This window comes from Papio anubis, chromosome 18 (assembly GCF_008728515.1).
Source record: "Papio anubis isolate 15944 chromosome 18, Panubis1.0, whole genome shotgun sequence".
NCBI lineage: Eukaryota > Metazoa > Chordata > Mammalia > Primates > Cercopithecidae > Papio > Papio anubis.
In genome coordinates, this window is record NC_044993.1 from 1,006,065 (window position 1) to 1,117,057 (window position 110,993).

At 60.1% G+C, this 110,993-nt stretch overlaps 3 protein-coding genes and 1 long non-coding RNA gene across 4 annotated transcripts in view; 3 read left to right on the plus strand and 1 right to left on the minus strand.

Annotated features, from left to right (window-relative positions):
- Positions 1 to 2,452, plus strand: part of LOC108583591 — an 11,702-nt gene extending 9,250 nt beyond the window's left edge. The window contains exons 3-4 of the long non-coding RNA XR_001898382.3: positions 1,782 to 1,916; positions 2,364 to 2,452. This is a non-coding gene — a long non-coding RNA (uncharacterized LOC108583591). The remainder of the gene's footprint in view (positions 1 to 1,781; positions 1,917 to 2,363) is intronic.
- Positions 2,453 to 33,690: 31,238 nt separating this feature from the next.
- On the plus strand, positions 33,691 to 98,616 carry CBFA2T3 (CBFA2/RUNX1 partner transcriptional co-repressor 3). Its single transcript, XM_031658029.1, is given in 12 exon segments — positions 33,691 to 33,987; positions 71,909 to 72,061; positions 80,471 to 80,712; positions 80,984 to 81,073; positions 86,919 to 87,100; positions 87,882 to 88,102; positions 90,484 to 90,532; positions 90,534 to 90,567; positions 92,206 to 92,404; positions 92,872 to 92,940; positions 94,152 to 94,342; positions 96,379 to 98,616. Coding segments are annotated over 11 exon segments (1,698 nt in total). The 5' UTR covers positions 33,691 to 33,987; positions 71,909 to 71,940; the 3' UTR covers positions 96,679 to 98,616.
- Positions 43,078 to 44,454, minus strand: LOC110742074. Its single transcript, XM_021932289.2, is given in 2 exon segments — positions 43,078 to 43,441; positions 43,444 to 44,454. Coding segments are annotated over 2 exon segments (486 nt in total). The 5' UTR covers positions 43,682 to 44,454; the 3' UTR covers positions 43,078 to 43,193.
- A 7,582-nt stretch (positions 98,617 to 106,198) lies between the features above and the next one.
- PABPN1L (PABPN1 like, cytoplasmic) lies at positions 106,199 to 109,195 on the plus strand. Its single transcript, XM_021931585.2, has 6 exons — positions 106,199 to 107,056; positions 107,445 to 107,628; positions 107,804 to 107,871; positions 108,333 to 108,439; positions 108,516 to 108,603; positions 109,017 to 109,195. Exons 1-6 carry the CDS (start codon positions 106,811 to 106,813, stop codon positions 109,161 to 109,163), a joined length of 840 nt encoding a protein of 279 aa, XP_021787277.2. The 5' UTR covers positions 106,199 to 106,810; the 3' UTR covers positions 109,164 to 109,195.
- Positions 109,196 to 110,993: the final 1,798 nt, after the last annotated feature.

Here is a 110,993-nt window from a genome sequence, read left to right on the forward strand (position 1 = left end):
CCGAGGACTAGACGCGGCCCCCACACAGGGGCAGCCGCCTCCGCCTGAGTCAGAGGGAAACCGGGGCGGCACCGGCACACGGCAGCCCTCACCCCGCCTGGTCTCCTTACAGGGAAAGTGGCCTCTGGGCGGGGCTTCCCCCTTTGCAGCTGGGGTGCAGCAGCCCAGGACCCCAGGACCCCCAGGGAGGTTGGGACTTTCCCCTCTGGGAGCCTCGGTTTCCTGTTCTGCAGAATGGGCAGCCCTGACAGGTCTTGGTGCCTCCCGGCGCTGGGGAGGATGAGAGACCACGGTGGGCAGAGGGCTCTGTGCCCTGGAAGCTGGGTGGGTGGAGTCACAGCAGGCTCTCCGCCTCAGGGAGAGGACTGGCTTGGACCCAGCCTGAGTCCCAAATCCCACCCCAGGGCACCGCTGGTGACCTGGGAAATTGCTCAACCTCTCCAGTCCTGTCAGACGCTGAGTAGATGCCACCAGGTCACCAGTGGCCCCGGCAAGTCCAGGGTGCTCAGGAAGCAGGGGCTAGGCTGTCCGCTGCCCTGATGCTCGAATGCCGGTCTTCGTTCAGACTCCACCCTGCTGGGCCCAGCCCCATGCACTTCAGGACGGGAGGAGGATGCCAGTCAAGGGCACAGCGGGACTGTGGCCTCCGACTGCCGTCAGTTCTGTCCCACACCCACTGCCCTCCTGGGGTGGCTGATGAGCTGGGGAAGGCCCTCCTGTCCAGGCAAAGACCACCAAGCCTCCCAGGCCTTGGGGGCTGCCTCAGGGTCCCAAGCCTGCCCTGGGCGGCCGGGCCTGGAGACTCAGCCCGTCCTGCTCAGCCCGGGGAGACCGGCCGTGTCCTCTCTGTTCCCTGGGATGTGTGTGGGGCAGAGTCCCAGGGGAGTCCTGAGGGCGGGAGAGGCGGAATTCAGCCCAGAGAAGTTCCTGGTGTCATGTGGGGGACCCAGAGATGGGTGTGCCAAATTCCACCAGCCAGCCATCACCCACGACGCCCTGCGCCTTGTGCTGGAAACACAGCCCTTGGAGACAGGCAAGGTCCCCGCCGGGGGCTGCTTTCCTGTGGGTCCGAGGAAACCAACCCACAGCAACTGCAACCCAAGGTGCTTATGCTGTGATGGAGGCGTGCGGGGGTGTGGAGCCCAGGACAGGACAGGGCACTTCCTGAGGGCTCTGAGGGCTGGGTAGGAGCCCACCAGGTGAGGCAAGTTTCGATGAGAGGGCTGGGGAGGCCCAGAGATGAGGAAGCACCCCGGGGAGAAGCGGCTCTGATGTGGGGTTGGGGCAGAGTCTGGAGGGGCCCCCAGTCACCTTCAGGGTCTGGCCTTGATCTTGAGGGAGGTGGGCAGCCACTGAAGGTTTGAGAGGGGGGCGGGGCGGCCATATCGCAACTGAAGCGGGTCTCTTGCCATGGGGGCGGGAGGAGGCTGTGGCTGACTCCAGGAGACGGCGGTGGGGCTGGGAGAGCCCTTCTCCCTTCCAAAGCACTTTTCCGGAGAGGGGCCGCATCTGCAGGGACGCCGACCTGAGCTCAATTTAGGAAGAACTTTCTAGCAGCAACATGCCTGCCCCGGAGGCGGGCACGGCCAGATGGCGGTGTGGGGATTCCACTCTCCCCTGGGCTGGCCCCTTCACGGCCCAGGGACCTCACTGGGGTCACAGCTGCTCTTCTGTGCTTGCCCACCTTTGCGGGCACCACAGGAGAGTCCAAACGTGGACTGTTTTATTAAATTCTCTCCACACCCCCGTTCAGCCGACTCTGTTACCTTCTTACTTTACAGTTGAGGAAACGGGTCAAGACATTTGCCCAAGTGTACCCAGCACAGACAGGAAACGCTGAGTGTGAACCAGCCTGTGACTTCGGGACCCTCATGCGGCCCCGGCTGTCCCACCGGAGACTCCCGGAAGCTGAGGTGGTGAGCCATGACGGGAGGACACCTTCGAGATAAGCTGGAACCGCAGTTCTTTCCTCAGAATTCAGGGGATCCGTGGACTTGGATCAGTTTCATCTGGCGTTGTGTCAAGTCTCTAACCAAAATTTAGCCTTCCCTTTAACCATGAATGTGGGCACCTCCCGGGGCATCAGCCGTGCCTGTGCCGTTGACACTGACAGAACTGCCCCAGGGCCACTTCTGTGGGCCCCAAGCAGCCATGCCTTGGGAGGGTTCGGGCACCACGAAACACCCCCCTCACCTTCCACTCACCACCACGTCTCAGAATGCAGTTCCCACACCTCACCACTTTAAATCATGGCTGAATGAAAAGCACAGCGCTCACTACACCAGAATGTTCTAAGAGGGTGGTAACTGTATTTTGGTAAAATGGGTTTCCTTCATAATTCTGTGAACTTATTTATTTATTAGATGCCCAAGGAGTCCACACACCAGGAAGGTGAAGACCGATTCCAGTTCTGTGCTCTCACTGGGGTGTCTCCGGCCCGTGCCTCGGCTTGGACTCTCCGGGCAGACCTGCTCTCTCTGGGGGTGGCAGGTGCGCCCAGTAACTGCAGTCTCAGAGCCCTAGAATCCTGCATCACTTCGTACCAGGTTTCCCCAAATCACCCCAGCCCTCCGGCCGTGGCACCTTCTCCGTGGTTCTGGGTTTGCTCAGCCGTGCCCTGAGCTGGGGAGTGGCTGGGCGTCCAGCTCTGGGCCTCTTCGCCCGCACTGTCTTGAACACCCAGGGCAGGTTTTTTCCTGCCTCCGCCCCCGGCCCCCACTCCCTCTGTGGCTCACCTCAACTGTCCACACCTTATTCAGGACCAGAAAGCCGGGGCAAGGCGTGGCCAGTCAGGTTCACCCACACATGTCACTGCTCAGCCTCCTCTGGGGCCGCCTTGCGACTTCCATTCCTCTCTCCAGGCTTTGTTTGTAGGGATGGCACCCTTGTGGGCCTCCTCCCTCCTCTGTAAAGTGGGCTGGCATGAGACTTACATAAAACCATATTACCACTTATTCAATGATCCACCTGTCCACCCACCCACTCCTCCACCCATCCATCCACCCTCCACCCACCCATCCCCATCCACCCACTCACCTATTCACCATGTATCCACCCATCCACCTACCCACCCATTCACCCATCCATTCACCTACCTACCCATTCACCAATCCACCCATCTATCCACCCATCCACCCACCCATCCATCCCACCCATTCACCCATCCACCCACCATCCACCCATCCATCCACTCATCCATCCACCCATCTATTCATCCATCCACCCACCCACCCATTCACCCATCTATCCATCCATCCACCCACTCACCCATCTATCCACCCACCCACTCACCCATCTATCCACCCATCCACCCTTGATCGATCGACATCGATTTATTTCGACATTGATTTATTTATCGACAGATCGCATCGACGATTTATCGATCGACGATGATCGATCGACGGGATCGATCGACGATTTATCGATGACGAGCCGATCACCGATCGACGATGATCGACGTATCGATGACGACGATTTATCGATCGCATCGACGATTTCGACACTGATTTTACGCATCGATTGATTGACGACGCCGACGACATTGATCGACGACCGATTTATCGACGATGAGCCGATTCATCGATCGACGAGATTTATCGACGACGATCGACGATGACGATTCCACGACGATTGATCGACGCATTTATTTATCGATCGACGACGACGATTTATCATCTATCCACCCATCCACCCACACACCCATCCAACATTCATTCACCCACACAGTCATCCATCCACCTACCCACCCATTCACCCACCCCACCCGTTTACCCATTTATCCACTCATCCATCCACCCATTCACCCATCTATCCATCCACCCACATCCACCCACTCACCCATCTATCCATCCATCCATCCACTCATTCACTCATCCACCCACCCACCCATCCACCCATCCACCTACCCATCTACCCACCCATTCACTCATCCACCCATCCATTCATTCATTGATTAATCTATTCATTCATCAATCTATTCATTCATCTATTTATCCAGCAGCATGGTGTGGGTGGGGGAGGGGGTGGCGGGTTCCAAGACAGCAGCAAGAGAAGGCAAACATAAGACACCCTGCCTGAAGAAAGACCTCCTTACCCACCCCCACATGGCGTCATCTCCCCCACTGCCCCCACACCCTCCTCCAGTTCTCTGGCCATCCTGCAGATTCACCAAAGCCTGCCTTAGGGCCCCTCTGCCTGCCCAGGGGCAGTTTCCCCAACTGCCCTCCAGGCCGCACATGCCAGGCCATGTTAATGGACCGTGTCTCCTATAGTCCCAGAGAGCAGGACCAGGGGCTGTCTTGGACACCGACAGAACCCCAGTGGGCCCTAATAGATCTTTTAGGAAGGAAGGAAAGGCCCCTTCTGCTCCGCAAGGCTGGGTGCTGGCTGCAGACAGCAGGAGTCTCTGGGAGAAGCCGTGCCCGCTCCTGCTGCCTCCACCTCTGCAGCCACTTCCTCCCCAGCCCCTTATCTCCCAGCCGCCCAGCTCTGAAAGCCACAGCCAACGTCTGCTTCCCCACAAGCACCAACTGCCCGGCCTGGGGGAGAGGAGGCGGGTAGTGGGGAGGTGGGGAGTGGTGCCCACACCCCAGGTGGCCGCCAAAGTGGGAGGCAGCTCCTGCCCCCAACTTGTGGGCAACTTTCTTCTCTTCTCTTTCCAACCCCACCTCCATCAGACCCCCTGATTAGACACCAGGCAGGACAGGGCCAGGCGGGGAGCTCAGGGCCTCATTGCGAAAGTGGAAGTGTCCCATCTGCGGGGGGCGCAGGTGCAGGCCTCGAACATCTGCCTCAGGGCTGGGGGCGGGGCAGCCTGTCTCCTACTACGGTGAGGGGAGCCACCACCCCCACCCAGGGTGCCATCCTGCTGCCTCATGGAGTGGGGGCTGTGCCCCCTGAGACCCTCAGTTCCCCGACTCTGAGACTCCCACTGCACATAGGTGAGGAACAGGCACTGACACAGACAAACACCAGCCATGTGACCACCGTGGCCCTGGCCCATGTGGCCGCCCAGCGCCTCTGCTGTCTCCACTCCCGGAAACGCTCTAGGAGCTGAGGCCGTTAGGATCGTGTGCCCTGCACAGATGAGGAAACCAAGGGGGTCAGGGCCCCCAGGACCCCGACTGCTAATCTCACCCTGAGCCAGAGCGCGGGGAACAGCAGGGGACGTGGGGACCCGATGATGGCACCAGGGGACTGGCCCCGGGCTTGCAGGGAGGTCCCTTCCAGCCTGAGTCCTGAGGGCAGAGCGGCCCACCACCCAGTGCAGGGGAGGCCCCGGGCGGGCCTTGCCTCTAGGAAGTTCCCCAGCAGTAACAAACACGCTCTGACCGTAAGCTGGACACACGCGCTGGCACGCAGCTTGTTGTCACCAACTCGAGAAGGACAGCCGATTACCAGGACAGGGAGACCCGGGACACCTGGGCACCCTGCGGGAAAGGAGTCGGCTTTTACCCCTGCACGGCTTGAATTATTAACCGTGTGCAGGCGTGACCTAAAAATCAAATCAAATCAAATCAAAATAGCACAGATGCCCGTGAACCAGCCTTGGGTCTGCGGGTTCCACACCTCTGGCCTGTCTGAGGCCACGAAGCCTCCAGCCATGGTATCCAAAAAGTCACCCACCAGGGCTGCAGGGCCGAAGGGCTACTGTCACCTCCCGGGAAGCTCCTCTTGCCTCTGACAGTTGTCAGGGCACTTTAGAAAGTGACTTTTTTTCCAGCATCTGGGATGTGACTCACTCTCAGCCCAATGGCTGCTAGAAAGGGGTCCTGGGACTCTCCCTGGGGTCTGAGTGGTCCCAAGAGGGCTCTGAGGTAGCTTCTGGAATTTCTCAGACTGGAGAAGCCACCCACCCCGACCCCCGCAAACTCCGGAGGCGGCCACTGGGGCGCGGGGTGAGGGTCCTTCCAAGGCAGCCCCGGAGAGGCAGGGAGCCCCGCTGTCTCCACAGAGCGTCAGGAGCCCTGCGCACAAGGCCAAGCAGAGAGAGATGGTTTCCTCCCCAGCGCGCGGGAGGTACTTTAAGGACAGATCAGGGGCCCAAGAACCCCCAGCAGCTGGGGGAGCCAGGGCTGAGGGGAGGCCGGTCAGAGGCCCCATCTGGCTCAAGGGCACAGTCGACAGCCACAGGAACACGGGCAGGGTGGCCCCTGGAGTGGGGGCAAACTAAAAGGGGTGTTGGGGAAAGTCCGGCTGACTGAGGGCAAGCGGAGAGGGAGGAGACCCCCAAATACCCCAGACTGAAGAAAGCGCCAAGCCCTGGTGGGAAGGTGGGTGGGCGGAGTAGGCCGAGGGCTCTGGGCCAGGATGGAGCTGCCCTCAGGCCTGCAGACCTGCCCCGGAGCGAGGAACACGCGCTGTAGGGCTCAGGGTGGGTGGGACATCACCGGAGCTGCCTGGGGAGGAGGAAGTTGTTGGAAGGTCAAACCGGAATGGCCCGAGGAAAGGCCGTGAAGGGCAGGGCCCCAGATGGTTCCTGTCGGGGAAGTGGGGGGCACAGCTGCAGGCCTCCGGCCCATTATCACAGGGACACAGCTGGCTGCCTCACCCGCAGGCTACAGGGAGACCTTCCCCAGCCTGCAGCCCCAGGCCCGCCCCGCATCACATGAGCCTCACGGCTCCCACCCCCTCCCCAGGGCTGAGGACACCCGGTCGGCGGCCAGGAGGGCCTGGGCTTTCCAGCGGCAGAGGCCCAACTCCAGGACGCCCCAGCTGGCCCAGCCCCTCCTGTTTCCCTCAAGGCTGCAGGAGGTCGGGAAAGGCATTCCCGGAAGAGGCCTGTCCTGGGCCCCAGGTTGGCCCCTGAGGGTGGCCCTCCTCATGCCGGCTTCGAGACTGAGGGACAGGGCAGCCGGTTCAGCCTCGGGATCCACCCGTGGCTCCATGTCCCAGCCGCACCCTGTGCTGGAGAGCGGCTTCCCGGCATCTGCTGCCTGCTCAGCACCCCGGGGTCCCAGGAAGGGCGGCCCAGGTAAGAGGCTCGGGGGGAAGGTGGTGGGGTGGGGGCAGAGGGCGGCAGCAGGTGCCGAGGCTGTGACTCCTTCGAGCTTCTCGGGGCTTTGTTGACAGCGCCGGCATGGGCGGCCGTGTTGACTCACCTCAGATATCAACAGGGCCACCCCTCAGGCAGGTCCTGCACAGCTGGGGCAGGTGGGCTGGTGAGGGCTTGGCAGGTGCCAGCCGGGTGCCCTGGCCCCACCCAGAGGCAGATGCTGGAGGCCGGGCTGCTCAGCCCTGTCTAGGAGGGTGGGCTGTGTTCTCCTGGGGGTGGGAGAGCTGCAGTCAGGAAGTGATTGGGGGGTCCTACAAAGAGAGCCCTCCTCCTCCTGGGATGCCCTCCAGGTGCGACGCCTCACAGCAGGTTGGATGAGGAAACTGAGGCCAGAGGGGAGGGCACCGGCCCAAGACCCCAGTGAGGAGGAAATGGACCCGACCCCAGGCCCCTGTCCAAGGAACGATTCCAGGCAGGGCAGTGGGGGTTTGCGGGGAACCTGGGCCTGCCCTCCTGGGGGCTTCGGGCTCTGGGGAGCGGTCCAGCAGGACGCCAGCTATTGCTGACACCCCCCGCCCAAGCCTGCAAAGTCCTAGGACAAGGTCTCCCAGACACTGGGGGCTGCAGCTGCAGGCTGGTGTCCCCGTCTCCCGGTGGCCCTCGTGGCCACACTCCCAGCAGCTGTCAGAACCTTCCGGAACCAGCAGTCTCCTGTCTCGCAGGGCTCTCACTGCGGCCGTCGGGTCCAGGGTCTGCCTGCACCCCTGACGCTCACACACAGAACCCGGGACCCGGGGTGTCCCCGTCTCTGGAGACCACATTCCCTGAGCAGGTCCTGGCGGCGGCTGCTTGAGGCTGTTCCCACCTGCAGGTGCCTGTGGGACCCCAGAGCCGCCCCCTGCGAGGGCCCCAGCCGTGAGCAGGAACATCCCAGACCCAGGTGCCTGGCGTGCAAAAGCCGGACCTCACCACAGCTAGTGACACGGTGGGTTTCTCCCGAGGGGGTGACTCAGAGCTGCCTTCAAGGCAGCACCAGCTCACCTGGCCCTGGCATCTGCCATCCCATCCTCTCCCGGGCGGCCCTGTCTGTCCCCTGGCACGGAGTGGCCTTGGGCCAGGTGCTCCCTCCTTCTGGGCCTCAGTTTCCTCATGGATCAGACCCGTCCCACCAGCTCCCTGCGTGAGTTTCTCACACGGTTGGAGGAGAGAGAGCAGAGGCTCTGAGGTGCACGGAGAACAGCTGCTTTGTTAGGATGGGCGTGTCTACTGTGGAAGGATGGGGTCATCTGACCGTGGAAGGAGGTTAGGGCCAGGAGGTGGCCCCGTGCCTGATTCGTGCGAGGGGCTGGTGGCTAGAGGCATGAAACAGAGGGCCAGGGTGGGCCTCTGTCATGGCTGGAGGTGAGGAGCAGAGGCCCAGGGTGGGCCTCTGACATGGCTGGAGGTGAGGAGCAGACGGCCAGGGTGGCCTCTAACACAGCGTACACAGCCACTGTGCCCATCCCCAGGGAGCCCCTGCTTAGGGGCTTCAATGTGAGGAGGGAGCAGGGTCTCACTTGGGTGTGGGGTCCTGCACCTGGCTTCTAGGGCCTTCTGTCCCTGCAACCACCCAACCCTATTCCAGGGTGCCCATGGGACAGCCTTGGCCACATCAGGCAGCAGAGATACACGTGACTACCAGGGCTTGGAGCTTCTCATCCTGCACCCCAGGGGCCCCCAGGGGACAGATGTGGGGCCCTGTGATGCCGGAAAGCCTCAGCATCAAGCCTCGCCCAGCTGGAGGAGCAGGGGTCACGGGGGCTGTGGGGACTGGGGGGATCCTGGACAGCCCTGAGGGCCCCTCAGCCCCACTGTGTGGATCTCAGGCACGGGGCCTCCCAAGAGTCCCTAAATCCTTTGAGGCCTGAAAACAGGCTGATTGGCTTGAAACTCTGGGGAGAACAGTAATATTTTTAAGAGCTGAAGTAGAAGAACCTTCCTGTCTTTAGAGCAAAGGCTGACTGAACAGGGCTGTGTTGCCGCGTGTTTGGTGGCAGGCGGGGAGGCATCCGTGTGCTGCGCAGCGGGTGGGAGGAACTCAACCCCTCGTCTCCCCTGACAGTGTCCAGGGGGCTGAGGTGTAAGCAATCAGAAGACGGCCACAGAGCACACGCCGCCGTCTGGGGGCCAGGACCCCTTCCCTGGGCTCTTTCACCAGCCCCCGCAGGCGGAGGGTCCAGATCCTCACTGACCCCTTGGCCCAGTGGTGCAGAAGGAACCCCTTAAGACAAGTGCTTGTGGTCCTGGGTTTATGACGCGCCCGCTGTGTGTGCTCAGAGCTTTGCAGGCTCTCACCGCCTTGTCTCCACAAACCCACTTTGTGAAAAAAGAGGCTGAGGTCACAGTGGTGACCTGACTGCCCCAGGAGAGAGGGATGGGAACCAGGTCACCTAAGGAGGATGCCGGAGACAGAGACTTTGAAATCCACCTAGTGAGTATAGGCTGAGGCAGAGAAGGCTCAGTGCCACGTGCTGAGACCTCCATGGGGGAGAAACTGAGTCAGGCAGCCTGGTGTCACCTTAGAGGGACGACATGGGATCTCGAGGAGGTGGTGAGCACCATCAGTGGAGGGGTCCAGGCAAAGGCGGGCGGGTGTTATGGGGACGGGCAAGGTGGGCAGATGCTGTGGAGGCACCATCCGTGCAGGAAGCTTAAGCCCTGGCCGGAGCCCACCTGGCACAGGGGTCATGTCCAGAGCCTATGGTCAGCCTGAGCTCCCTCCACCGACCTTGCCCTTGGGGCTGGGCTGCGCCGCCATTCACTCTCCATCCTCCATCTCCTCAAATGGCGTCTGGGCCCAGCTGCCCTCTGGAATGTTGTGGAGTCTGGAACGTCTGAGTCGAATGTTCTGGGTCTGGAATGTTCTAGGTCTGGAATGTTCTGGGTCAGAATATTCTGGAGTCCAGAATGTTCGGGTTTATGTTCTAGGTCTGGAATGTTACTGGGTCTGGAATATTCTGAGTCCGGAGATGTTCTGGTTGGAATATTCATTCTGGGTCAGAATGTTTGTTCTGGGGTTTGGAATGTTCTGGGTCGAATGTTGGGTTTGGAATGTTCTGGGTCGAGATATTTCTGGGTTTGGAATGTTCTGGGTCGAGATGTGTTCTGGGTCAGTGTTCTAGCAGGTCGAGTTGATTCTGGGTTTGGAATGTTCTACCAGGTCGAATGTTCTGGGTTCATTCCTGGTCCGGGTCCATTCCATTCAGATGTTCATTCCATTCCTTCCATTTCCATCTCCTTCCTTCCATTTCCTTCCATTCCATTTCCTTCTTCATTCCTTCCATTCCTCCTCCATTCCACCCTCCTTCCATTCCCTGGGCTTCCTTCCTTCCTCTGTCTTCCTTCCTCCTTCCCCCCCCCCCCCCCCAGGTCATTTCCTCTGCCTCCTTCTTCTAAGGCCCAGCCCACCCCAGGCCACAGCTCCGGCCACTCTGCACTCCGGGCAGTGGGACACAGGGAAGCGCTGGAGAGGCTGCAGGCAGCCCCCATTATGGGAGGTGCCCATCGAGGGGGTGCGGTGGGAGGGGGAGTGGACATGAGCAGCCAGGTGGTCTCAGCCCAATTCTTCCTTCAGCCGCAGGCCCCGTGTTTGCCGGGCTATGGAGCTGGCGGATCATGCAGAGCTCGGCCAGGGTGTCCGTGGGCTCCAGCCAGAGGCAGGGAGGTCAGTGTGCGCGTGACAAGACGTCTGAGGCCACAGACAGACAGACAGACGGGCAGCCCCAAGGGTGCCTGCAAAGGGGCCAGATAGTGGCCGTCGGACCCGCGTCTGTGAGCAACGTGCTGTCACCGCCGTTCTCCCACCTCCTGTTCTCCCTTTTGTTGACCACATAGTGTCGGGGGGCTCCATGTTGGGGAGCCAGCCCGGGGGTGCTGCTGTCACTGCCGTCACAGAAGAAGATACTGAGGTTCTGAGAGGCACACAGCAGGCTTCACTGACCCTGTGGGGCAGAGGCAGATGGGCTGGAGATGTGAGGATCTCGCTGCCGTGAAATCACACTGACCATGGAGTCCAGCCCCAGGCTCGGAGGGAAGCTCGCCCTGGAACCACTGCTGGGTCAGTCATGGCAGGAAGCCAGCAGCACCGTGAGGGGACAGGGTGGCCAGTGCGTGGACAGCTCCATGAGGGAGGGTTTGCGAAGGCCGGACAGAGGCGGGAGACTGCAGAGCTCTGGGGACGGAGGGTGAAGAGGAATGGATGAGCCAGGAATAGAGAGAGGGGCGTCCACAGAGGTAGGAAGTCCTCAGGAGAGTGGATGGTGGGACAAAGCCCGACCTCCCCCAACTACCTCCCCACTGGACACTCCACTGGGGCAGAGCAGGGAGCAGGGGCTCTGGGTATGTCCTCATTGCCAGGTGTAGCCAGTTCTCCGGGCCCGGTCAGTGCACCTCCCTCTCTCCCCAGTAAGCATGGCACTGCTTCCCTGAGGCCTCAGTGGTTGCCGGAATGCTCCGCTCCTTCCCCATACCAGCCCATCCCCACACACAAGCACAGCAACCAGCCACGTCCTCCTGTCCAGCAGGAAGACCTCGAATCAGCACCTAGGAAGACAGGGACGGTGCCTAGGGTCAGGGTGCAATCCAGGCCAGCTTCCTGGAGGAAGTGGCCCCATGGGGGCGGCTCTGGGAGGCCATTCTTTAGGCAAAGACGACTTTCACTTCTCACCACATGTGGACTGAGAAGCAGTGCGTCCCGTTAACCTGCCTGGGCGCTGCGCAGGGGTTTTCCGGCACTTTCACTTCCGTGACTGCAGTTGACCAGGGAGGCGTGGGCAGGAAGAGCGGCCCCAGGGAGAGGCCGATTGGTCACAGCTGAGCCAGGACTCACCGGCCAGTGCTCCTCCGAGGAGACGTCAGCCAGGGGCAGCTGGGGAGAAACAGGGAAAAGAGAGGCTTGTCTGAGCACCGCCCACCCACCCTTTGAAGGAACTCCAGCCAGGAGCTGTGGACTGGATCGCTCAGATTGACTGTGACAAAGCCAGAGGCCGACCTGTAGCAGGAGCCAATGAAGTTCTCAGCACTAAACCCCCAAGTCCACCCCCAGGACGGCTGCTCAGAGGCCTGTCGGGCAGTTGCCAGGACACAGGTCTGCAGCGGGGACCCCACCGAGGGGCTTCCTCTCCCAGCTCTGCCCACCCCAGGCCCCAGGCAGCGCTCTCAGGTGGGCGGAGAGTGGTTGTGTCACCATGTCATTTGAAAAATCAAGGCCAGGTGCAGTGACTCACGCCTGTCATCCCAGTATTTTGGGAGGCCGAGGCGGGGGGATCACTTGAGGTCAGGAGTTTGAGACCAGCTTGGCCAACATGGCAAAACCCTGTCTACTAAATATACAAAAATTAGCTGGGTGTGGTGGTGGGTGCCTGTAATCCCAGCTACTCAGGAGGCTGAGGTAGGAGAATCGCGTGAACCCAGGCGGCAGAGGTTGCAGTGAGCCAAGATTGCGACCCTGCACTCCAGCCTGGGCGACAGAGGGAAACTCCGTCTCAAAAAAAAAAAGGAAAATTGAGTTGATTTAAAACAAGTCAGCCACGTCACACCTGCGCACACCCACGGCCCAGCCCGCCCGCCCCGACCCCACTGCGTCCGCCTCCGGCACTCACAGCCCCGGCTGCCTGGCGGCTCCACAAGCCTCCCAAGCCAGTGCCTGTGCTGTGCCCTCGCCGAGAAGCCCCCTCCCCACGGGGCTTCTGCCTGGGGTTGCTCTCAGCGTCTTCTTAGCGAGGCCTCGCTGCCCTCGGCCTCCTTCTCTCGGCGTTCCTCTCCTTCAGTCTCTCACCCCATGAGACAAACCAGCTGCCCCCTCAGGTACTACTCATCCCCCGGCTCCCAGCTGGCTGCACGAGGCAGGGGCTCTGGTGGTGCCTGCTTGCAGCAGGGCCCTCAGCAGACGGTGCTGGCCCAGGAGGGTGCTCAGCCCAGGAAGGCGTGAGTCCATCCCATCTCCAGGTGAGGCTCGGCCTCCGCGCACCTGGTCTTTGAGTTGTTACTTGGCTGTGTGCATCCTGCTGGTGCCGAGGCAGGGACTGGCATATCCGAGCTGCTCGCTGATTCCAGAGCTACCTTCACAGCCACTGTCCGAGCAGGAGCCAAGGCCCAGAGATGGGTGACCGGCCCGGGGCTGCACAGCGAGCAGGGCAAGGCCCAGAGATGGGCCCTCCATTGGGTCTGGGGTCCTGACTGCCTAGCAGTCTAGCGCCCTGGGGTCAGGCCTGGGGATGGGCCTGGAGGGGCCGGAGCCTGCAGCAGGGAGCCCCGTGCGGCTGTTAGGGTGCCAGGCATCCAAGCCTCGAGACTGCAGGATCTGGCCTGGCCTGATCAGGGGAGCACCTCACTCAGCACTGGGTCTAGGTCAGTCATCCCGTGACCCTGGGAGGCCCTATCCCCTTCTTGTCTCTGCCCCTAAGGTGGTGGCAAGTGATCCGGGCAAGAGGTCTGGGTCAGAGGACAGCCTGAGATCCAGGGAGCGTGGTGGAGGGAACAGCGTGGGACACTGATGGGAGGAGGGGTGAGAGCTCTGGCCTGGGGGATCGTCGTCTTGGAAACTACAGGAGACACCAGGGCTCTGCCTCCTTCTCCGAGCAGAGAAATAGTCCCCTCCTCTCCTGCCCCTATCCTGGGGCCCCTGCCACTGTGCCCTACCACATGGCTGAGTGAGGCCTGGGGTCCTGCTTGCCTGCCTGGGTTGGCATCAGAGAGGACTGTGCTGAGCCCCTCCCCAGGTGCAGACACTGCTCAGGGCTACTCCAAGGCGGGAGGTATTGCTGGGGCTGAGCTGTCCCTGACGGCAGACAGGGTACGGCGTCCCCTCAGACAGCACGGGTCTCTGTCTCGGACACAGTATTGGGGGTGCATGGGGACAGACTGAGGCCCCCTTCCTGAGCCGGTGTCCCGGACACAGAGCGGGGCCCACTCTGCTTGGATCTCGGAGAGCCTGCGATTCTTCCAGACCTGGTTGGAGGATCGGGCAGCAAGGACAGAGTGCAGTCAGTCAACAAAGCAGGTGAGGACCTGCAGGCCAGGAGGCAGCTCCACAGCAGCCCGGACAGCAGCCAGGACGCAGGGCCGGGCTCCACAGTTTTCCCAGGAACTCAGGCTCTGTGACCCCGGAGGGGAGGGGCAGACGGATACGCAATCCCGTTCCCAGCTTTCACCCGGCAACACTTCAAGGGCATCGCTGACCTCAGATGAGGACACAAATCAGAAAGGTCAAGAAATCAGCCTAGCTCACACAGCAGGGCGAGGGTGGGCCACGTCCTCCCAGGCTGTGCATCCTGCCAAGGACCCTCGCAGAGGAGAGCAGCTGAGGTCACATGTCAGGAGAGGAACCCCACTGCACGCCCTGCTCTGAGACAAGAGCCACGCCCTCAGCTGAGCCCCTCAGAACCCCGCTCTCCATCACCTTGCTTCACTCGAGGAAGCCCCACGCAGGTGCTGCCTGACACCGTGTTGCTGACCCCTGGATCAAGCACGTCCTGACACCCAACTGATCACACAGCAAGGCTGCCGGCTTGGGGCCGCCGCCGCCACCTCCTGGAGTGAAATCCTGTCTCAGCCCAGGGCAGCTGCTGCACCTGTTTTACTGGCAGCTTTTGGAGAGTGGGCCAACCCCTCCCCCAGGCCTGTCCCCCACTGACGTGAATTTCCGTCAGCTTTTCCAGGCACCCCCTTTGTGGAGACAAGGGCTCCTGGGGTGAGGGCCCCAAGTGTGGCTTTCTCCCTCGGAGGAGTGGGGCCAGAAGGCATATGCCCTCCTGAGAAGACCTGGCAGAAGCTGCCAACAGCCACAGCCACTGGGGCTCACTCAGGGAGGCCCCTGCAGAAGGGGATGGGGTGAACCCACAGCTTTGCAAAAGGTCGGGGGCTCTGCCAAATTGCAGCCCCGCAGGCCATGCTCGCCCTAACTGGACCGGGTTCATGGTGCCCTCTAGCAGGACCCACCAGGAGCCCCAGCACCTGCCCCTCACACCCCAGCATTGAAGCCTGGCCTGCTGCCCTGAGCCTGCAAAATGGAGCCCCACAGGCGGTGCTGAGGTCTGTGCGACTTTGGGCCAGCCCCGTCCCCCTCTCCCTCAGCTCCCTGGTCTGTGAGGGGCAGTGGTTGGACCCGACCATGGCGGGAATGGAAACTGCTGTCCACCGGCCATGCCGACCCCAGCCTGTCTCCTATTTGTAAAACAGGGTGGCGGCGAGCCCCTCCTCGAGGCTGGGGTGGGATTTGGTGAGGAAAGACCCTATTCCTGCTGCTGCCTCCCAAGAGGCCCCGCTGGCCCTGCAGACACCAGGCCTCCCACCCCTGCCAAGGCCAGGAGGCACCGGCCAGGAGGGAGCCCCGTAGAGAAGGAACTGGAGAATTCGCCCCACCCTGTGGGCTCCTGGAGCTTCCTCCTGCGCTCCCGAGTCCAGGTGCATTTTGAGTGTCTGGAAAGCCCCGACTTCACGGACCTGAAGGGGACAGAGTGGGGGAGGGGACCTTGCAGCTCTCCCTCCAGCCGTGCCCGCTGCAGCCCCTCACTCCAGATGGCAGCGACCCCGGCTGCATCCAGGCCAGGCTGTAGCTGAATCCCAGAGCCGGTGGAGCCAGCCTGACCCAGCTGACTGCTCATGAGAGGAGGGGGGATTCCTGAAAACAGGGAACCCAGGCTGCACGCTGGGGCTGCGGCTGCTGAGGGCTTGCTCAGGCTGGGCTCCCAGATTTAGAGAACAGATCTCGGGCTCCGGCCCCCAATCTGTGTGAGGCCTGCAGCACTGCAGACCGTGGCGCTCAGAGGGGTTGTGGCCCACGGGGGTCACATGACACGTCCGGGGCCCTGCCACCCTGTCACTGCAAGTACCCGGTCAGCCCCCACCCGCTGACCACACACCCTTCCATGTCAGGCGCAAAGTGCGGAGATGAAAGGCATCCCTGCTGGAGGGGCTCGGTGCAAACTGGACCCCGAAGCTTCTTGCCACTCATTTCCAAGGGCGCCTGCAGTGGCGGGTGTTGTCCTGACATCCCCAGCCCCAGACAGACGGAGCGACAGGTGGGGGACGTATAGCTGTCTCAGCTGCTTCTGCCCCTCCGACACAGCAGCATGTTCTAGACCAAGGGTTGGGACCACGTGTTCTAAAAGGTCACCAGCAGGTGACAGAAGATGCCAGTCAGATCTGCCCTCGGCTGCTCTCGGCCCCCAGGGGCTTCTCCCACCCCAGGTCCTCCTGAGACACAGCTGAGGCTGGGCCTGGCTCTGTCCCCGCTGCCAAGAGCCGTGAGGCTTGTCCTGTGGCCCCTCAGCTGGGGCTTCCTCGTCTGCAGTGCAAGGGACCGTCCCCACCTGGGGGGCTCTCCGGGTGGCGGGTGGGAAGGGAGACAGCAGGCGGCCGCTTCCTGACGAAACCGAAACTGCCAGGTGCTTCCCGCCCCTCCCTGCTGAGCCCTCCCCAGGGCCAGAGACAGCTGGGACGGGCAGGCCTGCGGCCAGAGCCCCTGTGGCCCACCCCGACTCGGCCTCTCACCAGGGTGTGCCTCTCCGGGCCTGTTTCCTCCAGGTGGGCCCCGGGCATGGCGGGCGGTGTGGGGTGGTCCTCCTCAGAGCCCTGTGGTCACATGGTCCCAACTCCGTCACAGGACCCGTCGAACACACAGCATTTCAGTCATTTCAGTCACAGTGCAAAAAGAAGGATGCAGCGTGCCTTAATAATTTGCAAACTGAATACGTGTGAAAATGGTAACATTCCAGAGGTCACCGAGCGGCCTCTCCTCTTTTCCTTCCACTTCTTACCTCTGGCTGCAAGGGAGGGTGGGTGTCTCCACACCGCTCTCACGCCGACCCCCGCTGGACGCGCTGCTCCGGGGCCCTGGACGGGAAGGGACAGTGTGAGGGCTAAGCCGCAACAAGCCCCCAAGCAGTGTGTGCCTGACCCTCACCCCTGTGCTCTGTGGCTGATGTTTAAACCCCTGCAGAGGTCGCAGGAGCCGCGCAGGCAGCACGCCGTCCCCGTCCCCAGCCTGCTCCTTCCTTCCCTCTTCTTTGTAGAAAGGAATTCCTGTAGGTTCAGTGTCCCCAGCCCCGAAGGCCACCCCACCTGGGCGCGGTGAGATGGGATCAAGGGGTTGGGGGGACCTAGCTCAGATACTCAGCCACCCCGCACCCCGCCACGGCCTCCTCATCTGTAAATGGCGCAATAGCAGCCCCCGTCTCCGGCACATCCGTGAAAACTGAACAGGTGGACTCGTGGCAGCACTTAGGGCGTGGAAAGCCGTCCCAAGGCATCCTGCCCCATCCCCGTCACCCCCAAGTACAGTGTGTCTCGCCCAGTTACAGAAAAGGGACCAAATTCTCCTTTTCCTTTGCAATTTTCTCTCTGGACACCTGCGAGGCTGACTGCATTGAGCGTGGCGCTGCCTCATGTTGGGGCCGGGTGGCACCTCAGGGTTTGGTGGGGGGAGGCACACACCAGCGTGCTGTTCTCGGCTTCCCTATGGAGAGAGGTTGAGTACGTCAATTTCCCTCACTACAAACAACGCTTCAATCAAGGATCCTTTCCCTCGTCCCCTGGAGCCCACGTGGTTTCTCCAAAGCAAGCACAAGACACTGGCCACAGGGACAGGAGTGTGATAGGAAGTTCTCATCCTGGGCTGCCGGAGTCCAGGGTGGGTGTGGGCCCTATCCTGGCTTCCTGGGGGGAATGAGGGCCTGGTCTCTGAGGGGCAGCAGTGCGCGTGCCGCGTCGGACTTTTGTCTGGATGGCTCTGCAAGCCAGGCAGGGCCAGCATACGGGAGTCACTGGAGATCCCCCCCAACCCACCCAGCTCGTGTTCAGAAAGGCCTCTGTCCCGCGCGGGTGTTGGTGGTGGCAGGCAGTGGTTCTGGAGGCCGAGAGTGTCCGTTGCCCCTGGAGGAGTTCCTTGTTCGTGGAAACCGGGGCTGGCCTCCAAGGGAGGCTGGGAGGCTGGGCGCCGGGTAAGGCCTGGCACTGGGTGCTTATACTCTGCTTCCACTACTGAGTTCCTGGGAGGCCAGAAGTTAATCAGGCCTCGTCCTCTTCTGGACACGGGTTCGGCGGTCACCCCAGGTGGGATTGAGGGTGTGACATGGGAGGAAACCCAGCCATGCTGCTCAAGTGGGAGAGGGGCCAGGAGGTCTGTGGACTCACGATCCCCCACTCTGCTCTCCTCTGTGGGCACTCACAGGGGCTGCCACCCCCGCCCCTGGCATAGGCCTCACTCCTGCCAAGGACCAGGGCAGACTGATGGGCTTGTTAGCCGGCCGCTCTGGAGTCTGTCCCTGGAGACAGCCTAATGTGGCCGTGCTGTGACTCGGGTGGGGGAAAGTCCTGGGACTGTGCAGGCCAGTGAGCAGAGTGACCCTCAGAGCAGAGCGACCCAGACAGACCAGGAAACCCCGCTCCGTCCTGCGGGGCCCCACTTTGCAGGTAGAAGAGGAGGTGCGGGCTGCTTTCCCTGGCCAAGGAGTGGCCCAGGGGAAGCTCTGTATCCTCCCATGCTCTGTGGGGTCTCTCTGTTCCTGCTGCCGAATGGGACCCCGTCCCCTCCCCTAACATCAGCCCACAGAGGAAGAACCGGGCACAGTGGAGAGGACCTGTCGGATGCCAAGCACCAGGCCCAATTCTCAAAGCCGGCGGTTCTGTGGGCTTTTAACGCTTTTGTTTGCAAGCTCCCTAAAACTTATTTTTTGACAAGCCAAGTTCCCCTTTAAGATGAAATCGCTTAGAAAGCAGCCTCCCCTAGCTTGATCACACACAGACCTTGTGCTGCTCCATTTTTGGCAGATAATGGTGGCCCAGTAGCCACTAGAGAGGTTTTCAAACACGACAGGTATCTGTGGACAAGACGTTGTTAAAATAAATAAGGTGACAGCTGCACCTCACAACCTCACCACTAGGTCACAGAAAAACAGGTGCATAAATTATGTGAGGTGTGTGTTGACCACGGCACACATCCGTTCTGCAAACTTTCCAGCCCCCTGGGTTGCAGAAGCAGGATTCAGGGCCTTTGGCTGGCACTGCACACCAAGTATCCTTCTAAACCAATGGCTGGACACAGGATCCTTGGCAATGGTGCCCCATGGGTCAATTTGCAGCCTCTAAACGTTGTTTAAACAGTCACAAAAATTGTATTTTCTAGCATACTTTATATGTTACCAGTGTTTGGCATCTAGTCTTATGAAAATCTGCAGATTTAGCTCACTTGATTTATAGAAATGCTGCCTTAAAAACAAATGGCAGAACTGGTCCTCACTGAAAAACAATCTGCCCAGACTGATGTTTGTCAGATATTAATTCAAATAAGCATGTTGATATTATTGTAAACCTCACTTTGAATTCTAATTGTGATATGATTGGATGGATGAATAGACAAATAGGAGCAAATGAATAAAATAAAGTAGTAATTAGATGGAAATAGAATAAATAAAATTGCATTAGAGTGAATGGAATAGAATAAATAGGTAGAGTACCGTGAAGTAGATAGATAGATAATGTCGTAATAAATAGAGTAGAGCAAATGAAAATAGAGTAGAATGCATTACGGTAGATGAATGAATGGATGCATAGATAAATAAATAGAAATGGTAAATAGTAGAGTACTGTTGATGATGAATGAATAAAATAATAAAATGAAATGCGTGCGTAGATACGATGTTCATTGAATGGAATGGAATAGACTTAAACAAATAGATAAATAATAGAGTAGACAACAAGATAGATAGAGTAGATACCTGGAATGGAATGGAATGACAAATAGAATAAATAGGTAAAATTGAAATGATAAAGAGTAGATAGATAAATGGAGCAAATAATGCGTGCATTAGATAAAATGAATAGAACAAATAACTAAAATGTAGTAGAAGTAAGTAAATGGAGAATGAATAAAATTGCGTGGAATAGATAAAATAGACCAAACAAATGATGAATAGATAAAAATGGAAATGAAAAGAAAATGAATACGATAGATAAATGGAAGTAGAAAAAGACAAATAGATGAAACAAATAAATGAAAATAAGAATAAATAAATAAATGGAATGAAAATAGATAAGATGATAAAGTGATAGATAAATGGAATATGAATAAATAGGTAAAGTAGATAGATAGAGTAGATAGATAAATGGAATAAATAGTAGAAGTAGATAATGAAATGCGATAAATGAATGAAGTAGATAGATAGATGAACAAATAGATGGAAATAGTAGAGTAAATGAATAGATAAATAGTAGATAAGTAAATGAATGGAATGAAAATGATAAGTAGAATAAATAGATAAAATAAATAAAGTAAAATAGACAAATAAATAATGAATGAAAATGGAATGAATAAATAAGTGAATGAAATGGAATGGAATAAATAAATGGAAGTAGAATGATAGAGTAGATAGATAAATGAATAAATAGTAGAAATGGAGTAATGAAATGAATAAATAGATGAAATGATAGATAGATAATGGAGCAAATATAGAATAAATGATGAAGTAAGAGTGAATAGATAAATAGTAAGATAAGAGTAGGTAGATAGAGTGGAGTAGATAGATAGATAAGTAGAGTAGATAGATGAAAATGATAGGTAAGATATAGATAGGTAATTTAGATAAATAGAAAGTAGAGTGATGAATGAATGGATAAATGAAGTGGAATGGAATGATAGTAAGTGGAATGCTGCAGATGAAGTAGGTAGATGAATGATAGTAAATTAGATGGATGAAGAGTAGGTGAATGGAGGAATGGAAATGCGTGAGATAGATAAATGCATTAGATGAATAAAGAAAGTGATGAAGTAGATGAATGAATGGAAAATAGAAAAAGAAATAAAAACAGAAAGAAAAAGTCAAAGTATATTTTTCAAAAATACTTTATGAATTCTTCCCCCTTACAACCGCTTATGTCAAGAATTAATATTACCTCCCTCGACAACAAAGAAACAGCAGGCAACAGCAAGTAATGCCAAAGGAAGACAAGAACATAGAACCCGTGAAAAACTCCCTACAGCTTTCAATAAAGGCAAAGAAATTAGTAGAAGTAATCTTTCTTCCAAGACAAAAAGTGGCTTGTGACTTTTTCAGTTTCCTGCCTAACCCCTAACTGAAACTCATCAGCAGTAAATTAAGTCCAAAAGAGGGCCACTGGGCCCTTGGCAGCCTGGCTGACACTGGGAGGAGGCTGGGAAGTCATTGTGCCTTTTTACACCTTTGGGTCTGTGACTTAAAACAGGAGGCAGGCAGGGCGTGGGGCCTGCCTGGGATTCACTGGGTGAATTCGAAGCCCTGTGTGTCAGGCTCAAGGCAGGCTGGAGAGAGGCAATCCCCTGAAGTGGGGGAAAAAGCAGGTGGGAGCAGCCTGGCTGACCCCAGGCCGTCTTGCAGAGCAGTCTGGGCTGAAGACCCATGGATTCACTGGCCAATTGGCCCAGTATGCGGATGGTCTTGTGTACATGCCTTGAAAGACCCCCACCCAGATCCGCAGAGGCTGTTGCCACCTGCCGCACAGGTGCAGGGCTGGGAGCCCAGAAAGCTCTCTGTCCTCTCCTCACTGCAGACAGAGCTCTACTGTTTCTCAGGATATGTGCTTTTAAAGCCAACTACAGGTCGGTCACCACAGGGAACAGAGGCTCAGAGGGATGAGGATACACCCATGGCCAGGCCAGGCCCTCCTGCCTTAAGTGCAGGACCGAGCACTCCCTGCATTCAGGATCCTGCAGGACCCTGAGTGATGCGCCAGAGCAGCAGACCTTCTGGGCCATTAGTGCCTGGCTCACGAAGTGTCAGCTGAGCAGGGAAATCCAGGAGTGATGCCGTTAAAATCTCTTCCTGAGGCACACTGCAGTGATACTCAGCTCAAGGCTGACCACTAGGTGAAAAGAGCCAGGAGGCACGCGCACGGTCTGTGGTCCCATTTTTAATTGTTTTATTTATTTTTATTTTTATTTTTGAGATAAATTCTCACTTTGTCATGAGCTGGAGTGCAGTGTGTACCCAATCTTAGCTCACTACCAGTTCCACCTCCAGTTCATGCTTCTCCTGCCTCAGCCTCCTGAGTAGCTGGGCCACAGGCACCCTGCCACCACTCAGCTAAATTTTTGTATTTTAGCAGAGATGGTTTCACCCGTCGTTAGCAGGATGGTCTCAATCTTCGACCTCATGATCAGCGCCCTCTCTCTCTCGGCCTCCCAAGTACTGCAGGATTACAAGGCTTGAGCCACCCGCTTCCCGGCTGGTCTGGTCCTTTATGAAATGTCCGGATAACAAATCATGAGGGAGCAAATGGATTTGGGGTCACTGTGTATTATAAGGGAGGAGTGTGTGGAGAAAAGGCCATTATGACAACTCTAAGTCCGGAGTCCCTGCAGGGGGTGATAGGCGTATGTGGAGTTAGGCAAGCTGGTGCAGAACATTGTCAATTAACATAATGCATGAATTGTGCACTTTAAAATGGCAAAATATTGATTTGCCCATCTGTTTATCACAAATTTTAAAGATCTTAATTCTTTTGGCAAAAAGGAAATAACCTACGAAGATAGCGCCCGCCCAATTCATTTCCCCACATTTTCTGGACTTTGGTGGAGAACTCCTTCCCCGACCTGTCCGACCCTGCCTTCCTCCTCATTGCAGATCTGTTAGCTGTTCCCAGGTTCCCCTCCCGGTTTGGAGAAGGCACCCCCACCAGCAAATCACCGCCAGACCCAATGGCTGGCTACCCCCACATCCCAGCAGGGGCCCCTGGCCTGCAGGCTCCTGTCCCCCAAAGCTCTCAGGTTGCTGGGGTTAATCTGGACCAGCCCTCGTTCATCCCTCCTCACGCAGGCCACAGGCAGGTTTTGCAGTTTTGGTCGCTGGCCTCTGGAGCCCTAGTCAACATTCAGTTTTTGGTTTGTTTGTTCATCGCTGCAGCAGCATGCCTTGTTCCCCTACCACACTACACACCCCACACAGGTTCTGCCCCCACCCCACACACACCTACACACCTACCCCACCTTCTGCCCTTCCCCATGCATCCCCACCCTTCCCTTCTGCCTGTGCAGGACTTACACAGGATGCCCCACACACACACACACACCCACCCCCACGCCCCTACCCCACCTTCCCCTTGCCTGCACACACCTTTGCCTGCCCCCACCTGTTGGTGACATTGACCTGTGCCTGGACTTTAGTTGGGTGGACATGTCTGTGCCTGTGCCTGCCTGCCTGCATGCATGGCATGCTGCTGCCATGCTGCTGCCCCACACAGGTTTACACATTTCCTACCCTTCCCCTACCTACTACACTACCCTGCCCCTTACACACACACCTTCCCTTGTTCCCCTTACGTTGCCTTGTGTTCTGGTCATTCTGCCCCTTCTTCTTACCCTCCCCCACCTACCTTCCCACACCTTCTGCCTGCCACCACCACACATTCTTCCCACCTACCACCAAACCCTTCTTCTTCCCTTCTTATTCTTAACCTACCACACCCCATTATTACCATTGTAACACCTGCCTTACCTACCCTTCCCCAATGTCTTATTATTATACCCAAACCATTGATGATAATGTAATGCCTTATTATTATTGGTATTATTATGCCACCCATGTATAACATGCCTATAGTGACAGTGAGTGGGTGGTGAGTGGTGGTAAGTGGCGTGAGTGCGGGCTTTAACTCCGACAGCAACATAAAAGAAAAACGCTCTACCTAAACTATACCAAGCAAAACGGCATACCATAAAGCACTCAACAAAACGGCATGGCGTGGCGGCAGTAGGCTCTGGTGGCGTGAATGAAGAAGGTGGTGAGTGAAAATGATGAGAATAGATAATGCAAACAGGTGGGCGTGGCAGCATGGCGGCAATGGCATGGCATGGTGTGTGTATAAGTGACGCGCGTATGGCATGTATGCGCGGGCGTCATGAAAAGTGACAGGCGTGGCGGCGTGGCATGGCGCGTGGCCTGGCCATGCCATTCTGCTGTAAGCGCCTCTCGCTGCCATGCTCCTGCTCTGCAAGCCATTTCTCAACCAATATCACCCTGCCTATATTGCTGTGCGCTACCTGTGCCTATGCCATGTCCCTGATGTGTGTATGAGATGTTGTGGAAGGCGTGAACTTGACGGCATGGCGAAAAGGCGGCAGTGGCAATAGTGGTGGTGGCGGCATGTGACTCGAGGAGGGCGGCGATATTCTCGTTCGTGGCATGTAGCATGGCGTGGCGGCGACGGCGGCGGCGTGTTGGCGATATACCGTACCTACTTCCAGCATGGCAGGCGTTTCAGTGGTGGGATGGTAGGTGTGCTGCCTGAACGACTCGCCTTCCTAGGCGGGATGTTTGACTTCCTTGACTATACATGATAAAACTACAGTGAGATGACAGGCATGGGCGGTGTGGGCTGGCAGTGGGCTGGTGACAGAAGGTGAGAAGAAGGTGGGTGGGACAGGCGTGGCTGGTCCCTATGCTGCCGGAAGGCAGTGGCAGGCTGGCTCACTGCAAGCCTGCCTGGTGACCATGAGCAGGCAGTAGCGCCTTTCTACCATTCTCACCATTTCCCAGGCTTTCTCCCCGCAATTTTACCCTCCCCCAAGCGTGAGCCTGCAACCTCACCTCTCCTCTCTCGTGCCAGGCGGCGTGACAGACAGACAGGCGGCTGCGTGGCTGCTGAAAACTTCTGACCTTCAGGCGAAAAATGGCATTTTGCTTCTGCCAACACCTCCTTATGTATACATATTATATGAACGCGTGCTGACATGCGGAAAAGATATTCTGCCTTCTCACCATATGTCGCAGCTCTCTTCTGGATGGGGTTTCGCCATGTTGGCCAGGCTGGCCTTGAACTCCTGACCTTAAGTGATCCGCCTGCCTCAGCCTCCCAAAGTGCTAGGATTACAGACGTGAGCCACCGTGCCTGGCACCTTTTGTTTTCTTCTTGTGGGATTTGCCTACTCATGAACTTTGTTGAGCGTTATTTTGAGTGCTTGTACTGTTCTTCTCTCTAGCAGTGTTTGTGTGCTGGGGCCACTGTCGTTTGTCCCCACACCCATTCCCAGCCCATCTTTTTTTTTTTTTTTTTTTTTTTTTTGAGACAGAGTCTCGCTCTGTCACCCAGGCTGGAGTGCAGGTGGCTTGATCTCAGCTCACTGGAACCTCTGCCCCCTGGGTTCAAGCAATTCTCCTGCTTCAGCCTCCCGAATAGCTGGGACTACAGGCGCACACCATCACACCTGGCTAATTTTTGTATTTTGGTAGAGATAGGGTTTCGCCATGTTGGCCAGGCTGGTTTTGAACTGCTGACCTCCAGGGATCTGCCCACCTCGGCCTCCCAAAGTGCTGGGATTACAGACGTGAACCACCACGCCCGGCTCCCAGCCTGTCTCTCATCAGGGTCGCCTGTCTCTTTCAGGATATGGCAGTTGCTCGTGCCTACATGGCCAAACCTCTCCAGCTTCTGACAATTTTGTCAGAGTTTCTCGGCTGCCTTAATTTTAAACTAGTATCATACGAATGCTCGTTTCTTTCTCTTAATCCTTTCACTGTTTTAGTTGTTCACATTTTATTCTTTAACCCAAGTGGAGTTTATTTTTCCAAGTAAAGTAAGGAGTATATAATGTATTTTTCCCACATGGGGCAGTTGTCCTGACCCCATTTATTGGGGAGTTCGTGCTTCTCCAGGGATTTTAAACACCACCTCAATCCCATCCAATTCCCTTTTACACACGTGCACCGGCTGGTCTTCCCACGGGACGCTTCCGATTTCCAGCTGTTTGTGCCTGGCCTGGTTCTCGTGTGAAGTTCAACAAAGACAAGAGAGAACTCTGAACTTGTCTTTGGGCCACATTGCAAATGCCTAGGACAGCCAGCACTTAGCCCCATTTTACAGGAAAAACTGAGGTTTGGCAAAGCGTCCGTAACTTACCTTCCATTGGATATAGAGAGTGAAGGAAAAAGGAAATGAGTAAGTAAATGAAGCCACTTCACAATTAGGAAAGCTCATTCTGCAAAAGCAGCGATGCCGATGTTAGCCAGGGGCGAGAGCCAAGAGGCACTCTCTGAGGCAAGCAACCTTCCTGGCCGGAGCCCGGACTCCCTCAGCTTTAGGGTTCTTCCCTGCCTCCCGGGAGGGTCTCCTTGACCTCGTGGGCAACGTAAAGCTGGGTTATCCTGTGCCCACGCCACATGGCCAAGGCTGATGGCCAAGGCAGAATCTGCTTGGGCCAGTGTGGGTCCTTTTCCAGCTACCCCTGCACAGTCACCCTCTCCCAGTTCCCCAAGAAAGACCACCATCTCCCTGCCTGGGGCCAGCCTGGTGCCCCCAGCTCCCCCCTCGCCCTGAACGTGTCTCTGCTGCAACCTGCTGGTTTCTGGTCTTTGCATGAAACAGAATTGAGGGGGGACAGAACCGATTTGTCAGCTGACAGTTATTCAAAACGACTTTGACCACTCCCCACGTGGCTTGTGGCATCTGACTCTCAGAAGGAGGTCACCGTGAGATTGTTAGGACACAGCTCCCGTTCCGATTGAGTTATTTATGGGACTGAAGCTTCTCTGGCTTTCACATTAAACACCCACCACGGGAATGGAATTAATGTCAAACCCTGCCTTTCTCTGGCACTATTATTCATGCACGAACACACAAACTGCTACCAAAAAGTGCCCCTCCCTCCTTTTAGGAACTGCCTTCCAACAAAAATTTACTTTCTATCTTTATTTTTATTTTCGAGACAGGGTCTCGCTCCATCACCCAGGCTGGAGTGCAGTAGCGTGATCACAGCTCCCTGCAGCCTCAACCTCTTGGGCTCAAGCAATCCCCCGCCTCAGCCTCCTGAGTAGCTGGGACTACAGGTGCACGCACCACCACACCTGGCTTTTTAATTATTTGTAGAGAGGAGGTCTTGCTATGTTGCCCAGGCTAGTCTTGAACTCCTGGGCTCAAGCGATCCTACTTCCTTGGCCTCCCAAAACACTGGGATTACAGGTGTGAGCCACCAAGCCCAGCCTACTTTGTATCCTTATTAGTTCTCAAAATGTATAATACATTCACATTGTTTGTATCGGTTATATACTACCAATAATTATCATGATAATCCAGCCCAGGAAATACATGTTAATGCAGGAAAATGCTTAAATCTTGACATTCCAATTATGTACATATGCTTTGTACCTATTAGGAATCAGAAGACTTTCAAACATGAAAATACATACGATAAAAAAGTCGGCTGGGTGGAATGGAGGGAGGCATTAAGGGAGAGAGCGGTGGTGTAGAGATTCGGACACCGAAGAGGAGTCGATGAGGTTCGTCTTTTAAACGGCTCATGAAGTTATTGATCTCTCATTTTTGTGTTTTTTGAGATGGTCTCGCTTCGTCGCCCAGGCTGGAGGTGCAGTGGCCGGATCTCGTAGCGCTCATTGCAAGCTCCTCGGCCCCGGTTTTTTTACGCCATTGTCTGCCTCAGCCTCCCGGGAGAAGCTGGGACCACAGGCTCTCACCACCCGCCTGGCTAGTTTTTGTATTTTAGTAGAGATGGTTTTCACTGTGGTGCTAGCTAGCATGGTCTCAACTCCTGACCTCGGGTGGATCCCACTTCCTGCCTCTGCCTCCCAGGCAGCGACAGCAGGTTGAGCCACGGCTTGGCCTGAATTTTTTGAGACGGAGTCTCGCTGTTTCAGGCTGGAGTGCAGTGGCCGGATCTCAGCTCTCACTGCAAGCTCCCGGCCCCGGGTTCACGCCATTCTCCCGCCTCAGCTCTCCCGAGTAGCTGGGACTACAGGCTGCCACCTCGCCTCGGCTATTTTTAGCTTCTTAGTAGAGACGGGGTTTCAATTGTTAGCCAGGATGGTCTCATCTCCTGACCTCGTGATCCCCCATCTCGCCTCCCAAAGTGCTGGATTACAGGCTTGAGCCACCGCTACCGCCTGAATTTTTAAGTTAATAGATTTTATTTTTTAGCGTGGTTCTGGGTTTATAGGACACCAAGAAAGCACCCGTGCTCCTCACTACTCTTCGCCTGCCTCTGGGGCCCGGGAGGGTCCCTGCATTGCACCTGGCACTGGTGTGATACCTTTGTTACAACCGATGAACCAACACTGACAAATCCAGAGTTTACACTGGGCTTCTCTCTTGGTGTTACATTCTGTGTGTCTAGACAGCATATGACTTGTGTCTACCATTAGAGTGTCATCCAGAATAGTGTCACTGCCCTAAAAATCCTCCGTGCAGTCTGGGCAACACAGCAAAACCCTGTCTCTACACAAACATAAATAAAATTAGCTGGGACTGAGATGGGAGGATCGCTTGAGCCTGGGAGGTCAAAGGACGCAGTGAGCTGTGATCACACTACTGCACTCCAGCCTGGGAGACAGAGTGAAACCCTGTCTAAAAACAAACAAATAAACAAACAAAAACTCAGCTGGACGCATTGGCTCATGTCTGTAATCCCAGCACTTCGGGAGGCTCAGGTGGGCTGATCATGAGGTCAGGAGTTCGAGACCAACCTGGCCAACTCGGTGAAACCCCATCTCTACTAAAAATACAAAAATTAGCCTGGCGTGGTGGTGGGTGCCTGTAATCCCAGCTGCTTGGGAGGCTGAGGCAGGAGAATCACTTGAACCCAGGAGGCAGAGGTTGCAGTGAGCCGAGATCACGCCATTGCACTCCAGCCTGGGCGACAAGAGCACGACTCCATCTCAAAAAACAAACAAACCTCTGTGCTCTCCCTACTCAACCTTCCCTATTCTATAACCGCCTGAAAACCACTGATCTTTTTACTATTTCCATCATTTTACATTTTCCTGAGGGCTGGTGAGTTGGAATCACACAGTACATAGCCTTTTCGGACTGACTTCGCACTTTTTTTTTCTTTTTGAGATGGAGTCTTGCTCTGTTGCCCAGGATGGAGTACAGTGGCGCTATCTCGGCTCACTGCTACTGCAACCTCTGCCTCCTGGGTTCAAGCGATTCTCTTGTCTCAGCCTCCCAAGTAGCTGGGATTACAGGTGCTGCCACCATGCCCAGCTAAGTTTTGTATTTTTAGTAGAGATGGGGTTTTGCCATGTTGGCCAGGCTGGTCTTGAACTCCTGACCTCAGGTGATTCACCTCCCTCGGCCTCCCAGAGTGCTGGGATTACAGGTGTGAGCCACCACACCTGGTCATCAGTGTTCACTTTCCATGGCTTGACAGCTCACTACTTTTTGTCATGGATAATATTCTATTGTCTGCATATGCCACAGTATTTTATCTATTCACCTATTGAAGGCTGTCTCAGTGGCTTCTAAGTTTTGGCAAATACGAATGAAACTTCTATAAACACTGATGTGTAGGATTTTGTGGGGACATAAGTTTTTAACTCATTTGGGTAAATACCAAGAAACGCGAATGCTGGGTCGCATGGTAAGAGTGTGTAGTTTCATAAGAAACGGTCAAACTGTCTTCCAAAGGGCTGTACCATTGTGCATTCCCGTCGGCAATGAATGACAGCTCCCGTTGCTCCACATCCTCATCCTCACCGGCATCTGGGGTTGTCGGTGTGTTGAGTTTTAGTTATTCTAACAGGCGTGTCGTGGCCTCTTGTGGCTTTGCTGACACACTCCCTAGTGGCAAGGCCGCTGGGCATCATTTCATATGCTTATTTGCCAGATCTTCTTCTCTGATGTCTATTCAGATCTTTTGCTTATTTTTAATTGTTTTCTTATGGTTGGTTTTAAGAGTTCTTTGTATATTTTAGATAATGGTCATTTATCAGATATGTGTTGCCCAAATATTTTCTCCCAGTCTCCGGCTTGTCTTTCCATTCTCTTCATAGCGTCTTTTGCCGAAGTATTAAATTTTAATGAAATCCAACTTACCAAATTTGTATTTTATACATCATACTTTTGGTGTTATATTTAAAAGCTCACTGTTTTAGGTAGGGAGCTGAGAGAAAATGCAGGTGTTTAAGAAAGTTTATTCAGACATTTTTGATGAACAACAGTGGCTATCAAATTGCTATGGTATCTAGAATCCATTAGCCACCCACTGATTTTAAAATATCTATACCTATAGCACATCAGACTTTCTATTCTTGGCAGCTATCTAAACTTTTGTTGCAGATTTTTAGTTATAACAGAAAATGTCTGAGGGAGTCTACAGTGCTCAGAACTATTTTCTGAAGGTCAGCAACGGTGATGGCCTGGCCTCCCCCTGGACCATGCTGGCCTGGCAGGACCCCAGCTCTGCCAAAGAACAGCCTGTGACCTGCGATTACCCAAGCTTTCTGGGTCCCGGTGTTCTCCTCTGGCAAACAAGGCTGGTGGCAGGACCTACCTCCCAGGGCCACGGAGGGTACATGAGAGGGCCTAGCGCCTGCCCCTTGGCCAGGGCCCCTCAGACAGCGAGTCTTACCTGGTGTCAGAAGGGGCCGTGACTGCGGCGAAGTGACATACCGCAGGGACGCCTATGGCAAGTGTTTATAAACTGCGTCTTTATCCAAATCTTGAGCTGGGCACTGTTGAGCGGTTGAGAGGGACATCAGATGTGGGTGCTGCCCTTTGGGGAGGGGGATCAGGATGGCCAGAAGTGCAGTTGGCAGGACAGAAGGTTGGGGTTTTTTTCTGAGGGCAGCAGGGTGGGGCCTCAGAGGCGCACCCAGCACAGGTCAGCAAAGCTGGGGCTGCCCCGCTGTGCGCCGCGGGCCCTAGAGCCAGGCATGGTCTTCCCGGAGTTTCCATGGGTGTGTGATTGGGGTACTAGATGGTGGTGGGGAGTCAGCTTTACTCGGAAAGGCTGCCATGCCATGAGGAGGGGAAGCGGTTTCTTTTTTTGTTTGTTTTTGAGACGGAGTCTCACTCTGCCGCCCAGGCTGGAGTGCAGTGGCCGGATCTCAGCTCACTGCAAGCTCCGCCTTCTGGGTTTACGCCATTCTCCTGCTTCAGCCTCCCGAGTAGCTGGGACTACAGGTACCCGCCACGTCGCCCAGCTAGTTTTTTATATATTTTTTTTTTAGTAGAGACGGGGTTTCACCGTGTTAGCCAGGATGGTCTCGATCTCCTGACCTCGTGATCCGCCCGTCTCGGCCTCCCAAAGTGCTGGGATTATAGGCTTGAGCCACTGCACCCGGCCGAAGCGGTTTCTTTTAAGTGAAGTGAGCTCTTGCCTCTATAGACAGTGACAGACTGGGGCTCCCTGGGAGCACCCTCGAGTTCTCTCCTCCAGTGCTCTGCCTCCTCCCGAACCCTGAGTGTGGCCCTCTGAGGTCCTGTTCACCCGTGGTCTCCCTCCCACACAGGTGACGCTGGCCTTGTCAGACAGACTGCAGACATCTTTCACACAGGGCTGGGAGTCTCCTCCTTCAATGTCCCCTTGAAATGCCCAGGAGCTGTGACTTGGCCGCATCCAGGGCAAGAAACCAGTCCTGGGATAAGGCAGCAGGAGGTCCGTGTGGCTGAGAGGCTCAGCCTCTCCACCCGTAAAATGGGTGTTCCGGAAGCATCCGTGCAGCACAGGGGGAAATGCAGAGACGGTGCCCAGCTCTGTGCCGGCTACTGCCAAGACCATCTGACCACCCTGTGACCGCTGGGCTAGGCATCGGGCAGGCCCACTCACAGCATAGAAGGAAGCCCTCCTGCCTGCCACATCCCTCTCTTCTCCACCACGCGACCGCGGCTCTCCTGAGTGGGGAGCAGGGGCTGTGGTGGGGCGGGAGCAGCGCCTGGGTTGTGGTGTCTGATGGCTGCAGTGGTATCTTCGGTGCCTTCAGGTCTGTCAGTCCTCAAATGGTTGTGAGCACCCTGTGTAAGTCAGAGACACCTCAACTGGTCACTTAACACCCAAAGCCTGCAGTCCAGAGAACTGAGACCACAGATGTGCTGCTGGTGCTGGGTGAGGGTTTCCGGCCCAGGCCCAGGCCGGCTTCTGCTCCCAGGCCCTGTGGGAAGCTAGAGCTGCCGCAGGCATTGTTGAGCTCCCAGCCCCACTGACTTCTGGGTGGTTCGCTGCTGAATTCTCCCACCTGCCCCCACTGCCACGTTTATGTTGCTTTGTAACATCTCTGAAACCTGGGGGCGTTTTAGGATTAGTACCGGCAGCATGTTTTCCTTTCTTAGTGGCACATAAAATAATGGTGCATCTTAAAATCCACTGTGCCTCAGAGTCCATGAAGCCAGGGAGCCAGGATGGATAAATTTCTAGCATAAAATCAGTAACCTCAGGCAACACACCCAATGCATGAGGACTTACACTATTCTGTGGGGTGGGCTCAGGACCTCGCCGCCCTCCACAAGGGCTGGGCTGAGCCACATGGGCAAGCACCATGTTAGAGCACAGTCTGAAAAGCAGGAGAATGTAGGTGCCTGGCGTTTGTGTCACAATTTTCACAGAGTCTGGCAGGCTTTAGACAGCACTCCCCACAGTGAGGAGCTGGAGGAACCGGCTGGGCCACACTGTGGTTAGTGACCCAGCTGACCAGACCACTACCCAAGGGCTGCAGGAGGCGGGGGTGCTGTCCTCCCCTTCACAGAGGCCCCGTTCTGGGTTTCTGTCTCCTTCCTCTGCCAGCTCAGGTGGGTAGAGCCAAGTCCACGAGAGGGACGAGGGGTGGGGGAAAAAGGCCCGCGGCACAAAGCTGGAATGGGCCATGTTTCGCACGTTGCTGTATTTTTATACTAGGGGATTGGGGACCTCGGACCTTCACATGCAAAATTTATGCGAAATGAGAGGCAAACCAAGGCTCTGCTGCTCTGAAGTTCTGGCTTCTTCTGTCTCCTAATGGTGACCTCTGGGCCCCACCCCCCGCTTGTATCTAAGAAATAAGAGCACGTGTGAGTTGGGGCAGGAAACAGGGAAAAGGCGCCAATTTTAGTAAAATGTACTAAGCAGGCAAATGCACCAGATACACGCCACAAAGTACTTTAGGGAAAGGCAAAGTGGTCGGACGAGGGGGCCCGCCGGCAAAGTGCGGAGAGGCCAGGGCAGCGGCTCGGGCCGTTTCGGCAGGTGGACATGAAACGCACAATATGCAAACGAATGCAAAGCGTATGCAAATGACCTGGCCCCGGGGCCAGCGGGGGGCGAGGGCTTCACAGCGGACCCGCCCGGGAGGCTGAGCGGGGGGAGCGCGACCCCTGCCGGCCGCGCGCGGAGGTGGCCCCGGCCGGGACGGGCGCCGCGCGGGGGGCGAGCGCGGGGCGGGAGGCGGCGGCCGGAGGAGAGACTTTCCCCTCCAGCTCCCCCCTCAACCCTCACCCCCACCCACCCCCCTTCAGCCTCCCGCGCGGCCGCCAGAAGCCGCGGCTCTAAAGCTGCGAGACCCGCGGCCACCGACTGCTGCGAGGTGGGTGTGCGCGGCCTGCGGAGGGGGAGAGGGTGGGCGCAGGCGGGGGCCGCCCCCCAGAGCCGCGCCCCCTCCACGGCGCCCGCGCCCCGCCCCCGCGCCCCCTCCCCCTCCCCGCGCCCCCTCCCGCTCCCCGCGCCCGGTGCTCCGCGCAGCCCCGGCCCCCACGGCCAGTTCTTAGGGCGCGCCCCGGTGGCGGTGGCGGAGGCGTTGGGGGCGGCTCTCGGCGGCGGGGAGCCCCTCTCCAGGCCGGCGCCCCGGGGCGGAGCTGAGCGCGATGGGCGCCGGGCGGGAGGCAGGTGGCGCAGCGGCGGCGGTGGGGGGCAGGAGGCGGAGGCGGAGCGCGCGGGGCGGGGGCCGCGGGGCCCCGTGAGACTCTCGGGCGAGCGCGCGGCGTTGGAGCCACAGGCGCGGCGGCTGGACCCGGCGCGGGCCGCGGAGGCCGGAGACCGCCCGGCGCGGGGTGCGCGCTTTGTTCCCGCGCGGGGTGGCCGGAGCCGAGTCCCCGGCATGGCCCAGGCGGCCGCCCCGCGCGCCCCAGCCCCGCCGCGCGCCTGAGCCCGGTGCGGCGCCAGAAGACGGCGCGCAGCCGCCTCCGAATCGCGGAGGTGGGGACCGAGCTGGAAGGAGCAGCTGCTCCCGGACCGGGTCACGCGTGTGCGCCGTCCGCCGCCCCCCGGACCCCCCGGACCCCCGACCGTAAGTGCCGCGTCCGCCCCGCGCGCCGCCGCCGCTCTCCCCCGACTCCGCCCGCGGCTGCCGTTCCCGGATCTGCGCCGCAGCCGCGCGGAGCGCACGGGCCGTTTTGAAAGTTGGTGCCCACGGCAGGGTGGAGCCAGCCCGCCCAGCGCCCACCCATCCGAGCTGAGCGCAGCCCCCTGTGAGCGGGAGCCCGACTCCGCGGGGCTGCGGTGAAAACTTCTCAGGGGAAACGACGCGCCCGGGCTGAAGCCCGCGGGCTCCCCTGGGGCCGCCCGGTTTTCCTAACAAAGGCCCCGCGGCCCGCGTGACGGGGACTCGGGAGTGGGGAGGCCGAGGGCGGCCCTGGGAGAGGCCGCCGAGGTACGCCGGCCGTGCAGCTGGGGAGGAGGGTCCAGAGCTCCCTCCAGCCCCTCCCTCTCCCGCCCGGGTCCCCGGCGCTGCCCGGCGGGCTCAGGGTGGTCCGCGCTGGGGGGCCTGGACCCTGCCTGGCGCGCCGCCTCTGGGGTCCTGACGGCCGCGGGCCTCGGCACAGCCCGGTGGCAGCGATGGCGCGCACAGCCTTTGGGAAGCGTCCATCTGTGTTGGGCAGGCCCGGAGCCAGGCTGTGGGAACAGCGGGGAGGGAGGTGTGAGCCTCTGTGGAGGGACAGATGGCTGGAAACGCAGCCCTAGACGGCTGACTTCACTTACGTGGAGCAGAAGGCGGCCAGGCTGGTGGCGGCGACTCAGAGCCGCTGGGCTCGAACACCCCTGTGGCTGGCGCACCCCGCCCCGCGGCCCAAGCACCCCCGTGTGCTGGGGTCATGGCCGGGCTGTGCCCACCCTTCACCCTGTGGGCTGAGGCCGGCTGACTTAGGCCCATTCCAGGGCCCAGGAAGAAAAACGTTTCCTTTGAAAAGAGCACGTCGCGTGCTCCTGTGGGTGGGGGCTGGTCGGTAGCTGTCAGGCTTGTGGCTCCGGCCAGGGTGCGGCTGCTGTGCGTCCGGCCCGGGTGTGCGTTTCCTCTCCTGGACCAGGAACAGGAGGTTCCCAGGGCAGCCACCTCGGAGGACGGGTCGGCCGGGGATAAGGGGCGGGGGCCCGTTATTAGGTGCCTGGCATTGCTCAAGTTGCTGCGAGGTTGGGGAAACTTCTTGAGACTGGGACTCCCCTGTGTCCCCCAGACCTGAAGGGGTGAGGGCTGGGCCTGAGCGTGTCCGACCCTCACCTGCCCCTGGCATCGCTCTCCCGGCAGGGGAGGAGGCAGGAAGGCCCAGCCCACAGTTCCTGGGCACGCTCATCCGTGGAGGGCTGGCTCTGTGTGCCTCTGGGGTTGGGCTGTGTCCTTTGCCCCGGCTCCAGTCTGGGCGTTGGGAGTCAGAAACTTCCACGGGGGCCAGACAGGCGGATGCTGCGCACGCTGGAGCCGCGGGGAGGGTCCTGTTCAGTGTGCCAACAGCACCGTGCCTGGAAAAGCCATGCTGTTTGGGACTGTCCTGCTGGGCAAGTGGCCACTCTTCCACACTGAAAGGGAAACAAAGGAAGAAGCGCCCAGAGCAGGAGGAACAGATGTGGCCTCCACCCGAGATTGGGGCTCAGGGAGGGCAGAGAGTATGGCATGAGGATCAGTCTTCCGGCAGGCTCCATCTCTCCTGGGATGTGCTGGGATCCTCTAGCGACAGGGGAGAAGGGAAGTTCACATGAGTGGTTCGTGGTGCTGGGGCCACGCTGTGGCCACCTGTGAAGCCAGGGCCGGTGAGCGGGAGGGCTTTCCCCAGACATCTCCTTCTAGAACCCTCCGGGGCTGCGCAGCCACACGCCAGCCGCCCGAGCCCCCCTGAGCTCTTCCCCTGCCGCCCGCTATCCGCGTAATTCAGTTACCACCTCCAGGAAATCTCTCTGGTTTGGCTCCACGTATTTTCATTTCTGCATGACTGGAAGAAATTAATTTTTCTCCCTACGTGAGGATCTGGAGACGCTGCGGGCAGGCCGGGTCACTAATCCTCAAGATCCCAGCCCTCAGGGCTGCACCAGGGAGGGCTGGGCCTCGCTGCTGCCACGTCTGGGGTGGTGGGGAGGGTGTGAGATGGGTGAGGCATTTTCCTGCCAGCTTCTGGAACCATCTTGGGGCTCTCTGCTGGCCTCCCCCTCCCCTGCTGCACCGTTCGCAGGTTGACTTTGGGGTTTTCTGATTCATCCTCAGCCTCCCACAGTGCCAGGGTGGAAGGATGGTGGTTGAATTCAGTGGATCTGATTTCCTTCCCAGGCAGGGAGGGAGCAGGAACAACTTCAGCGTGCCCCAGTGCTGTGTGTGCCCCGCGGGTGTTCGGACCCAGCATGGAGGGAGCAGCAGGACCTTGTTAGTGGTGCCACAGGTGAAGGCACCGGCGTCTCCGTGGGGCTGCTCTCCCGGCCGGCACTTGCTGCACTGCCTGCCTGTGGCCTGTCTCTCCTCTCAGAGGGTCACGGAATGGTTCTTACAGCCTATGACAGCGCTGGGGATTACACGCACTGTTGTGTCCCTGTAACACCCACGAGGGCCATGTAGCATTCCCCATCTCCAATGCCGGGAGAGGTACAGTCACTCCACAGGTCATGCAGGGAGCCAGTCTGATGGTGGGCTGCATCGAGTGTCTCCAGGCCCCTGTCCAGCCCCGCCCAGCCCCTGTCCGGCCCCTGCCTGGGCGTTCCTTTGCCTGTGCCGTGTGATGGTGGGCTGCATCGAGTGTCTCCAGGCCCCTGTGTCTCCAGGCCCCTGTCCAGCCCCGCCCAGCCCCTGTCCATCCCCTGCCTGGGCGTTCCTTTGCCTGTGCCGTGGGTCCCCATCCCCAGCCTGCCAGGCCACGTTCTTAGAGCACCTGAGCACCCCCAAGGGGCCGGGGGATCTGGTGGCTGAGAGCTTGGTCATGACTCGGGGTTAGCACTGTAGGTACAAAAGCCCTCCTGGACACAGGCCCTGGGGCCCATCTGGGGTCAGGGCTCAGGTGGGAGAACTTGACCTCTGCCCTGCCTGGGTCATGGAGCCCCAGAGCCAACCTCATCCCAGCTGCTCTAGTCCTGCACCTCTGGCCAGCCTCACCTCTGCCTCCCACCCTGTGTGCAGAGGAGGGGGGTTGTTGTTGCTAAAGACCCTCCAGAAGCCACTGGAACATTGCCCGGCTGTTACCGCAGACAACATCCACTGTTCGTAGAAATCCACGTCCAGGCGACAGATGTCACCTCCCAGGCTGGCCTCAGGCCCCTGGGGACGGTAGGGACCCAAACTCTACAATTCGTCAATGCCAGACGGTGACTTTGCCACCACTTCACTTACAGGACAAAAAGTGCCCGTCCTCTGGTGCCCATTCCCTGGGCAAGTATTGATGGAACACCTTACTCCATACCAGGCGGGGGCAGAATCACATGCAGTGAGAGGCACCCAGGCCCTGCACTGGATGCTCACAGCAGCCCTGAAAGCACCGCTGCTGCCCCACTTTCCAGACCGGGAAGCCGAGGCCCAGAGAGGTTCCCAGCTTGCAGCACAGGAGCCGGACACGGGTGGGCGCCACAGGGCTCTGCCTCTGACACATCCAGGGTGGTCAGGCGCCTGGAACTTCCCACTGAGTTCTGACGGGGGAAGGCCAGCGTGGGGACGGCAGGGAGGGGGCCGGGCCCCTGTAGAGTCCAGTGCACACAGTGGGCTGGGACCCGCTGCCTCGCAGGGACAGGAGGGGGTGGAAACACAGCTGCCGGGGTACTGGCTAGGGGGCTGCAGACCACTTGAGGGCAGCTCAGAGGGAGGCTCATGACAGCGTCACCATCCTTGGTGTCAGGGTCTGGGCCAGGTTGGGTGGACACCATGCTGTTCGTCCACCTCGTGGCTCAGTCTCCCTGGGAATGCCTGTGTCAGTGAACCACACCCCAGATCATTTCCTGGGGGGTTTATTCTCCACCCCCTTACTTTCCTGGGCAGAGTGAGAAGGCCTGGTTCTGCTTCTGCAGTTCGCCGGGCCGGGACTGTCCTTTCAGCGGAGCCCGGGCTGTGCTGCAGGGAACAGCTCACCCCGCAGGCTTGGGAAGGGCCGCCTTAGCCAAGAGCAAATGCAGGCAAGGGCTTTGCTTGTCTGGAAAAAAATTCCTGGAGTGGAAACCGCCCTTGTAGCATCAGTGGAAAAGACTCAGGCGGAGACCTGGCACTTGGGCTGGAAACTGACGATGAGGACTGAGAGAAATTACCGCTTCCCAGTCCCCACTTCTGAGCTCGCAGCTGCCCTGAGGGTGGGAGCTGGGGTCTGAGCTCGCAGCTGGCCCCGAGGGTGGGAGCTGGGGACTCAGGACCTGCTGAGATCGGGCTTTCCGCCTGTGCTGTGGCAGTGAGTTTCCTGTGGCAATAAAACAGAAGTTCAGACTTCTGCTTTTTGTAATTCGTGGGACCTCACTGAGAGCCAGATGTCACTGGGAAGGAAAACAAAGATGAATTTGGCCGTAATAAGGAAGATGTCTCCCGGAGCTGAGGCGCCAGCAGCCCAGCCGGCAGCTCACCCTACACTGTTCTCGGCCGCCTGCCTCTGCGTTTCCCACCCGCTCAGCCTCCCAGGGCCGGTTCTGCCCCGTGTCGGGTCTGGGCAGCACAGAGCCTCCTCGGCTGCCCCTGAGGCTGGGGTCATGGTGGATGTGGCAGGAGGAGGTTTGGGGAGGAAGTCCGGGCACCGACGCGGTCTTTTGTTTACTCGGCAGAGAAAAGTCCACACCGGTGAGGCAGCAGGTGGGACCTGCTGGTGACCAGGATGGGAGATGCCCGGGAGACGCCCAGGAAATGCCTGGGGCAGTCAGGAGGGCTCCTGCGCACCCTGGTGGCCCCAGGCCACAGATGGAACTCACGAGGAAGTCCCCGCCCAGTGTACCCAACCTCCTTGAGTAGCCAGGAAAACCAGGGTGCAGTCAAGCCAGCAAGGGAAGCAGCACCCGTTGCAGTGAGGCCCTCTTACAGGTGGGGAGGGGCTCCCCACCAGGGCCAGGGGTGACTGCATCCCCCTGCCCTGTTCTCAGAGGCAGCGGGGAGGGGGTGGGCAGCCGCTCAGCTTCTTGGAGCCCCCATCTGGATTCAGCTCCCCTCCCAGCAGCTGCGTGACCTACAGCAGATATTCCCGTCTGTCCCTCGGGTTTCAGACGCAACATGCGGTCACAAAGGCATCTACCCCTTCGGGCTGTGATGAGCTGGGAAAGGCCTGTGTGTGTCTGGGCTGGGACTGTCAGCCTCGTCCCCTTTCTGGGGGGACACCCAGTGGTGTCCTGCGACTCAGTGGTGCATGAGGCATGAAGGCAGCTCTGCACCCAGGCCCCCTTCTCTGCAGGCCCCCAAACAGAAGCTCACTTTCTGCACCTTTGCACAATGGGGTGGTCCAGAGAGACCACCTCAATGGTCAGACCCCAGACCCCGGGCCCTGTGCCTGCTCCACCCACGCAGGGACAGCCTGCAAGGTTGGGGCCAAGCCCTGGGGCCCAGCATGCACCATGCCACCTGCAGACTGTTTACAGAGGGGAAACTGAGGGTAGGATCAGTTGCACTCTCTAGTTACTCCCTGTCAGAGGCAGAATTCCCACTTGGGAGCCTAGGTATTTCTGCCTAGGGGATTCTCAGGCCCCTCCCCTTGCCTTGGCCGCCACCCCGGGGCTCCGCAGCCTAATCCAGAGCAGCCTGTACTCAGAGCACAGTGGACCTGGGGCCCTTCCACGCGGCGTCTCCTGCGCCAGAGACATCAGAACCCAGGACTGCCCCTGACCGGTGGCAGTGTTGGGTCTCTGGGCCATGGCTGTGCCTGAGTGGACAGAACAGGGGCCTTGGGTGCTGGACTCCACGTATCCCTGTGCCTGATGGTGGCTTGCAGCTCCACCACGTGGCCTTCAGTTCCCTTAAAGAATGTGTCCTTCTGAACTTCGGGGGTGGAAGAGGGCAGGGCACAGCCCTTCATGCCTCTTTCGCGGCGTCTCTGCCTCCCCTACCAGGCCCTGCCAACAGCAAGAACAGGCAGGCAGCAAGGCCAGACCTATCTCCACTCTGGGCCTCCGTGTCCTCACCTGTCCCTTGGGAGGGTTGGTCAGCACTGCAGTACCGTGTACTGTGCACAGGGAAGACGGAGCCTCGCCTGCCGCTCCCCGATGGTGCAGGCCAAGCGTGTGGCTGAGACCCTCTCTGTGTGGCCCTGCTGGCTGCTGTGTCCCCACTGTGCCTCTGCAGCCGAGCTGCTCCTTCAGGGTCCACCACTGTTCATGCCCAGAAGCCCAGACCATCCAACAGGGGACCTGGGAGCAGAGTGTTCGGGAACATGCACGGAGCCTCCCCTTTGGGCCCGAGTCAGCTTCTCCTGTGACCTGAGCAGCCACCGTGTGGCAGCCCTTGTCACCCGTGCCTGTGTGTGCCGAGGGGCAGCCTCTCCCCAGGGAGCTTCAGCGTGCCAGGCAAGGGGCGTGGATCATTTCAGACTGTCTCGTGGCCACGTTGAAAAAAGGAAGAGGCCGGGCGCGGTGGCTCAAGCCTGTAATCCCAGCACTTTGGGAGGCCGAGACGGGTGGACCACGAGGTCAGGAGATCGAGACCATCCTGGCTAACACGGTGAAACCCCGTCTCTACTAAGAAATACAAAAAACTAGCCGGGCGAGGTGGCGGGCGCCTGTAGTCCCAGCTACTCGGGAGGCTGAGGCCGGAGAATGGCGTGAACCCGGGAGGCGGAGCTTGCAGTGAGCTGAGATCCGGCCACTGCACTCCAGCCTGGGCTACAGAGTCTCAAAAAAAAAAAAAAAAGAAAGAAAAAAGGAAGAAGAGACTGGGCAAAATTAATGCTTATAATATATAATCTTACTTAACTCAGTGTGTCCAAAACTCATTATTTTCAACATGCACTGATTTTTTAAGTGACTGAGGTATTTTATTTAAGCTCTCGCAGGGGCAGTGTGCACCTTGAACTCACTGGGGTCTCGCCTCCGCCCTCCTCATGCCGGTTCTGTGCTTGCGGCCGTTGCACTGCACAGAGCAGAGGGACAGGGATTTCACCAAGTGACACACGCATGGCATGAAGTGGCCACTATGGCTGTGGGGATGCAGGCGTGTGGCACTGTGAGGTGTGCGGAGGCGTGTGAGGTGTGTAGAGGTATGTGAAGTGTGCAGAAGTATGCAGACGTGGCACTGTGAGGCGTGCAGTCTGGGGCCCTGCCCTGGGGGAGCGCAGAGCATCCCCCAGGAGTTGACCAGTGAGGCAAATGGGAGGTGCACCAGGCAGGGCCGGGGCCACAGGGCAAAGCGTGTCTGGAGAGAAGGCTGGTGGCTTGCACACTGAGGGCCTGACGTGTCTCTGGGCATGCAGGCTTCCAGCAGAAGTGACGTCTCCAGGTCCTGGCTCCATGCCATCACCTCCCTCAAGCTCCCAGGACCTGGCCCAAGAGGCCATTTTCTTTTCTTTCTTTCTTTTTTTTCCCCCAGACAGTCTCACTCTGCCACCCAGGCTGGAGTGCAATGGTGCAATCTCAGCTCACAGCAACCTCCATCTCCCAGCTTCAAGTGATTCTCCTGCCTCAGTCTCCCGAGTAGCTGGGATTACAGCCACACGTGTGCACCTGGCTTGGTGTGTGTGTGTGTTTAGTAGAGACATGGGTTTGCCATGTTGGCCAGGCTGCTCTCGAACTCCTGACCTCAGGTGATCCACCTGCCTCGGCCTCCCAAAGTGCTGGGATGACAGGCGTGAGCACCGCACCGGCCTCTTTTTTCCCTTCCTTTAGAGTGGGGGTCCTTGTCTGTCGCTCAGGCTGGAGTGCAGTGGTGTGATCATGGCTCACTGCTGCCTTAACCTCCTGGGCTCAAGCGATCCTCCTGCTTCAGCCTACAGAGTAGCTGGGACTACAGGTGTTCACCACCATGCCCAGCTAATGGTTTTTTTAATTTTTAATTTTTTTGGTAGAGATGGAGGCTCGCTACATGGCCCAGGCTGTCTCAAGCTCCTGGGCTCAAGTGATCCTCCTGCCTCAGCCTCCCGGAGTGCTGGGATTGTAGGTGTGAGCCACTGCCCAGCTTAAGAGGCTGTTCTACGGTCATTGAGTCCAATGCCAGGGCGCTTCTCTCCTGGAAGTGTGCTCTGCCCGTTTGCCGGTATGAGGAAGCGGGGGCCGTATGAGGGGCCACCTGGCAGCCTGTCTCGGCGACGACGCCAGCCCTGAGGTCACTGTATCGGGTGCCGTTACCAGGGGCGCACATGCAGGTGCGTGCGTGTAAAGTCTGAGTGTGGATGGCATGCACACGTGTGCATGTGTGTGGCATACCACGGTGTGAAAACCAGGCCAGGAGGAAGCATGACCTATGACCTGGCTGTCCAGACTCACAGGGGATCCCCACAGCCAGCCTCAGAGAATGTTCCGCGCATGATAAGTGTGTCGGCGAAGTGCTCACCCTCCCCAAACCCTCCTTCCCGTCCCCTCTGCACTGTGACCCCATGAGAGCTTTTATAAAGCATGAGTCGTGACACCAGGGCTCACCAGGGGCCACAGCACCTGCGTCCAACCAAACCTGCCCAGACCCAGGGACCGTGCTGCCCTGGGACTGGGGTGACCGGAGGGACAAGCAGAGGCCTGAGCTGCAGGCCAGTGCCCCCAGCACCTGCTCACTCTGCACCACGGGGCCAGCCCACGGCCCTTCTCCACCTCTGGCTTATCCTTGGCATGTGGAGGGGCTTCTGCCCAGGGGACCTTCAGGCTGGAAAGGTCACTTGCCACAGACTGGTCCTTGTGGGCCCCTCCCACCCCTAAGGGTGTGCTTGTGTCTCTGGAAGGGGGGTGTTTGCAGCAAGAAGGTCACTCAGCTCCCACTCACTCCAGCCACCAGCCTTCTGGGCCCTGGCCTCCACCCTCCTGGTTACCAGCACAGCCAGGCCCACAGAACCAGGGCTGGGGTCACAGCAGTGTCTCCCGCTACCTGCCTGCAGGTGGGCCCCAGTAGACAGGAGCAGAGCCCCTGGGAGGGAGGCTGAGCCCCTCTCACATTTGCCCCCGCATCTCCTCACTCCTCCACCCCTAGCTCCCAGTCTGCCCCCTCCCCATCTCCTCACTCCTCCACCCCCAGCCCCCGGTCAGCATCCCCCACCCATCTCTGTGAACTTGCCTGTTCTGGACGCCTTGGATGAGGGGGACGGGGCCACAGGTGGCTGTTGCATCTGGCTCTGTCACTCAGCACGGGGCCTTCATGGCTCCCCGCACTGGAGCCTAGTGGGCAGCGTCCTTCCCTGTGGCTGAGTTGCACAGCACTGTGCGGAAAGACCATGTTTTGTGTGTCTGTTGATGGACTCGTGGGTTGTTGCCCCCATTGTGGTTACGGTGGACCACGCAGCCGTGGGTATTGGTAGTTTTTGCGTGGACGACACAGCCGTGGGTATCGGTAGTTTCTGCGTGGACGACACAGCTGTGGGTATTGGTAGTTTTTGCGTGGATGACACAGCCGTGGGTATTGGTGGTTTTGCGTGGACCATGCAGCCGTAGGTATCGGTAGTTTTTGCGTGGACGACACAGCCGTGGGTATCGGTAGTTTTTGTGTGGACCACGCAGCCGTGAGTATCGGCAGTTTTTGTGTGGACCACACAGCCGTGGGTATCGGCAGTTTTTGTGTGGACCACGCAGCCGTGGCTATTGGTAGCTTTTGCGTGGACCACGCAGCCGTGGCTATTGGTAGCTTTTGCAGGGATGAATGTCTTCATTTCTCTTGGTTGGATTCCTAGGAGTAGAATCCCTGGCTCCCCTGGGGACTCTGGGTTTAATTGTCCACAGGGTTTCAGGGGATAAATTATCAAGAAAAGCTGCTGTCCTGGTGGGCAGGGGGCTTGGCCTTGCTGTCACCGCGTCCTCCCGCAGGCACGGGAGAGCAGCCGTCTCCACACCTCTCACAGGCGATGGTGCACTGGCCCCGGGGATGGATGCGGTTACCTGAGGTCACCGGCTGGTTCAGGGACACTCTGGGTTGTTTGCACAGCGGCGGCCAGGCTGCCTGCAAGCTGCTGTCCTATTTGATTCCACAAACAGTTATGGGATCTCTCCAGCATGTCCTATTTGATTCCACAAACAGTTATGGGATCTCTCCAGCACCTGCTTTCTGACCGCGTGACTCGTGCCAGATTCTGTACCTGGTTTCTTTGCTTCTACCCCAGCCCCCCCATCCCAGGTCCATTTTGCACATGGCAGACAGATGGGTCCCATTAAAGGCCAGTCACAGCTCTCCAGGGATGGAGCCGAGGTCCTTGTGGGGCCAAGACCACACAAACTCCTCTCCCTTCCATCACCCACCATCACCCACTCTGCTCCGCCTTGCTGCTGCCCACCATGCCTGGCTGGCTGCAGTTCAGGGCCTTTGCACTACTGGGCCCCCATGCCTGGAATGCTCTCCCCCGACGCCTGCATGGCTCCCAGCTTCCCTTCCTCAGGTCTTGCTCAGATGTCACCTTTTCAGTGGCCACCCACTCACCCACCCCGTGCCTCTCCCGACCACCACACCTCCGAGCCTTGGCCGAGGGTCTTGTACATTTGCACAGTGTTCCTGGGCTCCCGTCCGAGGTCAGCTCCGTGGGGCAGGACTTTTGTCTGTCTGCCCCCTGCACCTGACACGGGAGGTGCTCAGGACACAGGCACCCTGTCTTGCCTGAGGGACGGTCCCCAACACCCCACCTGGCGGGTGACAGGGCCCGGGGTCGCCGGCTGCTTCAGGGCCGCCCTCACTGGGTGCTGGAAGAGGGTTGTTTGCACAGCGGCTGGGCTGCCTGCAAGCTGCCGTCGTATTTGATTCCACAAACAAATACATCCTGTGTCCGCTTTCCAGCCCTGGGGCTTGATCCTGGGTCTCGCCTGTGTGGGGGCAGCTGGACGTTGTGACCACAGAAGCAGCTTGGAGTGGCCTAGCGTTTGTGACTCCCTCACAGACGTGGCCTTGGGCCCGCTCCGCCTGGTCATCAGCCCCCGAGGCCGGGGAGTGAGGGAGCATCCCCTAAACCACAGGATCCCAGAAACGCCCCCTCCAAGCACAGCTGTGCCAGAACCGGGCAAGAAGCTGCTCGGGCCCCAGTGCTGCCGAACAAAACACCCCAAACTCAGAGGCGTGAGGCAGCCCTGGCGGTGCCCAGAGACCCTGGGGCCGGGAGATGGAACAGAGCCCCGTGGCCCCGTGATGGCCCCATGGTGGCCAGGGTCTCGGCCGGGTGGTCTTCCCTGCTGGGGTTCAAAGGCTCAGCTTGGGGATGCCAGGGGCTCGGTCAGCAGCAGTGGGTGCCGCCCTCCATGCGGCTCCCACTTCAGAGAACACTCCATGCTGGGCAGGCTTCCCCAGGTCGGCATCTACGGCTTTTCTGAGCTGACTGCAGGGTGTCATGAGGCGCCTCTCCATCGTGGCCCGTGTAGGCCAGCGGGAGGAGATCAGATCCCACCTCCTGAGGGAGCAGGTGGATCAGTATTGGCTCGCCACGTGTCAGTAGGGCTTGGCTCCTTGGGTAGGGGGATGGGCTAGCTGGGCCTCTGGGGCCTGGGGAGGAGGAGGCAGGAGGGGGATCATCCCAGGCAGTGCTGGCTTCCCAGGCTCCCTCTGTGACAGCTGAACCCCCTACAGCTGCCGCCCAGCCCCGGAGCAGCCTGGAGATTATCACCCGCAGGCTCCATGCCAGGCTGGTACCTGGCTGGCATGGCCCCCATGGCCAAGGCCGCTGTCTCCCTGGGTGCCCAGCTCTGACCTCATGAAGGGTTGCAGGGAGGTCCCTGGAGAACAGGTGGACCCGCCTCTTCCCTAGCCCCTCCTCCACCCCGGCAGGATTCGGACACCCAGATAACAGGCTGGCTTTGGGGTCAGGATCTGGCCCCAGGAGGAGCTGGGGCCCCCAGTTTCCAGCTGCCTCTCCCCATGGACGGGGCCCAGCAGCCTCACCTCAGCGGGGGTGTCAGTGCTGCCTGGGAGAGTCCATGCACCTGAGGGCAGGGCGGGACCCGGCTTGTCACATTGACCTGGTCTTCATGCTGACATCTCTGGGCCACGCTTCCATCTGACCTAGCTCCTTAGGTGGTGCCCATTCATTCCTTCGACAAACAGTGATTGGTGCCTGCTGTACGCCTGAGGCTTCGGCTCCGTCTGGGAGAGACAGAAGTGAAGGAGGGGAGCCGCCATGTGTCGCCCCCCCAGGGCCGTGGGGGTTGACGCTGGCTTCTCTGGTAAAGGGACATGGAGCTTACCTGCGGGAGGAGGGAAGGGCCACGCATGCCAGGCCCGAGGCAGGAGTGTGCCACCACCTCCAGGACCAGCGAGGAGCCTTGTCTCAGAGAAAGGAGATGAGGGCAGGGAGGCGGCGGGGGCTGGGCGGGGCCAGACTGGCTGCCCTGCCACTACAAGGACCTCGTTCTGAGGTGGGGCACAAGTGACAGGCAGGGAAGGCCGCATGAGCTCCTGGGAGCCTACGGTGCACCGAGGCATCAGCCGGATCCGGAGGAGGAATTCCCAGCAATCCCCGCTGTAAATGCCTTCATCCTGTCTTACAGCCAAGGAAACTGAGGCTCAGCAGGCCCCACCCTGCATCTAGCTTGTCCCTCAGGAAGATCTTGCCCTCGGGCCTCCGTGCAGCCATGCGGTGGGGGCGGTGCTCACCCACACTCTCCTGAAACAAAGCTCGTTGGCTGACCCAGGGCCACCTGGTGTGACATGTGACAAACAGTGTCATAGCTCTGAGACTCGGCCTGCTGACCGACCCCGAGCAGGAGAGATGGAAGGAGGTCGCTCCACCTCGATGCCTGAAAACCGCAGCGCAGGGCAGTGGAGATGCCGACATTTTGGAGATGAAGCTGGGACAGACGCCTCCCAGCCCACAGCACGCCGGGTCCCTCGGAGCACTTGGGGGGCCTTCAGTGGTGGATTGGGGAGGTTTGTCCAGTTGGACATTGGAGGATGAATTTGTCACACCTTTTACATGCTGGAAGCCCCCTGCACGGAGCCCAGATTCACTCCTCGCCTCTGGGAGAAAGGCTGGGCTCTTGGAGGCAGCAGCCCGGCTCCGGAACCCAGTTGTACCCCGGCTGCAGCTCTGCTCGGACCTCCTGGGAATTCACTCACTGGCCCCACCGCAGTGGGACTGACCCCCTTTCACAGGTGGGGAAAGTGAGTCCACCCAGCGCCCACCAAGTGCTCCCTGCAGAATTCACGGGGGCCTCCCCCACCTCACGGAGCTGACGTCCAGGGGGCAGAAGAGATGGTGCCAGCTCGAGGCTGCTACCTGTGGGAGGCAGGACAACCTTGTCTTTCTAGTCCTGGTCCTTCTGTCTCTCTTTAAAAAATCATCGTGAAAACGTTCACACGGCCTCTGGTGAAGAGAGGATGGCACCGACTCCAGAGTGCCGCCCACGTCCTTGGTGACCGGGGCTCCCCATGCTGCAGCCTGGAAAAGCCCATCGCGGGGAAGCTGGGAGTCCAGGGTGCAGGGGCAGCTCTGAGCCCCCAGGAAGGCACATTCCCAGACTCCGCACACGCAGGGGCTCCTGGTGGGCAGTCGGGCAGACAGTGAAAGCTGAGGGACGGTCCCTGAAGAAACGAGAAGCCTCCGGTTCCCGTGTTGCCCTGGAGGGAGGAGCAGCATATTCAGAGCCATCCAGGTGGCCTCAGGCAAGTCTTGAGTCTCTCGGAGCCTGTGTCTCCCACTGCACAGTGACCGCTCGCCCCACCTGCCACCCTCAGAGTTGTCCTCCTGCTGGGATGAGAGTAGCACGGGGCACTCGGAGCAGGTCTCTGGCTGCCTGGCACAGGAAGGGCCTCTCTTCTCTGCGGAATATTCCCTGGGGGCTGCTTTGACTCAGCAGCACCGTCCCCCCGCCCGGCCCCCTGCAGATCTCCTGGAGGCTGCATGAGAGCGCGCGGTGGATGAGTCAGGGTACCCAGAAGGCTCCGCTCAGGAGGGAGCAGCAGAGCCAGCCCCTCGTGGGTCTCCCCCAAGCAGCTGCCACCACGGCTGCGGCTGCACCGTGCCCGAGCCCGGCCCATCTGCCTGCCTGGCACCTTCCCAAGGCCGGGGGCTGGGAGAGGACCAATCGGGGCAGGGCTGGAACCCGGTCCTCTGCCCACTGCGGACATGGCCCGCTGCCCCAGGGCCAGGGAGCACGGTGTCCAGGACGAGGCCCTTGCTGTGTGACTCCGGGCAGGCCCCTGTCTCCTCTGCTGCCTCCCCCTTGGGCTGGTGCAGAGCTGAGACCCCTCACAGACACAGCAAGCCCTGGGCTTGGCCACAGTGACCGGTGGCTTCTAGTTTCTTCAGGGGCCGTCCCTCAGTTTTCACTGTCTACCCGACTGCCCCGTTGTCACCCACACGTGGTCAGGGGTGTGCGGCTCTGTGGCCTTGGTGGAGAAAGCACTCAGTGAGGTGGGGGGCGGTGGCAGCGGCCTCCATCAGCCCGAAGCTGTGGGCAGGACTCGTCGTCATGGCCTCTGGTTAGGTCTAAATTCAGCAGGTGGTTTCCTGCACCTGCTTGGCCCCCAGTGCCTGGCTGTTCCCGCCGTGTCCGGCCAGCTGGGGCAATGGGTGAGACCAGCTGCATCTGGGCAGCAGAGGCTGTTTGACAAGAGTGACCTCATGCTCCCGGCCATGGGGCCTCTGCCTCTGGGGAGCCACAAAGCTTGTCCTGAGCCGCCTTGCAGGGACCACTCCCTGCATCCAGTTGCTTCGAGGCCCCGTGGCACAGCACTGAGAGCTGCCCTGGTTGCCCCCGCAGCCACCACTGGGCCCTCCGCCTGCCCTCCTCCCCGTGGCCTGTGTCTGCGCTGGCCAGGTCTGCCCATTGCTGGACCCTTCTCCAAGGCCATCCCGGCCATCACCCCTGAGAGCTTCGTTCTCTGCCGCCTTCCTGGACCCCAGGTCCCTCTCCTTTGGTCTCAGCAGAATCTAGTCTCCTCGTGGTCAGTGGCCCCAGGGAGGCAGGGCAAGGGCGGGGCTTGTGCAGGGCCACTGGGGCGGTCCTCAAGGTACACAGCACACTCCATGTCAGCACAGCCCTTGCAGCTCCCAGCGAATAGCGCGGAAGGCGGGGCCCAGAGAGGGCAGATCTTCACCCAGGCTCACTAGGACTCAGCCCAGCAGGTGCGGCCCCTCCAGGGTAGACATGACCACCACCTGCCCTGCCCCCACCCCATGGGGGTCCTTGCTTTAGCCCAGCAGGCGCAGTCCTCCCACCCGGGCTCCTTGCTTTAGCCCTGGCTGGGTCGCTGTGACCTTGCCTGACCACGCCCCCACCTCCACCCGGGTCCTTGCTGTAACCCTGGCTGGATCGCCGTGCACCCTCAGCATCAGATCCCAGGGTTCTGAGGGTCTTCCTGGTCTTTGCACTGTGGTGATCTATGCTTCCAAAGTCCTGGCCAGTGAGCCGGGGCTCCTCCCCTGGCCCCACCTTTGAGACAGGACCATCCTCGGGGCTGGATTCGGCATTCTGGTCTTTCCCCAGAGCCTCCCCAACCTAGAAGGTGCAGGCGTCCAGCCCAGGAGCCCAGCGCCTACATTCCAAAGCCGACCTCCATGTCAGGGCCTTCCCACCCTGACAGCAGGAGCGACAGATGTGTGAGCCGGGTTGCAGAGGACGTGCGGCTTGGCCTCCCTCCCGAGCCGTGCTGCGCACCGGGACTGGGCTGTGCGGAGCCTGATGCCCCTTCATGACTCAGCTGCTCCTCGGCTCACACAGCAGGAAGTGCATTTGTTGCTCATGTTGACTCCCAAAGGCCTCAAACAAACAGCCCTTCTGGTGGCAGTGGATGTGGCAGGTAACGTGGGCAGCCAAAGGTCTGAGAGGCCCCCACTTGGGCTGAGGTCTCTGTGCAAGTCCCTGGCGGCTCAGGAAACCTCGAGGCAGCAAGCAGGAGCTCAGCCTGGTGGCCTGCCTGGAAGAGGAGGCAGGCAGGGGGCAGTGGGCAGAAGCACCAAATCCTTACCTCCTCTGTGCGATGAGGAGGGGGTGCAGGTCCCCCCGTTTCACAGGGAGAACGCTGAGGCCCAGCAAGGCCAGGGGACTCACCCACACCAGTGGACGCTGACTTCAAACCCGAAAGTGGTGCCCCCAGCTCGCCAACCTGCTGTGCGGTCTCAGCACATCACAAACTGCTCCGCGTCTCTCCCTCCACATTTGGCAAATCGGGGAGACGTGGGGTATTTGGAGGGACCCGGTGGGAGCCCGGCAGCTGTGCAGGTGAAGGCACTGGGGGCCTGTGTAGAGCCGGCTGTCAGGGTCGGGTCCCAGCGCTGTCCGTCCCGCTGTGCACCTTGAGCAGTTCCTTCCTCTCTGGGCCACTGCTGCCCCATCTGTACAGTGGAAAGAGTGAGAGGTTTATGTGTTCATCATGATTATATAACAGAACAGCCTCCTGGGGCGGGGGGACTGCCAAGGTTAAATGAGTTAGTATTTTGTTGGCCACGTGCAACCACACAGGGGCAAAGCCTGTGCTACAGGAACATTGGCGTCGCTGTCTCCGAGGTTGGCATGGGATTCCAGGAAGGGGCCGTCCGCCACCCTCCGGTGGCGGCTGCAAGCCGGGACCCAGCCTGTAGGAGGGATTTGCCAGGGAACAGGCGTGGGTTGGCAGCTCGCCAGGGCGTGGGTGTATTCTTGACCCTGCCGTCGGGAAGGCCTCAAGCACAGCCCTGGCATGGGGCAGGAAGGCAGAGTGCTTGCAGAATGTCTGCCCCGGGCACCGGCACGGCCAGGCCCTGGGACTCCGGTCCTCTCTTCTCTGTGCAGCAAAGGGCGGACAGGATTTAATGCTCCACTCCATAGAGCCCCTTCCCACCGTGCCCAAGCTGGTGCCCGAGGCAGACATGGTGAGTGCACCGCAGCACTCGGCCCTCTCAATCCTGCTAAGGCAGCGGCAGCCTTCCCGCGGAGGGCCCCAGGCCCTGCTGCTGGACAGGACTTTTACTCTGGCTAGACGGGCTCTGAGAGCCCAGCCAGCTCTGGCCACCTCCACACCCTTAGACTGCGGAAACCGAGGGTAAGAACAGGGTCAGCTTCTGTGGGGGCTGATTTCCAGGGAGGCCTGGGGTACCCTCTTGGGTGAAGACCCTCAAGATGCCCTTAGACCGGGAGCACCCCCACCCACCGTGTGGCACAGCCCGGCTTCAGCCCCTGAACCCGGCTCCCGGGACGTCCTGGCCACGACACGTTTGGTGGCATCGACACCAGCCCTGAACTCAGAGTCCCGGGCTCACGGCTCACCCTGGCCTGTCCCGGTGATTTAACCTCGGGCAGGCAGTTGCCTCTGTGGGCCTCAGCTTTGACGTGTGTGAACTGGAAGTCAAAATGTACCGTGCCGAGAGGTCTGGGTGAGACGGGGTGAGGCGTCCCTATTCCCCGGGTGAACATTTACTGAAGCAAGCGAATGAATAACTGTGTCATTACCATGAAGGCTGTGGTGCATGTGGGGGGCGTCCCAGGTGCCCCCGAGGAAGCAACTTAAATGAGGGCGCTGCAGCCACGAGGCCCCCAGCACCTCGATGTACGGCTCAGGAAATGGCAGCTGACAGGATCCTAATTCCCAGGGGTCCCATTTAGGGTGACTCTTATCCTCCTGCCGCCCCAGGCTTAAGGCAGAGCTTTCTGGACAAAATCCAGGCCTCCCGACTGCCCCTCCCTCGCTCCCTCAACAAAATGTGGCCCAAGAAGTAAGCAGGGGGCTGCAGACAGAGAGGGGGAGCAGGGGCCGGACCCCCACCCAGGGAGATCCCGGGAATAGGGGCCCACGCGCCGCCCTGGATCGGGAAATCCCGGCTGGCAGGGTGCCACCACCTCCCTGCCACCCCATCCGTCACCAGCCAGACACATTTTCGGTCCTGCCAAGCTGGGGTGGGGCAGTGTGGCACTGAGGATCGGCTCAGCTTCCCTGCTCCCCCACCATCCTTTCTGCTGCCTGCGTGTAATTAACAGAGTAATTAAAAACAGGATGAGTTAATTGGTATTCATTTATGTGGCAGATGTTTTTAATTGAGGCAGGAAACAATTTACCTGTTTACATCAACAATGGCAAAAGCAGGCTTGTAAAACACATTTAAAAAAATATTTTCCTCTCCCTTCCTAAAAATAATTGAAATCACTTGGTCTCCCCTGCCCCAGGCCTCTGCCCTGTGAGAGATGGGCAGGCCCTGCCTGGGGGAAGGCCCAGGGTGGGGGCGGAGCAGGGAGGTCCCGCCAAGAGGAAACATCTGTTTAAAAGGTTTGCCTCCAGAGCAGCCTGTTTTCCTTAAATTCAGAGAAAGGATGTGTTGTTCCAGGTTATGGAGACACCGGCCTCCACAGCCTAGAGGCTGCTCTCCAAGATGCCTCCCCAGCAAGTCTGGCCCTGCTGTTTAATGTAGCCCCCTGGCAAGGGGCTTGGCCTCCAGGAGGGCAGGAGGCAGCCTCAGGTGGGCCTGGCTGGAGGAAGACCACCCAGCTGGGGCTGGCAATCAGGCAGGGCAGGGAGGGGCTGGGGACCCAGTCCTCCTGGCAGAATCCGGGAACAGACAGGTGTGGCTGCCCCCCAAGGGGAGGCAGAGGCCGCCCTCATCCACCTGCGTTTTTGGTGCCTTTGGCATTGTGTGGTGGGGCCTCCTGCCACTCCGTCACCACACACCACCTGTGGCCATTGGAATTTAAATTAATTAAGATGAAATATTCCTGGCCAGGAGCAGTGGTTCACGCCTGTAATCCCAGCACTTTGAGAAGCCGAGGTGGGCGGATCACTTGAGGTCAGGAGTTTGAGACCAGCCTGGCCAAACTGGTGAAATCCAGTCTCTACTTAAAAAGAAAATTGGCTGGGCGTGGTGGTGGGCGCCTGTAACCCCAGCTGCTCGGGAGGCTGAGGCATGAGAATCGCTTGAATCTGAGAGGTGGAGGTTGCAGCGAGCCAAGATCATGCCTCTGCATTTCACCCTGAAATTGGAGATTCCATCTCAAAAAAATATCTCGGAGCGAGATTCCATCTCAAAAAAAAAAAAAAAAAGGTAAAATAAAATGTAAAATTCAGTTTTCCCCTCACAGGGCTTCCTTTCGAGTACTGAGCAGCCAGGTGGGGCTCCGGCGACTGTCAGTGTATGGGCCTAGAACATTCCACTGTTGCAGAAGCTTCATTGTTCAGCCGACTTACATGTCCTGGTTTGGGAGGACGACAGGCCTCGGGCGCACACCGCCTGACCCTTTCACCATCTGGGGAAGGAGAGAGGCAGGAACGCCCACCCCAAGGAGAGTCATGAATACTTGAGCGGAGCGCTCAGGAAGCTGCTGGTTTACAGACTGGCACTAATTGAGCACTTGCTGTATACCTGCGCTTGTAAATCGATTTAATTCTCATTCTCATGCTGCTTCCCAAGGCCTCTTTGTGCCGATGAGGGAACCGAGGCCCAGGAATTGCAGTGTGAGGCAGGGTCTGACGTGGCCTCCAGACCTGCATTGAAACGGCCTCCACGGATTAAGTGGAGCAACGCTGACTTTCCAGCAGTTCGACTTGTAGGCACCATCCTTGCCTTTGTTTTTAAAGTAATCATGCACCAGACTGCACCTGCTCAGAAGTAACTGGGTTCCTGCCCGGGGACTCCGCGGAGAGGCTGCTCTGGGTGGGAGGGAACACCTGCGCCTCGCCCTGCACTATGCATGCAGTTTGGAGAATTCGAGGAGCGGGCTTTGCCCTTGTGATCATGGCCGTGGGCACTGGGCTTCTTACCTGTAAGGCTGAGTGAATACCGCCCGTGGGGACAGCGCCTGAGGCAATGCTGCTGTTAGAAATGTTTCTTTAGAAATAGAATGCTTGTTCCCTGGTGCTGCAAAGAAATAACACTTGAACATAAACTTAATTCTCTCGGCAAGGCCATTTTGACTTTCTGCAGAAAGGGTCCGCTCGTCAGCAGTTTTGCCACGAGAGTGCAATGAACAAAGGAGACCAGGGTCATTTATAACCTGACGCGTCCACCCTGTTCTACTGCTATGTCCGGTTTCCATTGGCTGGAACAGGACCTCACATTCTGTATTTGTCCCAATTGGCTATAGAACTTTTTAAAAGAGGCAAAGGCAGAGGAGAATAAAGGAAGGAGGAAGTAACTTGCGGAATGCTGAGAAAGATAAAAACACCTTCAAATAAGGAAGAGGAACAGGTTATGACCTAATGTTTGCTTGGACCAGTATAAGCATGCCAGGGCAAATATTTAGCCTAAGTTGCGGGAGCTAAGAACATAAAGTATATTGATTTCTTTTTTTTATTATTTTTTTTTGAGACGGAGTCTCGCTCTGTCGCCCAGGCTGGAGTGCAGTGGCCGGATCTCAGCTCAATGCAAGCTCCGCCTCCTGGGTTCCCAGCATTCTCCTGCCTCCCGAGTAGCTGGGACTACAGGCACCCACCACCACGCCCAGCTAGTTTTTTGTGTTTTTTTAGTAGAGACGGGGTTTCACCGTGTTCGCCAGGATGGTCTCAATCTCCTGACCTCGTGATCCACCCGTCTCAGCCTCCCAAAGTGCTGGGATTACACACTTGAACCACCGCGCCCGGCCAAGTACGTTGATTTCTTTATTACTACTAGCAGATATTTAAGAATGTTAGCACAGGTCTTTGAATAAATTGTGCTTCTAAGAGAAGTTACTATTTATTCCTAATTAGACGAGGAGGAAAGTCTTTGAAGAGGAATCTCTGCTTCTTTACACTGATGAGCCGGCGAGCCTGCAGCTCCGACCTCTCTCTGCACCGACCCTGGAGGCCGTGTGGCCCCAAGGTTCTCGGCACCCGCTGCCGTGGGAGGCCGGGCTGGGCCATGTGGGTGACCTGCCATGGAACTTCTGGGACATTTTGAGAGTTCTTAGGGCAAGAAGACAGAATGTTCTAGACTGAGGGCTCTGGCCTGGGCATACAAGAAGACAGAATGTTCTAGACTGAGGGCTCTGGCCTGGGCATAGCTCTGCTCTGCCCTCCCTCCTGGAGGCATCGGAGGCCACCCAGCCTCCTGTGTGGGGCTCACAACATAAAACCAGCAGCAGCCACACATTTTCAGGCGGTCGGCGGGCCATGCACTTGGAGCTCAAGGCTTATGCCAGTAGCTGTGTGGCCTCTGGAGGGGCGGGAGCCCCACCCTGTCCAGAAGGCGAGAGTGGTGAAGGCCTCCCCGTGGCTGTGGACGGGGACCTCGATGTCATGCAGCTGGTTCCAGGGGCAGTCCCAGCCCACACTGCGAAGGCAGGGGGACCAGGGCCCCTTCTGATCCCAGGGCAAGAGGACGGGGCCCAGGCCATGGTGGGGCCTTCTCCGGGACCTCCCTTCACCCCCGGCCTGCAGCGGTCATTGAGGCACCAGGTCGGTGCCTCAATGTCAAAAAACTGAGAAGCAAAAGAGGCATTTGTGTGCGCGTTTGCATTTGGGTGGGGGTGAGAGAGAAAAGCCACAGGCATCCCCAGCCCAGGGTCCTGGGGTCCCAGGGGCTCTCTGCAGTCAGCACCAGGGAGGCCACGCTGTCTCTCCACGTGGGTCACTTCCTGCACAGTCTGGCCACGCCAGCTCACAGGAAGTGGGGGGAAGCGCCAGGGCGAAGCCAGCCCAGGCCGTCCACTCCAGGGAGGCCACCTCTAAAATCCTGTTTGGGCTGCTAGGGCTTGTGGGTTTCATGTGCGCCGTCTCCTGGGGTCCCTCTACGCACACGGGAGGGACCAAGGGGATTGCGGCCCCACACCTGTCTGCACGCACACTTGTGTGCACCCGCACTCTCGTGTGCACCTACAGTCTCGTCTGCATGCGTGTGTCATACGTGCGGACATCACATGTCACACTCATGAGGCTGCGGGGAGAACGTTCTGGCACTTCAGGGAAAACGTTCTCGACTTGACGCAGAGGCACCATGAGCCGCCAGACCCTGATTGTTCCTCAGCGTCCACACGGGCTGCGGCGTGACTTTAAACTTGGCAGCCGCCCTCCGCAGAGTTCAAGGTGATTTGCAGTCAATTTGTACATTTTTTTAAACAGCGACGATACTTTGGGAAGCGGTTTAGCCTCCCCTGGCGCCTCATTGGCAGAAAATCCTAACAGAGGGCCTCAGGTTTCCAGGGGTTTCCAGACCCTCCACAGACAGTTGAGCCTTCCCTGCAGGCCCTGCACGTGGGAGTGTCTTGTTCCCAGGGCTGTGCGACCTGCCTGTCCCCGGCATCCCAGCCTCTGTGCCCTCCCTGGGGCAGGCCCTCCTCTCTACCCTTCTCCCCTGTTGTCCCCAGCACCCCAGCCTCTGTGCCCTCCCTGGGGCAGGCCCTCCTCTCCACCCTTCTCCCGTGGTGTCCCCAGCACCACAGCCTCTGTGCCCTCCCTGGGGCAGGCCCTCCCCTCTACCCTTCTCCCCTGTTGTCCCCGGCACCCCAGTCTCTGTGCTCTCCCTGGGGCAGGCCCTCCCCTCCGCCTTTCTTCCCCCGCGTCCCCGGCATCCCAGCCTCTGTGCCCTCCCCTCTGCCTTTCTCCCACGGTGCCAGTTCCTCAGCCTTCAGAACCAGGTGCAGCATTGCCTCTTCCTGGAAGGTTCTCTAGCACTTGCTTGTGTCTGGGGCTGTCTGTGGGACTTTCTGCTCCACACCGAAGTCCAGGCGCGTGGCTGTGCAGAGGGCAGGGCCAGGTAACTCACACCTGCAGCCCAGGCCTGGGGTCAGCCGACAGCCGATGATCTCAGATTCCACCAGTTCTCCAGTTCTCTTCCTTTTTCTTTTCTCTTTCTTTTTTTTTGGTGGGGGATGGAGTCTCGCTCTGTCACCTGGGCTGGAGTGCTGTGGCGCGATCTTGGCTCACTGCGACCCCTGGTTCAAGCGAATCTCCTGCCTCAGCCTCCCAAGCAGTTCTCCTTTCCTAAAAGAGTGTGTGTTGCCGCGCCTGTCTAGTAACCCATATGACGTTGGCGACCCTGCCCTCCCCTCTGCCAGCCCCTCCACCCAGCAGTCAGGTCTTCACCCCCAGGGGCTGCAGCAAGGAGGGGCCTGTGCCAGGGGCCAAGAGGCATTTTTAAAAATAAAACGAGGATGTGGTGTAAAATAAAGGGCTGGGAGGCAAGGAGGGAAGGCAGAGGAGCCCCTCCCATCCCCCTTCCCCGCCAGCCCACCCACCTCTCCCCAAGGGCCACCCTTGTTCCCTCCAGAAAAGCTGTCTGCACATCAGGCCACCTCTCAGGCAGGGATGTTCTGAAGCCATCCCTGAGGTCACACGGCCCTTACTAGACAACATGCACACACGAACACCCACCCCACGAATACGGAGAGGAATACACATGTACACATACACCCACACGTACACGATGAGTGCACACACACGGACACACCCATGCACACGCATGAATACACACATGCGCACATACACCCACATGTACACATGAGTGCACACACATACATGGACACACACCCATGCACATGCATGAATACACACGCATACACACACATACACCCACATGTATACGTGAGTGCACACATACACGGACACCCATGCACACATGAATACACACAACGCATGAATACACATGCACACACCCACACGTACATGTAAGTGCACACACATAGTCATGGACACACCCATGCACATACATGAATGCACACAAGCATTAATACACATGCACACATATACCTACATGTACATGTGAGTGCACACATGGATACACACCCATGCACACACATGAATACACAGATACGAATACACACACACATACACCCACATGTATACGTGAGTGGACACACATACACGGATATGCATCCATGCACACACATGAATACACACCCATGCACCCACATACACATATGCATGAATACACACGCACACATATACCCACATATACACATGAATGCACACATGCACACGGATACACACCCACGCACACGTGTGCCCATGCACACACATGAATACACACCCATGCACCACGTACACACATGCATGCACACTCACATGCACACATATACCCACATATACACGTGAATGCACACATACTCATGGATACACACCCATGCACATGCATGAATACACACCCATGCACCACGTACACACATGCATGAATACACACCCATGCACCACGTACACACATACATGAATACACACCCATGCACCACGTACACACATGCATGCACACTCACATGCACCACGTACACACGTGCATGAATACACACCCATGCACCACGTACACACGTGCACGCACACTCACATGCACCACGTACACACGTGCACGCACACTCACATGCACACACCTGATGGATAGAGGACACCGTGACACTCCTGAGAGGCGAAGGTGGCAGGGAGTGGCCCAGGGAGGGCGAGGTTCTGACCCAGCTGACCAGCCACACAGACCACCAGGGCCCCCACCCACCCTGTGTCCAGCCCACGTGTCTGTTCATTCTCTGCGCTTCCCCCTCAGTGCCCCCACCTCCACGCTGCCCCCTCCACGCTCCCCCCTCCATGCTGCCTGCGGGGCTCCTGAAGGAGCTGTCCGTCCTCTGAGTTGAGGTCAGACTGGAGAACTCCTCAGATAGGCAGACCCAGGGCAGGAGGCCACCACCCACCAGTTCCCCCAGCCCCATCTTCTCCCCACCCCACACCCACGCCTCCTCCTGACAGCACCCCCAGCACACGGATCCTCATGCGGAAGTTTGCTTGTCTGCAGGTCGGCTGCCTCCCTTGGTGGCTTGCGGGCACGGGGACAAGAGAAGGGATCGGCCACCCCCAGGACTCCCAGGGTGCCAGGGCCGGTGCTGGGTGAGGACACCGCCCCTTCCTCCCTCCGCCCCTTCCCCGGGCTGGCAGCCACACCCCCACCCCCACCCCATCCCGGCAGGCAGCGGGCGGCCCAGATGGCGGGGCCGCCTCCCCCAGGGCGCTCAGGGAGTTGCTGTTGGCAGCTTAGCTCCAGCAGCTGGGCGAGGAATGTGTTTCCTTTGTGTGCGGCCACGGGGTGAGCAGGCCCGGACATCTGGGTCCTATTTGCGGCCCTTTGGGGCTCAGGGAAGATTTTTCACTCCAGCCTCTGAGCTCACGGCTCTCCCCTAGCCTCTCCAGGCTTTGCTCGACACCCAGGGTGCTGTAGAAGCCCAGGCCCTGGGCGCTGTCCGCAGGGTGCAGGGCAGAGGGTTGGGGCACCTTTGATGGCAACTTTGATGGCCAAGGGCTGTGGGGTTAAGCCAGAGGTCAGGCCCAGAGTCACCCCGGTCGCTTTAAAAACACGTCAAGAGGCTGGGCGCAGTGGCTCACACCTGTAATCCCAGCACTTTGGGAGGCCCAGGCGGGTGGATGAGGAGGTCTGGAGATCAAGACCATCCTGGCTAACACGGTGAAACCCCGTCTCTACTAAAAATACAAAAAATTAGCCAGACGTGGTAGTGGGCGTCTCTGAGGAGTCGTCATATTTATTCCATTTGTAGTTCTCATAAACAATGCTGTGATGAACATCCCTGTAGATCACCGTTTGTGCACATTTCCTGAGAATGCATTCCTGAGGGTGGAATGGCTGGTCCCAGTTGAGACCCCACCATGGAGGAATGAGGTGCGGAGTAGCGGAGGGCAAGCGCAGCATTGGCGTCTGAGGCTTGGTTTGGCTAGAGATGAGATGGGTCACTTCTCTTCTCCAGCTTCCCAGTGTCCCCGTCACCATCTGTGAAATTTCAGTGTTGGTCTCTCAGGTCCTTTACAGCTCTGATATGTTGAGATTCTAAGTACTCATGTGTATCAGTCAGCTATCGCCGTGTAACAAGCTACCCTCAAAGCAACCACCATTCTTTGGCTCACAGTTCTTTAGGTTGGCAGTTTTGGCAAGCTCAGTGGGGTGGTGCTTCTCGGCGTGGCTGGGTTTGCTGTTGGCTGCTCTGTGGTCAGCCATGGGTCAGTCCAGCTCCACCAAGTAGCTGGGCCAACCCTGTCCTGCATGTGTCTCATCCTGAGCGTGTTCACGTGGGGGCTCCACAGAGGGCTAGTGGAGCTGCCCGCCGCTGACATCCAGGCTCAGGGTGTCTGACATCCCTTGTGCCACATCCTGCCCCCAGCCAAAGCAAGTCCCCCAGCCAGCCCACATCCAGGGGGCAGGGAAGTGGACCCCGCCTCTGCACAGGAAGAGCTGCAATCACATCGAAAGGACAGGGGTTTGGCAGGGTGGGAAATCGAGGCCGTTAGCAGGAAACCCACCTTGTGGAGAGGGCCCTGAATAGCCATGACCAGCATTCCCTGAGCTCCTGCTGCAGAACAGACTCAAGTAGCTCCTTAGTCCTCAGACACCCCCCCGGGAGGGGTGCTCCCCCCACTTAATGGATGAGGGGAGCTGCCTGCTGGGCTCACACGGCGGAGGGGGCAGGCCTCGATTCAAGCCCAGCCCAGGCTCTGTCCTGCAGCAGCGAGCCACCCTGTTGAACTTGCAGAGGACGGGGCCACCAGGGGAGGCACATGGGGGCTTTGTCCTTATGGGCCAGTCAGCAAACCTTTACGGGGCCCTGCCATGTTCCAGGTGCTGTTCAGGGCCCTGCCCTGGGGGAGACAGGCGTAAACATGAGGACCAACACAGACGGAGGCTTCAGACACTGATGAGTGGCTGAAGAAGAAAAATGGGTGATGTGGCAGAGAGTGCGGGGGCGGGGATGTGGGGGCGGTCAGGGAAGGCTTCTCTGAGGAGGGACATTTGCGCCAGGACCTGAATGATGAGGAGATGGCTATGCAGAGATCGGGGAAGAATTCCAGCCAGAGTCAAGGCCCTGAGGCCGGCGGGAGGGACGGAAGCGCAGATGGCATGGCTGGCCAAGCTGGCGGAGAGACCCCCAGCCCACCTGTCCCCATCTGGCCCCAGGACACCCAGCACACTTTGTCCCACCTTCCGCATTTCTTTGGCAAACCCTGAGTTCACTTGCAGCGTGCAGCTATCCAGAGAGGCTCCTTGGTCCTCAAAAACCCATGAGGGAGGCTCCTTCTCTCCTTGGGAAAGGAAGAGGCAAGGCCAGGTCCACCTGGAGCCACACAGAGGGTGCAGAAGGCGTGGGTGGGCCCAGCCTGCAGACAGAGGCCGGCCTGTGCCCTCCCTTTCAACAGAGAGCCCTGGGCTGGGGTCTGGAGGGGAGTTTCAGTGAGATTTTTGTCTGATATGGTTTAGCAGCACATCTGTGACAGAAGGGACCTCTGCACCCAGGCCAGCCGTTCATGGTGGTGATGGCAGCCGGCAGGCAGTCCGGGCGCTGCCAGCCAACTCTGGGCAACAAAGCTTCCCCCACACGGCTGTGAGGGGGGAGGAGGTCTTCACTGTGCCCCAGAGCCTCTCCGGTTGGTCCCCTTCCCCAGCACTGATGCTCACTGTCACCCAGGCCAGCTCTGGGCACAGTGCCAAAGGCAAGCCCCACCTGGGCCAGCTCCACGAGGCCGTTGTGGCCGGACAGACGGCCTGAAGCATGACAGCTGGGTGGCTGGGACGAGTGGCAGGCACTCTGTTCTAGACGCTTTTCTTGAGCTCATGCACTTCGTCCCTCCGTGATTCTGCGGGGTGAATTCCATCCCTATTCCCATTTTACAGATGAGAAAACTGAGGCCAGATCAGGAGACGGAAAAGCCAGCTCTGTTCCTGCAGGGAAAAGGCACCTGAAGTTCCCTTTCCCTCCTTGCCCCATCCTTCAGATCGCGAGAAATGACGTCTGTGTGGCAGGGCCACGGAGGGCTTTTGAGTTTACAAAAGCCTTTTTTTTTTTTTTTTTTTTTGAGGCAGAGTCTCGCTCTGTTGCCCAGGCTGGAGTGCAGTGGCCGGATCTCAGCTCACTGCAAGCTCCGCCTCCCGGGTTCAGGCCATTCTCCTGCCTCAGCCTCCCAAATAGCTGGGACTACAGGCGCCCGCCACCGCGATCGGCTAGTTTTTTGTGTTTTTTAGTAGAGACGGGGTTTCACCGTGTTAGCCAGGATGGTCTCGATCTCCTGACCTCGTGATCTGCCCATCTCAGCCTCCCAAAGTGCTGGGTTTACAGGCGTGAGCCACCACGCCCGGCCACAAAAGCCTTTTTGTTCACTGTCTCAAATCACCCCACCCAAAGACGCAGCCCGTCTTACCCGAGGGGAGCCAGAGACACACGTTTGGGGATGGCGCCGACCCTGAGTTCACACAGTCGGTTCACACGGCAGCACAGGAGGCAAACTGGATTTCCTGCCGCCCCGCCCACTCTGTTGCCATGGCAACCCTGTGACACCCCCCCCCCCCACATCATCACCCACAGGCCCTGGGGTCAGGGTCCCTTGTTCCTGTCCGCCGCGGGAAGGGCAGCAGGGGTGAGTTAGTGGGGCCAGAGGGAGGATCCACCCTGGGTCAGGCTCACGAGGACCCGGAAAGGCCTGGGAGAGAAATGGGACTTGGCCCCTTGTCCCTGTGGGGTGGGAGGGTCCACCTAGACCGATGGCAGAGAAGGCACTGCTCGCCTGTGTTTATATGGCTACTTATTCGCCAGGCAGGAAGGCCGGATACAAGCCAGATGTGGAGGCAGCCACAGGGCAGCGCCTGAGGCTCTCGGACTGCCTCTGCCCACCCCAGATCCCCACACTCGGCACAGCCCTAGAGGCCGGGGGCAGGGGACGGGGGGCGGGGGAGGGAGCCGCCTCCTGGTCACCTGGATACAGGGTGGGGGTGGATGGGGGCACCCGCTGTCCTGGGGCCTGCCCACAAGGAGCCCCACGTCCTTTCACTTTGCCTCTGTCTTGGCCTGGGAGCCCCGGGTCTGATGCTGGTCAAAGACCTTCTCAGGGCCCTTCCCAGAGTCAGCACCAGGTTCTCCTCTGTTTCATATGCCCCTCAGGGGGGGACACAGAGACCCCGCTGCAAGGGCCGCCCTGCACTGCTCACGCCATCCACAGCTCACCCCACAGCTGTTCCTGAGGTGGGAGGGCATTGCCCGTCCCCAGGCCTTTGGATAACGGCGGCTCCGGAGGACACGGAGGCTGGGACTGTCCGGTCCTCAGTGGGCTGTGCCTTTCCGGGTTTTCTTTTTTTTTTTTGAGACGGAGTCTCGCTCTGCCGCCCAGGCTGGAGTGCAGTGGCCGGATCTCAGCTCACTGCAAGCTCCGCCTCCCGGGTTCACGCCATTCTCCTGCCTCAGCCTCCCGAGTAGCTGGGACTACAGACGCCCGCCACCTCGCCCAGCTAGTTTTCTGTATTTTTTAGTAGAGACGAGGTTTCACCGTGTCGGCCAGGATGGTCTCGATCTCCTGACCTCGTGATCCGCCCGTCTCGGCCTCCCAAAGTGCTGGGATTACAGGCTTGAGCCACCGCGCCCGGCCCCTTTCCAGGTTTTCTTGGTCACCACGCAGCAAGTGTTTGTGGAGTGCCTGCAGTGTGACACTGGTGTAGGCTGTGACCAATGCCGAGGAAGCTCTGCCCTCCTGGAGCTCACCGGGAGCATCCACAAGAGAAAAAAAAGAGCAGGACAGGCAGGTGGGCTCACCGGAAGAGCTACAGGGAGAGATGGTGACAGGAGGGGAGCCAGGGCAAGGACTGCGTGGGCTGCAGCATCACCGGGAAACAGGCAGCCTGGGGCAAAGGCGTGAGGATAAGAGGCAGTCTTGCGGGGACCTGGGGGAAGTGCATTCCCTGCAGAGACACCGCCATGCAAAGGCCCTGGGGCAGGTGCAGCCAGTGACCTAGGCCCAGCACAGGTGGGCGTGGGGGTAGTGCGGGTGAGGCCAGAGGGGACAGCTGGTGAAGCCGGAGGGGACAGCCAGGCACCAAGCGAGGAACAGCCGGGCCACTCTGGCACTGGCCAAGGGGCCGGGGAGCCACCGTGTACTGCTCTTGGGAAATGTGTGGTGGAGGGTGGCTTTCCCCTCTGGCTCTCCAGAAAGCCAAGTATACGGGTTTACCTTGGCCTGGGCTCACTGCACTGGATGGCTGCCCGGCCAAGTAGAGGCTGGAATTCAGAGGCTGGGGCTCCATTCCCGGCCCTACCTCTCACTAGCTGCGTGGCCGTGGCCAGTGACCTCAGGTGACCTCACCTCTCGGGGACAGCATGGGTGCGGGGTCGTCCATCTCCAGTACCGTGAGGAGGTCGGAGTGCGGCCGTGGACGGATGACTCTCAGGGTCTCCTCTTTGCACATCTGTGCTTTTCCCAGAGGAAGCTGTGGGACCCATGTGATTCTGAAGGAAAATAAGCAGCTGTTTAAAGCAGTGGCGTCCTCAGTCCCAGCCGCCGTTGGGGTCGCCCGGGATGCCGTGGCGTCCTCCGTCCCAGCCGCCGCTGGGGTTGCCCGGGATTTGCCAGTGACTGTCGCGCGTGCATATTCACGTCACCCCCCACCCCCATTGCGCAGATGTGGACAGGGCTGCCCACCCAGGTTGCAGCGCCTGGAGCGTGAGCTCAGCCCCTTAATTCTACACTTTTTTGGAGGGGCCAACTGAGGCACAGCACTGTTCTGGGAACAGGGCCCATCCTGGACCTGTCCTGAGCGCCTCCAATCCCTCCCTGCACCACAGCACCAGGAAAGGCTTTGTGAGAGGCCTTGCTGGGCCTCTGAGGCTGGACTTTGGGGCATCCTGGGATGAGGGGTCGGCTGGGCTAACAGGAGGAGAGGCCTGGAGCTCCCGGGTTGGTTGCAGGCCGTGCCCTCCTCCTCCCCTGCCTGTCTGTGGTCAGCTCCAGCAAGGGCAGAACCGGTGCCCCCCACTCCCCGGGAGCATGTCCCAAACCCACAGAGAGGATGGGCTCTAGAACCAGGCACCCTGGGCCCATGCCTCAGTTTCCCCACCTGACAGCCTCTAGACCTTTGGGGGCACGAAATGAGGTGATTTGCACAAAATGCTCAGGTCAAGCCTGGCACGCAGTAGGACGTCATCGCCGTGGCTGTGTCACCTGTGCAAAGCCCTCAAGGCAGGTCACCTGCCTTACCTGCCCAGCGTCCTACGCCCCAAGGCTTTTATGAGGGTCAAAGGACATTACAGCAGAAGCAGGGCCTGTTACTCCAGAGCTGACGAAGGTGCAAGGCGGGGAAGGCTGGGAAGATGAGTTCTTGCACTGGTGGCCATGGGTCCTCCTCCCATGGAGGGTTCTGGAACCCCCGAACTGGGATGCCTGGGCTGTGGCCGTTTCCCAGCTGGGCAGGGCGGGCTGCGTGCCCCAGGCAGACAGGGGAAGTGATGGATGAGTGGCTGGCCGCGGCACATTCCAGGCTGCTTCCCACCCGCTCCACCCAGCCTGGAAAGCGGCTTGCTCTCCCGGCCCGTTAGTGACGTTTCGCTGGGAACTGGATGCGCCGTCTGGGAAAGACACGGCCTCTCGCATGGGCCCTGGGGAGCAGCTCCAGGGTCTGGGAATTTTCTTTTTTTCTTTTTTTGTAACAGAGTCTCACTCTGTTGTCCAGGCTAGAGTGCAGTGGCACAAATTCAGCTCATGGCAACCTCTGCCTCCCAGGCTAAAGCAATTCTCGGGCCTCGGTCTCCTCTAAGTAGCTGAGTTTGTAGGCACGCACCGCCACGCTCGGCTAAGTTTTGTATTTTTAGTAGATGAAGTTTCGCTACGTTGGCCAGGCTGACCCCAAACTCCTGACCTCAAGTGGTCCGCCCACCTCGGCCTCCTCGAGTGCTGGGATGACAGGTGTGAGTCACCACGTCCAGCAGGTCTGGGAATTTTCTCCATGAGTGGGAGCTTGGGAGGCAGATGAGGCTGCAGCCAGGGCTGGGGGAGGAGCTGGCACCCTCCCCCTGTCTTCTTCCTTTAGGCATCTTTGACCGGCTCCTGCATGCCCAGACCCTTTGGGGAAACCACACAGAGGGAAACCCAACATCAGGGCAGACTCAGGTGTGCCCAGAGAGGGGCGCATTGCACCTGGAGCCAGTGTCTGAGCCATCGAGGGTGGGAAGGACAGGCAAAGCCCCTGCTCTGGGGTGGGGGGGACAGACAACTAGAAGATGCCACCATCAGCCATGGGCAGGGAGAGTGAGGACACTTGGCAGCGGCCCAAGCCACAGAGGGAGGCCAGGAGGGCAGGTGTCTCCCCTCGGGGTTACCAGGCTGCAGGTGCCCTCTGTGGCCAGTGGAGAAGGGGCAGCTGGGCCAGGTCACCCAGATCCACACCTGGCTCTGCCCCTCCTCAGCCTCTCTGTGCCTCTGTTTCCCCACTCGTAAGATGAAGAAGCGCAGGCTATCCCTCAGGGCCGCAGAAGAATCCGTGAGGACAGGGTTGGTGCTCTGTGTGAGATCCTTCCCCTCTGGGCGTCAGAGCCCTCCTCATCAGACTCCGCACCCACTGCCCACCTGCCTCTGAGCCAGCGCCGTAGGGAAGGGGCTGGGACCCAGATTGACCCCACCAGCCCCAGCAAGAGGACCTCAGTGCTGTTCTGAGCCAGGGAGGGATTAGGACACTTGTGTAGGCCCCGGGAGGACAGCCAGGGTGGGGACAGCAGGTGCCCTGGAGACCCCCTTGTGCTGGGCGGCCAGGCCTTGGGTCCCTTCCCCAAATTCCATGCTTTCTTCTGCACACGCAGCGCTGGGCCTCGGGGGCTGTTAGAAAATACATGGGGCTGTCATTGGGGACTGGGGTCCCCTTGCAGCTGACGTAGGGTTCGGGGATGCTGGAGGCCTTGTTTCTGTTTCATGGGTGCTTCGAGCTCTGGAAAGAAAACCCCTTGGGGTTTGAAAGACGGTCCTTAAGCTCACGCCTCAGAGCCGGCCACCCCAGGCGCTACCCCAGATTCCGTATGGCGACAGGCCACCCACCCCAGCCTCAAGTACGAGTCAGTGTCCCTTCGGCCCACATGACACCCACAGGGCCGCACGTCCCAGCATGGGGCTGGATGCCTGGGCTGCCCCCGTGAGGCTGAGTCAGGGTCCAGGCTGGCTGGCATCGGGACCATTTCATCTCCTGATGGCTGCCATGTGCAGCCTAAGGGTGGCCAATGGGGGCTCCAGGCACAGGCCCTGGTGCTTCTGGGCTCTGAGACCCAGAACAAGTCACTCGCCCTCTCTGGGCCTCAGTTCCCCGTCTAGAAAGTGGGTGTAGTGACGGGGCCCGCCTCATGGGGCAGCAGGTAGACGATGCTGAGAACAGACCGAGGGTGCCAGGTTCCTCCGTGATGGTAGCCCTTCCTGCCACTTCTGTATTCTGCCTTGAGATACAAGCCCCTTCAAACAGAGACGGCCCCTTTCCTGGTGCTGCTGAGCCCCTGCGGTTGCCTGAGGGCCATTGCACCAGGACACTGGGGTCTACTAGGAAGCACAAGGGGCTCTGTGTGGTTTTATTTTTCCAAGTGGTTTGATGACTTCATTCACCTGTGTGTGTCTGGACGGGGCCTTCTTGCAGATGGAGCGGGGAGCAGGGAGCAGGGAGCAGGGCCAGCAAGTGGTCTTGTGTCGAGGGGATGCGGCTAGGCCTCTTCCTGTGTGGTTCGCGGCCACAGGCTGGTAGCCCACGGGGCCTCCGAGCCTCGAAGTGGGTCTGTAGAAATGGCCCTTGGCCGAGGTGCAGGGCCTCAAAGGGGAATGAGGTGGGAAGCCAGGCACCCAGGAAGGATGAGGCCGCCCCTGTCTAGCGGTGCCTTAGCCTGGAGAGGAGCCTGCAGTTGGCCTTGGTGGAGCTGTGGGCCAGTGGGAGGCTCCAGAGACTCCCCACACTGCTTGCAAGTGCAGGGATGGAGGAGGATAATAATTAATAACGATCGCAGAGTGCTGGACACCCCTGCTGCGCATGGCTTCATCTCCATCCCCTTTGAAGAGGCAAGGAAATGGGCAGAGAAGCTGTGGGTTGTCTGAGGAAGCCAGGCCGGCAGGACTCAGCCTCCCTCTGTGACTGTGGGGTGGACCCACCTTGCCTCCCTGCCCCCCTGCCCAGCCAGCGCCAAGGAGATGGGTATCCAGGGCAGCCATGGGTCCCCTGCCCTGAGCAGCCAGCCCCCAATGTCTGCAGAAAGCGCCTGTCCTGTGATTGGACAGCCCAGCCCCTCCCACCTGCTGCTGACCAGCTCTCAGCCCCACCTGCCCTCAGCCCCGCCCCCCTCAGCCCCGCCTGCCCTCAGCCCCACCTTCCTTCAGCCCCGCCTTCCTTCAGCCCCGCCCCTTCAGCCCCACCCCCTCATCCCCGCCTTCCTTCAGCCCCGCCTCCCCTCATCCCTGCCCCCTCAGCCCCGCCTCCCCTCAGCCCCGCCCCTGAGCATGGCGCTCCACTCACCCCACTTCCCTCTCTGCTCCACTCCAGCCCCTAAGTGGGGGGACCCCAAAGAGGCATTTCCCCTGGGGGACTTCCTTTGGAGGCTACCCTGGGCGAGCTGCATCCTGGGGGACCCAGTCAAGCACAGAGACCCTGCAAACAGGTCGAACAAGAGGCAGGACCACTCAGAGTGGGGTGACATCCTGGGGACTGAACGGGGAAGGGTGAAAGAGCTTCGCGGGGGACGGGGCAGCCTCTCCTGGGGAAGTGAGGTTGAAGCTGAATCCCAGAGGGAACAAGGGGCGGTCGAGGATCATGCATGGCCCTGAGCCGGGCATGGGGGTGGGGCAAGCAGGGAGATGGGTGTCATGGAGTGGGTGTGGGCCGGTGAAGCCCCATCTACAGCGGAAGCTACTAAAGGGTCTTAAGCAGGAGAGAGACGATGTGCCCCCCAGAGATGGCCCTGGCTGCTGCTGTGCAGACCTCCCGACTCCCTGCTGCCTGCATCCCCACCCCCCTCCTTCCCAGGTCCCTCCCGCACCGCCACCCCCCTCCTTCCCAGGTCCCTCATGCACCCCCACCGCCTTTCCTTCCCAAGTCCCTCCACAGGTCCTGGTCAACTCCCAGGCTGTTCTCTTGGTCACAAATGCTGTTCCTCTACCTCTCCCCACTCACCCCTCATCTTCTCTGAGGGTCCTTGTCACTTCCTGCTTTCTTGGGTGGAGTCTGCGCCAGGGGCAGCCCCAGGAGCAGGTCCCGGCCACAAGTTGCTCCATGAGCCGTGGCCTGGTTTTCTTGAGTGCCAGGCAGGGCGTGGGGACCTCCCCTTCCTCATCTGTCACCTGGCTTCCTCCACATGTACAGAGAAGGAGAGTGAGGCTCAGAGAGGGGAAGAGGCTCTCCCTAGGCCAGACGGCCAGGAGCACTCAAACAGGATTCAACAGACACCCGTGAGGTCCCATCAGCTGCACAGCTGCCCCTGCACAACCCGGGGTGGAGCCTGGAGAACGGAGGGGAGGACACCACCAGCTCCCCAGCGTGTTCCTCAAGCACGGGGCCTCCTGCCCTTGCAGCCTCCGTTCGACCTCAGGTTTGAATCCCAGACCTGCTGCCTGTTTTCAGTACCCCGGGCCCTAAAAGGAGGCGAGCATGTTGATGACAAGCAGGAACTTTGGAGTCCTGCAGAGCCCTGGCCCTGTGGGGGCAACACCAGGTCGTGGCTCAGATCCCGGCACGCGGCACACTCGCCGTGTGACCTTGGGTAGATGACTTCACCTCTCCGAGCCTGGTCCCTCCTGGTAAAATGGGCTGATGGTAGCATCGGCCGCAGAGGGTCTCCGTGAGGATGAATGACTCATCAGTATCTGTAGAGCACTGAGAAGAGGCTCCCTGCAGTGAGCCGCTATCCAAGTCTCTGAAGTAAAAGGACAGGCCCCTCTTCTGCCCAAAGGGAACCACACAAAGTCCCCGACTGCTCCGGGTGCCGGCAGGGTACTGTCTGTTCTGGCTTCGGGATCCAGAGTGTCGCGAGCACGCAGGTGGTGGCCATAAGCCCTTGTTGGATGATGGCTGTGGCAACTCCTTGCGCCGTGGCATGATGGCCCAGAGGTCTCCTGGCCACCCTCTCCACCTCAGGAAATGTGGCATGTCCGTCCATCGTATGAGTGCCCGTCCAGCACCCGGCGCCAGCTCCTCAGTGGGGCTCTCTGCATCCATTTCTGTTTTATTTGAGTATCGTGGCTCAAATGTAGCCGCCTCCGTGGGAGGGCTTTGGAAAGTCCAGACAGGGCGTCCCCAGTGTCCTGGACCCGTGTCCCCAGAGCCAGCCTGGCGTTTGAAGCTCTCGGCCCCATCCCTGCCTGCTCCCTTCTGGGTGTGCCCAACCCACGCTGGCCCAAGGGCAGCCTGGTCTGGATGGGCTGCACCCCACAGGACGCCCCGCCACGTTCGCCTTCTTTGGATGTCACCAGGGACTGGCCACCAGCCCTGCAGCCAGGCGGTGTTGACGGCCCCCACAGCTGTGGCCGCACGTGTGCCCAGCCATCAGCCTCCTGACAGGCGGGTGGCCAGGAGGGGCAGGGCGCCCTGCGGGAGGGAGGCCAGCGGCTGTGCGGAGGGGACAGCAGGTGCCGCGAGGCCTGGGTGGCTGTTTACTGGCTGCTTCCTCCCCCACCATTCCGCACAGCAGACAGGGGGCTGCTCCACTCCTGCCTGGAGCACCAGGGGCTGGTTAGAGCCCAGGCGCCGCAGCCCTGAGATGTTGGGCAGGACCTCAGCACCTCTGAACTTCTCTGCTCTTCTGTGAAAGGGACAGGCGGCGAGAGGATCAGGCGAGGTTGGCACTGTATTTGGCACGTGATAACTGCAGAAGTCATTTATCCGTCATCTTCCAGAGACCGCGTGGCCCTGGCCCCGGCTGGATCTCTCCGTCTGACAGTGGGGCTGGGACCCCAGGAATGGGGAACGGGCAGAAGCAGGGGTAGCGCCCACGGTTCACTAATAAAATGACAGACACCAGCCCCCAACTGTGGCCTCACCTGCTTCATGCCCCGGGCCATGGGCAAGACCCACAAGTGTTAGCAGGAGGAGGCTGCAGGGCAGTCCAGGTTTTAGCAGGTAGAGGATGCCCTCCTTGCTGCTCTAAGCCGCTGAGGCCCCCGAAGTCTCAGCCACAGATCCCAGGTCTTTCTGCCTTGCCTTGGCACTGGCTGACCTTGACTTAAGATGAATGGGGAGGCCCAGGGGCTTACATCTGCACCCCCTGCAGAAAATGCTGCAGACGGGGTGCTGGCTTGGCCTCCTGGTGTCTCGGGCAGGTCTGTGCTGCAGGCCCTTCAGTTAACCTGGAAGCCTTGTCTGCAGGCCCTGCTCTCTGGATGGTGCAGAGGGGCTCAGTGACCACCAGTCCTGCCCACCAGTGCCTTGAGCATTTTCCCACCCTCCCCGCACACAGCTGGCCCTGGGCAGAGCTACTCAGACTTCAGGGAGCCTCAGACCACGAGAGAAGCTTGTTCAGCTGCAGGTTCTGATTAATCAAGTGTCCTGGCATTACCACCTGCCAGTGGGCGGCGCTCAGCGTGCCCAGGCCTCGGCCATCCCGAAATCAACGCTTCCTCTGCCTGCTGGTGGCCGTGCTCAGCGTGGCCAGGCCTCAGCCATCCTGAAGTCAACGCCACCTCTGTCTTGGCTGTCCTATGAATCACCGGGGCAGAAGATGGTGAAAATGGAGGTTTTGCCGCCCTAGGTGGCCTGCCTGCCGGGCTTTCCCTGGGCATACACTGCCCGCCCTCCTGCTCCAGCCCAGGGAAGCCTGTTAGCATCGGAAAGTGGAAGAGACTCCTAGAACTATGGCGTCTGGGGCCCGGACCAGCAGCAGCCCCACCTGGGAACATGTTGGCAATGCAGGTTCTGGGTCCCAGCCTGACCTGCTGAATCAGAACTGGGGGGAGAGGCTGCAGTCTGTCTGAACACCCCCTGGGGGATGCTCATGGAGGCGGGAGCATGGCACCACTGCCTCAGGGCACTGCCCCCTCCTGGTCTGTAGAAGCCTCAAACCTGGAGTGGGGTGTGGCTCTCCCAGGGCCACCACACACTGAGGGCCCCAGCTCCAGTGTGGCTGGCCACCTGAGATGAGCTGGCCCAAGCCCATCCTCCGGCCTGGTTCCGCCCCCGAGATCACCTGCAGGTGGGACGTCAGCCACCTGTCAGGGCACCTGGGGCAGGCTGCCCCAGCGGTGGGCAGCCACTTGGTGGGGCCTTGGCTGGGAACCGTGGGGCTGTGGGCACCGGCCTCTGTACTTAGCCCGCTTTACCCACTCTGTCTTTCTCCTTTGGTTGCAGCCCCTGCGGACAGGAAGGCTAAGGCCTCAGCAATGCCGGACTCCCCAGCGGAGGTGAAGACGCAGCCCCGGTCCACACCCCCCAGCATGCCGCCCCCACCACCTGCCGCGTCCCAGGGGGCCACACGCCCCCCCTCCTTCACGCCACACACACGTAAGTAGCCCCCACCTGGCAGCCGAGGGCCAGGTGTTTCAGGGGAGCCCCTCGTGTTGTGTGAAATTCCGAGCTTCCTGCCCAGAGCCGGTGGGCACCTGCTGTGAGCCCTGAGTGTGAGGAGCTCACGTGGCATGGCCCAGAGCCCAAGCTTGGCAGGTTCAAATCCCAGCTTCCCTGCTTCCCACTGTGTAGCTCTGGGCCAGGTCCTTGCCCTCCGGGGGCTTGGGCTTCCTCTTCTGCGGTGCAAGTCCTCCCAGGGCTGTGGTGGGGCCAGGTGAGTCCACACAGGCCCTCACCAGGGCCAGCCGTGGGCCTTGGGTCAAAGCCGGCCGCTGTGCCTCAGGCTTCCTGCTTCATCTGGCAAGCCCAGGGATGCCAGGCTCATCCAGAGGGAATGTGGAACTCGGATGGAGTCAGGGGCTTCCCCAGGGTCACACAGCAGGTCACCTGTGTACAGGCCCCCTGGAGAGACCGCAGGAGCGGCTCTGGCCTTGGAGGGGCTCGGCAGGAGCTCGGCAGCCCGGCTGAGCACGGGGGCCACGGTGGGGGCCCCAGCACAGGAGGCCAGAAGGGCGGGACCTCGAGAAGCTCCAGGCCTTATCTTGCTGGCCCTGGGCAAGGGGTTGGCCATGCTTGGCGCACAGAGCCGCTGAGGGTGGGCCCTGGGGGGCTGTGAGGCAGCGAGCAGCCAGTTCTCATCGCAGTCAACCCCGAGGCTTGGCTTTGAGGACAGAATTGGTGCTCTGTGGCCCAGTTGCTGGGCCGGCGGGGTGGGCAGCGTCCCTGCCCCTCAAGGCCGGGGACTCAGGAGTGCATCTCAGGGTCTGCAGGGGTGGAGACTCCGTGTACCCCTGTCACATTCAGAGGCCAGAAAGCTCTGAAACTCAAATGAAGCCCCTCTCTGTGGGAGGAGCCTGAGACTTCTGTCGCGCTGGCCCCGGGTCCCCCACAGGCCAGGAAGAGCTGCTTCCTCAGTCCCTTTGTGTCACGACTGTCCACAGAGCACCAGGCGGCTATGGGCCAGGCCTGGCTCCCTCCCTGGCTCTGCCCCTGAGGCTGGGGGTCTGCTCCGCCGAGGGCTTTGGCCGTCATCTCCCCTGCATCTGGAAAGAGCACTGGCTGTGGGCTCAGGCAGCAGGCTTGCGGCCCTGTGTGTGGGATGCTGGCTCCGAGTCAGCCTCCTGACTTGGTTGGGGAATGGGGTGACCCAGCAATGGGGTACCCCCAGGTGTGCCGCCCAGAGGCAGGTACAGCTGGAAATGTGCCCAGCACTCAGTAGGAGCCAAACAGCCTAACACCTATTCCCTGCACCCACGGGGCCTCCACGTGTCATGGAGCCCATACTGGGGGCCAGCCCTGCCTCCGACAGTCGGGATGCCACACTCACGATTCTGCAGGTCCTGGAGGATGGCAGGCCCAGCATGCAGGTCTTGGCTCTGCGGAGCTGGCCACAGTTTCCAGTGAGAGGTTGGCTGGGCTTTTTCTCACATGTGCTTGTCACACGGCGATGTGGCTGGGCTGGGATCACCCTTCCCTCTCTTCCGGAAGAGCCCTCCCGTCTGGTACGAACCACAGGCCGTCTCTTTCCACCAGGCAGCTTGTGACCACACCGAGCCCGCATAGGTAGAGAGGGGAGACTACTGGTGTGTTGAATTCGCAGCGCACCCCAGCCCGGGGGGAGGAAATGCTCAGGACGGACCACAGGAGACCTGGCCATGGGTGCAGTGCCTAAAACGCCCAGTCCACAACCCTCAGGCCCCAGTGTCAGGGACAAACGCCGTGGGCTGAGCCTGGTTCCCCAGACCCTCAAGGGTGCGTCTCCCTGACCTGCTCCTCCCCGGGTACCAGCAGCCTCTGCTTCGAAGGTGCTGGTCTGGGGACCCGATGCTCCCGGCTGGGGGTGGGGTGGGATCAGCGGAGCCTCAGGCTGTGCTTCCGGAGACCTGGGAACACTTGTGAGGGCAGCCGGCATGCCTGGGGCTGGGGTCCTTCCCGCCCCCTCCGCTCTCAGCACACCTTGGGGTCAGGTTTCTGGGGTGAGGTCCCAGCTGGTTTAAGGAGCGTGAAGGTTATGCAAGAGAGAAGCAGGTGCTTTTTCTTTTCTAAGCCGATGCTTCAGTCCCACCGGGCTGTCAGGAGCGTCAGTCTGAGGCTCTGGCTGCCCCTGAGGTGGCCTCAGATTCATCCCCTAATCCACACAATTCCCTGAGAGCCAGGTGGTTGGCTGCACCCCTGCCCCTGGCTGGTGGGTGTCCTTGAGGGGCCACAGCTGGGTGGCAGAGCCCTGCGGGGAGGCTCCTCCCCGGGGACTGGCCTCTGAGCCAAGCTGATGGGAGACTGAGCTTGAACGGAGACTTGAGGGCTGAAGTTTTTCTTGCCCAGTGACTGCCCTGGGCACAAATTCATCTTGGAGTTGAAGCTGTGGTGCTGCTGCGGGGGTGGGGGGGAGGGGGGAGGACTATAACGAGCAGGGACCCAGACCAAGCTCCTCTAAAGCTGGGAGGACTCTTAAAGGGCTTTACCCTGCCCTTGATTACCCCCATGACAGAGAACTCACTACCTCTTTACAGAGCTCCAGCCTGTCTTCCTGTGGGCTTCGCCGCTAACTTCAGCTCGGACAAATTCAATCTTTCTTCATTTATGTAGCAGAGATGGGGACTCCCTACATCACCCAGGCTGGTCTTGACCTCCTGGGCTCAAGCTCTCCTCCCACTCCAGCCTCCCGAGGTGCTGGGATTACAGGCGTGAGCCACCGCGCCCGGCCAAATCTTTCTTCCTGTTTGGTGCTTCCTCCTCCAGCGCTGACCCAGGGCTTTGTTTGAGACGCCAAGTCTCAGATCACTTTTAGGACACGCAGCTTCGGCCCAGGCCCCTGAGGATGGTGCTGATGGGGTCACAGGTGCCTTCTGGGAAGAGGATGTTGAAAACGAGGGGCCCCACCCCTGCTCATAGAGAAGCCTTGGTTCTTGTAGACTCTGGAACGGTCCTGTCAAAAATGGCCCTTAGGGATCATCCACTCTCAGAGAAGGAAACTGAGGCCCAGAGAGCGGAGTGGCCTGGCCCCCGGTGGTGACGAGCCCCATCCAGAAAATCGCTCTGTGAAGCAGGAAAAGGCGGCCCTGGGTGCCCCTGAGGGCGGAGTCTCCTGCTCACGCCCCCACCGAAAATCGCTCTGAGAAGTAGGAAAAGGCGGCTGCGGGCGCCCCTGAGGGCGGAGTCTCCTGCCCACGCCCCTCCTGACAGCGTGTTCTTCTTATTTTGCTTACAGATCGAGAGGACGGGCCTGCGACGCTGCCCCACGGCCGTTTTCATGGCTGCTTAAAATGGTCTATGGTCTGTCTCTGTAAGTAAAATAACAAAAACCGCAGGCCTCCCGGGAGGTCTTCACCGCAGCACCCTCTGTGGGCCCAGCGCTGCTGCCCTGGGGGTGCTCGGCACTCCTCCGCGGCCTCCACACCCTCAGCATTGCCTCTGTCGTGTTGGTCCTGCCTCCTTCGGGAGAAGAGGGCACAGGAGGGCAGAGCCGCAGGGTCCCTGCATCCCACAGACCCTCCGCTCCAAGCTGTGGGGCTTCAGGCAGGAGCAGGGCCTCTCTGAGCTTTCCTTCCCCAGCAGCAAAACGTGGCCAGTGGGACTGACTGTGAATGCCCAGGGAAGGGGCGTGACACTGTCCCTGGCAGGCCTGGAGCTCAGCCACGTCTGCTAGGGCAGACCCCACCTACCTGGAGTCCCAGCTGCACCTCTTCCTGCCAGGGTGACCTTGACCAGGTGCCACACCCCGTGCCTCAGTTTCCCCACCTGTAAAATGGAAGTCATCATGGGCCCTGGTGCCAGGGGTGGTCTCCAGGAGCCGTGAGATGGTGGGGCCGGGCACACGCTGGGCGCTCAGCAGACTTGAGTCTCCAGCAGACATTTGCGTCGACGGGCGTGGCCCATGGCAGGCATTCAGGGAGCACGGGCTCTTACCAGGCGGTGTTTAGAGTTTCTCTCAGCCGGTGAGTGCAGTCATGCTTGAGCCCATCAGACAGACTCCGGTCCATCACTACCAGCCAGCCTGGCAGTACGGCCCAGGTGTGGCTGCCGCGTCACTCCCAGCTCTAAGAATGAGGGTGGCAGAACAACTGTGTGTTGTTTCTGTTGCACGGGGCTGTCCTTGTCACAACCGTTATTCTGTGATGGGCCTGGCCGTGCACCCACGCCTGGCATGGAGCTCCAGGACAGTGGCTGTTGTCACCCACTGTGTGATCTTATGGATGGCAAAGATGGTGAATCCCAGCCCTGGAGCCCCCACAACAAGGAGCAGGGGTGACGGGAGGGGCTGCCTTAGGGCGCCTCTGTCCCATCTGACCCCCCCACCAAGGCTCTGAGGCTGGGGGAGCCGCGGGGGTGCTCGTGTGTGCCCCCAAACCTCAGCTGGGGACACGTGTGCAGTCTAACTTAGTAACACACCTGTTGCGGGAATGAAAGCACTTGTGCCGGGGTTATTTTCGGCGTCTCTTTAGCTGCTGAGACTGCCCGGCAGCGCGGGAGGGAGTGCGCGGGCAGGCGAGGGCGAGCGGGCCGCTGGAAGGACCGGGCACCCAGGGCAAGGCTGGTAAGCGCGCCTAAGGGAGGGCCAGGCCCAAGCCGGCCGGGGCGGTGGGCAGGGGTCCTGGTGTGCACCGTGGCAGTCTGAGAAGCCACTGGAAGGTCCACAGTCCTGGTGACAGTCCTGTGTGTCCTGGAGAAACCAGCCTCCCACTGTGGTGAGGTCTCCCATGGTGACGGGCCATCTCCTGGCCTGGCTGGGTGACCGCAAGTGGCTATCTTCAGTCTTGACGGGGTGTGTGTGTGTGTCAGAGTCCACCGTGTGGCCAGTTGGAGCTCACCAGTGAGAGGGAAACTCAGCAGCGTGGTGGGGTCCTCCGGACAGAACCTCGGAGAGCGAGAGACCAGGGGCTCAGTGCATCCTGCCTCAGTGTCCACTGTCCCCCCGGAGGAGGGAAAGCCCCAGAACACAGTCCCATTATCGGTGCCACGCACTCCAGAGGGCCAGTGCATCCATCCTGAGCCCAGGAAGGCACTGCTGAGATCATTCAAGCCAGGGGCACAGACAGGCTACCCCCTACACAGGCCGCCCCTGGTTGAGGGGAGCGCCACCCAGAACGTCGTGTGGAGGTTCCCGGCCCCAGCAGCAGAGGTGTCTCAGTTCTGCAGCCAGCCCATCGGAACGGCCGAGGCCACGCGTGCACTCCAGGTTTTGTGCCATGTCTGACCTTCAGTTAGCGGTTTCCAGTAGGTGTGGGGACCATTTACTGCCAACGGCCTCACACAACACCCAAACCATAGAACCAGTCAGGATGGAGCCACCCCCGGGGGGCTGACCTGGGCAGCGAAGGAGAGGCCAGGGAAGCCGGGGTCTGGCCTGAGTGACTCCAGCTGGGGACACATGGTACAAAGGAGGTCACTGCCACGCTGTCCCTTGGTCCCTGGAGCCCCACTTGGAACTCCAGGACGGGCTGGGAGCCATTTGCAAATGAAGAAACTGAGGCTAGGCGCCGAGTCTGACTCACAGGGCACATCTGGGCCTGGCGGCCGGGTCCTCGCTCCTAACCAGGGCAGCTTCCCCCAGCCCTTGAAGGCAGGGCTGTGTCTGTCTGGACGTCCTTACCACGCTGGTGTGTCTGAGGGCCTCTGCGGCGCCCCCTGCCCTTCTGGCCTCCTCCCGCAGACCCTGCAGTGGGTATCTGCGAGGCCCAGGCTGGAGCGAGAGCAGAGTGAGCACTGGGCCCCAGGGAAGGCCGTCATTGTGGGCACATCTGTTCCGCCTTCTCCACCAAGAACATCCTGAGCACAGGGCCGGCATCACCCCATCCCGCTGTGCCCAGCGCTGGCTGCTCGGTGTGTGGGACCTGCTGGGGACGCGAGGCGGTCTCAGGGAGCCGCGCTGCCCTGCTGAGTGTCTTCAGTGCCTCGGCGCCCGTCTGCCGCGTGGGATGTGTGTGATGACCGTGCAGCCTGTGTGTGCACAGGTGCACAGCCCAGCCCGGGCCACAGCACAGCTCCCTGACCCGGGAGGCGCCTCGCAGGTGCCACTAGGCCGCGGTCGGGAAGGTGAGAGCCTCAGGCGGCTTCTGGGAAGGTGGAGTGGAGGAAGCTGATGGCGGCCACCTAAGGGTTACTGGAGGGACACTTAGAGAGGGTCTGACCCCTCAGAAGGGCCTCGGTGGAGGTATAGCTGGTCAGTCAACCTCGGGAGGGTGTGGCCGGTCCCAGCCAGGGCCACAGCTGTGGGGACGCAGCCCAGGAAGGGGGCCCGGCATGTGGACCCCCACGTCCCATGTTCCCTCCCATCCAGGCAGAGTCCACAGCACTCAGCAGGGTCACCTCCCAGGGCCAGGTTAGGATGGGCAGGGCTGGCCTGATCTGAGGGGTACACCAAGACCCCCCACTATCCAGGGCACATGAAGTAAACAGCAGGTGCCTACCGGCTTCCCAGGAGGAGCCGCTGCACCAGCCCAGCCCAGGGGCGTCTCCATCCTGGAGAAAGGGTTTTCCTCTCCTCCTCGGCACACACAGGCCCCGCCAGGCCTCAGCCACAGGCGTGAACACACGGCTGGAGCCTCGGAGGAATTCGGCCCCGAGGGAGCAGGTGGCTTGAGCTGCCCCCACCCCCAGACCCACACTCTCAGCAAGGGCGAGGGGTGGGCTCCCTGGAGAGGGGCACTCAGGGCCACAGTGGAGCAAGAGAGACGTGCGTGAACGTCATAGCCGTGCGTGCGTGTGTGCATGTGTGCATGTGTGTACGTGTGTGCATGTGCATACATGTGTGCACGTGTGTACGTGTGTGTGCATGCGTGTAGGGGCAGTGGGGGGTGAGTGGAGGCAGGGAAATGGAGGAGTTGGTACCCTGTGTAGGGAGCGTGTCCTTGTGCAGGAGGCGGGAGCCAGCCGTGAGTGTGTGCGGGGTTTCGGTCCCCCTGACAGCAGGAGCTGGCCAGGACTTCAGGCCTCCCAGAGGCATCCAGTCCCCCTCCCATCAGCAAGGGACTCGGGAGCCCTGTGACCTCTGACCTGTCTGCAGAGCCTGGAGGTCGCCCCTCAGGCTCCTGAGGCCAAGGGCACAGGATGCAGGTGTCCCGGGCACAGGAGGGCCACCCTGGCCTCCTTGCAAGAGGCTTGGCCTTAGCTCTGTCACCTGAGAAAAGGGGTGAGGCCCAGCCCTGGGACTTTCCATAGCAGCCCCATGTCTGCCAGGCCCCTGGAACGCTGACCCCAATAGGAGGGCCAGCCAGGCAGTCACGTCTCAGTGGCCAACAGGCAGCCCTGCAGCACACTCATCAGCTGTTCCTTATGTCACCTGCTTGTCCTCAACATGCGCTGGTCTGTGTGCACATGCATCTGTGTGTCCAGCCACCAGAGGCAGGAACCCACTCAGTGTGTCCTTGGGTGTCCCAGCTCCTCTGCCCCCTGGAACCCCATTAACCCAGGTGTTGGGGCAAATGAAGGCATTGCTCACAGCTGGGAGTCACCTGTCTGGAGCATGGCTCGGGGCTGGGAGACACATGTAGGAGGGACATTGCTCAGGGCGGGAAAGCACCTGCAGAGCTGGGAGGCACCTGTGTGTGTGTGGGTGGGTGGGTGGGGCACATTGTTCGGGGCTGGGAGGCATCTGTGGGGGGCATTGCTTGGGGCTGGGAGGCATCTGTAGGGGACATTGCTCAGGGCTGGGAGGTGCCTTATTGGGTGTAGGGGTATTGCTTGGGAACGTCATGCCAGAGGTGATGGTAGCTGGTCTTTCAGGGGGATGAGCGACTTCTCATTTTCCAAGTCTCCCGTGCCTCCAGAAAGTGGGAACTGAGCCATCAAGCCCCCGTTGTGTGGAAAAGCCCCTCGCTCCCTGTTCGCAGTGAAAACCTGAGCCAGCCTGGTGGGTCGGTGTCTTCCAGGCCAGGTGTAGGGGCCACACCCCTCCTGGGTGTGAAGGGCCTGACTTCAGCCCCAGAGCAAGTCCCAAGGGTGGTGCCAGGCAGGGGAAGCCACACTCAGAACACAGTCACTCCACAGCCACCACCATTGTGGGTGCCATCCCAGCCCTTACCCACTGGGGACCTGGGGCAAAGAGGCTTCACCTCCCTGAGTATCCATCTCCACGTCTGTAAGGGGTTGTGTGTGACTTCTCAGGGCAGGGCCGGAAGGACAGATGGTCAGCACGCAAAGGTCTGGCTCAGCTGCCCTGGGCGGGCCCAGGGCTCCTGCTGTCATCCTCAGCATTGCTGTCCTTGTGTCCCATTATTGTTGCCGTTGCTGTGGACATTGTCACCTTGGTTGCTGCTGCCCTCACTGTCGCCGCCGTCTGGGCTGTGTTGTCACCGTCACCTTTGTGTCCTCGTGTCCCTCACCCTCACACCCGCTTCCCTCCTGCAGTGATGAACGGCAGCAGCCACTCGCCGACAGCCATCAGCGGCACACCGTCCACACCCAACGGCTTCAGCAATGGCCCGGCCACCTCTTCCACGGCCTCCCTGTCCACGCAGCACCTGCCCCCGGCCTGCGGGGCCCGGCAGCTCAGCAAACTCAAGCGCTTCCTCACCGCCCTGCAGCAGTTTGGCAGCGACATCTCCCCAGAGATCGGGGAGCGCGTGCGCACGCTGGTGCTGGGCCTGGTGGTGAGTCGGGCAGGGGCAGCCAGGGCCTTGGGACGTGCGTATTCCCTCTGTTGAATGAGGATGCAGCCACGGCCACCCCGCATGTGGGCTCCATGCTGACGACTGGGCGTGGACCCGCTCCCACGATGCCGCCTGCACCCTCCCAGGCCGTGCCCAGCTCCTGGGCTGCCTGCCCGCTTCCAACATGGAGCCTCCTCCTCAGGCATGGGCGGGCCGGCGCTGGCTCATGTGCCGAGCGGTGCTGGTGTGAGGTGGGTTTTCTCCCCTGCAGAACTCGACGCTGACGATCGAGGAGTTTCATTCCAAGCTTCAGGAGGCCACCAACTTCCCTCTGCGGCCGTTTGTCATTCCCTTCCTGAAGGTAATGGCAAACCCATCCCCTTTCCTGCGGGGGCCTCCTTAGAAGGCCCCTAATCCCATTCCTTGCCAGTGTGGACAGCGGTGGACAGGCGGGAAGGGGCTGATGTGGCCGGATAGACTGGTGGGTGAAGAACTGTCGGGCGTCGATCTTGGCCAGCCTAGGACCTGTGGTGCCCTAGGGGAGCACTGCTGACTAGTTGACTAGTCAGGGTTGATTCCTACGAGTTAAGGCCTGAAAACTGGTTCCCAGACCGGAGGATTAGTCAGCCACTGAATCCAGTGCAGGACAGAGCTGTGTCCACTTCGGCTCTGGTTGCCACTCACCGAACGTGCTCGCTCACTCCACAGGTGATTTTTGGGCACTGATGATGTGCCAGCATGGGGCGAGGCTCAGGGACAGGGCCCAGGACATGCAGCAGGTCCCTCCTGGAGCCAGCACCCTGGGGTGGGAAGGCGTTCGGTCCACAGCCACTGTCAAATCTGCAGCTGTATGTGGTGGAGAAATATTCCGAAAGTCTCTTGCCTGGAGGCCTGTTGGTGAGGACTAAGGATGAGGGCGGAGCTGGGTGCGGAGCCAGCCCAGGGCTTTCCAGACAGCAGGAACTGCACGTGCAGAGGCCCCGCGGCGCGCAGGGCGTTGGGTGCGGAGAGACCCCCGAGGCGCAGGGCGTTGGGTGCGGAGAGACTCCCGAGGCGCAGGGCACCGGATGCGGAGAGGCCCCTGAGGCGTGGGGCGCCAGGTGCGGAGGCCCCCTGAGGTGTGTGGGGCGCCGGGTGTGGAGGCCCCCCAGGCGTGGGGCGCCCACTGTGCTTGAGGAGCAGCATGGGGGTCAGTGCGACTGGAACGGAATATGTGGGTTGGAGAGAGCAGAGGTGAGGGCAGGAGGTGTGGACAGGCAGGAAGGGTTTTATGTGGCCACGTAGGCAGGTGGATGAAGACTAGGCAGGTGGATGAAGACGTGTCAGGTGAAAGCAGATCAGATGGTCACACCCAGATCAACCGTGGACCAGGGCGGCAGCACGCGGGGCTTGTCAGCTCTGCAGGCTCTCGGCCCGGCCGAAACCTCCTGAATCAGAGCCTGCATTTTTACAGATGCCAATCTGAGGAGCGGGGATTGCTTGAGGCCAGGAGTTCCAAAACAGCCTGGGCAACACAGCTAGACCCCGTCTCTACAAAAAATTTAAAAATTAGCTGGGCACTGTATGCACCCATGGTCCCAGCTACCCGGGAGGCTGAGGTGGGAAGGTCGCTTGAACCCAGGAGGTCGAGACTGCAGTGAGCTGCGATCATGCCACTGCACTCCAGCCTGGGCGACAGAGCAAGACCCTGTCTCTGAACTAATGAATGAATGAATGAATGAAGCCAGTGATTCCCATGGGAGAGTGATTCCCACACACAGGCAAATGGGACGGGCGCGGAAGTGCCGTGGAGTCAGACTGCCATCTCTGCGGGTCTCCGCTTCCCCAAGGCAGCCGCACATCTCTCGCAGGAGCTGAGGAAAGGTTCCCCCAATGGATCTGACCCCGTGACCCTCTCTGCTGGGCACGTGTTGGGGTCAGGGTTCCGTGGAGCTTAACTGGGAGCTGCTAGTCTGGCCGCACCTTCAGGCCCACCTGAGCACTGCCTGCCCTGCTGTGGGCTCCGTCTCTGCTGGGCCAGGCCTCCCCTCGGGGGTCCGGAGGACAGACCAGATCAGACCCTCCCTGGCTTGAGCCCGACCCTGCCACTTGGCAGCTGTTGGCCCCTGGGCTAGGCCAGTTCCTCTGTGCCCCGGTTTCTGCATCTGCAAAATGGAATCATCCTCAGGCTGTTGGGGAGACAGCATGGAGGGACTCATGGAAGGAACGGGGCCTCACTCCCGGGCTCGGGGGAATCTTCCACCTCAGCCTCCCAGGTCGCGGGGACTGCAGGGAGGTGAGGCACGTTCTAGATTCACGCGGGGCATCGTGCAGGGATTTGAAATGTCCCTCAGCGGAGGAGGAATTGCTTCATGCTGATCTCTCACAGCCCTGTTGACTCCTGTCAAGGTGTAGCATAGGCACTGCCATGTTCCTGATTAACAGGTGGGGAAACTGAGGCTCTGGGATCCCCCCAGGTGGTGAAGAGTTGGAGCCAGGGCTCAAACTGAGATCTGTCAAACTCCAAATGCCATGGTCATTACAGGGCACACCCAGGGCCAGACCCTGATCCCCCTCAGTCCCTCGCCAAGGGGACCCCACATCACACTCACCTCTGCGGCCACCCTTCCTCGCTGCCTCCCTCCCTCCTGCCCCTCTCCCTCCTGCCCTGGCTCCTCCACTCCTTCCTGCCCTCCTTCCCTCCTGCCCTCCCTCTTCTACTGCCTCCTTCCCACCCTGTCTCCTGTGCTGCTTCTTGCCCTGCCTCCCTCCGCCGCCCCCTTCCTCCCTGCACCCCCTCCCTCCCTCCCTCCCTCCCTGCACCCCCTCCCTTCCTCCCGCCCTCCCTCCCTCCTTCTGCCCTCCTCCGCCCCCTCCCAGCTGTGCTTATGCTCCCAGCTGGTGACAAAAGAGAAGCTTCTGGAGTGTCAGGAGCCTGGGCCCATCTGGCGTCGTTTGCAGTTCGTTAGCGGTCCTTCCCTTTCCTTCCCTTCTTTTAACTTGCTACAGCCCCCACCCCTCCCAGTCTTTGGGGACACAGTGCATGCACCGGCTTATTAGCAGCAGATGCCCCCAGCCTCAGCCACCCTTGTTTACCAGAGAGATGCCACAGCATCCCCACCCCTGCTCCCCCAGGCCTACGACCCCTGTCCATGATGCCTAGTCAGGCCCTGGTGTCCCCCGGCCACACCCCAGCACAGCGCCGCCCACAGCACTGCTCTCGTGAGGGCCCCGTCCGCCTCAGTCTCCCCTCGGTACACAGGGGCTCCCACAGCCTGTGCAGCTGGAGCTCAGGGCCAGCCCACCTCATGCCCCCACCCGGGGCCCAGGGCCAGCGGGACATGAAGTCTGGTCACTTCTCTGACATGGAGCTCCTGGGGAGAGGCCAGGAGGCTTCGATCCGGGATCCTCGTCCGATCCATTCCAGTTGTCCAGATCCGGTCCGTTCCATTCCATTTCATCCTCCGGGTGTCCCGCCACCACCACCCTCCATTCCCTCCACCCTTCCATTCCTACCCTCCCGCCCCTCACCACTCCCCGTGCGTCCGCCCCGCCCGCACCCGCCGTCCGCCCATGCCGCCCGCCCCTCCGCCCATCCGGCGCCCATCGGCACCCCGCCACGCCCATCCGGCGCCCGCCACGCCCATCCGCCCCGCCCCATCCGCCCATTATACGCCCGCCCTCCGCCTTATCCGGCGCCCATCCGCCCCGCCCGGCCCATCCGGCCGCCGCGCCCATCCGGCGCCCACCACGCCCTCCGTGCCATCTACCACCCCACACACCCCTCCACCCCACCACCCCTCCACCACCCGGCCCCACCCCACCCCTCCGCACCCCTCCACCCGCCTACACCCCACCCACACCCCTCCACACCCCTCCCATGCCATCCACACCCCACCACACCCAGCCACCCATCCCCACCCCTTGACACCCCTACAGGGCAGCAGCCTCTTCAGACACAGAGTGTAGAACCCGACCTTCCCAGGCCAGATAGGAGGTGCCTAGTGGGAGTGACCCCCAACCAGCCCCCTTGGACCTCGGTGTTCCCAACTGTAGCCTGGGCTAGGGGAGGGGTAGCACCTTCCCGAGACATCCACAGCCCCCAGGCCCAGTGTGGGGCACCCTCACGCAGCCCTTGGAGACATCATCCTAGAAACGGCAGGACTGGTGGCTAAGGGGCCGGAGAGGGTGGGGGCCTGCCTGGCTGGAACCCCAGCCCTGGCTTGCATCGTCTCTCTCGTGGCTGGGGTGGTGAACCCCCCGCACAGGGCAGTGGGAAAGGACGGAGCTAATTTACCCGGAGCTCACCGGAGCCCATCTCGGCCGGCGTCTCCACGGTGCCAGTTTGCGGATACAGCAAGGGTCAGAGAGGTTAAGCGACCAGCCCAAGGCCACAGCCTCTCTGTGGCAGAGCCCACGGTCAGGGAGGCTTTAGCTGGGCGCTTGGCAGAGCAGCGGAGTCTGCGAAAGCCCTTGTAGCTCAGCTAGTGCCTCAACCACCGCTGCCATCGCTGCGAACATCAGTTCCCCAGCCTGAGTTCGCATCTGTGCGGAGGGCAGCTTCGGGCGTTCTGCAGTCAGAGCCTCCATTGGGTGGTGGGGTTGGGGCATTTTTGACCAGCTCAGTTTGTGTAGCATTTTAGTGGTGACACCTCCCCGGGTGCCCTGGACTCCTGGGGACGGAGTGGGCACACTGCCTCGAAGGAGGCTTTGCAGGAGGCTCCCACAGGCCCCACCCCGTTCTGCAGGCCTGGGGGAGCCATTCCCTGCTGGCCGAGGGCTGCGATGCATCCGGCGCACACGCTGGTGTTGCCCAGTCCTGGGTCCCCTGCACTCTTCTGAGCCTGCCCCACACGCGGCCCAACGGTCAGGCTTTCCAGAAGCCGGGGGATGCAACCCCACCCACCGCCCCGGCTCCCAGCTGGCCCCAGCTGGCCCCAGCCAGCCAGGGATCCAGATGTTCCCCCTGCCCTAACCGCGACCAGCCGGTTCCCGAACGGGTCCAGGGGAGGCCCCTGGGGAGGGGCTGACGAGGGAGGGAGGATGTTTGGCTTCTCAGACCTCCCGGGACCTCGTTTCCCAGCTCATGCTCCTAATGTGCTCGACAGATGGCTGGTTGGCCCCTGTTCAGCTATCCAAAGAGAAAAACAGGCCCGCAGCCGGCGCTGCTCGAGGGCCTGGTGGAAGCACTCGTGGGGAAGGGGGAGGCGCTGGCGGGAGAAGGCGGCGTGGCAGCTTTGAAACGCATGAGAAAGTTGGAGAATTGTATTTATTTACAAATGCTTAGAACCGCTGGCCCTCCCAAGTGGCCTGCTGCTGGGCCCTGGTCCAGCACGCTCAGGGTCCAGCCTGTCTGCCCTCCCGCGGCAGCTCTGGGAAGACTTTGGGGAAGGCACCGGAGAGCACAGCTTGCGGCCCAGCGGTGCCAGCCTGGAGCCAGGGAGGAGGCGGTGGGCGCCTCGAGTCCTCACAGGCGCCAAAGGCAGGGTCTGCGCACGAATCCTGTACACTGGGCCGTCCTTCAGCCGCACGCTGCGGAGTCCTTACCCGCAAACATGGAGCCCGGTCTTGAGGCTGTCCTCACCGGGGCTGGAGGATCACTGAGCACCACGTGCTCAGAGCAGCACAGCCACAGAACACGGGTGTTCACCTCCCAAGTCCACACTCCGTTGAGGCTGGAAACCAGCGGGAAGGGAAGGGGAAGCTGCCTCTGAGGGGTTTCCCATCAGGGCTGGAGCAGACATACTGCCCATAATCTCAGCCGGGTTTTACTCCCAGCTCCCTGGTGTGAGGGCCTGCAGACCCGGGGCCGCCTGCCCTCTCTGAGCCTGCATTTCCCCAGCTGTGCCTGGTCATGTGGTGCCTGCTGGGCGGGGCGGGTGCAGGCGGGAAGACCAGCCGTGATCTGCTGCACCGTCTTCTCCAGATGGCACCATGGGAGGCAGCTGGGTGCAGTGGAAAAGCCCCAGCCTGGGAGTCCAGGATCTGGGCTCAAGCCCCACACGCCCCACATCGCTGTGTGGCCCTGGTGAGGCACTCCTGCGAGCCTCTGTGCCCAGTCTCCCACGGCACCCTCCCACGGCACTGCTAGGAAGGAACTTGAGGCCCACAGAGGTCAAGCACCTTATCTTTGAGGCCCGAGGTCAAGTTGAGCTTTTGGCCACCCAACCCAGGCCCCCTCTGCTCGGCCCTGCACGCCCCCCAGGCCTGCCTTCCCCACCCCACAGGCAAACCTGCCCTTGCTGCAGCGGGAGCTCCTGCACTGTGCACGCCTGGCCAAGCAGACGCCCGCCCAGTACCTGGCCCAGCATGAGCAGCTCCTGCTGGACGCCAGCGCCTCCTCCCCCATCGACTCCTCAGAGCTGCTGCTGGAAGTCAATGAGAACGGCAAGAGGAGGACGCCTGACAGGTACCTGTGGGCTCCGGGCATCTGGGCTGGGGGCACCGTGGACACGCGGCTCACGGTGCTCCCCTCTCGGTAAGAGAGGGAACCTCCTCTGGGGCTGCAAGCCCGGCCAGCCCACTTGGGCTAAGGGAGCGTGGCGAAGCATCCTAGGGCCAGCAGGCTTGGCGGCTGCACGAGCAGACACCCCAGTGGGCTGCAGACTCAGATGCTCCGGGGAGCCTAAGAGGACAGGGAGGAGGCTGGTGGGAGGACGGCTCTCCCCTGTGTGCTGGGTGTGGACTCCAAGCGTCCGGGGTCCAGGGTCCCCAGGTGCCTGGGCTGGGCCCACTCTGCTGCCCCAGATGCTCTTGTGCTGCTGCTGCCCAAGGGGCGGGTGGTCTCCAGTTACGGGAGGCTGGTGTATCCCTCGCCTCATTCCCAGAGCAACGAGTCCGGCTCTTTGACCACCAGGCCTCAGGATCCCGTGCAGCTCGAGCAGGGGTTGAGGCTGGCATAGTCCCCGGCAGAGGGACGGCGAGTGGGGGTGCTGGGCTGGGCTCCCCAGGGCTGGTGTTTTGCTCCGTGTCTCTGTCTTGCCCTTACGTGTCCTCTTTCTCTCTGCCCACACCTGTCTGCCTCTCACGCCACCTGCACCTCTGTCCCTGGCTCATGCTCTATCCACTGCCCCCACCCCGCCTGCACGTCTGTCCCTGGCTCTGTTCTATCCACTGCCCCCACCCCGCCTGCACCTCTGTCCCTGGCTCTGTTCTATCCACTGCCCCCACCCCACCTGCTCTTGGGCTAGGACCAAAGAGAACGGGTTGGACCGTGACCCGCTGCACCCCGAGCACCTCAGCAAACGGCCATGCACCCTGAACCCTGCCCAGCGCTATAGCCCCAGCAACGGGCCCCCACAGCCCACACCACCGCACTACCGCCTGGAGGACATCGCCATGGCCCACCACTTCCGAGACGCCTACCGCCATGCGGACCCCCGGGAGCTGCGAGAGCGCCATCGGCCGCTTGGTGAGCAGCGTGGTGGGGCGGAAGCGTGGATGCGTGTTACAGGAGCACACGTGTGCCCACGTGTGTGCACCTGAGCATGTGGGCGCAAGGCACCACGGGCAGCTGTGTGCACCTGAGCTCAGGAGACCCCGTCCCCCCTGCCTGGCACCATTCGGGGCCAGGAGGGTCCTGTCCCTCCCGGGGCAGGGTGGTGGCTGCAGAGGGGCCTGTCCTGGGCCCTGAGCCCACCTCTCCCCCTGGGGTGTGCAGCCTCGGGCCTGGAGCTGCCCACGTGGTGCTCATCCGAGTTTGGCGATTCCCACAGTGCACCTGCAGGCGGGTCACATGGCTCTGCATCTCAGTTTCCTCCTCTGTCAGCTGGGTCAGATGAGGGTCCCACCTCTCAGAGTCCAAGGCCCAGGGGAGTTAATGCAGGGTCTAGCAAGGGCTGCCATGAGGCCTGGCTGGTATCTAGAGCAGGAGGAGGGCATGGAGACTCAAGAGTGAGGCCTGGCTGGTGTAGGTAACAGAGAGGTGGGCACGGAGTCTTGGCGTGAGGCCTGACGGGCATGGATACCAGAGAAGTGGGCACGGAGTCTCGGTGCATTTTACCCTTCACTCGTTCCTCAGCCCGTCAGCAGGGTAGCGTCAGCACCCCCATACCACAGATGAGGAGACTGGAGCCCGAGAGCACACATAATGCACCCACAATCTCATAGCCCAGCCTGCCTGACTTTTGGACAGCCTCTGTGCTGAGGACCCAGAGATGGTTAGGCCCAGCCCCACCCCAGGAGCCCCCCAGGACAGGCTGCAGGGAGGCCTCCAGTCTGCCATGCTGAGACAGAGGCCCAGGGCACGGTGGGGGCCCAGCAGCCGGGTCAGCAGAGGCCTTGCCCTGCACAAGGCCATCTCCCAGCCCCCACCTTGCGGAAGGTTCCAGGGCCTGGGCCCAGGCAGCAGGTGACGGCGTCTGGCATGCTGCAGCCGGACCAGGCAGGTGCTGACTCCCACCCACTTCTGCTAATACAAAAATAAACGCCAGCTGTCTGGCACGTCTCAGCCACTATTTTGGTTGGGGTGTTGGTGCCGGCTGCAGCTTCACAGGCGGCAGAGCAGGGTGGTGACTTTGAGCTGTGTCTGCCACCTCCTCACCTCCTCTGCAATTTGGGGGAGCCATTTCAGGTTCAGGGGCTGGGATATCTTTAGGGGCTGAAAAGGGTCCAAAGAGGGAGACCTCAGCCCCAGGAAGCATGGGCCATGGCTGAATGCAGAAAACAGTGGGGTCTGGAAGCGTCTGATGTCTCCAGAAGCCGTGGGCACAGCCACCACGAAAGAGTTGGCCACTGCCAGCATCACTCACGTCTCCCGTGGGCGCAGCCACCACGAGTCATCCACTGCCAGGGGTCACTCACATCTCCCGTGGGCCCGGCCACCACGAAAGAGCCATCCACTGCCAGGCGTCACTCACGTCTCCTGTGGGCCCAGCCACCACGAGTCATCCAGTGCCAGGGGTCACTCACGTCTCCCGTGGGCGCAGCCACCACGAGTCATCCACTGCCAGGGGTCACTTGCGTCTCCCGTGGGCCCAGCCACCACAAAAGGGTCAGCCACTGCTGCGCGTCACTCACATCTTAGTTTCTGGTGACCCGTGGGAGTGGCCCCTGCAGCTTCAGTCCTGGAGCCTGTCAAAAGGGAAAACCTTAGACATGCTGCATCGAACAGAGTTTAACTAAGCGAAGAACAATCCCCGAATAGGACAGGCCTCAGAGCCAGCGCGCTCCGAGAGCCCTGGCCTGGGCACGGCTGGTGGTGTTCACAGGCAGAGACGGGAGACGGGTGCCGAGGCGGCGTGGTTGCATGTTGCTTGGCGTGGCCTCATCTGAGTTGTGGGCGCCTGCGGGTGACCGCAGAGGGCTGCTGTGAATGACTCAGACCAGCTCCTCCCAGCGAGGTTACCCGTTGGTTCACGGGCTAAGGCAGGTCCAGGTCATGGTGTGACTTGGCACTGAGGCATCCTCAGGCCACACTTAGTCTAACAAGGCCTTCCCAGACAGTGGCTGAGAACAGGGCTCCAGCTCCAGCCAGCCTCGGTCCACACCCCACCTCCACCGCTGTTAACCAGGCTTAGTTTCCTCAGGTGCAGAACCGGACTGAGACTGGACCCTCCCTTGGAGGTGTGTGCCAGGTTACGGGGAAGAGCAGTCGGCCCAGAGGCCCGGGCAGCTCAGTAACCCAGGCATCCTCCACGTTCACCAAGTCAACCAGCCCTTCCGTTACCCTGTCCATAGTCCCCAGTGGGCACAGCCCATGGGTGGGGCCTGGGAGCAGAGGGCAGGGTCTGGGAGAATAGGGCGGAGCCTGGCTGTAAGGTGACGGCATGCACTCTCCTTCCCCATCCACAGTGGTGCCTGGGTCCCGGCAGGAAGAAGTGATCGACCACAAGCTCACAGAGCGAGTGGGCAGAAGAGTGGAAGCACCTCAACAACGTCAGGAGTGTCCACAGCCACGCCCACACAGCCACGCCCATGCACACAGCCATGCCCGCACACAGCCATGCCCACACACAGCCACGCCCACACAGCCACACCCATGCACACAGCCATGCCCGCACACAGCCATGCACACACACAGTCACACAGCCACAGCCACACACAACCATGCACAGCCACGCCCACACAACCACAGCCACAGACACACCCACGTGCACGGCCACACACATGCACACCACACCCATGCTGCCACACCCAACCACACAGCCACACTCATGCAAACAGCCACACCCACACACAGCCACACCCACACACCAGCCACACCCATGCACACAGCCACACCGGATGCACACACAGCACACACCCACACGCATTGCCACACACCCACCCACACACAGCCACACTTATGTATACATACACCAGATACAGCACACTCCATTACAATCACACCCACATACATTGTGCCACACCTATGCACACAGCCACACTCACACACTCGCCACACCCCTCATTATGCCTTACAACTATGCTTCCATGTATTGTGCCACACTCCACACATTAGCACACTCCACATTGTGCTACACCTATGTATTTCATTGTGCCACGTCCACATTAGCCACACACCTTAGGTAAGCATTACACATTGCTTCATAGACACACCTAAAGCCATGCCTTACCCACAGCCACAATCCACAGATAGCCACACCCATGCACTCAACCACACCCACACAGAGCCACACACACAACCAAACCCACATACAGTCACAGTCAGAACCACGCACACAACCACATGCATACATAGCTACATCCACACACAGCCATACCTGCATGGCTACACCCATATATAAATATGGCCATGGCTCTGCCCCATGGGGCCTGGGGCTGCTAGAGACAGCGGGACTGTGTGGGTGCCCCTGAGCTCAGTGCCTGCCTGTGTGGCCTGCCCCGTCCCTGCCCAGCTGCTGTGTCCTTCACCTGAGCCCCCCTCCCCTACTGTCGGCGCAGGCTGGTGCAAGGCATCACGAGAGGCACAGGGAGGAGGATTCCTAAAACCATCATGGCGGGCCTTGCCTTCCCTCCACTTACTTTCTGCTCACTGGCTTGTCCCAGAGTCTATCCTGAGTCTTACACGAAGTGTGGGGGGAAAGCAGTGCTGAGGCCTCTTTGAGGCAGGACATGTTTGGGGACGGTCCTGGAACTGGGCTCGTGAGAACCCACCCCCGCATCCCGCAGCACGTCCAAGGAGGGGTCGCCGGGCGCGGGGCCACAACCCCTCCCAGCACTGTTGTCAGCCTCATCCCTCACCCTCGTCCTTTTTGGAAGGGGAGCCCAGGCAGAAAGCCAGGTCCCTGAGGCAGAGCCGCCCGAGCGGGTTAAAAAGGAGAATCGTAAACTCCTGTGTGCGTCTAAGCATGTGTCCTGTGCAGGCGCCCCGCAGTCCCAGGCGAGGGACCCATCGTTCCGAGCGGTAGAGGTGGGCCCTCCCTCACCCCCTTGCCCTCGTGGGCGGTGGGCTGGTCGGGCACCCATCCTATCCAGGGCTCTGGCCGAGGGGGCAGCACAGGGAGTGTCCAGCGCGCCCAGGTCCCTCCGAGGTGCTGATGTGCCCCGCCCCACCCATCCACCCGCCCTCAGCTCCTGAACTGCATCATGGACATGGTGGAGAAGACACGGCGCTCGCTCACGGTGCTGCGCAGGTGCCAGGAGGCCGACCGCGAGGAGCTCAACCACTGGGCACGGCGCTGCAGCGACACGGAGGACACAAAGAAGGGCCCCAGTCCCGCCACGGCCCGGCCCCGCAGCAGCTCCGCGGGCCCTGAAGGGTCTCAGCTAGGTGTGCGGCGGGTGGGTGGGGAGGGGGCAGACACCGGGGAGCTGTCAGGCAGGCAGTGCAATGAAACGCCAGGCAAACAGTTTCACTTGAGAAAGAGGCACCTTTTTCACTTTGTACAGAAACACTGCCTGGTGTCCCAGGAGCCTGGAGCTCAGGGCGTCCGGGGGGCCGGAGACTGAGCTGGGAGGCCCTGAGGGTTTGTGCTCCTCCACCTCGGTGACGAATACTGAAACCAGGAGAGGCCCAGGACGCACACGGCTCCCAGCCGAGTCCAAGGTCCACAGCTCCAGTGCCCCCTCATGCCCGGGCACTGCCCTGGGTGCCTGGCGACTGAGCCAGACCTTGTCCAGGGGTACCTGGGCCCTCCCCCAGGGACGCGCACACTCGTGCCCTGCACTCAGGGCCCAGCCAGGGTGGGGAGAGGCAGCCGCGTGGCCCATCCCATGTGACGTTGGCCCCCGTTTCAGACGTGCCCCGGGAGTTCCTGCCAAGGACCCTCACCGGCTACATGCCCGAGGACATCTGGAGGAAGGCTGGTGAGTGGGGGCTGCCTGGCGAGCGGTGCTGGTGAGTGGGGGCCGCCCGGCGAGCGGTGCTGTGGGAGGCCAGGGCCCCAGATGCCCCTCAGTAGCTCAGCTATGAGGAGCTTCTGTCTCCATCTGGGGACTCAAGTTGTGGGGCTTTATGCATTCCGCTGTGCGGCTCACAGAGGGGCCAGAGTAGATTCACACTCAGGGCAGGACAGCTGCTACCTGCGCCTACCAGGAAACGGACCGGTGGCCGCCCAGCAGAATAAAGTGGGTGCCAGCCCTGCATACCCAGGAGGGCACGCAAAAGCACACACACTCGGAGCCTGGGCGCGTCAGGCACGCGGGGCCAGAGTCTGGGCAGAACAGACTCAGAACATGGGCAGACGTGGAGCTGGGCGCTGGGCAAGGCTGTGGGGACATTTGCTTATGCTGTGGGGACCAGACTTGGGGGAGGGGCTGGGGCAGAGCTAGATCTGTGGGTAGCGAGAGGGGTTAGGGTTGGGGTTGGGGTTAGGCAGTGGTACCAGGGTCTCCAGCTGGTCTTAGGGTCTCTCTCAGTGGTGGAGTTGAAACCTGGCCTCTCCAGCTGGGCGGGCGGCTCTCCCTGGAGCTGCTCTGAGCCTGCCCCACCTTAGCACAGATGAGGATCAAACAATGGGGTCAGGGAGCGTGGTCTTCCGAGGCCAGCTAGGTTAAAGGATGGCAAGTGCAGTGAGGATAACAGAGCAGGGTCTGGGGTGACAGCACAAAGCTCTGGAGGAGGAGGCTTCCTGGGCTGCGTCTGGTGGGGCCAGAGGTGAAGGCGAAACAGCAGAGTTGTCCGAGTGCCTCAGGTACGGTTCCTGGAGCAGCAGCAGCAGCTCCCTCGGCACACATTAGGAATGCAGGTTCCGGGTGCACCCCTGGCTGACCAGACCCTGGGGTGGGCCTCGCCGTTGCCCTGCAGGGGTGCAGCGCCTGGGGAACAAGCTTTGAAAAGCTCCCCACGTGCTGGCCACATGACCCAGCTTTGCACACACATGCCTGGGATGCCTGCATGTATTTGCATGCACTTGTCTGCACAGGCGTGAGGGCCATCAACGTGTGCCTGTGTGTGCACAGATGCTACGTGTGTTCAGCTGCACACAGCCCTTGTCCCCAGGTTGTGGGCGTAGGAAGTCCAGAGACCCGTCTGGGATGGCCCATGTGACCGCCAGCCCTGCCCGTGTCCTTTGCAGAAGAGGCCGTGAACGAGGTGAAGCGGCAGGCCATGTCGGAGCTGCAGAAAGCCGTGTCGGACGCAGAGCGCAAAGCGCATGAGCTCATCACCACGGAGCGTGCCAAGATGGAGCGGGCCCTGGCCGAGGCGAAGCGGCAGGCCTCCGAGGACGCCCTGACGGTCGTCAACCAGCAGGAGGACTCCAGCGAGGTAGGGCCACCCAGCCACGCTGACGCCTTTCCCCTGCCTCGGCTCCCGTGTGGTCCCACGCCACCCGCGTGAGGATTCTGAGCCTCCACATGGCATCAGCACAGTTATCACGGGCGTCCTGCAGCAGGCACGCCGTCCCTGCCCACGCTGTGCTTATCAACACACAGATTCCACATGGTTTGGTGAGACGTCCTATGGGTGTCCCCGTTCTGTAGATCCAGAAACTGAGGGCTCAAGAAGGTTGGCAGCTTATCTGAGGTCACGGCCTTGGGAAGTGGTGGGGCCAGGACTCAAACCCAGGTTGGCTGATGCTGAGTTGGAGTTTCACTCTTGTTGCCCAGGTTGAAGTGCAGTGGTGCGATCTTGGCTCATTACAACCTCCGCCTCCCGGGTTCAAGCGATTCTCCTGCCTCAGCCTCCTGAGTAGCTGGGATTGCAGGCGTCTGCCACCACGCCCAGCTAATTTTTGTATTTTTAGTAGAGACGGGGTTTTGCCATGTTGGCCAGGCTGGTCTCGAACTCCTGACCTCAGATGATCCACCCGCCTCGGCCTCCCAAAGTGCTGGGATGACAAGCGTAAGCCGCCGTGCCTGGCCAGAAACCCCTGTTCTTTAGCCTGTGAGAGCAGGAGGATCCAGGAGAGCTGCGAGGGCCCCAGGTGGCGTCCGAGGCGCCCAGCTCCCTCCCGGTGCACACGGCAGGCCTGAGAGTTACCTTGCTTGTGCCTGTGCACCTGGGAGGCAGGTGGGGGCAGGGACCCTCTGCGACCCTTTTCTGCCTTGTCCACAAAGAGGGGAGAGGGAGAGACCCTTTCCAGGGGAGCCCCAGGACTGTCCCTTGAGACAGGGCAGATCTCTGTCCAAAGCCCCTGTGTGCATCTGTGCCTGGGCCAGCCCCGGGGTGGGAGAAGATGGAGCCCCATCGATGCAGGGGTCTCTGCACCAGCCCTTTCCACACATGCTCTTGGCTGGGGAGAAGCTAGAACACCACGGGCAAAACTCTCACAGAGCTGGCACTTGAGTGGGCACAGAGAAGGAAACACCAAAAGCAGAAGCGAGGAATGTGGGCAGAAGTGAGGCGGGCAGGCCGTTTCGGGGGGCGGAAGTGTGTGGGGAGTGGGGCCGTGGAGGCCTCATGGCAGGTGACACCTGAGCAGAGGCCGGGAGGGATTAAGCTGGCCACCAGGCATCGGGGGCGCAGGCCCAGCGGAGGGACCGGCAGGAGCCAGGGCCTGGAGTGGGGACCGTGCCTGGCAGTGCCCGGTCCACAGGAAGGCTGCTGCTGCTGTGGCAGTGAGGGGAGGTGGGGTAGGAGGTGGGGTGGGAGGTGGCACCAGAGGCTTTGGAGGCCAAAGAGGGACCTGGGCTTCTCCCCTGGGGCAGGTTGGGCTTCCCACCCCACAACTCAGCCGTCTCTGTGAGATCCAGCCCAGCCCCAAGAAGAAACATGCTTAGGCTTTGTGTGGCATCCGTGACCCCCTCTGCCCACAGGGATGCCTGGGGCACAACTCACCCTACAGGAAGGGAGCAGAACCCACCACAGGGTGGGGGCAGAGGTGGGGGGGGGTGCAGCAGAGGCGGGGGATGGGGCAGAGGTGGGGAGGGAGACGGGTAGGGGGGATGCAGCAGAGGCAGGGGATGGGGCAGAGGTGGGGAGGGAGACGGGTGGGGGGATGCAGCAGAGGCAGATGGTGAGATCTCAGTGGCCTCAATTATGCTGGGGCCATACCCTTCGGTTTTGGAGCCTGGTGAGCTCAGGAGGGCTTCCCGGAGAGGAGGCAGGGGTCATCGTTCAGTTAGCACAGCACAAACCTGTCTGGGTGAGCTGGAGTGTGAGGCACAGTAGTAGGACGCTGTCCCCCAAAATGGCCCAGTGAGCGGCTGTATCTGGGGAATGGCCCGAGGGCTGCGGGGCTTTAGAGTTTCTCTCTTCTCACCTGTTGATGACGTGCTGGGTCTGAGTGGCTTGGCTGGAGCATGTGTTGGGGATTCGGGTGACCGGACCCAGCCCTGACTGGCCCCTCTGCCCCAACCCAGAGCTGCTGGAACTGTGGACGGAAAGCCAGTGAAACGTGCAGCGGCTGCAATGCGGCACGCTACTGCGGGTCCTTCTGCCAGCATCGGGACTGGGAGAAGCACCACCACGTGTGTGGCCAGAGCCTGCAGGGCCCTGCGGCCGTGGTGGCCGACCCGGTGCCTGGACCGCCCGAAGCCGCCCACGGCCTGGGCCCCTCCCTGCCTGTGGGTGCTGCCAGCCCCAGCGAAGCCGGCTCTGCGGGGCCTTCTCGCCCCGGCTCCCCCAGCCCGCCTGGCCCGCTGGACGCCGTGCCCCGCTGACCCCACCAGCCCCCGGCCTGCTGGATACAGCACCGTGCCAACCCCACCCAGCTCCAGGCCCGCCGGATGCTGTGGCCTCTGACGCCCGGCCGGCCAGACACTGTGCCCTGCCTGGCCTGGGGAAGCCGACCAATTAGAGTCACTGCTGCTACTGCCCCTCTCCAAAAGAAGACACAGAACCAACAAAACCGCATTCAATGCACCTGCCTCAGCTACCTAATGATTCTGCGCAGAGACCTCTTGACAACCTCTCTTCAAGCATCCTCAGAAGCCTCAATGAGCTTTAGACAGCAGAGCGGATGCCGCGGGCGCGGCAGCTCTGCCCACCTCTCTCTCTTTTCCTCTCTCTCTGCCTCTCCCTCTCTGTCTTCTCTATCCTCTCTCTCTCTCTCTCTCTCTATGACTATCACACACTTTCTCTTCAATGAAAAAATCTAATTGGTGGCTTATATTTTCAGCAAAGAATTTTGGGGGGTTTTGTTTGTTGGCAAAAGAGCTACTCAGAAATGGACAAAGAAAACTCTGGGGGTTCTCCCCCTCCTGATTAAAAAGGGAGAAAGAAAACTGTGATTTTATAGCCAGAGATCTGAACCCAGCTGTGCCCCTCCCCCAGGGGCGTGAGGCTGATTGGCGAAGACGGGAGGAAAGATTTCAACTTCTGACTCAAGAAGCATTTTTAGTTTCAGATTTTTTTTTTCCTGTAATGTTAAACTCTTTGGCTTTAAGTAAAAATCCAAAAAGTTTTTTTAAAAAAGCAAAGGAAGCATACTTGTGAACTACCTTGCTAGCTAGCCAGCCAAGGATACCGGACACACCTCTGCTCCAAAGGAAATCCAAAAAAGCAAACACAAGAAATCAAAATCCAAAATTTGTCACTGCCAAAGTATGTTTTTCACTGTTTTACTTGCCCCTGGGTTTGTTTGGATGTGGGTCTTTTTCTCTTCTGTCCTGGTTTTGTTTGTGGGTGTCGGGATATTGGGGTGCAGAGGGTTGGTGCCCAGTGAGAAACGAGTTTTGTTCCCTTCCGCGTAGGCATTGGTGCGTCCGCCGCGTGTGCGTGGTCTGTGTGCCGTCGCCGCGGCCTGCGTCTCCATGTGTGTAGGGAAGGACACGCCGTCTGTCCTCACGCCCCCTGTGACTTTTCATACTTCATTTTTTTCCACTTGTGGAAAAAAAGTGCTAAAGTTTTCTTCCCAGAGAGAGCATAATTCCGAAACAAAACTGTGATAATCTTTTGGGTTGATTCTCGACTGCTTTTCAAGCACGCAGAGCCAGCAGGGCTCCCTGAAACACGGCTTCTCAGCCAGCCTGTCCTCCTCTACCTCTCTCCTCTCTGCGCCCTCCAACCTCTCTCGGCCCCATCGCCCCAACCCCAGCGTCTCACTGCAGCTACTCCCCTTTCTTCCAAACTTTTGCAGAAAAACAAAACAAAAAAACTACAAACAAAAGCAGCCCTCTGCGTCCTCCCCAGGAAAGACCCTGACCATGTACATAGCCCTGGTGCTCCTGCCCTGCCACCCCTCAGATGCATTTGCCTCTGGCCCTGGGGTGTGTCTCGGTGACGTTTTCTATCAGACATGCTCCCTCCCACCTTCCAGCCCTGCCCATCCTCCCTCCATTCCTCTCAGCTCCCTCCGCGATTTCAAGAAGGAAATAAAGGGATAAAGAAATTCATGCTTGCACCGAGTGCAAGGACACAACAGCAGGCGCGGCCTACGCCCTGGCATCTGTGTGCGTGGCTATCAGGAGTTCCAGGAACTCAGTGCAATACCGGAGTGACCCAGCTACTGAAGCGGCCGTGAACGGCCCACGAGAGGCCCGAAGCCGAGAGTGTACGTTAATGTGAATGTATATAGTCTTTGCAGAGGTCCAAATAATATTCATGATGGTAATAAAGAAGAGATGTTTGCCAAATAAAAAAGAAAAAGTTAAGAGAAATGTGGGAGTTTGCGAAGTGTAGGAAACAGATTTTCAAAGGAGTCTGAGCTGTGGCCCTGAGGGGAGGAGCGGTTTACCTGCTGGTGGTTCCTCACGGTGGTAAAAGTTCCTTCTCTGAGCATCGTCAGGATGGATCCCATCGGGTCACCCCAGCCAGGTCCTGTCTGGAACCAAGCCTGACAACAGAAACCTCGTTCTGAAAGTCGAGATAGATCGAGTGTGTCCTCCAGACAGTGCCCTGGCCCCAGCACCACCTGCACTCCTCAGTGACAGGCCCAGCAAACTCCCTGAGGTTTGCTTTCGTGGGTTTCAGAGAAGCAAGGACCAGTCTGGGATTTGGGCTCCGTGTTAAAGGGGCAGAAGCCCGGCTCTCCTTCCAGGGCTGCGGTTCTCCAGCTCCGAACCCACACAGCGGCGGTGGCAGCGGACACACCTGTGCCCACGAAGGGGACCTCCCTCCCCCGGAGATAGGCGTCCTGGGACTCTTCTCATCTCTCTCCCACTGGGGCTCCATCTTGTCCCCACCCACACTGCAGTGCCCTTCCACGTGGGCAGGGCAGTTGGCTGTGGTGATCAAAGGCTCTAGGGAACAGGAAACGGGCACGGGGCTGTGGGGTAAATTGAGTCAGGCCCTCCAAGGCTATGTGGTCCAAGGCTGTGCAGGTGAACCGGTGGCAAGGGGACCCATGGGCAGCTTCCCTGGTACCGAGCCCCGGGGCAAGGGGACCCATGGGCAACTTCCCTGGCACCGAGCCCTGGGGCAAGGGCAAGGGGACTCATGGGCAGCTTCTCTGGCACTGAGCCCTGTGGCAAGGGGACCCATGGGCAGTTTCCCTGGTTACTCAGGTCCCTGGGGTCAGGACTGGTGGGGAGCGTGAAGGAGACACTAGTTTACTTTGTGGGCGAAAGCCTCCTTTCTTTCCCTCATCTCCCTCAATCCTTCTTTGGGGACACACAGGGATAGCAGCACGCTCACCAGCTGGCTGCATCAGTCTGGCCAGCAGCCTCCAGGGGCCAGACCACAAGGCTCAGGGTGGGACAGGCCCTCCCACCCCAGCTCTCAGGAAGGGGTCAGCCCTTGAGCCAAGGATGAATGCCATCTGCCCCACGTAGCCCCCCACCATGCACCAAGCCACCCCCGGCGCGAGTGCACAAGCTGGCGTGAGGACCTGGCCAGAGATCAGGCAGATGGAGCCCCACGGCCGACAGCCCCATGGAATCAGGACGGCTGGGCAAACTGAGGCCTGGAGACAAGAGGGGGATGTCCTGGGTGCGCTGTGTCAGGGCCCCCTGGGCGGGTGTTGGCCGGGTCACATGAAGTAAGGCAGCTCCTGCCCGGGGAGGCTCTGGGGTCCCCTCCGATGCTTCAGGGGCCCGCCTTTCTGAAGCTCATATGCCCAGGCCCTGGTGGCCAAAGACCTCACGGCAAACCAAGTGGAACCCATAGCTCTGGGGTGGGGACAAGGACAGGCGGCATTTTGTGTTTCCCCTTGGTGGCCGTGAACACCCGTGCCCATGGTTCTGACCTGCACTCTGCACCTGCGGGCATCTGCCTCTCTTCTGCCAGGCAGAGGGTGGTCTGGACATAGGGTCTGGGCAGGGAGGGGCCACACCTGGACTGGGGAGATCGCCCCATCTCTGCCCTGTCTCTGCCCCCTGCCCGGCTGCCACCTCCACAAGTTCACAGATCACTGGCCAGAGATGCAGCCTGCCAAGCCGTCCTCCCACCAGCCACCGTCAAGACAGACGCTCTTCAGAGCCTCTTCCCCAAACCCCAAACCACCCCCACGCGCCCCCCTTGCATGTCCTGTGGCCATCCACACAGCCGTCCCTCCATCCCACCCCACCCTCTCCACCCACGGACCCGAGGGCACCAGCTGCCCCCTGCTGTGTGCCAGTGACCTCAGCTGCTGCCCTAAGGGAACCTGTTGGTGGGCGGCAGCCCCTCCCATACCCAGCCCAGTCCAGGACTGCTCGAGACACTTCCAGGGGCAGATAAAATTCTGCTACAGGTGCTGTGAGCAGGTGGGACCAGCATCTTGCAACAGCTCTGGCCAGTCGGGGCCACCTGGAGCTTGAGGTGGGTGGCCGGGGGCCAGGAGCACACACTGGGTGGTGGCCCGTACACGTGCCTAGGGTCCCCGACCAGGGCGCCAGGGTGAGCACGTTCCCTGGCAGAGCCGCGACGCTGGGGGGTGGGCTGCCCTCTCTCACTCCTTGTTTCCAGGGGTCAGTGCCTGGAGGGGGTGTCCTTAGGAGAGGAGGGTGGCCCCATACAGCCTCCCCGAGCCCCCAGCACTCTTGGAGCCCCACTCCTCGGGGGGTACTCACAGGTGCCAGGCTCCCATCCCATTTCCTGGCTAAGAGTTGAGTCCTTACCGCCTGAGACTGGGGACTTCTGGGAACAGACCTGCCTGGATGAATTCTGCCAGGAGTGGTGGGTGCTCCCCAGGATCCTCTGCAGTCTCCTTGCCCTGCATCCCCGAGTCCCAGGGGCCCATTTCCTCCTTCACTGCCCTGCAAGCTCCCACACTGAGGGGGCACTCTCTAAAATGGGGCTGGGGCCACAGCCCTGGATGATGAGCGTGCTGGCTGGAGAGGAAGACAGTGAGGAGGCGGGGAGTCCATGGGGCTGGTTTCCCACAGGTCCACTGGCGCCCGTGCACACTTCAGAGAGAAGGCGAGCGTGCTGCTGACAACCCCTGCTCTGTTTTCCCAAAGTTCTAGGAAACTCCATTTTGGACACTTTCTGTTCTTTATGTTTCAATCCAGCCAAGCCCCAAGTAGCTTCCCAAAGACCCCGAGGAACGGAAAGTCAGTGTCAGTAGCCAGAGTGAAGCCTGCTTTTGAAATACATGAGGCCGGGCGCGGTGGCTCACGCCTGTAATCCCAGCACTTTGGGAGGCCGAGACAGGCGGATCACAAGGTCAGGAGATCGAGACCATCCTGGCTAACACGGTGAAACCCCGTCTCTACTAAAAATACAAAAATTAGCCAGGCTTGGTGGCGGGCGCCTGTAGTCCCAGCTACACGGGAGGCTGAGGCAGAAGAATGTTGTGAACCCGGGAGGCGGAGCTTGCAGTGAGTGGAGATCAAGCCGCTACACTCCAGTCTGGGAAACACAGCGAGACTCTGCCTCAAAAAAAAAAAAAAGAAGAAATACATGAATGATGGCAACAGGCCTCCCTTGTCCCCACCTGGATGGGGCGGGGAGCCCGGCCAGGCCATCTGTCACCTCCCCAACCCCATCTGCCAGAGCCAAGGGGCTCGGGCCGGTGAGGACCGGGCCGGGGCACAGCCACGTGCAGCCTGGTGGGGAGGGGACTCACTCTCTACTTCCTTCTCCTCTTTTTCTGACTCCCGCAAAGGAGCTGGACTGAGCGTTGGGTTGTTTTCTGTAGTTGTGAGAAGCCCATGCCCTGGATCTGCAGCCTGTGCAGGGCTGCAAGGTGACCCCCGCCACCCCGTCTGATGCACTGTGGGTTTGGCCTGTGGACGCTGTGAGACACAATGGTCCGGTTAGCGCCGTGTCCATGTAATAAAGCGAACGTTCACTGTTGCCTGGCTGTTAGTCTCCGTGGATCCCAGGAGGCTTCGGCTGAGCCTCGTCTCACCTGTGAATTCACTAAATACCTGCTGGGGCTTCTCCGTGCCCTGCAGGGACCGGGCCTCCCCACGCAGCACACACACTGCAGGGACGAACAGGCCAGTGTGTGACGTGGGGCTGGGGCGACGGGGAAGAGGCGGGGCGGGAGCACACGGGCGGGGAGGAGCGGCAGCCTCCAGCCACGAGGGCTCTTGCAGGGCTGGCAACAGCTGAGCCTGCAAAGGGGACATTTGGGGGGTCCCGACAACCTTACCCCTGGGAGATGGTCCTGAGGATTCCAAGACTGGAACCCCTGCCTGAGAAGCCCCACTTCTGACAGTGCTGGGGCTGGGACCTTGACACCTCCGACCTCGATGGGGGACACAGGACCTCGGGGGACACAGACAAAACAGGAGGCCGGGCATGGTGGCTCATGTCTGTAATCCCAGCACTTTGGGAGGCCGAGGGGGATGGATCGCCTGAGGTCAGGAGTTTAAGACCAGCCTGGCCAATATGGAGAAACCCCGTCTCTTCTAAAAATACAAAAAATCAGCCAGGCATGGTGGCAGGTGCCTGTGATCCCAGCTACTCGGGAGGCTGAGGCAGGAGAATCACTTGAACTTGGGAGGTGGAGGTTGCAGTGAGCTGAGATTGTGCCGCTGCACTCCAGCCCAGGCAACAGAGTGAGACTCCATCTCAAAAAAAAAAAAGACATGAGGCCGGGTGTGGTGGCTCAAGCCTGTAATCCCAGCACTTTGGGAGGCTGAGACGGGCGGATCACAAGGTCAGGAGATCGGGACCATCCTGGCTAACCCGGTGAAACCCCGTCTCTACTAAAAATACAAAAAATTAGCCAGACGTGGTGGCAGGTGACTGTAGTCCCAGCTACTCGGGAGGCTGAGGCAGGAGAATGGCGTGAACCCGGGAGGCGGAGCTTTTAGTGAGCCGCGATCGTGCCACTGCACTCCAGCCTGGGCAACAGAGTGAGACTCCATCTCAAAAAAAAAAAACATGAAAATTGAGGGGACACAGGGGACCTGAAGGTGGACAGCGCAGGCAGGGACAGCTCACCCCTCTCAGCCATCCCCATGGGGCCCTCACATTGGGGCACACGCAGATCCTGTACGGAATAGGAGTTGGGCTGAGCGCTGGTGCCCCTGGGGCCAGGCTGCCATGAATCCTCAGGCCCGGCTCTGGAACAGGGTATATTTGAAGAGTGTCACTGGAAAGACCAGTGTCGGAGCCGTCTGTCCCCTGCCAGGCAGCTGGCAGGAGCCCCGGCCGGGCCTGGTGTGTCAGCAGTCTCAGACAGGGTGAGGATGACAAGGTTTTCCACGGCCGGGGCCCGAGCTCAGAGGGGCATGCGTCAGGGCCTGGGCCGAGTCCAGCAGGCTCTGGTCTTGGACAGAACTGGCTGCAGTCCTGCCTCTGACAGGGAGGTGGAGGCACGGGTGCTGGCAGACCCTCCGCCACACAGGCACAGACACACGGGGCGGGGGGCCCTGTCCCAACAGGAGGAGCCCAGGTCGAGGCCACACTCCACCCTCGTCTGGCCAGCCCTGGCCAGCACGCCTGTCCTTAGTGCAGACGTGGGCTCTGCCCCTGAGGAGCTTTGGTTTCTAAGGGGAGAACTGGGCAAGTCATCAACACTGGACAGACAGCAGGTAAGGCGTGAGGACAGCGGCTCTCGAGGGAGGAGGAGCAGCCTGGCAGGCTTCCTGGAAACGGTGGCACCGTGCACAGGGGGAACAGTGTCCTGGGACCACGCACACGTGTGTGGCTGTGCGAAGCCAGGTAGAGGGGAAGCCGGGTCCAGACAAGGCCCATTCCTCCCGACCTCATGAGCCTGCCCCAGAAAATCCTCTGGGTGGTGGACAGATTGGGGGGCAGCATGGTCTTCAGTCAGCCTCTTGGAGGTGTGAAAAGAAAACAAAATTTCAGGCCCTAAAACTCACTAAGCCAAAGAGAAAAGTCAAGCCGGGAGCCGAGTCACACACACCTGCCTCCCATTTTCTTCCTGAATGGACAGCTACGAAGATGAAGGAGCCCGGCCCCCCACGATGCGCTTACACGGAAATTCCCTGTGGGCCCCGAGATCTTGGCTCTGAAACAGTTCTGCTGGATCCCACCCAGACAATGTGATCCCCCAGCTTATCTTCCAGCTATGGGACAAAGGACAGAGCTAACATCACCCTCCACTCACCGGAGACAAATGTGAACCTGCCGGCTTCCTGTTCCCTGTGGCAGTTCTATCTTCTCTGGAAACGCAGGGTTGCTGAGCGTGGGGCTCTGTAATTCACTCCTCTACCCTCACCTTCCACATTTCAAAATGTGCATCTGGTGACTGCCAATCAGAGCATCAGAGGAAGGCTACCTTGACTCTTTTATCCGCCCTCCCTTTTCTTTCCTTCCCATGTTCCCCTCCTGCCCGCTCTTTCCCTTTAAATATAGGAGTCTCCAAACCCTCTTTGGGTTTTTTTGTTCTTGTTTTTTTCTGTTTTTGTTTTTGAGACAGAGTCTTGCTCCGTCGCCCAGGCTGGAGGGCAGTGGTATGATCTCAGCTCACTGCAACCTCTGCCTCCCAGGTTCAAGCGATTCTCCTGCCTCAGCCTCCTGAGTAGCTAAGATTACAGGCGCCGCCACTACACTTGACTAATTTTTTTTTTTTTTTTGTACTTTTAGTAGAGATGGGGTTTCACCATGTTGGCCAGGCTGGTTCTGAACTCCTGACGTCAAGTGATTCACCTGCCTGGGCCTCCCACAGTGCTGGGATGACAGGCGTGAGCCCCCGCGCCCGGCCCCCAAACCCGCTTTGGAAAAAGCAGATGTTTCCTGTGGCTTTGTGGTCCTTTTTCCTGGGTGCACCCTCAACCTTGGCAAGATAAACCTCTAACTGATGGAGACCCGTCTCAGACACCATCTGGCTTACAGAGGTGAGAACAGAGTGGGTGCAGGAGCCTTGGTTCCCAGGCTGTGGCGGCCTCCATGTCACCACCTGCTCCCCCTTAGCCCCCAGCCCAAGGTAGAGGAAGGGCCACCCTGCGTGGATGGGTGCACGGTGCAGCAGTGCAGCTCCAGCCTAGGCCATGCCCTGTCTCTCTCTCCTTCCCCAGTCCCAAATTCCCAGGAATCCCAGCCCCACTGGCTGAACACCGGGGTGCAGTCACAGAGAAGACAGCCTCGGCCTGGGGGTGGCAGCTGTGCAGGGCAGCCCCGTCCCCTACCACCAATGGCAGGCGTAAGAGCCATGCATGACTGCCTGGCCCCAAGACTGGGTGGGAGACGGCATCACTGGAGACGGAGGCCAGAGCAGTCCCCAGCAGCCGCGCTGGCAGGTGGAGAGGGAGGTGCGAAGGCAGAGGCGGGTCACATCCACGGAGTCCTCACCTCACAGGAACTCACACCGCCACGCCCCACGCCACTCCCAAAGAGCCCCCACCTCAGAGTAACTCACACCGCCGCTCCCCATGGAGCCCCCACCCCACAGGAACTCACACCGTCACTCCCACCGAACCCCCACCCCACAGGAACTCACGCCGTCACTCCCACCGAACCCCCACCCCACCCCACAGGAACCCCCACCTCACAGAAATTCACACCGTCACTCCCACGGAACCCCCACCCCACAGCAGAAGATTTCTGGCTTCGTGGAAGTGGCTCCCATCTAAAAGATGACCCAGGCCAGGCACAGTGGCTCGTGCCTGTAATCCCAGCACTTTGGGAGGCTGAGTCGGGCAGATCATCTGAGGTCAGGAGTTCAAGACCAGCCTGGGCAACATGGTGAAACCCCATCTCTACTAAAAATACAAAACAAAAAAAAATTAGCTGGGTGTGGTGGCAGGTGCCTGTAATCTCAGCTACTCGGGAGGCTGAGGCAGGAGAATCACTTGAACCTGGGAGGCAGAGGTTGCAGTGAGCTGAGATCGTGCCATTGCACTCCAGCCTTGGCAAAAAAGCAAGACTCCCATCTAAAAAAAAAAAAAAGACCCAGAATGAGGGTTAGGGAGGCAGCGTCCCTGGGACTCCACAGGGGTCAGGATGCAGAGACAGCGGTTGCTGCCCCTCCTCTGGGCCCAGGACCCCGCCCCGACCTGCCTAGGCCCTCTCATCCCGTGCACCTGCCCTCCGTCCCTGCTCAGACCCTTCCCTCTCCTGGGACCATCTCAGCCCCTGCCTCCCCTAGTCGGAAGCCACCTCCCCAGCCTGCTTGGACCCTGGCACCAGAAACAACCGCTCCTGTGTTCCCACTTGGATTGCGTGTTCGTGCCGTGTGGATGCTGCTGAGGTGTGAACCCTGTGATGGACCAAGGCTCCAGTGAGCCGCAGCATGGCCAGGCGGAAGCAGAAGAGACCAGTGACCCCCACTCAACTCAGCCTCTCCTTCCTCCAGGGAGAGTGTCCTGGAGGTATCTGTCCCAGTGACAGGGAAGGGGCGGGGCCAGGAGCCAAGGCTGGAAGCTCAGCCCCCACTCAGCCTTTGCAAATGCTCTAGTGGGAGCAGCTGGCCTCAGGAGAGGGCTTCAAACTCCAGGAGGGCCCGGGCAGGTGTGGACGCGAGGGGAGCGGAGGGGAGGCCTCGCTGGCCCACCTTCCTCCTGCCCTTCTACCATGTGGCCCTTCCCAAGCCGCTCGCTCTTTCCGCCCCCAACTCAGGCCTGGCTCCAGACGGTCTCCTCAGACCCAGAGGCCCAGGGCTGGGGGGCCTGGAACGAGACCAAGGAGACTCTGGGGCCAGAGGGTGGGGAAGGGAAGGAGGAGGAAGAGGAGGCAGAGGAAGACCAGGATGGGGATGCAGGCTTCCTGTTGTCTCTGCTGGAGCAAGAGAACCTGGCTGAGTGCCCAGTGCCTGACCAGGTAACAGCTGTGTGGAGGCCCTGGGGCTCTCAGGGGACCTGGGGCACAGGGACTGGCGGAGACACGGGGTCTGGGTGACAAATGGCTGCAGCTGACTTAGGAGGGGAGGGCCATTGCCCACCTGCCTGGACGAAGGTGGCAAGGAGACCCCGCAGCACAGACTGCGGAGTCAAGCTGGCGTCTCTGGCCTGGGGAAGGGCCCTTGAGGTGCAGTTTCGGGGGCTTCTCTGCAGGGGCGAGTTCATCACCCCAGGAAGGAGCGTCCCTGTCCAGAGAAGGGCTGCCCCTTGGGGCTGTGACCCTCTGCTGAAGCTGGCAGGCCACACACCCACCTTCCTCGAGCACAGCCTGCAGGCTGCCTGCCCCACTCAGCGCCATGTGTCGGCAGGAGCTGGAGGCCATCAAGATGAAGGTGTGCGCCATGGAGCAGGCCGAGGGGCCACCATGGTCTCTGGGAGCACAGCGCCAGGCCGAGGAAGAGGAGGGGCTGCCACAGCCTCCGGGAGTGCAGCACCAGGCCAAGGAAGAGGAGGGCACCATGGCCGGGCAGCTGCTGAGCCCTGAGGCCACGGGTAGGAACCAGGGGCCCAGGCCGCCCCCCACTGAGCCAGGGTCCCAGAGTTTCCATGAGGGTTGGGCCTGGCAGGCTCCAAGGTGTCACCTTCCCTACAAACCTGGGCCACCTTCCCCGTGAGAGGAGTGAGGAAGGAGCCAAGGGCCTTCGGGCCTGAGCTGTGTTCTCCGCAGGCTGCCCCCTCCCTGGGACCCCCGAGGAGAAGGTGGAGGCTGACCACAGATCTGTCTACGTGGGCAACGTGAGTGGCAGGCGGGGGCCGGGGGGGCAGGCAGCGAGTGGGGCCCCATCTCTTCCGGGGGTCTGGTGCCCGGCCCTGGGCCAGGCTTGCGGGAAAGGGAGTCTGACACTGGGGACAGCCCTGTCCCCTCGAGGAAACACTGGCCTGGGCACATGTTCCAGTTTTTCAACATGAGCTGGAATTCAGGATTGCACATGAAATCTCCACTTTCGAGAAGCTTTTTGAAAGGCTCCAGCCCTCCGGAAGGGAGCGCTCCATGTGAGACCTCCTTTCCTTTCTTCCCTCCATCCCCAGCAGGGGTGTGGGGTGGAGGCCTGGGGCCGTCCCCGCCCGGGGGCCCAGCCTTGGGGTTTCTTTCCCCACCTCTACCAAGAAAGCCCCGAGTCAGGGCCAGGCGTCTCCCTGACACGCGGGTCTGGGCCTGGTGTCTCCCTGACACGCGGGTCTGGGCCTGGGTCCAGGTGGACTACGGGGGCTCTGCCGAGGAGCTGGAGGCCCACTTCAGCGGCTGCGGGGAGGTCCACCGAGTCACCATCCTGTGCGACAAGTTCTCTGGACACCCCAAGGGGTCAGTTCGGGGCCTGGCGGGGGCACTGGCTGTGCGGACGGGGCCCAGCCTCATCCCTCCCCGTCCCTCCCCTCAGTTACGCCTACATAGAGTTTGCCACCAAGGGCTCCGTGCAGGCCGCCGTGGAGCTGGACCAGAGCCTCTTCCGGGGCCGGGTCATCAAGGTGCGCCAGTGCTCCCCAGGTCCAGGAATATGAGCACAGATGGGCTGGCCCACTGGCCCTGGGACACACAGCAGCCCCAGCTGGCTCCTCTCTGCACAGTGCGTCTTAGGCACAGTGCTTGGCTGGGCCTGGACAGGATGTGGCAGGACCCTGGGACCTGAAGCTGGGTTTGGTCTGCCAGTGACATGGTGGGGAAGTGTCCCCTCTCGGGGCGGGAAGCCCCTCTGCAGGGGTGCTGGCTGTGACTGGGTGTCATATGACAGCTATGGTGGGCAAAGGCAAGGGACCCTTTAGGCCCAAATGGCATCCTGAGCCTGCAGGACCCCACACTCCGGGGTGGTGGGCGTTGCAGGGACTGCGGGCTGGGTCTTAGCTGCCCCTCGAGGAGGACTAGGAACAGGCCTTTGCTCCAGGTGCTGCCAAAAAGAACCAACTTCCCTGGGATCAGCTCCACAGACCGCGGGGGCCTTCGAGGACACCCAGGCTCCAGGGGGGCACCGTTCCCCCTCAGCGGCCTCCAGGGCAGGCCCCGGCTCAGACCACGAGGGCAGAACCGGTGAGTGAGTGCCTGTGGAGGCAGCCTGGGGGCGAGGGCCATGGTGGGGCATCGGGGCCTGGGGATCAGGGGCAGGAGGGGGTCCCTGAGCTTGTTCCTCACGGGGCTGCAGGAACGTACCTGCTGGGGCCTGGGTGAGGGCTGGGGCTGCTGCATCGGCTAGGGGGGTGCTTTCTGCATCCTCTCTGCTGGGAGAGGTGACCCTTTCTTGTTCCTACCAAGACCCTGGGGTGGGCTGCAGCTGCCCCAAGGGGCTCTCCTGGCGCTGCCTTTCCCTTTCCTGGGACCATCCCAGGAGAGCAGCTAGGAGTCACCAGAAAGGCCTCCTGGGGCATTGCCTGAGCAGTCAGGTGCCCTCCCTGCATCCTTGTCCTGTTGTCCCCCGGGGCCCTGGGCCACCTCCCTTCCCCTCTGGAATGCCACTCACCGTGCATTCTCTCTCCGTGCAGGGCCTGTGGAAAATTCTCACCGTGGTTTTCACCGTATTAAAGGGGAAGGCCTGATTTTGAGAGAGGGGCTGAGGGCTGGGTCAGGAGTAAACCACTTGGGCTCCATCCTGGGGCTGGGGCAGGGAGTAGGGCAGGGGCGAGGCCAGAGGAGAGGGGTGTCTGGAAGAGCAGCTGCTGACCCCCGCTTGGCCAGGGGATGGCCCACTAGGGCCCTGTATGGTGGCCCAGACCCACGGCCACAGCCACGAGTCACAGTCATGGCCCGGTGGTGGGCCTGGCACGGGCGCCACGGGGATCTAGGGGGGCTCTGGGCAGTGAGGTCGGGGAGAGGCAGAGGCCCAGGCAGTGCCAGGCCAGCTTGGGGTGGGCATGCTCGGCTCTTCAACTAAGTCATTTTAAGAAAAATAGAAACGTGTCTCTCAATGGTGAAGCATAAATTATTAAACTTGGGTACTTTTTAAAAGCAAATGGCAGCAGCACTCCTGTGCATTCCCCTCGTGGACACAGTTCCCTTTTCGTCTTCCCCTGGGACAGGACACACAATTCCCTTCGTGTCTTCCCCTGGGACAGGACACAGAAGGCAGCTGGTGGGCTGTGGCTGTGGGAGAAGGACAGGGCTTTAGACCCTCACAAGCCGGCAGTGTGCACAGGCTGAGCCGGTGTCAACGTCACTGCCAGCCTGGCGGGCTATGACTGCCTGTGTGTCAGTCAAGGCGCCCCCACCCCATAACCCTGCCCTGGCACCACGTGTCCCCACCAAGTGATCCAGACATCCGGGACGCTGGCCCTTGTCAGCAGCTCAGTAAACAGAAGCGGAGATCTCTGATCTCTGTCCTGGGCACTTTGACAGCTGTCCCCTCTGAAAGCATGCACAGCTGCGGAGGCCCAAGGCTGCTTATGTGCACACATCCGACTCCAGCACTCCACGACGGACAGCGCCTCCCGTTCGTGCCCCACTGGGCTCAGTGTGGTAATTCACCAGGACCGGTCCGGGCTCCGGCTCCATTCCATTCCACCCTTCCTTGTCCATTTCCTTCCGGATGTTCCACCCTCCATTCCATCCATTCCATTCCACGACCTCTTCCACCACCACTGTGGAGTCTTGTTCCTGACCCTCCTCCACCACCACCATTCCTTCCGCCATTTCCTTCCACCACCACCATTAGGCCTTCCATTCCCTTCCTCCTCCATTCCACCACCCCATTCATTCCTTCCTTCCTCCAACCCCCCCCACCCCACCCCACCCACCATGGGGCAATTTCCACTACCAGCCGCCCCAAACCAGCTCCCCACCCACCGTGGGGCGCGATTTCCACCACTACACGGCCTCCTCCCGAAATCCGCCCCCACTCCACCCCACCCCACCCACCCCCCACCCCACCCCG

Excerpts from the sequence above, each read along its gene's own strand:
- PABPN1L (XM_021931585.2), top strand. The coding sequence starts at position 106,811 with ATGTGGCCCTTCCCAAGCCGCTCGCTCTTTCCGCCCCCAACTCAGGCC. Across the intron at positions 107,057-107,444 it reads AGTGCCCAGTGCCTGACCAG|GAGCTGGAGGCCATCAAGAT; the intron begins GTAACAGCTGTG and ends ATGTGTCGGCAG. Across the intron at positions 107,629-107,803 it reads GCTGAGCCCTGAGGCCACGG|GCTGCCCCCTCCCTGGGACC; the intron begins GTAGGAACCAGG and ends TGTTCTCCGCAG.